Consider the following 141,480-nt stretch of genomic DNA (forward strand, 5'->3'; position numbering starts at 1 on the left):
TTTGACGGCAGTGCTAGGCCAGGAGGATGGGAAGAGGCAGGCACAGACCCCATGCCAGGCAGGGGGCCCACAGGCATGATGGGTGAGACAGGAGACGGCTGAAGAATGCTCCCGGCTGCAGGCACCAGGCCTGGGACAGGAGGCACTGAACCTGCTTGACAGCCCACAGGGGCTAGACATGGGTGGCCAAAGTTTTTCCCACCCCCAGTGCCTACAAGAGCGCCAAGAGGGCACCCTCTTCATCCTCCTTCTCCTGTGGAATCCAGGCCTGAAGGGGGTCAGATTCTGCGGAGGCCAGACAGAGAGGGCACTCAGGGCAGTGGTGCTGCCTCGGCTGGGTGAGGACCCCCACCCCCTGATGGCAGGCAGTGGCCGGAAGAACACACGTTAAGGGAGGCCACAGCGACCCGCCCCACTGCACACACGGGCACACAGGGGCCTCAGGGCAGCTCCCCTTCCTAGAGGAAAACCAAACCACACACGTGTCCCAGGCTCCTGCCTGTGGCTACAGGGCTGCAAAATGAAGGCTTGCCTGGGGTGTCACCTACTGGCTCTCCTCCCTGCCGGCAGCATGAGGGACAAAGACAGGTGGGCTCAGCTGGGCTCTCAAATGTAGGTCCAGGCTGAGTCCTGGCCCCAGCCAACAGGGGACAGAGGGAACCCCATGCGTTGAGGAGGGAGAGGTGTGGTTCCCATGGGTGACGTCAGGAGGAAGACATTGCCCTTAGGGCCGCCCCATTGAAAAGACCCAAACTGGCACTAAAAGGGACCCAAAGGGCAAGAGTGGGGTGGGGGAAGGGAGCTAGGACTCCGCTGGCTGGCCAGGTACTCACAGTGTCTGGTAGGTGCTGTCCTTGGCCTTGAGGAAGCGTAAGACAAAGAAGGCCGCTGCCTGCAGGCTCAGCACCAACACGACGCCCCCAATGAAGCTGGCCCCGTCAAAGCCAGGGCTGTGGGCTTCGGGAACTGGGGGGCTCCCTGCAGGGTGCAGGTCATAGCGGGTCACTGTGGACCAGGATCCCACCCTCACTGTGGACCAGGATCCCAACCCCACCCCGATAACCAGCACAGGCCTCCTGGAGGCCCCAGTCCTCACAATGGGAGCCTCAAGCAGCAGGCTCAAAAGTTCGGCCCAATCTGTACCCCAATGTTCATAGCAGCAATGGTCACAGCCGCCAAACTGTGGAAAGAGCCAAGATGCCCTTCAACAGATGAATGGATAAAGAAGATGTGGTCCATATGTACAATGGAATATTATGCCTCCATCAGAAAGGATGAATACCCAACTTTTGTATCAACATGGACGGGGCTGGAGGAGATTATGCTGAGTGAAATAAGTCAAGCAGAGAGAGTCAATTATATGATTTCACTTACTTGTGGAGCATAAGGAATAACACGAAGGACATTACGAGAAGGAAAGGAGAAGTGAATTGGGGGAAATCAGAGGGGGAGACGAAGCATGAGACACTGTGGACTCTGAGAAACAAACTGAGGGTTTTGGAGGGGAGGGAAACTGGGGGAGGGGTGAGCCTGATGGTGGGTATTAAGGAGGGCACGTATTGCATGAAGCACTGGGTGTGGTGCATAAACAATGAATTTTGGAACACCGAAAAAACGAAATTAAATTTAAAAAAAGAAAAAGTTTGGCCCAGATCCTGTGGCCAGCTGGGAAGTGCCCGGTGGGAGGGACAGTGCCTGGCTAGTGAGGTGGGGGGGCTTGGCTCCAGCCCTGGCTCTGCTCCCAGTTGCTCTGTGGCTTGATGTCTTTTTACATCCTCTCTGGGCTCAGGACGGCAAGGTCCTGAGAGCAATGAGCTCCCTTCTAGCCTCCCTATCCCACTCTGGCCGGGTGAGATAAGGATGGACCCAGAAGCTAGGCCTCCAGACCCCTTTGGCTCAGAGTTTCTTTTGGCCTTGGTTCTCAGGGTTCAAAGCCAAAATACAGATGATACAGTCCCTTTTCAGTACTCCTAAGTCCTGACACCCTGGAGTCACCCGATGTCAGAGCCCTTACAGAAGGAAGAAGTGGGGACCCATGCCCTACCAAGTGCATAAATGGAGACTAGGTGATGTACCTCAGAGGGAGAAGCTGGGTTCTGAGGACCAGACCTGCCCAAAGTCACCTCACAGTTAAGACAGAGCCAGTCACACAGTGTCCTCTAAACATTTCTGCTCCCCCCACCCCCCGCCCAGGCCCATCTTAGTGCCCAGTTGCCAGGCTGTCTGGGTGGCTCCCACCTGTGCCACGTTAGCCATCAACTCCCACTAGGGATTCGATTTCAGGCCCTAGGCCAGGTGCCAGGGCAGGGCTGGTGGCAGAAGATGATTCTGGGGCAGTGGAGAGGGGCCCAGCTGGGAGCTGGGTGCACCTCTCGGTGGGTATAGCTTGTGTAAGGGGGTCGGAGAATATGAAGGCAAAGGGTGGTCCCAGCTACACCACAGGGAGCCCCAGAGAAGGACACTGGGGGGAAAGTAGGAGAGGGGAGAAATGAGCTGCCCAAGACCCATCTAGGGCTCAGCCAGAGGGAGCTGAGCCATCAATAATTCAGCCTCCAAGATCAAGTGTCTGGCTTTAATTAACCAAAGCCTCTGCAGTCATCCCTATCAAGCCTGGTGACCTCTGGGCCCTGAGGGGCAGTGGGAACCAAGGGCCAGAGTTCTTGCTTCTGCTCTGCTAGGAGCCTGCTTTGTGAGGTAGTCACTGAACTACACCTTCCTGGTGGCCTGAGCCAGCCACGAACGCTTCAGCACCAAGGGCAGGTCCTGAGAGGGTCAGCCTGAGCTCCCAGAACTGGTCGGAGGAGAGCGACAGGAACCATCACTTCCTCATCTCTTTCTATGCATCAGACACTGAACTAGGCTCTCTACACCTGCTCGTAAAATCCTCGCAGCAATTCTGTGAGGTATTACCCAACCCATTTTACAGATGTGGGAACAGTCTCAGCAGGAAAAGTCACAGGGCTGAGGTCACAGGGCATGTCAGCACCTGAGCCCAGCTGTCTTTGCTGGCCCCTCTAGTCCTTCCACCGCTCCCATTCTCCCAGGTAGCACCTACCTGTCGTGACTGTCTTTGGTTCATAGGTGGGGTAGTGGTGGGCAGCTGGAAAGACAGGGAATCCATACTAAATCACCTCTCCCACTCCCTGACTCCCACCAAGAACCCAACCCAGGCCAACAGCTGGACTTCTGACTCACATCAGGACCCCTGTTCCAGATCCAGGTCCAGCTAACATACTTTCAAGCCTCAGTTCATACAGTTCCTTCCACCGGATGTGCCCTCTCTCCATTTCTACCTTTAAGGGTCATCTCTGATGACACCTCCTCCAGAAAGCCCTCCCTACATTCCCTTCTGAACTTCGGATTCTGAAGTCCTCACTGTTTTAAATTAGACGAGCTCGCTTCTCCAACCCCTCTACACATCTGTCCTGGATCCTTTGGCTGTGCCAATTTTTAAATGGGGAAATAAGCCAGAGTGGGGAAGAGACTTCTCAATGAGCTAAAGGCAAAACTGAAAGTGGACCCAGGTGTTCGTGAGCATAGTCTGCTCCCCGAGAGCAGCTGGTTCCTTCCTGGAGGGAAGGCTCTGGTTGGGGACACCTCAGACCCCTCTCTCCAACTCAGCTTAGGTCAGCAGGAGTCCCCTTACCTGGACACGACTCCGAGTGGTTATAGACAGAGCAACCTTCCTTGGCCACCTCAGCTTGGGCCACACAGTGTCCTGGTGGGAGAAGGTATAGGGGAGAGATTTGGGGAGAGGGGCCAAGACCCTGGGGTTCTGAACTGGGGGCACTCTATTTGGGGAGGGCCCACCTCCATACCTGGCTCCTCAGGCCGGCACTGCTCCCACACGCAGCCGGAGAGATTGTGTGCTTTGTGCCCCTCCACACAATGCTCACAGAGCTTGAGCTGTTGGCAGGCCCCTCGGACAGCTGGCCAGATGTTCATGCGGAGCAGAGCTCCCCGCCCAAAGCCTCGAGCTCCTTTACCTGGGAGTGGGAGCAACTCCTTGAAACTGAGCTGCACCAGCCCTTCCCTGCTACTGTGGTGCTCACCCCTTTGCACACATACACTCACCTGGATGCCCTAAGGCCCACTACACACCTGGAGTTTCCACAAGCACACGGTTGCAGACACCCCAACCTCCCCCACATTCACCCAGAGTCCCCTCCCTTTGCATACACCTGGGGTTCCCTGATAGATGTGGAGCTGCCTACCCCAGACACACCTGGGGTCCCTTCACTTCCAAACACTTGGAGCCTATTATATACCGATGCTCCACACATGGCTAGAACCCCCTTCACCCACCGCTTGAGCCCTGAACTCTCTGGAAGGTCCCCTCCAGCCCCCCGCCCCCCAGCCCAGACCGCCGCAGAACGGGCGGCTGGACGAAGGCAGGTCCCCCCTGCCCCTGCCCGGACTGGGCCTCCAACCAGACCCTGGTCCGCGTTACCAGCCACAGTGAGCTGGGCACACAGGAGAAGGCAGCAGCAGCCGCCACAGAGCGCGACCCGTAAGGCGCGGGGTCCCGGCGCGGCCATGGGCGGGGCGGGGCCGGTGGTCCGCGGAGAGCTGCTGTGGTGCGTCCCTCCCGGACTCCGCTCGGCTGGGATGTGGGGAGCAAGACCCAGGCAACCTGGGCGTGACCAGGTGGGCGGGGTCATTCTGGGGCGGGGCCAGGCCCTCCGTCGGGGTGGGGCCCGGCTGCCGGGGGCGGGGTCATGTGTGGGCGTGGGTGGTGGGCGCGTCCTGGCCGAGCCTGGTTCGGCAATCTGGGCAGGGGCTTGGACAAAAGGGGGCGGGATCCAGGTGTAGTAGCAAGGCCTGGTCCTGGGAGTCCTTGCCCGCAGCTTCCTGAAAACTTCGCGAGGTAGTTAGTATCACTACTTCACAGGTGAGGAAGCTAAGGCTCAGGAAAGGTGAGTGAGTAGGCTGAGGTCACAGTGCAAAATCTGGATTCGAAGCGAGGTGACTTTCCCGCAGGCCAGACCTTGTTGAGTGAACCCAAATAGGCCCACGCCCAGGGACTGGCTTCGCCAGGCCGCTGGACTCTGACCGCCCACCTCGCTTCACCCCTTGCACCCTACTCTCTCTGCCCCTCAGCTTCCCACCACGCCCTCCGACCAAGTTATTGGTCTCTATTAGTAGGACAATTGAGGGTTTCCACAGACTTCCTTCCGCCTCAACTCCTGCCCTGGCACCGGCCTCTTCTTGTTCTTTCCCCCTCTGTATCTTCTCCTCGGGTTCCTTAGAGGGCACCTCCTCTTTTTCCCCCTTCTCTTTCACTTCCACTCTCTTTCCCCTTCTCTGCTGCCCCTCCTTTTCCTCCTTCCCCCTCTTCTTCCTGGTGGCCCAATTCCTTCCTGAGACCTATTCCACCACTCGTGGGACCATTTTGGCCATTCCTCTGCCATTGGCTCTGATCTGAAAGCTATCAGGTCTCCTATCTCCATCTCCAGCCCAGTGTTCCTTCCCCAGCTGCCACCTGTAACTAATAATACATAGTTCACACTATTGACCTCTTACTCTTAGTAGAGTATACATTCCATTAAGAACTTACTTGCAGCTTCTCATCTAATGTCCATGACTACCCTCTAGGCATGGCTTTTGTTATCCCCAGTTTGTGGGCTTCAGAAGTAAAATCCAGCACCTGGCAGGCTCAGTCGAAAGAGCATGTGGTTCTTGATCTTGGGGTCGTGGGTGTAGAGATAACTAAAATAAGTAAATAAATAAATAAACGTTAAAAAAAAGAAGTAAAATCACCTGCCCACGGGCACATGGTTACAATGAGGGGGGCCAGGATGTGAACCCAGGACCCAGTGGGTCCATCTGCTTCCTGGGCACCTTCACCTGAGTGTGTCCCAGACCCCTAAAACTGCCCCATTTCTCTTCCCCACTCATGATACTTCCTTTTTCCTTCAAAACACGTATTGGGGCACCTGGGTGGCTCAGTGGGTTAAAGCCTCTGCCTTCGGCTCAGGTCATGATCTCAGGGTCCCATGGAGCCCCGCATCGGGCTCTCTGCTCGGCAGGGAGCCTGCTTCCTCCCTGCCTCTCTGCCTACCTGTGATCTCTGTCTGTCAAATAAATAAATAAAATCTTTAAAAAAAACACGTATCAAATGTGTAATTAATTACTCTTTTGTATCCTAGGCTGTAATTTCTATGAAGGCAGGAGCCATGTTTATCTTCTGTAGTTAACTCCCTCTACACTTAAGGGCTAAGTAGGTGTTTATTAAATAAACAGATTGTATCATGTTGTGACTGTATGCTTGTCCTGTCCTTCTGGTCTGTGAGACCCTCAAGGGGCCCCCTACTTAGAATCATTTTAAGTGTTTATTTGTAGATTGTCCATCTTTCCCCGTCAGAATGGCGCTCTGTGAAATCAAGGATTTTTGTTCATTGCCTTATCCTCTGTCCCTAGAACCATGCCTGGAAAGTAGCACATGCTCAGTAAAACTTTACTGAACATTGAAAATGCAGAGATGTCGGGGCGCTGGGCTGGTTCAGTTTGTAGAGCATGTGACTTGATCTCGGGGTTGTGAGTTTGAGCCCCATGTGTGGCATGGAGTTTACTTAAGAAAAGAAGGAATAAAAGAAGGAAAAAAGGAAAGGAAAGGAAAGGAAAGGAAAGGAAAGGAAAGGAAAGAAAAGAAAAGAAAAGAAAAGAAAAGAAAAGAAAAGAAAAGAAAAAAGAAAATAAAATGCAGGGATGTGGCCAGATCATCTCTCTGTCCATAACACCCACTCAAAGCCCAGGGAACTGTCAGTAAATACTGGGTGAATGAACAAATGGGTCTGTGTTAAGAATGTGTGCTCAGACGATGCCCAGATTCTTGGGGCTTGAACAGGGGCTTGTGTGGATATTATCTGTGCCTCAGACACACACCCATCTTCCATGAAGACCTAGGCCCATGGGATTCCCCAAATTGAAGAGAGAATGGTAAGGGAAGAAGTCTTACCTAGAATCTAGTGTTCATAGCCATCTGGTGGTCACCTGGGGAACTACAGGTGTTGTCAGCCCTGGTCAAACTTGATTCCCAGGTGACTTTAGGATGGAATGGAAGTCACACTGGATTTGCAGATAAACCAGCTTCACGTCCCAGTTCTGCCATGTACTGTGTGACTGGGGCCAAGTCCTTCAGCTTCTCTAGTCTTCACCCATGAAATGGGAATACAGGGTTGTTCTAAGCCCTGGGATCTGGTCTGGCACCTGGTAGGTGGGAAGGACTGGACAGGGTATCAGTAGTGGGGAGGAAGCAAGGAGATAGGGCAGAGGACATGAGGAGGATAGAAGAGGAAGGGACAGCCCTTTCTCTAGATAGCAGATCTTTGGGGAAGAGAGACCCAGTTGGCAATGATGGCCTCCATTGTCTCATTGGCATCGGGCAGTTTTGAAGCATGGAGGGAGTGCCCGTGGGAAAATCCATAACTTCACTTGAGCCTCTTGGGTGTCTGGCGTTTCTCATGGCTAGAAATATCACTGTACTCTTTTCGTCCCCGACTGCCTGAGGATCACCTTCCATTTTGAACGACCCTGTGGCTCTGTGGATCAGGAAGTTTTAGCCAACCAACTACTTCAGTGGAAATGTGGTCATTCATGTTCTTCACAGCAAGAAGGCAACAGTATCTAAGGCAGAACTTTGGGGGGAAAACTAGCCGAAATAGTAAAAGACAATTCCAGATGTCATCTTTATATTTGGAGTAGGAACCCATGTTGACAGTGGCGCAGCAACTGGCTTGGGCGTGATTTACAATTCCTTGGATTATGAAAGAAAAATGAACCCAAAGACAGCCTTGTAAGACATGGTCAGCTTGAGAAGAAAAAGACCTCAAGAAAAGAGCAAGTGGGACATGAGAACAGAATGAAGAATGTCACCACACAGGCCCTCTCTGGCTCAGGCCAAAAGGACTAAAGACTCTGCAGTGACTTTATCTGTGGTGATTGTGCAGACATTTCATGAGAGGATTAATTAACAATGAACATTTGTAAAAAAATAAAATAAAATAAAGAACTATTACTGCCACTCAGAATAGCAGAAGATAGTCTCTCACATAGCTCTTTCCTGCCAACCTGCCGGCCACCTTCTCCCAACCCAGAGACCAGAGAGGAAGTTGCTGGAACCCGGCTCAGATGGGGAAGAGAGTGGACACCTGAGTTCTGGGGGGCTGATGCCCCTGTATGCTCTCTCTTTCCCACCCCCCTCATTCTGGACACTGGGCATATCAGTACTCTCCACTTTCTCTAGACGTTGCTTTTTACTCTAAGCATCCTGCTACAGCGCCAGGTGCTGTGGTGGCACAGAACAGAGTCTCTCCCCTCATGGAGCTTATATTCTGGTGAGGCCAATGTGAAGTGAAAAAGAAAATACATGAATAAACACAAATTTAGGAATGCGAAGCTCTGAGAAATAATAACTCAAGGAAAGAGGGGAGAGCGGGTGGGGTAATCTAGGATAGAGGTTCGGGAAGCCTGCTTCAGGGTTGACTTGAAGGCAAAGGTTTGAATGAAGTGAAGGGGTTCTGGGCGAAGGGAAGGCCAGGACCTTTTGCAAGAACACATTCACCCACATTCTGTGCCCTCAGTGACGGCATTCCCTGGGGCTTTTCTCCTCACTGAGTGAGATCATCTAGCCCTAGAAAACTCAATTACTACCTGCTCACCTATGCCTCCCAGGTGTCCTCCTTCTGCCAGATATGCTATTGGTAGCTAACACAGTGCTGAGAATGTGCCGGGCCCTCCCACCAATCCTGAGGTAGATACTAACATTACCCTCTCTTACAGATGAGAAGACAGGTGCAGAGTGCTGAAGAAATTCCCCCAGAGTAACACAGCGAGGAAATGCAGGAACTAGGATTTGACCACCTCTATCCCCAACTCACCACATCCAACTGGAAATACATCATCTTCCCAGCCCCTACGCTCTTCTCTTCCCTTGTACTCTGCCGCTGGCCTGTCACCTCCTTCCCCCCTGCCCCACACTGACTGAGGGAACAACAGCAGTGCCACGGTCAGGGGAGAAGTCAGTGGGGCCTGGGATCTGAGCCCCTCTGGTTTCCTGAAGCCCTAACCTGATCCCTATCCTCTACCACCATCCCACAGGCCTGGAGGGATCCACTGAGGATCAAAGCTAGAGACAGAGGAAGGAGAAGCAGCCAGTTTCTCTCCCCCTGGGCACATCTGTCTCCTCTGGAAAAGTCAGCTGAATGGTATATTTCCCTGGGACAAAGGACAGGCAGGGCTGGGGAAGATGGAGCTCCTTCTCTGTGCCTTACCCTGCCAGAATGCTTAAGATGGGGGATTGTGAGAGGGGCCTGCCCTGGGGACTGTGCTGTCAGGTTTTCTGCTTCCAAGTTCTTCCTGGCTCCCCCTCTCCTGCTGCTTCGGGGAAGTGCCCCCCCCCCTTGCTGGCTTTCCAGATCTTTGAATAAATAATTCAGGTTTTGAAATCTTGCCAGGCCCACCTCTCCCACGCTGGGAGGGCGCTATTGGGCTGACATGAGTGATGTCATGCAGCTCCTTATCCCAGCCCCATCATCACGAGGACCTTCCCAGGCAGCACCTCACCTGCCTGGTCACAGTCAGTGCAGACCCTCTACCTTGTCCCTCTCACCCTGAAGCTCATTCACCACAGTCACCTGGTATCTTCATTCCAAGCTACCTTACAACCCTCTTCACTGTTTTGTCCCCTGGGTACCTCAGCACTTGTGACAGGGTCATGGTGACCTGAAGTCCTATCATCTGGACACTCCATCTTCCCTTTCCCTTGCCATCACCTCTGCCACCCTGGGATCCCTGAGCTCCATCATGTCACAGTCACCCTGATACTGCTATGGTTGCCCTGGGGGCTTCTCTTTCTTTGGCAGCGTCTCATGGCCACCATCCCCCAGGATCCTGTCACCTTGCTCATACTGTCACTGCCACCCACTTCCCTGCTCCCTCGTGCTGCTGTCACCATCACCTCAGGGCCCCATCATCTTGGCAACCCCCATCATCCTCACGGAGGACGCCCATTCAGCCTCATCACTCCGTCTCCGTCACCCGAATTCCGTCGGTCTCTGCCACCTGAGGGTCCCATCACCCCCACAGTCTTTCCAGGGCCCCTTTCTGCTTCCCCTTACATATTCCCCGCAACGTCCCTAAGACTTTTCCAAGGTCTCCCACCGGCGCCCCCCGAAATCCCGGCCCGCAGAGGGCGCCGCGTCAAGGACAGCGCGGGCCGAGTGGGGAGGGGGCGGGGCCGCAGCCACGGTCGCTTTTTATGAATGGGGGAGCGGGCGGCGCGAGGCCTCATTACTATGCCTCGCCGACGCGCGCTGCGCCCCGGCGCGACGCACCCATTGGCCGGTCGGGCCGCTGACGTCACCGAACCAGGGGCCGGGGGCGGGGCGGGGCGGGTGACTCACGCCGCTTCTCCCGCGGCCGCGGGGGCTTCTCCGGGTCCGCGCAAACCCTTCGCCGTCTGGACCCGAGCAGAGCCTCCACGCGGCCCAGCCGCACCAGGTCCCGAGAGGTGAGTAGGGGGCCCCGCTGCAGGCACGAGGCATCCGGAAGGGCACGCAGGATGCTGGGGAGCAGGGCCGGCGGACGCTCCCAGCGGCCGGCAGAGGTCGGAGGTTGAGACCGGGAATCCAGAATCTGGGTTAGCAGGAGGGGACCCAGTGTCCAGGGTGCTGAGAACCGTCATCTGGGTGACCCCGCGTGGGGTGCGCTCTCCAAAGCCCAAGGCCCTGGAGGGACTGATGGTCCTCTGAGATTGGGCTGGCAGGAGTCATCGGAGGCAGGGACCCAGGTGTCCGAGCAGGAGGTGTCTCACTTAGGGATCTAGACACACGGGCAGGATGCGGAGTCAGGCCCAAGATCCAGGTGTCCGGGCAGAAGGAGGGTTCTGACTCAGGGATCCGGGCCTCCGGCAGAGGGTGTCTGTTCCAAAGACCCGGAGGATCAGGCAGAAAGAGGGGTCTGGCAGGGACAGAAGTCTGGGCCCGTGTGTGTTGGGGATGGGGTTGAGTTTCTAGGTGGTGTTACCCCGGGAGTGCAGGGTGGGGGCTGGAGGGAGCTTCACGCGCATTCTCTGGGGGCGGAGCCTCGGGCTGGCAATACAGAGACTCGTGAGGGGTCTGGCAAGCCTCAGAAACTAAGCGTCATCCTCCCTGATGGGGAGGGAGCAGAGCTACCCTCAGTCTAGAGATGTGTTTCCCTTCCCCAGTGCTGGGCCTACCCGGCATCTCCAGAATCCCACGGGCCCCCCATCCACTTATGGTAGTCCTTCACCTGGTTCTCCTCTGGTCACACACGTGGGAGAAAGAGGCCTGCGGGGGCCAGGGAGTTGGAAGGGAGAGTGGAGGGACCCAGTACAGTGAGAGGAAAATAGGTCCCTCCTGGGGTGAGGGTGGCGGTCGGCAGGGGGAGACAATGGTATCCTGGAAGGTGCCCTGGGTCATGAGTGGGGGACAAAGCACTAGGACCCAGCCAGGTATCCTGAGGAGACACACTCACAATGTATCCTGAGTGGCACCTTGTTCCGTTCAGATCCCCTCGCCCAGCACCCAGCCCGTCAGCTTCTCACAGGGCCTTTCTCCTACAGGTACCATGATGTGGGGTGCAGGCAGCCCCCTGGCTTGGCTCTCCGCCGGCTCAGGCAACGTGAATGTGAGCAGCGTGGGCTCAACAGAGGGGTCCACAGGTCCAGCCGCCCCGCTGCCCTCCCCCAGGGCCTGGGACGTGGTGCTGTGCATCTCAGGCACCCTGGTGTCCTGTGAGAACGCGCTGGTGGTGGCCATCATTGTGGGCACTCCCACGTTCCGTGCCCCCATGTTCCTGCTGGTGGGCAGCCTGGCTGTGGCCGACCTGCTGGCGGGCCTGGGCCTGGTTCTGCACTTCGCTGCTGTGTTCTGCATTGGCTCGGTGGAAATGAGCCTGGTGCTGGTTGGCGTGCTGGCGATGGCCTTTACTGCCAGCGTGGGCAGCCTGCTGGCCATCACGGTCGACCGCTACCTTTCCCTGTACAATGCCCTCACGTACTATTCAGAGACAACGGTGACTCGGACCTATGTGATGCTGGCTCTAGTGTGGGGGTGCGCACTGGGCCTGGGGCTGCTGCCTGTACTGGCCTGGAACTGTCTGGATGCCCAGGCCACATGTGGCGTGGTATATCCGCTCTCCAAGAACCATCTGGTGGTCCTGGCCGTTGCCTTCTTCATGGTGTTTGGCATCATGTTGCAGCTCTATGCCCAGATCTGCCGCATCGTCTGCCGCCATGCCCAGCAGATTGCCCTCCAACGGCATCTGCTGCCTGCCTCCCACTATGTGGCCACCCGAAAGGGCATTGCCACACTGGCCGTGGTGCTTGGCGCCTTTGCCGCCTGTTGGCTGCCCTTCACTGTCTACTGCCTGCTGGGTGACGCCCACTCTCCACCCCTCTACACCTATCTCACCCTGCTCCCCGCGACCTATAACTCCATGATCAACCCCATCATCTACGCCTTCCGCAACCAGGACGTGCAGAAGGTGCTGTGGGCCATCTGCTGCTGTTGTTCCTCTTCCAAGATCCCCTTCCGATCCCGTTCCCCCAGTGACGTCTAGTCCTATCCCGGTGATCCTCCAGCCCTGATCACTACAGAATTCCAGAATGTTAGGTCCTCCAGGGCTTTGTTCCAACCTCCCAGCTCCACACCTCCAAGACCCAGCTGGTTCTGGAGTTCTAGGACATCGGATGTTTCACAAGATTCTGTCCAGATCCCTACAGGGCCCAGCTGGCTCCATGGTTCTAGAATGTTCAGGTGGCCAGGGTTCCGCTCAGAAATGTCCCACAGCCCAGCTGGCTTGGAGTTCCAGAATGCTGCTGGGTGTTTTATAGTGCCATTCCAAGTCCCTGATCTCCCCCCATCCCCCTTTTGACCTTAATCATGTCACTTTACTTTTGGGTTTCTGAGCTAAAGAGCCAGAGAGGTTAGTCACTCAGTTGCCTAGATAGGAGAAAGAAAGAAAAATGTATCTATTTATATGTGCACATACAAAAAGAGTATCTATTTATAATTTATTTATTTACCTATTTATTTACTTATTTATTTATGGGCGGTAAGGGGAAAAAAAAGAGACCCACACCTTGAAATCCAGGCCATACCAGGGTACCCCCCAGTCCCCACACCCCCATTGCTGACCTCAGTTCCTAGAAGGGGGAAAGGGAGAAAGAGAAACCACGTATTTTGTTATTATTTTTGCTTATTTTTTATCAAAGAGATCATAGAAACCAGAGCCTTCTCCCCAGGCCCACCCCTCTCGGGTTTGCTGGGAGAACACACCAGCCTCTGGTTTTTTATTTTTTTAAGAAGCCATCACCTGAGCAACCGAGAATTCCTCTGCGCTGGGGGCCGGCTGCCCTCTGGTGGCCGTTCGGGGGAAACTGCAGCCCGGCCAGGCAGCCGGGACCAGAACACGCGCCTCCCCAAGTCCACTCCAGCCTGGCATCCAGCGCCACAGCCAGGACCTGGGGGCCAGGCCCCACCCTGCGGTGCCCTAGAGGTGGCAGGGTGTGAGCCAACACCTGACCCCTCTGCCAACCGGGGTATGGCCTCCAGTGCTCCCCTATCCCTATCCCCAACCCATCGCTCAATAAAGAATGATTTTGTGATAAGTCTGTTTCTTTCTCTATGCATGGAGGGGCTGGAGTGGGCCTGATGTGGGCGGAGAGCCTGGAATGGGAGGGGATTAGATCAGGCCTGGGAGCCTGTGGAGGGATCTGGGGAAGCTCCAGACCCAGGGAGGAGTGAGGCTGACAGGTGCCCCCCGCCCCCGGCCCCTTTAGAGGCTGAGCTAATGGGCCCCTCTGCTCTGCTCAGACCTGGGCACTGCCAGGCAAGGACCCCACCTTTCTTTTTTTTAATATTTTGTTTATTTATTTGTCAGAAGGAGAGCACGCACGTGCACAAGCTGGGGGAACGGGAGGCAGAGGGAGAAGCAAGCTCCTAGCTGAGCAGGGAGCCCCCATGCAGAACTCCAACCCAGGACCCCAGGATCATGACTCGACTGGAAGGCAGACACTTAGCCGACTGAGCCACCCAGGCATCCCAAGGATCCCATCTTTTTCTGAGGACAGGAACCAGGGTGCTAACCTCTTCTCTGGTTGAGAATGCGCTTTTGTTGGGAGCTTTGGCATGAAGTTGATGCTCAAAGCATATCCATCTCCTTAATAACAGCTCCTTCTAATTGTGGGTGTTTACTGTGTGCCAGGCACTACGCCGAGTGTACTGCCTATGTTACCTCATTTTTGCTGAACAAGCCTCCCATGGGACCAGTAGTATCTTCTCCATTTTACAGATGAGAAAACTGAGGTCAAGGGAGGGTTAGTGACTGGCCCGAGGAAACATCCATTTCCACAACCTGTGCTCCATTAGCCAATGGCCTCTCCTCTCCTTCCTTCCCAAGCCCGGAGCTCAGGACATTCTGGACCCTGATTTGTGTTGGGATTCATTCTTGGAGCCAGAGGCCACATTTGGGAGGAGGTTGGAAGGACTGTGGTCATTCTGGAACTGAAAGAGCTTCTTTTCTATCCAAAGGCCAGTGATGCTAAGTGAGTGCATTTGAGGACATAAGTGTGCGGGTCCCCAGTAATGGTGTTTCAGAATAAGAAAGAGTATGTTCACCAGGCAAGGGCAGGCACAGGTTTGGAAGTGTGGCTGAAGAGGAAGCTGTTTCTTGGCTTGCAAAGCCTCTCAGCCTCCCAGGGCTCCCAGGTAGGCAAAACCTGGAGAAGGAACCCTTAGAACCCCTCCCCCATTATACAGACGGGGAGACTGAGGCCTGATGTTGAGCAGTCATTGCTCAAACCCACACAGCTGTGCCAGGCTAAGACTCAGGTCTTTCTCCATTTCCCTGGCCAAGAGCTCTTACACCTAGTGTTCAAGGCTCCTCCCTACCACTGGCCACAGGACCCCAAGGGGAGTGGACCTGCCAACAGGGGCAGGGTCAGAGCTGGTGGAAGGCAGACCTAGGTTGAGCTACACACAGCTCCAGTCCAAATACAAAGCAGGGGGTCCCACCAGGTCAGGGGGAGACCTTTTTCCCCACCTTCCTGGAAGGTCCTCGGGAAAAGACACCCACTCAGCAAGCACCTCTCCATGCCAAGCTTTGGTCCAAATATTTCACACATCACCATGACCCTCTCGGTGGTATTATCGTTCTCCCCATTTTACAGAAGAGGAAGTTGAGGCTCTGAGAATAAAGCCCTCATTCATTCATTGCCCTCCTTGCGGACAACTTCAATTTCATAAGGGAGACTGTAATAAAGAAACAAGTTTAAGATTTGGTCATGTCAGAGAGCAGAGTCCTGGGGGAGAAATAAAGCAGGGAAAGGGCACGAGGAGTACGTGTAATCTTTAAAGGAGGGAATCCCAAGAAAGGCCTCACTGAAGGTGACAACAGGTCTACCTAAAGTCACATAGCAAAGGGCCAAACTGGGATTTGAATTCGGGTCCATTTGACTCCAAATCTGTTTCTATCCGGGGTAAGGGCATGAGTTTCAAGAGCAATTCAGAAACAGCAAGCAAAGAAACCCTGAGCAGGGAGCCCTGTCCCCAGACTGGGGAGAAGTTGGAGGTGTCTAGTGCCCCCACACCTTTGGGAGGGGCGGTGTGAAGAAGGGCATCCTTGCTGCCTCACCCATGTTCCCAAGGAGCCTCCACCAGCGAGGGGGTGGGGGGGACAGACCAGAAGGAGAGGGTCCAAGTGCCCATACTATTCTGGGCAGGCTTGGCCCTTTGCCTCCCCCATCCCAGCTCCTGGCTCCAGAGCTCAGCAAAGCCAAAGCTTTGTCTGGGAGAGCCTGGGGTAGGCTGCCATGCTGCGGGCCCTAGTCCATTTGCCTGCCCCTGGTAGTATGGTGGACCTGAGACATTGCTGGAAGCCCATATCTGGCGTCTCTCTGCTTGGGTTCTAGGCTCAACCTGAGGGATATCTCAGTCTGCTCCTCGGGTTGGAGCCCATGTGCGTGGGCTCTGTAGATACAGCTGTATCTGTAGATACAGCTCAGGTCCTCCCTGCACCCCTACCCTCGCTTCCTCCAGGAAGCCTCCTTGGCTAAGTCCTCTTGTGGCCATGAAGATGTGGTTTATACAAAACACCTTACTGTACTTCTCAAGTAAATATTATAGAGAAGTCTTGCCCTCTTCATCAGCATAGGGACCCCTGAACGCAGGGATGTGTGTCCCCCTCCAGCAGAGGGTCCTTGAGAGAAGGAATGTGTCTGCCCTCTCAAGCTAAAGATTTCTCTGTCTCTTGCTGCCTTAGACTCATCTGGTTCTCAGCCCGGAGCTACTCAGCACTGGTGAGAGCATGTCTGGTGCATATGTGTGCGTGCGGGGGGGTTGTTTGGGGGGTGGGGGGTGTCCAAGGCCCTGACGCTTTTCCACCCCCACTGATCCTACTGATCCTACTAGCTACAGAGGCTTGGGAGGTGAACTGGGCAGTGGATTGGGGGAGGCAAGGGCTGGAGCCCTGAGCCCTGCCTTCTTGCCTGGGTAAGCCCTAGGGCCCATCTTTCCCTCCCTTCTTCCCAGGTCCTGTGTGGGGGAGGGGAGGAGCCCCGAGAGCTGAGCCCCCGCCGGGGCCATGACCGCCTCTCCCTGCAATAAGTGAGGAGACAGCAGCTATTAATATAAGATGAGTTCACGGGCTCACAGCTTCCGCAGGCTGGAAAACAGGCTCCCGGGGCTGGGGGCTGCAGCAAGTCTGGTCGTCTGTCAGATTCTCTCCTGGTGCCCGGAGCCCGCCAGCCCCACATTCCCCAGCTCCTGACACGCTGAGACCTGTATACGTGCAGACCTACGGGCATACACACATGGGCACACGCAGTCCGTTCCGAGAACACACACACGCACATACATCTGGACATGCATATCTAGCCAGGTGTATCTGCACACTGGTACACACACACACACACACACAAAACACACCATTGCACACATGTTAGCAGGCCATCTCAACTTCATGTGCATGTGTTTGCATGGGAGCACATTTGTCAATGTGTGCACACACCCTTGCATGCACGAGTATGCACACACAGGCTTGGCCTTGTATACGTGTGTGTACATGGGTCCAGGCATGCTTGCATTCCCAGGCCCACTTGCACACCATCGCACACCAACATATACAGACACAAAACTGCACATGTTTAAACAGATGGTATCCCATCGGGTACACACATTGCACATAGGACCACATTCAAGGACGCAAATGCATGTATGTATGCCCCTTTGCACACAGTCACACAGGCTCCCCACTGCTATCAGTGCTCAGCAATCACGAATTCACAGGCAGACCCTCCGTTTCCAGCCACCAGGCAGGCTCAGCCTCCCCTCCTTGTCTCTCCCCTCCCCCACCCCCATGACAGGCAGTAAGTGCTCCTGCCAACCTCAATGCCTGTCTTCGGCTTCCCGCCCCCCAGGGGTCCCCAGATCCCTGATTAACCCCCTCGCTAATTGGCCACCAGCCCCTTGACTTTGCTGCAGGCCTTCTCGGGAGCTGGGAGCGAGAGGCTGCAAATTGGCCAAGCAGGATGGGTCTGGGGAATAGAATGCGGAGGTGGGGTGGGGGTGCTGCGAGCCCAGTGCCTGGCTAGAGCCAGCAGTGCACACCCAGTACCAGAGCTTAGGGGAACACTGACATCATATTCTCTGCAGAGGGCACCCCTATGAGTCATGGGTACACAGTCGCATGGAGCCTTCCCTACACACACATTTACACACACTCAGATGTCATGGGCATGGACGTGATTCACTCCACTTTTTTACGCAAATGCATGCGAACATTCGCACATACCCAAGTGCATTCATGAACAAACCCAATACGTGTGCAAGCAACATCTGACATGTACATAAATTTACCTGCTAGATACACAGAAACCATTTATTCATGTATATCAAAACACGCCTTGTTTAAACACACGAATGCCATCCTAGTTATACAGGCTTGCAAGCACATACACTTATATTTTACACAGACCTATGAATATGCTCCTAAGTGTACTTGTAGGCACATATGAACACGCATCGACATGTGAGTACACACCCGTGGAGTCCAGGCATACATGCACATACCACTCACGTGTGTGGTACCTTGATGAACAGACTACCAAGTGGCCACGGAGTAGGGTGCCTCTTTAGCCTGCCTCTGGCTTTGCACAGACTGCCAGTAGGGGTGGGGAGTGGTGGAACCCCCTGGGGTGCAAGATGCCATTTCCCAGCCTCCATCTCAACACAGAACCTGGGACCTCTGTTGGGTTCCCCTTGGCCTTCAGGGCTCCGCAGAAGGGCAGAACTTCTGGGGCGCCTGGCTGGCTCAGTCAGTGGAGCATGAGACTCTTGATCTTGGGTTTGTGAGTTCAAACCCCATGTTGGGTATAGAGATTACTAAACAAAACAGAACAAGATGGAAACCTTTAACAAAAAAAAAAAAAAAAAAGGGAGGGGCAGAGCTTCTGGCTTTAGTCTCTGTTGTTCCTGTCTCCTTGGCTCTGGGCCTGAGCCCACAGGGAGAGTTCTACTCTGTAGGCAGCTTGGGTCCCACAAGAAGAGGATTTCTCTTTCCGTTCCTGCTGCCAATTTGCTGTGTGACTTTGGGTAAGTTGCTGTGCCCCTCTATGCCTGGTTTCCTCAACCATAAAATAGCACTTGAAAGCTTTGTGTTGGAAATCCTCCCAGGACCGGCCTGAAGAATGCATGGGGTCGTGTTTATGGATGTGCTTTACTCAGGCATGTGACGTTTGGGAGAGGTGTCCCAAGATGGTGAGACTCCAGGGTGGAGGGTCACATGCATCGAGGTCAACTTAACTCTTCATTGAATAGGTGAGGAAGCTGAGGCCCAGAGAGGGAGCAGCGATGTGGGAGCTAGAAGGCCTGACCTCTGCCTTGTCGGCCCAGAGGTCTGCTTCTCCTGAAATCTGTGTACCATGAGAGCAGGTGCGCACAGTGCCCCAGGCAAGGGTGGGTGGCTGCCTGCCGAGGGTGTGGGGGGTGGTCTACGCAGGCCTCCTGCCACCACTGTACTGAGAATTCTACCATGGGAGATTCTTCTGGCTGTGAAAGACTTTTTCCTTCCTTCCTTCCTTTCTTTTTTTTTTTTTTTTTTTTTTGGTCCTCCGGCTTCAGACCTCCCACTAGACACCGTCATCTCCGTCATCTCCCGGGGCTGAGGGACCATGAACAGCGCCTGAAACTGCTCCCAGCCTCATTATGGAGAAGGGAACTAGGTGACAACCACCCAGAGCAGAACTCACGGGAGAAGCAGCCAGGTTGCCCTGGCCACTGGGCGGCCAGGAGGGGGCAGTGAGGAACTGGCGGCGGCAGCGCGAAGGGAGGGGGGGCTCCTGAGGCCCGCGCGAGGCTGGCCTGCGATTATGTGTTCCTGTAACTGTGTGCTGATCTGTGTCCTTGTTTGCACAAGGGCAGGGCTCTAGGTGCGGTGTGTGCACATGTCCCTGGGCCTGGGATCTAAAGTGTACCCGCTCATGTGTGCAGGTGTCACCTTGTATCTGCATGTCTTTGTGCCTAAACGTGCAATCTTCACGGGGGCGCGCGCGCGCGCGTGTCCTGAGCGCGGTGTGCCTGCGGGAAGCCCGAGCCCGCACCTAGGGACCCACTGTGTTCCCCGGCAGTTCAGGGCGCGAGGTACTTCCAACTCTCACCATCTAGGATAGTTGAGCCCTCAGTCCGGCTCACTTGGCTTTGGAGCAGGAGCAAAATCAACAGGTACCTGTAAACTTGGGCACCAGAGGGTGGGGCGGACCAGAACGGAAAACCCTAGCATGCCGCTGAAGACCAGGACTCCCGACTGGGGGAGAATCCGAAAGCTGTTTCAGTTGCATGGTGGACAGAGCGTGACCTCTGGTTTGATAGAGACCCAGGTTTGAAGCGTGCCTCCGCTCCTAGCCAGCTGCACGATCTCAGGCAGCTCAACCTCTGAACTTGTTTTTCTCATGTATGCCATGAGACCCTTGCCTCCTAAGGTTGGGATAAAGTGTGTGCAGTCTTGGGCAGGTAGTAGGCGCTCAGCAAATGCTCATTCTTCTCAGGATTAGCCCTGCGAGGTGAAGCATGGGGTCACGACTCCCAAGTGGAGGAGCTGGAATTTAAGCTGGGGCCGCCTGCTTCCCAGAACCACATTCCTCCCCTCCAATTCCCCAGCAAGGGCGGCTCCCGACACCATTTTGTCTTCTCCCAGGGCGGGCGTCTGGCTGCCTGTCAGTCACCGGCCTCGGGAAGCCAAATGCTGACTAAACACAGGCCCGAGCAGGAGGGTGGAGCGAGGGGCTCCGCCGGGGCGAGCCGGCTCCTGCGCCCCCTCCCCTGCACCCCCACCTCCAGCGATGAGCTCAGAGCGGCTGGCGCAGCAACTGCTGACAATTCAAAACTTCTGCCCCCTCTCCTGGGACGCCGGTGGGTGACTCTCTCCCTGAAGAGCAGGCGTGACCAGTGGAGTCACTAACCTTGCTCCCTGCCCCTCTCCCGGGGCCACCCCACTGCGTCCGCTGAGCCCGGAACTGGAACTGGGTGTCTGCCCATAAATTACCCCCAGGGACTGTCACCCGCAGCAGCTGTGCTCGGAACAACCGTTGCTTCCTGGGTAGGTCATTTTTTGGGGTCAGAATAGAAACTCAGCCCCTTTGCCTTCCCAGGCAGGAGAGGGGGTGTACAGCAGCCTAAAAACTTTTTATCGGATTCCGCTGAAAATCATTCTATTTAAGGTAAGTTGTTTGGGTCTGAGAGGCAGACAAGATGCCGGCCAGATGTTGGGAGGCAACAACAGCATTCCGCCAGTGCTCCTCTTCTGCCTGATGCAAGTGGCCAACAGCTAGTCTCCCCGGGCCCCAACACGCAGCCCTTGCTGGCTGAGGGCCGGGGGTCTGGGCTTCTAGGTCCCCCAACCTTCTAAACCAAAATGGTTTCTGGCCTTCATCTCCACCTCCCACACAGGGTACATCATCCAGACCCCAAGGGCTCCTGCTCCTTGAGCCTCCCCCCACCCCCAACCAGACCTCCCTCCAGAGCTCTGGCCACCACCTGTGGCTATTAATGTTGTCCCCTTCCAAACACTTTCCCCTTAGAGACAGACACACACATGCCAGAGGTGGCTGAGTAGCTACAAAGATTTATCAAATTATTTAAAATGTTGGCATTTACATATATGCATGTATAACATAAAATCGTTACTTGGAATCCTCAGGTCACCGGGTGCTAATGTGGTCCACACATGGGCCTGGCAGGGAAACAAAGGAGACTAGGCTTGGAGCCACAGGGCTTTAAAAAACTGGACATCCTCCTAGGGGCCTAAGAGGAGTAGGGTGAAGAAGAAGGGGTCACCTCAAGGGTTTGGTTTAATCCTACCCTCAGGGGAGAGGGACGCACTTCCAGACTGTATCCCTACTACACAGATGCCCACTCCCTGAAATCGACGTGGCAACCACACCCAGAATCCACTGGAATAGGTCCTTATAAATATATTCATATCAGAGAAAACAAGGCACTTTGGGAGCATAACAGCTCACGCTCCTACATGTACATCATTCTAGACAGGAAGTAAAAATTGGTTAGTTTCTCAACTGAGTTAACTGAGTCAAGTTAATACAATAACAGAACTGTTCCCTAGCCCTCACTGAGGCACAGAATGAGGCGTATCTCCTAGTGACACCTGGTCCCAGGTCTGCTGGACCCAGGAGAGCTCAAAGCCTGAAGCCCCCAAGAGGCCTGACATCTCTCCTGAGCAAAAGCCCCTCACCCTGGGGCACCAGCCCCCTCCCCAGGCCCGGAGGTCAGGTGAGGGGGACTGCGTAGGGAGGCAGGCTGAGAGCAAAGCTGGTACACGGTGGGAATGCTTAAGCAGGGTCACCAAAGCCACAGAGACCTCAATCTGTCCAAGCTGGCGCTGCAGAGCCGGAGGACCGGCGCCACGGGAAGAGATTTCACATTAGCCCTGACAACACCGCCTTGGCTCTGCGGTGACATTGGCCAGGGTCGTTTCTGAGGGCGCTTGAGCTTCCGCTGGAGGCGAGCTGGAGCTTGGGCCAGCTGCTCTGAGCCTCCGAAGGATCGCACAGCCTGCCCCCTCCCTGTGGCCGTTCCTTTGGAATGTAGTCCTCTCACAACCATGGCAAAGCCACAAGTCACTTCTGACACTGCCGATGGAAGCTGGGTCCCGGGGCCGCAGGAATGGGGGCAGGTCCCCGGGGCTGGGCAGACTGGGGAAGGGAGGTGGCTCCTTGCCTTCAGCGCTTAAGAGTCCTCAGGAGCCACTGTTGCACACACTCCCCAGCTTCGGCCCCGTTTAAGTATCACTAAACTTTGCATTCTACAATTACAGGATTCTAAAGACACACAATTACCTGCATAGGGTCCTTTATCATCTTAAAGGGCTCTGGGTTTAAGGAAGTGGGGGTTTTTTTTGTTTTGTTTTTTGGTACACATATGCATAAATAGAGCCCAGAGGGCCTCTCGGCTGACTGGGTCCCCAGCCCCCCGAGCTGAGGAGGCTGAGCAAGGCCGGCTGCTACAAAGCTGAGCTTGGCTGCATAGATTTTAATGAGAGCGTCAGGCAGAGCTGTGCTGTTGCTCTCCGGGACTTGCAGATCATTACCAAACCAGCTGTAGGATGAGAACACAGCACATCGAAACCCTAGGAGGTCACTGAGCTAATGATCTAATCCTACCTTCCGCAGGCAGTGCCCCCCCGCCCCGCCTTCTGCCCCCAGCCCTTTCCAGGGCGGACTGTGTCCATTCCAGAAGCCAGGCCAACACCGCCCCCTTCAAGGTCAGAGCAGAATGATAGCGAGTGGCTCTGGCTCCCCCTTTTCCGGAATGGAGGGGGATGGGGGTAATTTAGTCAAAGCCCTTAGGCCCAAACCCTGGCCTGGCCAGGCCCCAGGACTCCTGTTTGGGAGAACCACTGCCCTCCACCTGCCTCTCCAGCCACTGCTGGGCTGCAGCCAGGGACACCTTCAACAGCCATTTTAGGGTTCTGAAGAAAGCACCTTCAGCTTCCAATGTGCCAGGCGGGAGCACACACAGCCTGGACTGCTCAGCACTGGAGCATGGGGCCAGCCCTGTGCCAGACACCTGATGTGAGGAGGGGGAGGAGGGTCCACTGGGCGGCAGCCCCAGCAGGAGGGCACGAGGGCCCCTACAGGCTCGGCCCCCGCGCTGGGAGTTCACGGAGAGGAGGCAGGGGGGAGCAGCCAGCCCGGGCACAGCGGTAGTAGCCATGATTACACGCACTCCTCAAGCCGGAGGGCTTTATGAGGGCTTTGGCAATTACTACAACCATTTGCTGTGCTGGGTAGAGACAGATCCTGTTTCTCTTTGTTTCAGGGCTCTGAAAGCCAGAGAAGCCAGGAGAAGCCGGTTTCAGCATAAGAGGCTACACAATAGTTAGGGCAGAAGAGAAGAAACCTCACTGTTGACCAAAGCTGACCAGTTTTTTTCTGAATAATAGCACCTGTGTATTAGCTCTGGGAAGAGGGGGAGTGAGGGAGGGAACATCACCGCACGCACTGAGGTGGGAGCTGGAAACTACAGCCAGAGCCCCTCTGCCTTTCAGCCCTCCTCACGGCTGCCAGGCCCCCCTAGGCAGCTACCTGCGGCAGCCATGAGCCTGGGGGACTGAAGTTTCTACAGCTGGCAGAACCTATGCTTAAACTGGGGAAATAAAAGGGGGGACAAGTTGCAGAGGAATTGAAAACAGCACCTGTCAAAGCTGTGTACCCCCTTCCTTCTCTCACTACCTCTGGTCCCCCAGAAGGGCAGCTCCCAAGGTCATGTGGTTCAATGGTGATAGTAAAGGGGGAGCAGAGAATTTTAAGACAGGCTACAGGCTCTGAGCAGCACGGATAGGCCTGGCACTAGCTCTGAGCCCTCCTACTGGACTCCCACCTACGGTGAGGTCTGGAGTAGCACAGAGCCAAGACTGTTCTGCCTAGATTCTAGCAAGTGCTCACTATTTGGTCCCAGAAGGCAGAGGTGACTTGGAATCAGGAATTCTGGGCTCTAGAGTTCTGTCACCATCCAAAGTGTGACCCAGAGCAAGTCATTTCCCATCTCTAGATTTCAGCGTCATTAAGGGCGTAGGATTCCAAGGAGTTCCACCAGTTCTGCAGTTCCGAGTCTCTAGGCTTGGCTCCTGACAGTTAGCAGAGGTCAGATCCCTGCGCATTGGGGCTAGTTTGGTCATGGGTTTTAGAGGTTTGAACTGGGCCGTGGTAGCTAGAGCACCTGGTATCGAGGGAGGGCCATTTAAGGGACACCTGAACACCACACTCTGGAGAAAGGGCTTGGGAAGGAGGCAACAAGGAGGCACCATTTCTGGGCAAAGGGAGAGACACTCCTTAGGGCCTCATGGCTCCTAGAATAAAGGGCGTCCAGACATAGACACGGCTTAGCAAAGGGAAGGTCATGTTGCTGACCAGGGCAGAAAGGGGTGGCAGTCTGGCTGCTAGGGCATGTGGCCTGCTCAGCCCTCTTGGTGCATGGGAAAGGGGCTGCAAGGATAGGGGCTGCCCCTAAAGGGGCAGGCTTTAGGACCAGAAGATGGCTGGTATTATTTGAAGGGTAAGAATTTTAGAAGGAGACCACAGTTGAAAATGGCTCTCAGGGGAAGTTATCAACTCCAATCTAAACCCAATCGAAGGGATCTGCTTTGGAGTATTTCCTTCTCTCAATATGTAACAGTTACTTGAAGAGAAGAGGGAACATCTCAGCTACTGAATCTGGGGACCTGTCCGTGGGGAGATAGGAAAATATACGTTGATTTGGAGGAAGCACTTGGATATATCTTTGGTTGCTTCAGGGAAGACTTTGGCCCCTTGAAATTCTTTTTCCTCCCTTTCCCCCTGCATTAGACTGCTGGGATATGCATCAAAGAAAGCAGCAGGAGGAAAGAAAAAAGAGGTGGGTAGCAGGCAGAAAGAGTTAATCCGACCAGTCGTCCTCATCAAACTCAGAGGAATCATCTTCCGAATCGCTATACTCCACGGCAATTCGACGGGACAAGATGGTGGCTACGTCGTTGCCCACAACATCACGCTTCTCTTGTTCCTGCTGCTCCTCAACCCTGCGCAGCTGGAAGCCTGATGTGAGAGAGAGAGAGAGAGGTTTAGAAGGCGAGTCAATCTCAAAAGGTCTCAGAATCCACACAGGCCTGAGGAAGGGGGAGTGACCAGAGGTGGGACAGAGTCAGGGGAACAGGTCGGGGGAAGAAAGATACTCTGAGAAAGCAAAAAGGGAAAGGCGGAAGCAAGGAAAGAAAGAAAGATGAGGGTTTATCCAATTCTGGCCCCAATGCTATAGGCGTGTCGAAAAGGAAGCCTGCCATTCTTTCCATTTCCACACTGTCAGGCTGGTGAGGATGGCACTTCTCATGAGGGTCTAGGTGGGGAGTGGTCACCGAACTGTACCCACTGGGCACGCAGTCTGCCCAGCTGATTACCGCTGAGCTCAGCTGCCCCAACTCCTCTCCCCCAGACAATCCTTTAGTTCTAAGAAGGCTCACAAACAGAAGAAACCACTCTAACCCACTGGGACCAGACCTAACCTCTGACAGAAAGAGAATAAATGCTCCACAATAGTGAGATGATGAGGGAGGGCAGGAAGGTGGGAAGGCAGGAAGGGAAGGAGACAAAGAAGGAAGGGGATAGGAGAAAAAGGCCGAGGAGGACAGGGTGAGAAAGGGGAAGAGAGAAGGGAGGACGGATATGAAAGGCACAAAAGTGGAGGACAGGGCATGACTGACTGTGGCCAGAGAAGTAACTTCTAGGGTAGTGATGCTTGGTTTTCTCTGCGGCACAAAATGCATGCAAACACAGGCAAAACATCTCTTGTCAATGAGGTCAAAGACCCAAGTTAAGTATCCCTAACTTTACTTACTTACTTATTGTTTAAAGTAACCTCTGCACCCAAGGTGGGGCTCTAACTCATGACCCCAAGATCAAGAGACACAAGCTCTTCTGAACCCAAGAATCCTTTACTTTAAACTAAGGTGGAAAGAAATCTACATTTTTTCATATTTTTAGAGTTAAGCCTTTCTTTAGGGTGATCTGAGGCCTGAGGTCCCTCCCAATCTGTGCCCACCCAAGGGCATGGAAACCCTAGCCCAATCTCCAGTCATCCTGGCTGCAGAAAGACAAGGCCTCAAGGTCCTGGACCCAGCACTGGGAATTACCTTGACGTATGGCTGAAAGTAAGTCGCTGCGGGCATCACTCACAGGTGGCAAGGACGACTTAGGCTTGGTGGCATCAGAAATCGGTGGTGGTGCAACAGACGGGTCTTCTGCACCACTGGAAGGGAAAGGAGGGGGCCCCGGAGGAGGAGGAGGGGGGGGAGGGGGAGGTGCACCTCCTCCTGGTTGGGGCAAGGGAGGTGGTGGCAGAGTTGGGTAGTCAGCTGTGGGCGGTGGGGGAGGAGGCGGAGGGGCAGCAAAATCGGGGTGAGGTGGGAAAGATGAGGGTGAAGGTGGTGGTGGGGTCCCTGGAGGCCCAAATCCTCCAGGCGGTGGCGGGGGTGGAACGCCCATCACTGGAGGTGGAGGCGGAGGGGCAGGCGGTGGAGCAAACCCGGGTTTGGAGCCAGGTGGAGAGCCCAGAGGAGGAGCTGGTGGTGGGTGGCTTGGGCTGACCACGCTGGATCTTTTGGGTCCAGCTAAGCCAGGCCCTCTTTGGTTGCTGTCTGCTGGGCAGCTGAAAGGACAAAGAAGAGACCCACCATCGCTCTCAGCATGCAAACACCCATCTCTAATAAAGCTTATCTGCGAAACTAGGTTCATTTTCGTTGACTGCTATTTCATTTTCGCTCAAACAGAAAACACCTGAGAGTGGTCAGAGCGGACCAACAATCCATGACAGTCTTGTAACGCAATGAGCTTCTCATCAGCAGGGGGATGTAAGTAGAAATTGAGAAAAGCTATCTGAAAGAAGTTTAAACTGGGATTCCTCTATCAGGTAAGGGTTGGCCAAGGTCATCACCTAGGTCCCCCTCAAACCTTCCAGCTTCCTTCCAAGGGAAGACACCCTCCTGAACCCTCCTCTAGGACAGTTTAATTGTGGAACCAGGACCAAGAGGCGTGCAAGAAAAACTGGAATAAAAATCCAAATGTCGGGCACAGTGGGTTAAAACCTCTGCCTTCGGCTCAGGTCATGATCTCAGGGTCCTGGGATCGAGCCCCGCATAGGGCTCTCTGCTCAGCAGGGAGCCTGCTTCCCTTTCTCTCTCTGCCTGCCTCTCTGCCTACCTGTGATCTCTGTCTGTCAAATAAATAAATAAAATTTAAAAAAAAAAAAAATAATCCAAACATCACCCACCCACTGGGCTCTAGTCCTCAGGCTATTACCATTCACCAGATCTTGTGAGGGCAGGAAACCAAGTTAAGCTGACCAAACCTGAACAGGGCACAGATTGAGGTAAATGCACCTCCAGTGTTCATGAGGAAAGTCCTGAGAAGGGATGGAGATCTGAGGGTCAGCAGAGATGGGAAATGAATGTGCCACCAGACTTTGCCTGGGTTGAGAGACAACTAAGGAGCATCCCTCCCGGGTCAGATATGCTTGGCTGCAGCTGTAAGGTCTCAGGCCACGTGTGAGGTTGAAAGGTTTCTTTTTCCACCGTTGTACCTACCCTCCACTATTAACTACTCCTCAGAAAAAAAGCATCCATTTTGGAACCTTCCACAGACCTTCAAGCCTTAGCTGCACCTGACAGGGCCGCCAGCCAAAAGCACTCTGGGATGAATGCTGTCAAGAGCCACCAAGAATGGGGCCGGGTTAGGGGAGGGGTTATAGCACTGCTCTAGGTGTCCAGCTGAGGGGTCTTCAACATATCTAATCTCCGATTAAACAGTGTCCACGGAGAACAGTGCATCTTTCAAAGCTCTCCTTTGTCAGGCATCAGAAAGGGAAAAGTAACTGTAAGCAAACACTGAAATCTGAACACTCCTCAGACAGATCCCTTTCCAGCCATTTTCTAACTCTTCCCCTGTACATCTCTGCCAAACACCAGTACAGACAAAGTCAAAGTTTCACCTCCCTTTTTCCTTAGTTTCATTCTTTCTGGCAGTGAAATGAACCAGAACAGGGTAGAAAGGTGACTGATTGCTAAGTTCCTCGATAACTGGGCAAGGTGTCTGTTAAATATTTTAAGGACAGCAGATGATATACCACTTTATTCCATGCTGAGTTAAAGCTAAGAAAAAACAAGAGGTAAGCTGGTATCTCTATCTGCTCCAGTATAGCTAGTTGTTAAGAATATGGGCTCTCAGGGCACCTGGGTGGCTCAGTGGGTTAAGCCTCTGCCTTCGGCCCAGGTCATGATTTCAGGGTCATGGAATTGAGCCCCACATCGGGCTCTCTGCTCGGCAGGGAGCCTGCTACTCCCCTCCCCCTCTGCCTGCCTGACTGTCAAATAATAAATAAAATCTTCAAAAAAAAAAAAGAATACAGGTTCTCTCGAGACACGTAGGTGGCTGAGTTGGTTAAGCGTCTGCCTTTGGATGAGGTCATGATCCCAGGGTCCTGGAATCGAGACCTACATTGGGCTTCTTGCTTGGCAGGGAGCCTGCTTGCTTCTCTCTCTGCCTACTCTGTTGCTCACTCTCACTCTCTCTGACAAATAAATAAAATCTTAAAAAAAAAAAAAAAAAGTTCAAAAAAAAATAAGAATATGGGCTCTGCAGACAGAATGACCTGCTTTCCAATCAAGGCCCTGTCTCTGACTGGCTGTGTGACCTTAGGTGAATTCATTGACCTCTTTGTGCCTCATCATTTACTCATCTGTAAAATGGGTACCTATCTCAGGAGGGCTGTTGTGAGGATGAAGCAATATATACAGTGTTTGGCATAATGCCTGGCACCTCACAGACAATTAATAAAATGTTAATTATTTCTATTATCTAGACAGACCTGCTTCAAGTTATTTTACTGGTCCTGCCCTGAATTTGGAACAATTATTTTGTTGGTTTTTTTTCCTTAAGACTTTATTTTTTTTTTAAGTAATCTCTACACCCAACACGGGGCTCAAACTCACAACCCTGAGATCAAGAGTTGCATGCTGCACTGACTGAGCCAGCCAGGTGGCCTGAGGTACACTTATTTTGTTCTAGAGTATGTAACCACCCAGAGTAGACAGGAGAGAGAGCACCATTTACCTGAATTCTGCTGGTGGGGGAGGCAAGCTGTCCTCAGAGAAGGAAGGAGAAGGTGGAGAAGTGGAATCTGACAGCGGTGGTGGTGGGTAGCTGTTTGTGTCCACATTTTCAACAGAGCCAATACTGCCATTCTGGTACACCAAGGTGGGTGGATACCTGACAATGAACCCAATGTCAAAACTGTCATTTAAAGAGTGTGAGTGGTACTCTCTCTCTCTTTTTTTTTTTTTTAAGAGACTCTACAAAAATGCATTTGATACAAAAGCTTTTAGGAAGAAAGAAATAAGAATATTCCCACATATTTTCTGCTATTCTGAAACTTTATTTTAGGACTAAATTCAGGATTAAAATTTAGTACTGAATTCTATTGTTAAGTCTCTCCCGGCTATTCCTGCTGGATTCAGAGGAATGGGATTCAACACGGATAATCAAAACCATGCTGCTCCTTTCCCAGTGCTGGCTGGCCTTGTCAAACGCAGCAGTTCTTTTAAATTCTCTCCCAAATGTTAAGAGCAGCCTATCCGCAAAATCCCAAAGTCTGTCTTGTGGCAAAGGGCAAAGCTGAGCCCCAAGGCTAGTGAGCTGCAAACACGTGACTGGCACACAGCCTGGTGTGGAGGTCAGGAAGCCTCTGGAGTACTCAAAGGCCAAGGAGGCATTTGATTGCAAAACCAAGCTAAGGACAAATGCAAGTTGCTGTGTGGGAGCTAAGACTCGGTCTCCCTGCCAGGTCTCTTATTCAATAGGACGAGCTGCCAACTTAAGGAGGGTACTAGGGCCTGTGCCTCACGCAAACCTGTCCCTCAGAGCACTGGGCCTTGGGTGACCAACAAACCTCCAAATGACACGAATACAACAAACAGCAGCCAGCAAAATACGGTTGGTTCTGCTCCATCTCCCCCTTCTCTCCACTACTGCTGGGTTCTAAAGAACTCATCTCAAACAGACCCCGGAGAGAAGAGAGCTGGAGGGAACTAACGAGTCAAATGATGCTCTGATGCAGAAAATCCCCAAGGCCTGGAGCCCTGTAGGCTTGGTACATCTCTTTATAGGTTCACCAACAAGCACATCCAGGCAGACCAGCCATGTAGCCCAATCCCAAACTTCTTGGACAACAGGAAAATGGGAGGTACAGTCCTCATTTTCACTAGTCTCATTCCACACAAACACAACAAAAACCAAATGCATAATAGCTAGCATTCTGAACGTGCAAGTTTCTGGCCTTACAGTCACAGAACCTAGGACAAGGCCTGTCTGAACAGGATGGGACCACAGAACAAATGGCCCCTTTTACTGGGAGGTGAAGGTAATGAAGGTACCCTCGGGTCTGATTTCCCTGTAGAGAGAAAGGTTTATTTTTTCTCTCACCATCTTCATCACTCTTTAAAACAAATCTCTTAATCCAAGAAGAACTAGTGTCAGAAGTGTCAAGATTTTTAAAAGTCAAGATTTTCATGGTAGAGTTATTCCTAAAAGCAAGAACAACTCAACTCTTTCCTTTTATCATTCCTAGACACCCGGCATGGGCTGGCATGGTTCTCTGACAGCCAGGATGCAATGTATTTAGAGAAAAAACCAGGGCAACATTCATGCCAAGCAGTCGTGGTGACTTGGCTTTGAATGTCACACAGGTCGGACACCAGGATAAACATCGAACCAAGCTCAAAACCATTTTTTTCCCCTTTTAAACCTCCAGTGTGATTTGGTATTGGGAAATGGGTCAGACTGACATCTACTGTTTCCCGATGTAGATATATAGCCTCAATACTGGCCGAGCGACCTTTCCCACACTGTCTCTGAGGTCTGCTTTCAGTCCCTTGGCCAGCCTCTCTCCTGAGACTGACAAAGGCTGACTGAAAAGTTGCTTCGGTGATGTGCACAAATTCTCTACCGGGCCATTTCCAGTCCTGTGAAATGTCCAGCTCTTAGGCATGACCTTCAAATCAATGCTCTGGAGGCAAAGGGCTCCCAAGACCACTTTTCTTTTCTTTCCAGTCTTTCCTTTGGGGCCCACAGACATACTAGCGTCTGGCAGAGCAAGGGCACTAGAAGCCGTGGGCATTCTTTTCCGAACTACTACAGTTATCTCATTTAAACTGCTGAGTCTCTTGATTTATTCAGCAAATTTTTATCACCAGATGGATGCACGGTAAGGTAGCTGATTAACAGTGATATTGATCTCAGCCACACAGCCAGACTTCAGGGGAGTGTGAAAGGTGCCACACCAGAGCTGCCAGGCTGTTATCCCCATGGCCCCAGGCCCTTCAGAAATGCTACCAATAATATGAAAGCATTACCTACCCAGAAGGCCCCAGCTTTTCTTTGGATTCCACAAACTCCTGTCCCATCTTCATCTTTTCCCACTCTTCCTTCCGTGTCTTGATTTTACGTGGATTTACATTTCCTCTATTTGGATTATCTTTCTTTTCTTTCTATAATGAAAAGAAACAGAAAAGCCTTTGTAAAACATTATTCCAAAGTCCTTCATTAAAACTCCATCCACCTTCAGGGATGCACACCCAAGAGATGACGTGCCTCGACAACACACAGTAACTAGAGAATTTATAGAATTACTGGTTTTGGAGTGACCTAGAGGTCATCTAGTCCAAAGCACCTTCCAAGGTCAAACACATTCACTCAGTTCAACACTCACACACCTCTACAGATGGGAAACTCACCACCTTCCTGGGTAACTCACTCATGTTTCTGAGCAGCTCTAACTGTCAGCAAGTTAGTAAAAAGCTATTTGTTACTTGCTCTGCCACAAAGGTCAGTCACTATCTCTGGGACAAATATAAGGAAACAGTTAACAAAACAAAGTCAAACAACCAATGAGGAGTTTCTCAGCCTGTTCAGCTGCACTCGCCCCTGGTGCTCTCTTGGGCCTCCCGGCAGCCATGCTAATGGGATTGTGACGCTGCAACTGGTTGGTCATATGCTTACACACATCAATGGCGGTTTACGGGGAGAGGAGCGGCTCCCAAAATTAGGCCTACTCACCCAGCCCTACCCAATCAGTAGTGAAGGTGTTAAACCGTTCCTGTTTGCAAATCAAACACTGTGGAGCCCTGTGCTGCTCTCTGAGAAATGAGCTGCAAAACTGGCGGGGAAGGGACTAGCCTAGCTTGAGTGTCCAGCAGAGTCAGGTGCAAATTGCAAGAGAAATAAATGGTGAATAGAAAAGTCAATTTCTAAAACTCAGCCTGAATATACTCAATTGTTAATAGCACTAGGGGGAACAAACACATTTTTGGTGTGATTTATACTTTCATCTTGGTTGTGCTTGGAGTGGACACATTTTTTAAAGAGTTTCACCTGGCATCCAAGCAAGCAGCCACTCGGAATGATTACTTCATATAAGACTGGCTTCCTTTTTATCCCCCCTCCACAATCGTGCCTACTGATGTGTAGAACAGAGGCCCCTTTCCCCTCACCCTATGCTTTCTCTTCTCTTTCATGATATCCTTGGTGTCCTGCAGCATCTTCTCCTTCCAAAGATCAAAGAAGTATGAAGGGTCTGTGTAGAATTTGAGTGCCTCTTTCCCATCGTCCCTGGGATAGAAATGAAGACAAGTAGCTGTCAGTAGACAGATGAGCTCCCAAGCAAATCCAATATTCCAAATACCTACCAGTTAGCAGTTTTTACACTGAGGAATCAAGAAGTCATTCAAATTGACTGCATATTTCCTCTTACACACCAGCATTCCAGTGCCCCCAGAATGGCACCTCTTTATTTATCTGGCTTTTTAAGAAACTTAGCCTTACTTTCAATTCCTGGTACAGGAATCTGCATGGTCAGGGCAAGAACAGGCTAGAGCAGCAGGGATCCTGATTATTTCTAATGATCTGCATGGCTACAGACATCTCCCTGAGGATAACCTGATATCCTGGCACATCAGAGGGGATTTCTGCCATTGGTTCCCCTTCCTCCACCAATTCCCCAGGACTCTCCAGGAACCATTAGCGGCTTCCCACCCACCTGAAGCCTGTACATGTATGTGCAGGCACACATGTGTACATTATGTATAGATACACATATACATGAAAGTGTTTATGTGTGCAGCTGTTATTGCTCTGTAAAAACAGGTCACCATAGCAATCCACCTTCCTGCTCCCTTCTAGAATAGCTCAGTACCCCCACCATACCCCCAACCACAAGGGGGCCCCAGTGAGAACAGATGGCCAGCTGTTTTATGATGAGATTTAATTACCATCTTTTAGTTGCTGTGACAGAAGTAACCAAGAGAGCTACTGAGTGTCCATGTAAGGGTTACCTACCAGACTTGATAGTCCTGGTTGGAATCCTACACTTTGGCATGACTTTCCAGAAAGCATGCGCTAGGGGTGGACATTTATTAGAAAGGCAATTCTATTCCCTGGCCTGTCATGACACACAGAAAGCATTTCCGAATCAAACACTAATGACTTTTATATTAAATCTTGTTTTGAGTTAACTACACCACTGCTCATTTCTGTTAGGCCAAATCCAGATAACTGAGAGGAGAATGATAAAAAGGAAAATATCATTAACTGAAAAATAAACTTCGTCTTAGTATCATTTGTTTATCCTATTCTATCACACAAGCCCCATGTCATATGTCACACTCCCTTCAGTATCAGGTGTACACTCCCTTATTGCCCTGAAACCTCTCTGCCCAAATCCAACTTGATAAATAATGGAGGCTACAGAGTCAAAACTCTGTCCTGCTCTGCTAGCTAGCCCTTTTGAAAGCCAAGGTATAAACATAATTTTACATAATAATAACACAGGGTAGACGCTATGGGGTAGATGCTGTGTACTTTTATCTGTGTGAATAGCTACCACGCTCCTATTTCCAGGCTCCCTGGATCAGGTGGGTGTCCTTGAGTTCTGCACACACACACATCCTACTTTGCAGTATACCCATGTCTCGCAGAAGACATCTGCCTCCAGCTATCTGTAATTACTTTTTACCTGTTCCAAAGATATTTATGGATACAAACAAGATAAATATTCACTTTCTGCCCCTGCTCAGTGGTTTTCTGCAGGATGATCGTACTACAGACCCCTGGAGGGGGAGGGGCTTTAAGCTGTCTATCTCAAGTTTAGCTGCAGCAGTACAGGTCCTAGCAGAGGGGAATGTCAAAAGGATGTTCTAAACAAAGTGAGCGACACTCATTTGGAAGAACGCCAATTATTCCTTAAGCTTTGGAAGGACCCTGAGGGCCCGGAGTAGCCAGTCCACAAAGCTAGCTCTACTAACACACCCGAACATCTGGTAATCTAGTGGTTTCAGAGTAAGTGGGAGCCTTGCTCCAATGCTGCCCCTGGGATGCAAGCTCTAGGACTGCTTTGTAACAAAGTCCTTTTGGTTCTGTAATAACTAAATTCCTTGGATGGAATCCAGGATGGACCTGGCTTATACCAAATTAAACTCTGCAGCATGCAATGCTAGAGCAAACTTTCAATATATATTATATTTACTATGAATTTCAGAGACCAAACAATACTAAGTGACAAGTGTTCATGTGGTAAACATAGCTGCTGCCGCCACAAACAACTCTGGGGTAGGTAGTAAGCTTCTGGACACAATCCTCTGATGCAAACATCTTTAACTAAAAGGCCAATCTAGTGTTGTTAACCACAGGTCAACAAAGGGAAGAACTAGCTAAGTTACCTGTAAGGGGTCAGATTGTTTAGAGGTGGAGGAGTATCACAGGTGTTGTATGTTTCCAAGACAGGTACTGGGAGAGAGTTTCTGTCAAAAAGCTTCTGGTCTTGAATAGTAGAGCTTCTGAAGGCCTTCCGGGTGTTGATTCCTTGCAGTGACACTGAGAGAAGATGGAAGGCAGGAGAAAATGGACGACAGGCTATTTGAGCAAACACTGAGTCACACCAGTCTGAGAGGCCTCAGCTGCTGCGTTTCTTGGCTGCGGCTGTCTGCAGCCAGGTTTTTTTTTCTCCCCCTCTGGGGAAGCCCCACAAGGCTGTCAGCAGCCCAGCCATTTCACGACTGAACAAAATGAGGCAACACAAAGGTTTACTATGTGGCCAGATCTAGCAGGCCTCTCCTTAGGAGGAATGAATCTTCCAAGTACTTTTATGGTAACAAAATATGATTGGGGGAGGGGGGATCTGAGCAAGAACTGGGGGAATGGGAGAAAGGGAGCATGTGGGGGTGTGGTAGAGCTAAAAAGGTTTCTTTACACCACCCGGGCTTGTGTCATTTCAAAGCAGAGCTCCATAGGTCTCTGTGATTTTTTTCCCCTCACTTTTTTATAAATCCGGAGAAAAAAATCCTAAGAAACTGCTCAGCAAAGCCTACAAATGCTGAGCTCAGCTTCCTTACCTTCTTCTTCCTTGGGATCCAGCTGAGTGACTTTAACTTGTAGGCGGTCGACCCTCTCAGCAAGGGAACTTACCCGAGAGGCAAAGGTATTTGCCTGAGTAAAGAGCTCTCCAACAATGTCCTCTGCATATTTACCTGACAGAGCAAAGAAACCAAGTCACTAGAGCATAAGAATGACATAAATGATTAGAAAAACTTGCTCCTAAGGATCTTATTCCCCACCTCCCCAACACAAACCCACCCACCTCCAGGACAGTTTGGGTTACATGCAGATGCTTGCTCTTGGAGATGGAGATGCGCCCTCCATAGCCTGAGCAGTCTGCATTTGTCCTCTAATAGTCTTCTTGGCAAACTCTGAATGGTCACGAACTCAATGCAGGCTGAATAATATCAAAAGGTGCAATACAAAAAACTAATCCTGGAAGAGTAGACAATATGTCTACACATTTGCCTATAGCCCTTCACCCCTTGCTGCTCTGTAAAAGCACCTTGTAAAATGGTTCTTGAAAACAGAATGGGAGTTACAAGGCCCTTGTAGGTGTCTACAATTTACATGAAAAATAAAAAATTACATCCTCAATGGAACCTTCGAAGTACATTCAATAACCATGATGAGTTGTATCTTTGAGGGGCCTTGAATTTATCAACAACTCAAAACAGAGAGTTAAAACTTCTTCTAAGAGGTGAAAAGGTTATTTTATGTTCTATAACCTATAACTTTGGAAGTCTTTGCTTTAGGTTATAGTTCTTCAAATCTACATCTGAGGGAACAAGTGAAAAGCTGAAATTTTCAAGCCCTGCCTGAAAACCAACATACCAGTGGTCTCTTTCCACAGTATCTTATTTTTTAGAAAAAGAAAAGAGTTCCGTACTTTCAACCCTGGAATGCAATGAGAATTTGCAGCCAAAGAAACCTACCAGCAATTTGACACTACCTCCATATTGTCATTCCAAGCCACAAAGCACATTCTTGCTAGGAATGAAAAGCAGCACACATGAATAAATATACGGAGTTTCTTACTTGCAAGGTGAAGGTAGGCATAGGTGATGGTGCCCAACCAAAAAAACTACTGAGAACTATTTTAAGTAAGCTCTGACTTTTAGCTTTTAAACTTTGTGCTTAGTCCACACTTGAGGGGGAAAATATTAGTCAAAAGGCCAAAACTGCACCTTCATGGTGAACTGCAGCTCACCTTCCCAGTGTAACCTGGAGAGTAAGGATAAGACCAATCAACAGCATATTTTGAATTGCTGGTAAATTTAGTCAATAAGGAGTTTCTAATCAAGGAAAGAACAAGTTTTTGCATACTAAACGATCTTGTGATTTAAACAACCATGGGAAGCTCCTGGGTTCAAAGACACAAGCTGGCTAATGAAGCTGCATTTCTGTTCTGCAGGCTGACGATGTTATCTGATCCCTGTCCATAATACAGCTAAGTTCCCATAAAAACCACACTGCATCATGTTCATTCAGGTAATGGAAAACTGTGATTGGAAAGCTAAAGCAGATAAACATACAACATTACTTATGAAAAATAAACCAGGCTCAAAAATATCTGTTAACCAGGGCACCTGACTGGTTCAGTTGGTAGATAGAGCATGTGACTTTTGATCTTGGGGTTGTGAGTCTGAGCCCACAATGGGCTTAGGGGTTACTAAGAAAAAAAAAAAATCTGTTAACTGACTAGCTATTCTGGAGGAAAAGAAAACCCCAAAGCAACCCATCCTTAAGGCACCAAGAATACCCAGGATTTCCTGCTCCTTGGTGAAGGGAGTAGTGGTAGTGTGAGTAGTGGCTGAATGTGAAAGCTATTTTCAAGATAAATCTTACCCCCAACATATAAACATGTAAACACTGAGAATGCTATCTGAAGATGGAGGGAGGTGGTGTGAAGGTCCCCTCCTGCCTCCCCCCGCCCCCATCACATCATCACATCAGGCCCACCTTGGGTCTATACATGGAAGTCGAAGCAGACTTCAATCAGAAAAATCTGGAGTTAATCTCAGTTCTTTCTATTTATACCTACATACTCTTCAGCAAGTCACAATATCTCAGCCTCAATTTCCTCATCTGTAAAATGAGGGTAACTGTATCAACCTTACGAAACTGTCACAGAATTAAATGGGCTAAAAATATTAGGTTGTTACAATGAAACTGCCCAACCACATCAGATGACTTTCAAGACTATGAGTTATCTAAATATGCCGTTTTACAGGAAATTTAAGATATAATTCTAGTCAGTAATATGATAGTTCCTATTCTTCGGGTACTAAATATTACCCCAATCTCTGAAAATAGGAGTGTGACACACTTATATAAGGAGAAAACTAAAGTACCTTGTTCAGAGTTAAATTTCATTCATTCAGATTACAAAAACAGATCCACTATCACATCAGGACATTCACAACAGTTACCAACCATATTTTTGCAAGAGATTCCAAGTAGTCTTCAACATCCCCCCTTAGCAGAACTGTTCAAATGGAATCTTAGGCAGACATGAACAAGTTAAATCTGATTTTTACAAATATGGCACTGCTTTTGCTTGAGGTCTGAGTCTTGGAGTAGTCCCCCAGTGGCATGGTCCCTCTACACTCAGAAAACCCAATATCACAGCATGATTTCTTAATTTACCCAAGTGAGGATTCCATTCTACCAGGTGGTCAGGATACTGACTCAAAAGTGCAGGCTGGCTGGCTGTGCCTATATTTCCTAAGATACGGCAACCTAATATGTGAAATGCCAATCTCTCTGCACTGAGGGTAAATAAAAACTCTGGATATGCAATCACGGAGCAATCCAAGACTGTGGAATTTTTAGTTTTGTGCTTTATCCATTGCATAATCAGATTGTGCCTACCAGACCAAGCACTTCTGGCTGTAGTACATGAGGCCATGAGGCCAAGGTCATGAATGTGAAGCACATATGAGCCTATTCCTGCCCCACTGTCTGCAAGATGAAATTCCAGTCATCATTCAAGGCCTGATTCAAATCTAGTCTCCTCTGTGAAGCATTCCCTAACTCTCCCTATACTCCCACACCATGCACTGACTCCCCACAGGAGTATTACCTCCTTCCCTATATTCTCTATGCACCAACAGCATGGAATGGTGGCAAGAATATAGGCATGAATCATTCAACAAACATTTACTGAGCTTCTACTGGGTGCCAGATACTACGCAGGATAAACACTGGGGTTTAAGAACAAACAAGACATGATTTCTGCCATCAGAGAACTTTTAATTTAGTATAAGAGATACAGTTAATTTTCAATATAATGTGGTAGGTAATAATTACAAGCACGTAATAGGAGCTCAGAGAAGCACTTAGTCCAGCCTGGAGGAGGAGGTCCTTGAGCTAGGCCTTGAAGATCAGCTACAAGGACGGTGAGGTTTCTCCAGGCAGGAGAAACAATAGCAAGGGCACCGCACGAGAGACTATGGTCTATCTCAGAAGTACTACAAGTAGTTGATAATTCATTTTTTCTTCCTTCCTTTTCCCCTCTTTTCCTCCTTTTTCATTAAAAAAAAATATATATTTTTAAAAGATTGTAAAATCCCTGGGAGAAGATGGATTGCAAAAAAAATGACTGGAGGGCGCCTGGGTGGCTCAGTCATTAAGCGTCTGCCTTCAGCTCAGGTCATGATCTCAGGGTCCTGGGATCTAGCCCCACGTTGGGCTCTCTGCTCAACGGGAAGCCTGCTCCCCACCCCCACTCTCTGCCTACTTGTGCTCTCTCTCTGTCAAATAAATAAAATCTTTTAAAAAAAGAAAAAGAAAAAGAAAAATGATTAGAAAGGAAGGCAAGTCTTGAAAAGTCTCGAATGCAAGACCAAGAAACTTATACAAGCCCACAGTGAGGAACAGGGGAGATTTTTAACATTTGTACATTTATTTATTTGTCTGTTTATTAAAAGGATCTGGAATCTTTTTTTTTTTTTTTTAAGATTTTATTTATTTATTTGACAGAGAAAGACAGTGAGAGCAGGAATACAAGCAGAGGGATTGGGAGAGGGAGAAGCAGGCTTTCCACTGACCAGGGAGCCTGACACGGGGCTCCATCCCAGGACCCTGGGATCATGACCTGAGCTGAAGGCAGATGCTTAATGACTGAGCCACCCAGGAGCCCCTGTACTCTTACTTAAAAACACTTTTTAAGGGCGCTTGGGTGGCTCAGTGGCTTAAGCCTCTGCCTTTGGCTCAGGTCATGATCTCAGGATCCTGGGATCAAGTCCCTCGCCGGGCTCTCTGCTCAGCAGGGAGCCTGCTTCTCCCTCTCTCTCTGCTTGCCTCTCTTCCTACTTGTGATCTCTGTCAAATAAATAATCAAAATCTTAAAAAAATAAAAACACTTTTTAGGGACACCTAGGTGGCTCAGCTGTTTAAGCCGCTGCCTTCAGCCCAGGCCGTGATCCCAGGGTCCTGGGATGGAGTCCCACATTGGGCTCCTTCTCAGCAGGGAGCCTGCTTCTCCCTCTGCCTGCAGCTCCCTGCTGTGGCTTGCTGGCAGTGTGCGTGCAGTCTCTCTCTGACAAATAAACAAACTCTTTTAAAAAGTAAGTAAAGGGGCACCTGGGTGGCTCAGTGGGTTGGAGCCTCTGCTTTCGGCTCAGGTCATGTTCCCAGGGTCCTGGGATCGAGCCCCACATCGGGCTCTCTGCTCCGTGGGGAGCCTGCTTCCTCCTCTCTCTCTGCCTGCCTCTCTGCCTACTTGTGATCTCTGTCAAATAAATAAAATCTTTAAAAAAAAAAAAAGGGTCTCTAAAAAGTAAGTAAATAAATAAGTAATTTTAAAAAAAAGGGCGCCTGGGTGGCTCAGTGGGTTAAAGCCTCTGCCTTTGGCTCGGGTCATGATCCCAGGGTCCTGGGATCGAGTCCCGCATTGGGCTCTCCGCTCGGCAGGGAGCCTGCTTCTCCCTTTCTCTCTGCCTGCCTCTCTGCCTACTTGTGATCTCTGTCAAATAAATAAATAAAATCTTTAAAAAAGAAAAAAAAACCAAACACTTTTTAAGGGCACCTGTGTGGCTTGGTTGGGTATTTGCTTTCAGCTCAGGTCATGATCTTAGGGTCCTGGGATGGAACCCCCACGTCAGGTTCCTTGTTCAATAGGAAGCCTGCTGCTCCCTCTCTCTCTGCTCCTCCCCTCCTCCCTGCTTGTGTTCTCTCTACTCTGTCTCTCAAATAAATAAACAAAATCTTAAAAAAAAAACCCACACACTTTTTAAATTGCAAACGTTAACAGTCTTAATTTTCAAAAATTCAAACAATTCAGAATTATAAAAGTAAAAAGTGAGATTTGTGTTTTAAGCAGACCACTCTGGCAGGGATATAGGCTTAATATTTACAAGATTTTTAGGTTTATAGATTTAGGAGGGTTGATCAGAGAAAGGGAAGCCAAAGGGAGGATAAGGCAATCGTTCAGGTAAAAGTCAACAGAGGTCTGAACCAGGGCAGTGTTGGCAGAGACAGAGAGTACAGGACAGAGCTGAGAAAGTCTTTGGAAGTCTGACTTTACCTCTTATTGCTGCTGTCTCTCCAGGCAAGTCACCTTACTTTTCTTTTCTTTTCTTTTTTTTTTTTTTTTTAAAGATTTTATTTATTTGTTTGACAGACAGAGATCACAAGTAGGCAGAGAGGCAGGCAGAGAGGAAGGGGGAAGCAGGCTCCCCGCTGAGCAGAGAGCCCGATGCAGGGCTCGATCCCAGGACCCTGGGATTATGACCCGAGCCGAAGGCAGAGGCCTTAACCCACTGAGCCACCCAGGGGCCCCTCACCTTACTTTTCTGAGCCTTCATTTCTTCACCTGAAAAATGGGAATACCACCACCTACCCTTAAAGGATCACCCAGGGGAATTACTTGACATCTATGTCAATATCCTACTAAAACTTGGTGTAAAGCAGGCAATCAACAAATATGAGTTCCCCTCTCACTCTCTCCCCGTAAGAATTATTCATTCTGTCTCCTCTGGTAGATTATGAGCTCCTGGAAGGCAGAGACCATTTCTTATTATCGCTGTATTCCCTCAGCATCTGGCACATAAAATATGTTCAATACATATTTACTGGATGAATAAAGGGTCAGTTAGCGCCACAATGTGAGGAAATCTTGTTTCCATAGGCACAAACCAACCCTGGCCCTCAGACTGGCTTCCTCCAGACAGGAGTGGTCTGATCACAAGTGGGAGAGTGAGCAATGACATCCATCAACACTACCCTGGAAAAACACCTGAGAGAGAGCATAACTCCTGCTGAGTGAGAGTAAGAAGCATCATTAGCTAGATGTCCTTTGTCCTATGGAGAAAGAACCAGTGTGTGATTGACTTCCACCCATTTGGCCTTCTCAGGGTGACAGAAGCAGAAATGATGCTTTTAAGAAGCAGTGAGGCTCTCTGCCACCTTCATGTGCTTCCACGTCAGCTGCACTGCTGTCAGTGTTCCTTTGTGTAAGACAGGCACTGGCAGGGTTTCATTTCTTCCTGACACCCCATCCAAGTTTCCCTAAGCCCTGGATCAAGTGAGCTAGGTAAAGGCTTAGGAATCTCAGACCCCATACATCATATGGTCACAGAGCTCTGTCTCCTCGGGGCCCTATTTTAAAGGAAGGCCTGATACTATCTGGGGGAAGGCAGGCTTTCCTGATGTCCCACTGTCTTCACTAAGGGCAGTGATGTGATAGGAAGGGTGAGTGTCTGAAATAATTCATACCAAGATGCCTTTGCTAAGAAAGATCACTAAAATGGCGATTTGATGGACGTTCTTATGGGAGCTGGAGTGGCACTAGACAAATGCAGACCCTATCCAAGCATCGGCCCTTCCCATACCTCACCTTCAAACAAAATCAGCTTGATTCAGAGTGAAATCCAAACCCATGCATACACCCCACCCAAGGCAATCTCATTCATTCTTGCCAATTAAAAAAAAAAAAAATCATTGAGCTGGCTTTCCCTCAGCTCCAAAACAGACTGGGCTAAACCCCATCTTCCTCCTAGAGAAGAATGGCTCCAGCTACACTTTGTGTCACTGTGTGTAAACGCAGCTTGCAAAACTCCCAATACCCCAGAGACTGCAAAAGTAATTTGTACCCTGAACTTGGACCTGGGGGCTTGCACAATTAAATGTCTACCAGGGTAGACAAGTTGGCTAGAATCTGAGTGTGTTTGCTTTACTCCTCTTTGGGAAGAAAAGTTGGGGGGAGGGGGGTGTCGGAGAGATAAAGACTACTGGCACATTTGAGGCTTCAATGAAGTCAGCTACATCGAACAGCTCGTGCAATTACAGGCACATTCCCCAACCAAGATACTGTTCTGTGAACCTCCCACTTTACACACAGAGAATTCTGCTCTGTCATTCCATCTGCAGTTTCTGCTGCAGCCCTTCCTGCTACCCTTCCCACAGATTTCTTTTGAAGCAGGTGGAGGGGGAGGTGGAGGGAACCTAGAGGGAGGCAGTAGATGAAGAAAGGGTTGAGGGGAAGAATCTGGACCAAAAAGGAACCTCTCTTTCAGGAAAGGGGGGGAGGATACATCTTCGCATTACCTAGGAAAGGCAGATGGGGGAGAAACAGGAACACGGGAGGAGAAGGAAACTAAATAAAGAGCACCAACGACCCCTGAGGGCAAAGCACAGGCTCTCTGCGGCACTCACTCAGGCTGCCCAGCTGTCGGATGACATTTGCCAGGGTGATGTTGGTCACGCATTCCAGCTCGCTTCTAACGCTAGGCAACGTCTGACGGCACAGGTGCCTTGGCTCGATGTTCCTCGTTACTAACGGCATGGTGGACCTGCTTCAGGCAATGCTCTGAATGATGGAAAAACAACCTAAAAAAGAAATAACAGGAAAGTATTACTCAACCACAAATTCCAGGCACACTAGGGCTGTGTCAGTCTTTTTTTTTTTTTCCTTTTGTCTTGCTCTGATCTAAAACAGCTTTTAAAAAATCTTTTCTCCCCCATCATTTTTTTTTCTTTTTTAAGCCCCCACCCCATTCCCTTCAATCTTTAAGATTTGCTATTAGAAGGCATGCTGGATACGTTTAGAAATTCTGAACTGGTGACTGCTGGCTGAGTTACACCGGGAGCATAAAAACCTAAAAACCTTAAAATAACAACTGCGCTCCAACCAACAAGAGTCTCCCGAGGCAAAGAGGCATGGTCAGAAAACAGTCCATTCAGCAGGCTCTGAATGGTCTGGATGGATCCCATCCTTAGTGTGTCCATAATCAGCACAGATCAGATTCCAGATGATCAATTACAAGGATCAAAAAAGAGCTCCTGTCATCCAATAATCTCCATAATGGAATTAAGCTGCCAATACTGATTCCACTGATCTACATCAGGACGTAACTTCTCCAGTTCTTCCCCAATAGATGACTGTTAATGTACAACTACACACTAGCTGCCAGTGTCTATTAACACTACTAAAGTTTCATCTGTACATTGACAGAATTAAAGAATATCAAGGAAAATTTTACATGTTCAATATGTCAAACATGATGCTGAGCAAACTGTTCTATAAGATTCCCCAGTCCTTTCTCTTCTACCCAACAGCTCCCTTTCTCTCTCTCTCTCTCTCTCTCTCACATCCAGTTCAACACACCTGGGCTAAAAGGCTCTTGAGACAGCAGGAAGTGTCTGGAGCAGATCCGGAAACCTTCCGGTTACCGTTTCTTATCCTGTCAGCTGAGCCCCTTTCCCTAGGAAATCCCCCACCACTTCAGGTTCATGCTGAGCTATTGTTTTAGAATTAGATTACCAAATTCCTAGCTTTACAAGGATAGGAGGAGGTTTTAGTCTCAACAAAACGGGTACTGACTACAGCCAAAGGCACACTGGGCTGGCAGGTCCTATTTCTGTATCTTGTGAAACTAAAGAAATGTACAACAACCTAATGGTTTTCATGTTAGGGAAAATGCCAATTCACTTCAAATGAAAAGGTAAAGCATAAAGGTAACATACCCACATCCCCCAAACCGCAAACTCCTCCCTCCCTCTCTCTCTCTTTCTCTATATACATTTTAGAACAAGCAAAGCAGAGGTTTACTTACATCAAATCTTAAAACACCAGCTCATCACCAAAAAAAAGTTGATTGTGAATAGAAAATGCTTAAACCAAGCTAAATATCATAGATCTTAAAAGTGAACCAACATATTGTCTGACCAAAAGGAAAAAAAAAGAAAGGCCCTTCAGGCTCAAAGGGGGAGTAGAACCCTTTGGAACAGACTGCTCCTTGTTATGGACATTCTGATCTACTAAGAGTAAAAATAAAACAGGAAGCCAGCAGCTTGGGGAACAAGATTTCCTGTCACCAACAGCAACAGCCCAAGAACCAAGAGAATCAGCTGTTTGCTCATAACTTTGAACCTCCCTTTAATAGTCACTGTGTGGCAGCTGTGCCTATCTTTGGGGTGCAGAGGTGTTTCCTGAATATTTGTCTACTGTCTAAGGAAATAATTTTCATTCCGTTCCTTTGCTAAGTTCCCCTTTGACTCAACAGGTTTTCTAATCCAAACTCTGGACTTTCCCTTCCAGTCTAATCTCTCTTTTACATGATGTAGAGGGTTATCAGGTACTAAGACTCAATCAATTAGTAACTCACTGGTGAAGAGTTTCTAACAAGAAAGGAGGCAGGAGGCTACAAACTGAACCTCACAGGGATCTGTACACCATCCTCTGGATGCTCTTAGACTCCCAAATTTCAAGCTTTCTGGAGGAACCAGAAATTCAATGGTGCAGCCAGAGAATGATTGAAAACAGTCACTGTAGCTCCCTCTATTAGCAATCATTTCAGTATTTGTTCCAGCTTCTCAGAGAACTAAAGAAGCCAGACCCCCTTGAAATTCTGTGTTGAACGTGGCCACTGACAAGACATTCCAGACGTTCTCACTGGACACTTAACGGAAACTGGATTCCAGATGGTCAGGTACATGTAGAACTGGGGGCCAGGCAGGGGGTGCTTCTAATACCTTGGTAGTTTAGCATTTATGCTTTCCCAAGGGCCTTGAGTAAGCAGATACAAACGGAGTCAACTCTATGTCATATGGGTGGGGAACCAAGTTTTCAATAGCAAGATGGTTTCCTCTTATGAAAAAAGCTAGCTGCCATTAGAAAAGTAAATCTGCTACAAAACAAAGCCATTTAGCAGCACCTGGGTGGCTCAGTCGCTTAGCTAGCGTGTGCCTCCAGCTCAGGTCATGATTCCCTCCCAAGTCCCCAAGATCTAGCCCCGCAGCTCCCTGCTCAGCAGAGTGTCTGCTTCTCCCTCTGCCCCTCACCCCACTCATGCTAGCTCTCTCTCTCTCTCTCTCTCTCAAATAAGGAAATAAAATCTTTAAAAAAATAAATAAAGCTGGGGCGCCTGGGTGGCTCAGTGGGTTAAGCCTCTGCCTTCGGCTCAGGTCATGATCTCAGGGTCCTGGGATCGAGTCCCGCATCGGGCTCTCTGCTCGGCAGGGAGCCTGCTTCCTCCTCTCTCTCTCTCTGCCTGCCTCTCTGCCTACTTGTGATCTCTGTCTGTCAAATAAATAAATAAAATCTTTAAAAATAAATAAATAAATAAATAAAGCCATTTAGTATGTTTCAGAAACACCAAAGACAAAACTGCCTGTTATATGGAATTACCTGAGTCACTGTTCATTTTCCTTTTGGATAATCAAAGTTAGTTATATTCAGCATAAGAAGTACAGAATTATGCTTGATCTGAAACACAACAGTAACTTGACCAAGGGGATTAAAAAAAAAAAAGCCTACAATCCGGTGAAGATAAACTTAGAAAAAAACTTTTAAGGCTCTTGACTCAATTCAGCTTCAAGTTGTGGAGTTGAAACATACTTGGGTTAGTACCCTGACTCTGACACCTTACTAGCTGTACAATCTTGGGCAATTTTCCTAGAGACATTAAGTAATTTAACACATATAAAATGCCCACTACAGGGCTAAGAGAAAAAAGGTAGTTATATATGTAGTTCCATGGGCCCTAGGGAAACCTTCCTATAAAATCTGTATGTTCATTCACAAATATTTTTTAAACACTTTTAACTATGGACATACTATGTGGTAGAATGCAATAGTCACACAAATTTAAAGATGAAACCCTAAACTTTTAGGACATTTAGTGTTTTTTTGTTTTGTTTTGTTTTTCCTCGAGGTTGCTCCCAGCCAGGCTTCTGGATCTCCTGAAGAACATACATTCTCTCCCCACTCTTTCACACTCAGTTCCTCATCTGATCCACAGAACAAAGAAAATGATTAGAGTGACTATTTTCTCAATTCTCCTCAAGACTATACATAACTAGCACCATTCCAGATGCATTGGAGAAAAAGTTAATACATTACATACAATGGATGCCTAATGGCATTAGGGTTTAATTCTCTCATGGAAATCCAGTTGAGAAAGGCTCCTCATCATCAGTAGTCATTTAGTGGAAAACTTGTAGAGTACAGGGTGTTTAGAAACCACTGAATCAAGGAAGTGACATGGTCAAATTTGCATTTAGACAAATCATTCTAACCGAAGCAAAGATGTTATATTTGGGCAGGAGAAGGCTGGAGGTAAACAGACCAGTTAGGACTCTTCACAGGCTAAGAAAAAGACAATAGAAATGGAGAGGCCAACTACGGCTAGCAAATATGAATGGAGAAGCCAGTTTGCAGGGGTGAGTCTGCCCTTTCAAGTCCTATTTGCTTTCTCCTGATACTCTGGAACACAGGTATATTCACAAAGTGATAAAACATATGTTTCTTTATTAAAAGTAGCATGAAAAAGGGTAAATGCTAGTGCCAGCAACAGAAGAGAAAGTGAAGAAATCTAAGAAAGCAGTGGTTCTCAGCTGGAAAAAGAAATTTTGGATCCACGAAAGAGTGAATGACCTGGGGGCGCCTGGATGGCTCAGTGGGTTAGGCCTCTGCCTTCGGCTCAGGTCATGATCTCAGGGTCCTGGGACTGAGCCCTGCACTGGGCTCTCTGCTCAGCAGGGAGCCTGCTTCCCCCCACCCCCCGCCCCGTCTCTCTGCCTGTCTGCCTACTTGTGATCTCTCTCTCTCTGTCAAATAAATAAATAAAATCTTTAAAAAAAAAAAAAAGAGTGAATGACCTGTCTTCATAGTATCAATCAAGTTCTTTTTCAGTTCTATTTTACTTTGATTAGGGAAACTATATGCTGATATTTGCTAATTTGGGGGTCTGAGGTCTTACACCTTGGGAGATGTTACACAGGAAAGGAATTAGAACCATTGAGAAGATAAAAGTTACAGGGAAATAGATTTCAATTTAGTTAGTTCCTTTTAATTAGAGCTGTTCTATATTAGAATAGGTTTTCTTCAGAGGTTACAAATTCCCAGTACAATCCCCTGGATGACCAGCTATCAAGAACATTGGGGGAGATATTCCCAGATTGTAAGGTGCTGATGTTGAGAGGTCAGACTGGGTGACTTCTGCAAGAGATACTAAACTGGTGACTTCTAAACCAGAGATAATATAATTCTCACTCTGGGCTTCAAGTGCCTCATCAGCAAAATAAAGGGACTAAGTCAGATGATTTTTAAGAAGTTCTAAAATTCCTAGATTTGCTTCTACCTAAGTTGCCATAACCTCCTCACTGACCAACATCCAACATCCAACCTCCACTGCATTTTGAACACAAGGCTAGAGGCAGGTCTAAGAAATGTAGAGAGGGATGGATTATAGCTATGAATCAAACCCTTCTCCAGATCTAGATCCATCTAGTTACTAGGACCTACAGGATACAGAATGGTCCAAAGGATGTTCCAGACAGAGTCCTGAGGTTAAGTTATTTACACCCTGGGAGGTTCCCAGACTGATCTGGGAGTTGGCTACCCAAGTAAGTCCAAAGGAAAAATTGGCTTTGGAATAGTTCCAGACATGCAGCCAGACTCAGCAGCAACCCCATCTTTACTCCTGGCTATTTTCAGCCTAAGGGACTTGAGAATGAGTCTGAGAACAAATAGAAGACTTTAGGCATCCCTCCCTAGCCATGGCCTGGCAGCATATGGACCAGTCTAGACTGTCAGTACCATGGTGGGATTCGAGCTTTGAAGTGGAAACTGGATGAGGTGTTCTCTCAGGTCTCTTCCACAGTAAGGTTCTACAAGTCTGTAAATTAGAAGTTATCACGAAATATTTATATATCGTATGTGGTCAGTGTAAAATCAAAAGGAGACTTTGAGATCTGCCCTACATTCTTACAACTCTGATCCCAACAGCCTGAGGCTGAAGTGCAGTGAGGTGAGAAAGACTGAGAGGGAGGTAGAAGGTAACGAAGGAAGGCTACATGTGAGACAGGACACATTCATTTGTGTCCCACTCTGAATTCCTGTCACCACCAGGACAGAAGACAGATGACTGCTCATTCTGGCAGTAATATTACTAGCCGTTTATTATAAATAAATATATAATACTTCATTAATAGCCAAGATCACTGATAGCACCTGCAAATTTCTAAGGTTGCATCCAAAAGTAAGTATATCTGAGCTATAGCAATAACCATAACAACAGAAACGCTTCTCAAGGCAGTTCCTCTTTGAAACACTCCCCCTCCCCCAAAATGCTGATCAGCAGTAGCAGGGGATGCAAACATGTGGGGATGTTATATGTGTGGCAATTAGGACTTCTGCTTTCACTTCAGCATTTCCCACTGTTCTGTAGTTAATAGCACTTTGGATGGGGGCATATGAGAAGAGCTTTACTTTGAAGACTAGTTTCCTCTTTCAATAGACAAACTTCTTTATGTTAAAGAATATGCATTCCACAGGGGTTCAAAAATTTCAATTGAAAAGTCAAATAATTTTATTTCAAAATGACAGACAACACACAGGCTTACTGTAATCTAAATCTGTCTACTAAAATGTTTAAAGAAGTATGAATTTACTGTTGCATACAGCAATCCTCACTACCATGCAGCAACCACAAGGAAAAATGCCTTATTATAGACTTAAGCACCCGCCCACTTCCTGCTGAAATACAGGGTGAGGCTGAACCTACAAATATAACTAGACTCCCTCCAAACACAAGGAATCGCAAATCAGTTTAGGTCACTAGAGCAATGTCTAAAAGAGCGAGACAGGAATGGAGCTCCTAGAGTGGACAGAGAACCAAAAAAAGTTACTTGTGATCTAAAACCAGGAGAAATTTCCAATTTCCTAAAGTAATGACAATGGCTATGAACCCACATTCAGTAAGTCTAAGGCTCCTTCTTGTCTTGATTTGGTCTGGGGAAAGTGGCCCAGGAAACACGACTTCTGAATTCCAGTATTTTACTCCTTGAGCACACTGTACATCTATCAAGAACCATTCACACCTGGTAATTCCATAACTTTCTATTACCTTTTGGGGGCAATACCACCTTTTGTTCTTACCTTTATTACTGTTTAGGCTCTAATCATAGCTCTGCTCTTAAGCCTAAAACTGGGGGGATCACTTTTTTTTTTCCTAGTATCAACTATTCCATAGAAGACTGCCTCTTAAATGGCCAAAATGAGGCTTTTTTTTTTTTTCAGTGTGATCGTTTGGTTGTCCAAAAGAAAATACATTTATTTTTTAAAAGATTTTATTTACTTATTAGACAGAGAGAGAGATTACAAGTAGGCAGAGAGGCAGGCAAAGAGAGAGGGGAAAGTAGGCTCCCTGCTGAGCAGAGAGCCCAGTGCAGGGCTCAATCCCAGGACCCTGAGACCATGACCCAAGCCAAAGGCAAAGACCCAACCCCCTGAGCCACCCAGACGCCCCAGAAAATACACTTAAACAGTAGAGGAGGAAACCTGGATTCTAGTTCTTAATCTAATGATGACTGACTGGCAAATGGGGGAAAAATTTCAATTCATTCTTCTAGCTCAGCTTTGGGCTATACTAAAAAAATGCTCAAAAGATATGTATTAAACTGAAATTTTGTTTGCAAAGTATTCTGGTCTCCAAAGAAAAGATTTACTCACATAAAATATTTCTTACATCTCTATCCCCACCTAGGTTCCCTGTTAACCTATCCACTTACAATACATACGATCAACAATGTTATCACTGATGACTTTCAGTCATAAACACAAAGTTCATTTCACATTTCCAATCTAATGCCAATTTCTAGCAATACTCAGTTCATCAAATTGCAATGGTCTGAAATATTCCAAACTATTCATCAAAATGGGCTTACTTTTACTGATTGAATACATATAAATTTTGAATGATTTTACTCAGAAACGGAGAAATCTTACCCCTGGTATTTGTGGGTACTCAAGTACCAGATTTCTTTCAGCCACAGCCATTAATTCAGCATTAAATTCACACAGGAGTTTAACTAGAATTCAAATAAAAAATTGGAAAGAAAAAAAATTGCACAGAAGTTTAACATGAAAAACAACTAAGCTGCTCTGAAAAACAAACACCCAACACACAAAACAAAACAAAGTATCAGGGTGCCTGGGTGGCTCAGTCCATTGGGCATCTGCCTTTGGCTCCGGTCATGACCCCAGGATCCTGGTATCAAGTCCCGCATTGGGCTCCTTGCTCAGTGGGGAGGCTGTTCTCCCTCTCTCTCTACTGCTCCCCCAGTTTGTGCTAGACCGTTCTCTCTCAAATAAATAAAATCTTAAAAAAAAAAAAAAAAAGTATCAAACCTCTACAATTCATTTAAAGCCAAGATAAGAAATATGCCAATAACTCACACAAGCCCCAGTACAGAATCCTACATTTATAAGAGCTTCCTTTTTTATTTATCTCCAATGACAGAATGATCTCCAAGGGTGCCTGGATGACTCAGTAGGTTAGGTGTCTGCCTTTGGCTTGGGTCATGGTCCCAGGGTCCTGGGATTGAGCCCCATGTCAGGCTCCCTGCTTGGTGGAAAGCCTGCTTCTCCCTCTGCCTGCTGGTGCACACTCTCTTTCCCACAAATAAAAAAAATCTTAAGAGAGAGAGAGAGAGATCAATCTCCAGTTAGTGGTCCCTAAAAATCTGAGGTAAGAGGATAGATACAAAATGCATTTCTCTTGGGATACCTGGGTGGCTCAGTCAGTTAAGCGACCGACTCTGGATTCCACTCAGGTCATGATCTCGGGGTTGTGAGACAGAACCCCGCATGGGGCTCAGCATGGAGTCTGCTTGAGATTTTCTCTCTCTCTCTCCCCCGCCCCTCCCACTGCTTGTGCAAATGGTCTCTCTTTCTCTCTCTCTCTAAAATAAATAAATAGGGCGCCTGAGTGGCTTAGTCATGAAGTGTCTGCCTTCCCAGGGTTCTGAGATCATGCCCTTCATAGGGCTCCCTGCTCAGCAGGAAACAGGCTTCTCCCTCACCCACTCCTCCTGCTTGTATTCTCTCTCTCTCATTGTGTCTCTCTCTGTCAAATAAATAAATAAAATCTTTTTTTTTAAGATTTTAAACTTTAGACTTCTGACCAAGTCAGCCAGGCACCCCTAACTCTTCATTGTAATCTCTATGGTGCCTCACTTCATATTTCAAGCTTCTCTCTGGGGTAACCGCTCCCTCTCTGGGATGGAAACGCCGAAAAAGAAACTGACTTTACATAACTGAGAAAGGCCACGGGGAAAAAGGTGGCAGAGCAACAACAAAAAAGGGGATTCAGCAAAATGTTTTGCTGACAGCTCAGAGCAACAACATACAAACACACCGTGTGGTCATGGAGCAGGCAGAAGCAGCAGACCCAGATGGGACTGTTAATACACCAGCCTAAGTAAGAGAGAGATCTAGAAATCACAACCGCATCTGAGCACCAGGAGTGGAATTACGGAGCAAACTGCCATGCAATTCCATAACAACTGTTCTACTCTGCCAGCTGTAACAAGAATTCATTCCTGAAGAAGTGTCACACACTCATCTGTCACTAATGGCCAAGCCACCAGCAACTAAGAGTTAGCAGCAAAGGGCAACTGTATATCTACTTCCTCTCACAAGGTCTGTTCACTCAAAAGATGGCATTTATAGGGAAAAGTCCTTGAGCAAAAAGAAAGTAAGTACCCATTCTTTTCTTTCTACCCTCAGTTTACTAGGCAGTCACCCAAACCCTCAAAACCTAATCAGCAGTAATGTAGAACAGCAAGAGTATGGACAGCACAACATAGAGGAACAGGTTTCAACTCACTATTCCAAATTTTAGCTTTGGGACCTTGGCAAGCAGTGAAATCTGTTTCCTAGTCTGCTATAGCATAATGATTCATAGTTTGTAAGGTTGTTGTGAAGAAACATGAAATAATGCATATATAAAATGCTTAACACAGTGCACACCACAAAATAATAATAGTCATGGAGATGGGCATCTGGCTGCCTCAGTCAGTAGAGCATGTGACTATCTTGGGGCTGTGAGTTCAAACCCCATATTGGACATACAGCTTACTTAAAAAAAAAAAAAAAAAAAGCTGTAGTGATTGTTGTAGTAATAGTAATAGTAATAGTAGTATAGTAGTAGTTCTACATGTATTTAGCATTTAACCATGTACAAGGCACTGTTCCAAATGTTTTATATGTGGTTCTCTCAACCATTAAACAAAACTATTAATAAATTTCAGGTTGTATTAATAGTTAATTATAGTACCCTTATCAATCAATGAATATTTATCAAGTAGACACTAAAAGACACAAAGAAGTATAAATCTGTCTCTTGACTCTATGAGTTTATAATTTAATTGAGAAGACAGATAAAACCACAGTTAAGTAACAAGATAGCAAATAAACAGAAGTTCAGTTATCAAATGAATGATGTATTCAATGATGGCAACAGAAAGGATGAAAAGATCACTGTGAACTGAAGGGACTGTATGGACTTCCGGGAATAAAGATCTGGGCAGGATTTGGATATAACAAAGAGCAAAACCCTTATCATGATGAATCCTGAGTAATGTATAGAACTGTTGAATTGCTATCTATACACCTGAGACTAATATAACACTGTATGTTAACCATATTGGAATTAAAATTAAAAACTTAATTTAAAAAATAGATCTGGGGGCGCGCCTGGGTGGCTCAGTGGGTTAAAGCCTCTGCCTTCGGCTCGGGTCATGATCCCAGGGTCCTGGGATAGAGCCCCGCATTGCATTGGACTCTCTGCTCAGCAGGGAGCCTACTTCCTCCTCTCTCTCTGCCTGCCTCTCTGCCTACTTGTGATCTTTGTCAAATAAATAAATAAAATCTTAAAAAAAAATAGATCTGGGGCATCTGGCTGGCTTAGTTTGTAGAGCATGTGCCTCTTGATCTTGGAATTGTGAGTTTAAGCCCCACACTGGGGGACAGAGATTACTTAAAAATAAAATCTTAGGAGCGCCTGGGTGGCTCAGTGGGTTAAAGCCTCTGCCTTCGGCTCAGGTCATGATCCCAGGGGCCTAGGATGGAGCCCCACATCAGGCTCTCTGCTCAGCAGGGAGCCTGCTTCCCTTCCTCTCTCTCTGCCTGCCTCTCTGCCTACTTGTGATCTCTGTCCCTCAAATAAATTTAAAAAAATATATATTAAAAAAGTAAAATCTTAAAAAGAATACATCTCAAACATTTAAAAAGTAATAATAAAGAGGGAAGGTTTTCTAGTGGGGCGGGGGGGTAATATAAGCAGAAGTCTTGAACTCTGCCACTAAGAATTTATGGAAAGGTCACAATTCTAATGGGCTTGTTTTACCACACTTCTTCAAATCTAAGACGCCACTTTGATTGTGACATGTATGAGATGTGTTATGATTCAAAAGATGTTAAAATGTGGAGAAAACATACATCTCAGAATCAATGAAATATACTTTTTCTATATTATGAGAGGGCAGACAAGATGACTTATAAAAGGTCTCTCCAACCCTAAAATGCCATGGATGATTCTTGAACTTGGACTTTTAAGAGAATATTCAAATTTCACCAAACCATCAATACCACAGGAAGAACAAAGATAATAAAAATGAGTGTGGAACCTTACTCCACTAATTATTTGGAAGGCTACAATATTTATGTCCTAATTAGTATGTTCTAATTTTCCTTTATATACTTGAATATAGTTATAATTGCTGTTTTAATATCCTTGTTTTGCTAATTCCATCATCCCTGTCATTTCTGTTTCTACTGACTGATTTTTCTCCTAGTTATGGACCACATTTCCCGGTAAATATGGTAACTTCTGATTGGATATTAGACATGATTTTACAATGCTGAATATCTAGTATTGTTGTCTTGGTTTCAAATGTATTGGACTTTATTCTGGTAGGCAGTTAAGTTACTTTTGGTTCAGTTTGGTACATGTGAGGCTTGTTTTTAAGCTTTGTTAGGGTGGCTCTAGAGTAGCCTATACTCTACGGATATTTTAGCCCCAGGGCAAAGATGTGGCCCCCTGTGATCAATACTGGACACTCCCACCGAGCACACCATGGGCTTTCCACTCTGGCTGGTAGGAACTCAAACACCTCCCTGCTCTGGGAACCAGTTAGCTCGAGTCTTCCTGGTCACTCTTTCCTCCCCAATCTCCCTCAGGGTGACCCCAGTCATGTGTGGGGTCAGCAACGATTCAAGGAGACTCTAACGAGATTTCTAGGCAGTTCATCTTTATCGCTTCCCCCTTTCCAGAACTCATCCTCACAGCTTTCAGTTGCTTCAGCTTTCCTTCAATTATAATATGTCTCTTCAGTTCAGCAAAGACTAGTGTGCTCTGCTAGGAATCGCCCTCCCTGCTCCATGATTAGAAGAGACATCTAGAGAGAAAGCCAAGGTAATCACAGGGCTCCCCTATTTTCCTTCTCACAGGGATCACAGCCCTGTGCTTCCTGTAGGTCAGGGTTGATTTCCATTGTACTTTTGCAAGGCCCTCAATAGTAAAGAAGTATTATATAATTCTTAAAGTCAGGTTAATTTCAATTTATCTTCAAGTATGTACTATGGAGTACTTTGAGGAACAAGAAAAAGCAGGTGTCCTGAAATCAAACAAAATCAAAGAAAGCACTGCCAACAGGCAGCACACCATCACTATAAGCATATAACATATCTGGATAACATTTAATTAATTTTTTGAATGATCAGAATTGAGAGCAATGACAAAGTTCTTTTCTTAAAGCTCCTACTCATATAGGTACCTACCACCTTCAAAAATCAATATAGCTTGGTGAACCCAGAGGCATGATCTGCCAAGAAAGTCAAGGATTTCCTAAGCCACCAGTTACATGATTTTGCACTGGTTAATTTCTCCGAACCTCATCTGTACAATGGGAAAAATAAAACCTACCTCATATAATGGTCCTAAAGAGAAAAATAAGATAACAGATTTGAGCCTTCTAAAGGGATATCTAATACCCAGTAGGTACTCAGTAACTGACAGCTCTCATTACTATTAATTCAAAGAAATGCAGAGTTTGTTTAGACTTACCTCCCAGCAGTAATGAAATAATTTAAGGACAGCAGGTCAGATTAAACAGCATTGAACACTACACAAAGGGCTCTCCTAATTGGTCCTCTTTTCTTTGGTCTCAATGGAGGCCAAGTAGTGGGTGGATCTCTTACCTTCTCAGACATGCTCTCTGGGAGTGTGGAAACAAATGCTGGGAAAGAAATGGATGGCCTGTGCTTATATTATGCCAATTTTAAAGATTAAGATAAAGGATATCAGTCTTCCAAATCATAGTCAAGAATCAATTCAGTATTTTCACTTTATGTACTCTGAAAGAAAAACAGTCTCAAAGGGATTATTACCTGGATTGTGGCATTTCTTTTTAAAAAATTCTTTCATCTTAAAGGCCCAAGGCAAATGTCACCACTTCTAAGAAGCCTTCCTTGACTCTTCCAGTCTGAAGTCATTTTTCCCTTTCCAAAAGCGCCAAAGAGGGATGTGGAACCTTTTTCATGGCAGTCACTACATTCTATTTTGTAGTACAGATTTTTGGAGTGTATAATTCTTTGAGTATGGGAACGGAAAAACAAAATATCTTTAAACTTAACAGAAGTAGGCAGTAACAGCAGCAGCTAAGGGTGGGATTCTTCAAATATCTCTGTATTATTATAATGTCTGTTCAATAAATGTTTGCTGAATTTCTAAAACATGCCAGGTATTTATTCACATTTTCTTATACATCTCTAATCCTCAGAGCAGTACTGTAAGGTAAGTCTTAGTGTTCTGATTTTACTAAAACTAAGAGCAGTCCTGTAACTTCATCAAAGTCACGCAGTCAGCTTTTAAAACTCACGCCCAACCCTGTCAAAAGTTTATGCCTTTGCCATGACATCACACGGACTCTTCACAAAACACCAAACCAAGAAGTTAGACAAACATGCTCATATTTCTCATTTTCACACACAAGTGCCACCAAACCCAGACTAGTTTCTTCTCCCTTGAAAAAAAGACTGCATGCCAACACAAGAAAGCCTTCCTGACATATTTACCCTCCATCTGAAATGGTGTGAATGAGGATAACACACTGCTCTCTCCTTCTCTATACCCGATTTTAGCCAGCTGCTCAGGGGCCTCACATCTCTCACTTTAAACAACATAAACACTGGCTCATTTAAAGTGCCAGCCCCAGATAACATACTCAGATGCGACTGCCTTTCAAACAAACTCCCGTTTTCAAACAACCAGGCGTTTGGGGTTCCGGCACTTCTGACGAGTTACTTTTATCTACAGGGTCCCTGAAAATCACTTTAAGTTTCATTCTCTGTGCACTGTTTGGCTCATCAAATCTTGTCATCAGGGACTTTTTTTTTTTTTCTTTAAAGCACCTAATCTTTTATCTTCTTTTACAATGAACCCAAACATATTCCTATGGGTAATTCCTAAACTGTGTATGTCTATTTTAAAATAATATTCTTCTGACTCTTTTTCCAAAAAAGCATAGTTGTTTTTCCTTTTTAGCCCAAGTAAAGATGATTATATCAGAAGTGTGTCTTCCCACATCTCTTTCTGCATATGGGGAATACTGAAAAGATAAGTCTTTTTTAATTATTAAATGTAAATAGCTCATTAAATATAATCCAATTACTTTAATTGTAAAAAGGAAGTAATTACAATATGTACATGTATTCTTGCCTAGATTTAATATCTTAAATTAATCTTTTCAGCATTAATATTTTAAATTAACCTCTGACATCAGAAAAATGCAAGAAACTGAGGTCTCTTTTTAAAAATATACCAAAGCTGTACCTTATGGATCTTTGTTATGATTTCACCTACAAAAAATATTAGTGAGAACAGCCCCACTCCCACAGAACGGGGTAATTAAATACCACCTGCCCTAACTGAACTCGTATTTCTTGTCCGCCATATATCATGTTAAAGGGTCTGTTTCTAGTGCCTTCTGGGACAAAAAGCCAAGAGATGAATTCTGTGGCATTCGTATCCTCACAGAAGCTTTACTTAGAAAGACAATTCCAAGCCAAAATTTGTCAGAAGAACGTCTTTAGGTATGTAGCCTAAGTTTTCTGTTACCTAATTTATATTCTGTTACTACCATCTTAGCTCCCTAAGACCACCCCAAGCATTCTCCTTGCTCTCTGGTCTCTAGCCCTTCAAGTTTGCTGTTACATTTTCCCTCAGCAGCCATCTGGCTCTTTGGTTTTTACTCTTTTTTGGTAACCAAGGGCAAATAAATTGCAAAGCTAAATCTCTATGAAGTGCTTTGAAAATGGGCTCTGCCATGGTCTGTGCACTGAAAAACTTCTATTAAAATGGAGGGAAAAGGCTTACACAGATGAGGAATTAAGAAGACTGTACTTTGTTTTTCTACCTCTTAGCAAAATCTATCACTGAGTGTTGTTTTTTAGAGAGAGAGAGAGAGAGAGAGAGTGTGTGCGCGCTCACACATATGGGTGGCAGAGGCAGAGGAAGAGGGAGAGAGAGAATCCCAAGCAGGCTCCATGCCCAGCACTGAACCCAACACGGGGCTCGATCTCAAGACCCTGAGATCATGACTTGAGCTGTAATCAGAGTCAGTTACATAACCGAGTGAGTCACTCATGTGACCCTAAATACATATTCTTATTGTAAAATAACACTTACTGAGGAGTGCCTGGGTGGCTCAGTCAGTTAGGCAATCGACTCCTGACTGCAGCTCAGGTCATGATCTCAGGATCGTGAGATCGAGCCCCGTGTTGGGCTCAGTGCTGGGCATGGAGCCTGCTTGGGGTTCTCTCTCCCTCTTCCTCTGCCATCCCAGGTACATGCTCTCTCTCTCTCAAAATAAAATAAAAAGATCTGAATATGTATTTAGAAAAAATAAAATTTAGATTAACACAGAACTTTTTCTAAACTTTAGACACAGGAAGAACTATATAAATATTTACGTTGTACAGGTTAACAACCAGGGCCATGTTTATACAACACTTTCCCTCCAAAGAAAAAGTTCTACTTAAAGTACTAAGGAGCAGGGTGCCTGCTTGGCTCGGTCAGTTGAGCATTAGACTCTCGACCTCAGGGTTGTGTTCAAGCCCCATGTTGGATGTGGGCTTAAAAATAAAATCTTAAAAGAAAAAAATAAAGTACTAGGAAGCATTGTATGTTTTCAGCAACTCTCAAGGATTTCACTGAAACAGATTTTGCTGTTCAGACCCTGTATTAATGAACCAAAGATGCCACTCTGCCACACTGACACCACTTCCCAAAATAAATTAATGAAATGGAGGAGGGTGACTATGACTAACTCCTTCAGTCATTCAGACTGTACCCACGCTGGAGCAGTTCCTGGCTACAGAGGGCTGACTTCTGGTGTCATCCAGGCTAACTATGGAAAGCTATTTTATGGTCTGAAAGGATAGTGACATGGGTCACTCTTGGTACCTTCATCTCCAAACACTGTAATGGATTCTGAACAGTTACCAAAGGTTAGCAGAAGGAATGGAGCTGATAACTGATGATGATCACAGTCCTCCAGGACAGTACCATTCAAAGACAAGTAATTTCACAGGTAAAAGGTGTACCAGCACCTAAAACTTAGCTCCTTTCAGGATTTAAATGATTAAAGTTTCATCTTGGTAACACTGGTATTTTTGTACAAAATATATCTTATTAGGCCAGCACCTGAAAGTTAAAAAGGTGTCTTTAAATGCCTGCTGACCTAAAATTGCCATGTTCCATGCTTTAAAGGGATTGATTTTCTGGAGAAGGACAGTAAGATGCCAAATTCTGTTCAATGGAGATCAGAACACTATTTGGTGAACCTATTCTGCACCTGTGGAAGCAAAAGAATAAGACTGGCTCACGCACCCCAGAGGGAGGATGGTATTTATCCGGGCTCTCCCTATGACCTCTTTGGCAGCAAATGTAAGAAAGTCCTTTTTTGAGGCTAAGGGGCGGGCCCAGGACTTTCAACTACCCATTCAAGCAAGGTTACGATTCCCCTCCTCCATAATTAAGTTCTCTTTCCTACTCTCCATGCATGCATGAATTGCAGTGACATTGACATGGGGGCCTGACATTAGTCTTTGAAGGTCATTTAAATCCTCCTACTTCCAAGCTGCCTTAAAAGGAATGCGTCATCTATTCCACAATGCCTGAGTGTGGGGTTTGACTAGATGGTACCCAAAGCGAACTCATCTAAAGCATGAAAAGAAACAGGACTCCAAATTCAGGTATCATAAAAAGAACAAATCAAAGAAATAAAACACAATAAAACTCAGTTGCTCAAGAGACAACAGTAAGAGAAACACTAAACATTTAACACTGGATGAATGAAAACACTTCTACTGATAATTCCTTTTATTTTGGAAAGTAGAAAAGGTCATTCACAATATGGTCCCTTTATATGGCTCTAGTCCCATCTCCTATCACATCTTCATATATACATACCCTTCCCTGAAGTCCCATAGACCCTCGCATGGTTCCCCATTGCATCATGTTTTCTCCCTTGTCTCCCTACTTTGGCTCAAGTGTGACCACCCACCCGCCCCCAACAACGTCTAAGGTCTTCCAAGACTGAGTTCAAATGAAATGTCTCTTGACATGCCTTGCTCCAAAGGAGTTGATGTCCCTTACACATTCTTTAAACTTCCATAACACCCAGTGCATGCCTTCCCCACCACACTGAATTAAAATGACTGATTTTCTTACTTGCTCTCCCACTAGATTGTGAATTCTTTAAAGCTGGTGAACAATCACCTCTAATCTTACTGCCCACCACCACGCTAGGCACAGAGAGAATGCTCAGTAACTATTAATCGAACAAATGAAGTTAGCAGCTCTTGTGCTCTGGCCCTCACAAAGGTGAGGACAGAGAAGGTATCTGACCCTCCAGTCTTATAGTATTGCTTTCTAAGGGAAAAGAACTCAATCTGAGTAGCCCAAGCTCAACCTCTGTTTTAGAATTAAGATTCCTGGTAGCTCACCAGATCACAAGACAGGATCTACACATACTCTTGTAGGAAATGGCCAGGGGTCTAATCTGGTACAAAGCAAAGTGAGACATTAAAAACCAGGGTATCTGGGGGGCTCAGTCAGTTGAGCGTCTGGCCTTTGGCTCAGGTCATGACTCTAGAGTCCTGGATGGAGACTGGAGTCACTGGGCTCCCTGCTCAGTGGGGAGTCTGCCTCTCCCTCTCTCTGTTCCTCCTCCACATGTGCATGCTCTCTTTCTCTCTCTCAAATAAATAAATACAATTTTAAAAAATTTAAAAAAGAAACAAAATTTTTTAAATTAAAAACAGACAAGAAAACCAAGGCCACCCTAACCAACACGAGTTACCTGCCACCTCCCTTTTATTCATGTACCTCAAAGCTTTTACCTTCCAATGTAAAGAGAGAAAAACGGGTGCCTGGTTGGCTCAGTGGGTTAGGCATCTGCCTTCGGCTCAGCTCATGATCCCAGAATTCTGGGATCGAGCCCCACATGGGCCTCCCTGCTCAGCAGGGAGGTTGCTTCTCCCATACCTCTGCCTGCAGCTCCCCCCCCCCCCCGGCTTGTGTGCTTTCTCTGTCAAATAAATAAATAAAAATCTTAAAAAAAAAATTATCATGATAAGAGTTATCAGCCAGGGGTGCCTGGGTGGCTCAGTGGATTAAGCCTCTGCCTTCAGCTCAGGTCATGATCCCAGGGTCTTGGGATCGAGCCCCGCATCGGGCTCTCTGCTCTGTGGAGAGCCTGCTTCCTCCTCTCTCTCTGCCTGCCTCTCTGCCTACTTGCGATCTGTCAAATAAATAAAAAAAAAAAAAAGAGTTATCAGCCAAAGGAGACACACTTCTAAAAAGGCTAAGGTCGGTCAGAATAGGTTCAATCCGGAAAATCAGCACATATCCAGGCTTGAAAGAAATCCAGGCTGTCACTAAAATCTGCAGCCTCTGAAACCTCTGAAACTTTCCTTCTCCCAACAAATCAGCCTCTTGCTCCTCCCAATACTTTGTCCCCACCAACTTACCCATCCACCAGCCTCTCTGCCTTTCTTTCTTTCCCTTCCTTCCCACCTTTATAAATACAGATAGAGCTGGTGTGAATCTGGCAAACAAATGACAACTTTTTTTTTAAGCATTTATTTTATTTTTTCAGGGGTTCTTTTTTTTTTTAAAGATTTTTATTTATTTATTTGACAGAGAGAGAAACAGCAAGAGAGGGAACACAAGCAGGGGAAGTGGGAGAGGGAGAAGCAGGTTTTCCACTGAGCAGGGAGCCTGATGTGGGGCTTGATCCCAGGACCATGGGATCATGATCTGAACCAAAGGCAGACATTTAATGACTGAGCCACCTGGCGCCCCAACAAATGACAACTTCTAGCTACATGTTAGACTTATATAAAGTGATATCCACTTATTTTTTCCTTCATTCCCTTCCTTTGCTCCCTCCCTTCCTTCCATGAACCTTATATATCAGGCACTGTGCCACACACTGGGGATAAATTCAACAAAGCCCTTGCCCTCATGAAGCTTGAAAGCTACTGAAGGGGACAAAAATATTCTGTGGTGTCACTATGAACATTAAGTTCGGGGTGCCTAAGGCATCTGTCTTCAGCTAGGGTCATGGTCCCAGGGTCCTGGGATCAAACCCCACATCAGGCTCCCTGCTCGGTGAGGAGCCAGCTTCTTCCTCTCCTACTCCCCCTGCCTGTGTTCCCTTTCTTGCTGTCTCTGTCAAATAAGTAAATCTTTAAAAAAGAAAAACAAAAAAACATTAAGTTCAAGGTTTTAATGGAGGCATCCAGCTTAGACTGGATGAGGCTGACAGCAGAGAATATCATTAAGAAAGGGTATCTGGGCGCCTGGGTGGCTCAGTGGGTTAAGCCGCTGCCTTCAGCTCAGGTCATGATCTCAGGGTCCTGGGATCGAGTCCAGCATCGGGCTCTCTGCTCAGCGGGGAACCTGCTTCCCTCTCACTCTCTCTGCCTGCCTCTCTGCCTACTTGTGATTGCTCTCTGTCAAATAAATAAATAAAATCTTTAAAAAAAAAAAAAAAAGAAAAAGAAAGGGTATCTTTGGGGCGCCTGGGTGGCTCAGTGGGTTAGGCCTCTGCCTTCGGCTCAGGTCATGATTTCAGGGTCCTGGGATCGAGCCCCGCATCAAGCTCTCTGCTCAGCAGGGAGCCTGCTTCCCCGCTCTCTGCCAGCCTCTTTGCCTACTTGTGAGTTCTGTCAAATAAATAAATAAAATCTTCAAAAAATATATTAAAAAAAAAAAAGAAAAGGTACTTTTATTTAAAAACAAAACAAAGTGTGGGGGGGGGCTATCTTAAAGGACAAAAAATTTAGGTAAGAGAAGAAGTTGTGGATGGAGGCAGCAGTGTGCGCAGAGACAAACAATGTTCCAAGAACAGCAAATAGCTTGGTGTGGCTGAAGTAAAAGAAGTCATGAGTGATGAAGCTAATAAGGCAGATGGAAGCCGAGGCACAGAGAGCTTTGCCTGCTATACTACAGCACTTGGGGTGTGCTGAAGGCTACTGGGAACTATTTAAGATTGAGGCCAGAGAGTGACATGATCGGATTTGCATTTAGAAAGCTCTCTCTGGCAGCAGTGTGGAGAACATACTACATGAAGGGGTGAAAGACTGAGGCAGTAATCCAAGTGGAAGCACTTCTAATTGATCGACAGAATCTACATAATGGGAGAGTTGCAACAGAAAGTGCTCTCTACAAAGTTTGAAACCAGGCTGTCACTGATAAGCTTTCCCTCTTGAACAATTAAATTACTTAATCTCTCTGGGCCTCCGTTTTTACATTCTGAAAAATTTGTTTGTGGAAGTATTACTAGTGGGCACACCAGACTAGGTCCAATATCAACAACCTTACCTTAATGCTTTAAAATTTGTAGATACAAAAATTTTTAAAAAATACATGTAAGGTATAAAGAATTATGATGGGGGGCTTGGTTGGCTCAGTCTGAAGAGTATGTTGTGACTTGATTTCAGGGTCTCTGAGATCAAGCCCCACAACAGGTACAGAGATTACTTAAATAAACAAACTTTTAAAAAAATCATGATATAGCAAATATCAGTGTCCCTATCACCTAAGAGTATCACCATTAGCTTTAAAGTCCCCTGCATGACTCTCCCCAAACCCATCTCCTTCCCTTTCACTCCGATAACACTATCAAGAAATATGTTTAACATTCCCTCATTTTTCTTTATAGTTATATCGTTATCTCTATCTCTAAACATAGTTTGGTTTCCCATGTTTCTAAACTTTACATGAACCTAACATACATTCTTCTACAATCTTTCACTCTACCATTTGCTGAAATTCATTCATTCATGCTGCTATACCTGCAATTTAGTCATTTCCACTGTTATATGGTATTCCATTGTACAGCTATACTGTGATTTATTTATCCAATCTAAAGATGATAGATACTGTGATTTCTCCCAGTTTGGAATTTTTGCTATCACCAACAGTGTTCCTAAGGACATTTCTGTACATGTCTGCCAATACATATGTGTAAGAATTTTTTTAATGATTTTTTTTTTATGATTTTTTTAATGATTTTATTTATTTATTTGAGAGAGAGAGACAGCGAGAGTGAACACAAGCAGGGGGAGTGGATGAGGGAGCCCAACATGGGGCTTGATCCCAGAACTCTGGGATCATGACCGGAGCTGAAGGTAGATACCCAACTGACTGAGCCACCCAGGTGCCCTAAGAGTTTTTTTTTTTTTTTAAATAATTAAAAAAAAATTTTTTTTATAAACATATAATGCATTATTAGCCCCAGGGGTACAGGTCTGTGATTGTGGAAGAGTTCTTAAGGGTAGATAGATACCTAGGAGTGGAATTGCTGGGTCATGGGGTATTTAAGTCTTGAGTTCTGAGATAATGCCAAACTGTTTTCCAAAATGGTTTACACTTCTGCTTGCCAGATTCTGGCTGCTTCATATCCTTACCAACATCTTTTGTCAGACTTTAGTTTCTGCCAATTCGATGGACATAAAAGAGTGTATCATTGTAGTTTTAATTTGCATTTCCCTGATGACTGCTAATGAAGCTGAGCACTCCTGACCTTTTGGTTGGAAAGAGCTACTTTTTATTTTTCCAAAACACGAAGATCAAATACCTTCTCTGAAAGCCTAGAACGGCTGCAGGTCATTCAAAATGCTGTCTCCCAGTAATTAACCAGATAAAGATCGGTCTTCTTCAGCACTAAGGTAAAACTGTATAACCAAATCTCAGCCTTACTGACACCTGACAAAGAGAAAAATCTGAAATTTTTCATCTGAGAATTGAAGGTGAGTTAGGGATTTTAGAAGGACTGAGACTAATGGGGCGCCTGGGTGGCTCAGCTGGTTAAATGGCAGCCTTCAGCTTAGTTCATGGTCCCAGGGTCCTGGGATTCCCTGCTCAGTAGGGAGCTGCTTCTCCCTCTCCCTCTACACCTTCCCCTGCTCATGCTCTCTCTTTCTCTCAGATAAATAAAATCTTAAAAAAAGAAAAAAAAAAAAAAAAAAAAGGAGGGGGGCGCCTGGGTGGCTCAGTTGGTTAAGCGACTGCCTTCAGCTCAGGTGATGATCCTGGAGTCTCGGGATCAAGTCCCACATCGGGTTCCCTGCTCGGCAGGGAGTCTGCTTCTCCCTCTGACCCTCCCCCTTTTCATGCTCTCCCTCTCTCTCAAATAAATAAATAAAATCTAAAAAAAAGAAGAAGAAGGGCTGAGAGAAAAATCGAGAGGGAATGATCAGGGCAAATATGTGATATTTAAAACGCTTCAGTATCTGGCATCGACATACTTTAGCCTCCTTATGGCCACAGCTTTCCAGCGCACTTACACTTCAGCCACTACTCACCACAGAGGCCTTCCTATACTCTCACGTCTCTGTGATCATTCAAGACACTTCCTGCTTCCTGGAATACCCACCTTTTATCTGTTTTCATCCCCCCCCCAGCTTCTTGAAATGTTATTAATCCTTCCCTATCCAGTTCAAATGAATTGCTTCCACAAAGCCATTGTGACCCTGTTCCCTAGAAAGAATTCATCAAGCCCTAGTCTGCTTTGACAGCATACTTTTATTCTATTATAGCATCCATCCCACATTACAGTTGTAACAGGGATAGACTGTGAGCTCTTTGAGGGAAGGTACCATCTTTCAAATCCTAAGGTGCTGAGCAGCACTTCTGTCACCCATCAATCCCTCATAAAATACTAGATAAGTGGAAAGAAAGATGAGCAGAATCTGAGGAGGAAATGAGTCTCTAAGCAATGGAAAGGTCCTTTCTGATTCTTGCTGACTATGAAGAGGAAATGAGAGAAAAGGCAAGAGAGAAGAAAGGGAGTGGGAGCTAATGAAGAATAAATTGTGACAACTAGGTCCCCTTAATACATTAAGATCCATGTCAGGAAAGCCAAGAAATGAAAATGTAAACCATGCAATTACTTTCTTAAAGGCGTTTCCAACAGCTGGAAAAGTAGAATTTATAACTGATTCTAAAACCTTAGGCTAGAAACAGACTCTTAGCACACTGAGGGTTGCTGGAAAGAGAGGGTGACTTAAATGGGTGATGGGTTAAGGAGGGTACTTGTAGTGATGAGCACTGGGTGTTGTATGTAAGTGATGAAATCACTAAATTCTAGATCTGAAACTATTATTACACTGTATGCAAACTAACTGGAATGTAAATAAAAACTTGAAAAAAGAGAAAAATAAATAAAACCTTAGACTGTACCTTGAAATTCATCTGGGCATGGTGTTTTCTGGAAGAGAACTACAACTTCAATTTATTTTTTTTTTATTTTTTTTTTTTAAAGATTTTATTTATTTATTTGACAGAGAGAGATCACAAGTAGGCAGAGAGGCAGGCAGAGAGAGAGGGAAGCAGACTCCCCGCAGAGCAGAGAGCCCGATGCGGGGCTCGATCCCAGGACCCTGAGATCATGACCTGAGCCGAAGGCAGAGGCTTTAACCCACTGAGCCACCCAGGCGCCCCCAACTTCAATTTATTTAATAGTTAAAGATTTTCAAGTTTTCCTTGAGGCATCTTGGTAAGTTATCTTTTGCTAGAAGTTTGTCCATTTTATCTAAATTTCAAAATAAACCAAGAAAGTATTCATAGTATTCTTTAAACCGAGTGGCAAAAATTACTGTTATTAGGATAAAATGGCTAGAAGAATGGAATAATGGCAGGGATAAGGATCCAAGACATAAAGATCTAAAGAGTCCACAATACTGCAACATTTTCATGTATCTCTGTGTTCCCAGAATATAGGCTTCTTTTTTGACATGGGATCATGTCACGATCATGCTGATCATTACCCCTTCATTTATAATGTATTCTCAAAAGTATTTGTTGATTTCCTATATCAAAAAATACAAAACTGGGGCACCTGGGTGGTTCAGTGGGTTAAGCCTCTGCCTTGGCTTAGGTCATGGTCTCAGGTTCCTGGGATCGAGCCCCACATCGGGCTCCCTGCTTGGCAGGGAGCCTGCTTCCCCCTCTCTCTCTGCCTGCCTCTCTGCCTACTTGTGACCTCTCTCTCTGTCAAATAAATAAAAAATCTTTTAAAAATATTAAAAAAAATACAAAACTGATAATTCAAGTCAGTATTATTTTAATAAGTTGATTTTGATTAATGCATGGTTGACCAGAGTGACACTTGCAGTTGTCTTTAAAATAAAGGTTCTTTTAAATTAAGTAAAAATTGGGGCACCTGGGTGGCTCAGTTGGTTAAGCAGCTGCCTTTGGCTCAGGTCATGATCCCAGGGTCCTGGAATCGAGCCCCACATTGGGCTCCCTGTTCACCGGAGAGCCTGCTTCTCCATCTTTCTCTGCCTGCCGCTCTGCCTACTTGTGCTCTCTCTGTCAAATAAATAAATAAATAAAATCTTTTTTAAAAAATTAAAAACTGGTTTCAGAAGCCCCTCATTCATTAAATTAGATGTAAAAAAATCTATCCCTTTAAATACAGCAATTCACTGAATTTAAAGAAAAAATCATCAGAAGAAATTTAACAGCTTTGAACTATACAACACATGCTATTTTTTTTTAAAGATTTTATTTATTTAATTGACAGACAGAGAGATCACAAGTAGGCAGAGAGACAGGCAGAGAGGGGGAAGCAGGCTCCCCACCAAGCAGAAAGCCCAATGCAAGGCTTTCCCAGGACCCTGAGACCATGACCTGAGCCAAAGACAGAAGCTTAACCCACTGAGCCACCCAAGTACCCCAATACGTGTTGTTTTTAAAAATAAAAATGTAATTATTAAGATTACTGATACTATAAAAGCACATTTCATGATATATGAAAAAAGGTCATTTAAGTGGCTTTAAAAAATTATGCTAGTCATTTGTTTTACCTACTCCTTCCCCAAACCTTAAGCTACAGTAGCTAACTAGAAGGAAAACTACCTGATTTAAATTTCAGTGTCCTTGCTGTCTTTCCCTCTCCTGCTCTAGGGGAAGTATACTTGGTTAAATATATTCCATTTGAGGAAAAAGAAACAAAGAGATAGCTTGATCTTTAAAATCCAGAGCGGATTATACTAGAATAATTTGGAAAACCTGTTTATAGAGATTGACCCCAAAATACTAGTCCTCTTATTAGTGAAGGTCAACATCTTTAATTGGACAGAGCTCCAGGACAATGAAACTGAAAATAAGTATGATTAGAAAAATGGGAATGGACACTATGTGGGAAACAGATCAATGAGACAGCACATCCACCTCTGATTCTACACTGGTATAATCCTTTTTTACTAACATTAATACAGCCTTCAGCACCATACAGTAAGGTTTTTCCAAACATCTATGGGGAACTGACAACAGTAATATTTCTTTGCCAATCTAGTAATATAGATGCATTTTACCAGCCCCTCTCTGCAGAAATCACATTAATAAAGATGTTTGGAGATTTATGGTTTTAAATGCCAATATTTTAAAAAAAAAATGGACAAGTGTTACAGAAATTCTTATTGGTATTTTTTTAGTCTTGGAGGAAATGGGGTTTGACAAAGTATTTCCCAAGTGGTCTGGAAGGAAGCAAAAGAATTAGCAAAATTGAAAGAAGAAAATATGAAAATGCATCAGGTGAAGGCCTGAGGTTTGTTGGCAGAGAAAAAAGTGTCCGTATTGTGTAAACAAGGATCCATGATAAACAAAATTCAATTATAATGAAGCAATTATCATGTCTTGTCACATTGTTAAAATGGAATCTGCCAAACAGTATCCTTTTAAGGTGTCCATTCTTCTTGGTTTGTATCAACTGTCCCACAGAAATTATTAACAGTATTTCCTCTTACTCTTAAAAGTGAACTGGTTAAAAAAAAACAAAAAAGTGAACTGGTTTATACAATAAATTAATTATAACACCATCCTATCCCTGAAGAACCAGGAGCAGGGCTGCTAAAACAGCTCAAAGTTCAGGATCCAATCACAGTCCCAACTAAAATTCAGTCCAAATTTACAGAACAGCAGAACAGCACTGTGATCAAAAACACAGTGGACTGGAATCAAATGGCTTGAGTTCAAATCTCAGCCCTAACAAACTCTTCAGCTTTGTGACCTCATGAATTTTTGTTTTGTTTTGTTTTACTCTTTATTTTAAAATAATTTCAATCTTGGAGAAAAGTTGCAAGAGTATTACAAAGGACTCCCTTAAGTCCTCCATTAAAGTTCACCAATTACTAACATTTTACCACATTTATTCCTCCCTTCTTTCTCTATTTTTTTTTCCTTTCTCTATTTTTATTTAGGGCGCCTGTGTGGCTCAGTTAGTTGAGCCACTGCCTTGGGCTTGGGTCATGATCCTGGAGTCTCAGATAGAGTCCGGCCTTGAGTCCTGCTTCTCCCTCTGCCTGCTGCTCCCCTACTTGTGCTTGCTCGCTCTCTCTCCCTCTCTGTCAAATAAAAATTTTTAAGACATTTATTTATTTATTTGACACAGAAAAGAGATCAAGAGTAGTAACACACGCAGGGGGAGTAGGAAAGGGAGAAGCAGGTTTCCTGTGGAGCAGGAAACCCAATGTGGGGCTCAATCCCAGGACCATGGGATTACTACCTGAGCCGAAGGCAGATGCCTAACAAATGAGCCACCCAGGTGCCCCTCTGTCAAATAAATCTTAAAAAAAAAAAAAAAAAAAAAAAAAAAAAGAGATTTTATTTATTTATCTGATAGAGGGAGAGAGAGAACACATGAAAAGGAAGTGGAAGAGGGAGAGGAAATAGGGGAAGCAGACTCCCTGCTAAGCAGGAGCTGGCAGTGGGGCTCAATAACAGGACCCTGGGATCATGACCAGAGCCGAAGGCACTTAACCGACTGTGACATGAGGGCATAGAGAGAGAGAGAGAGAAAGAGAGAGAATCTTAAGCAGGCTCCACGCCCAGCGCAGTTCCCACGACCCTGAGACCATCACCTGAGCTGAAATCAAGAGTCACATGCTTAACCCACTGAGCCCAGGAACCCCTTATCTATATTGTTCTAATAATTCTTATAGTCTTACAAAGCTTCTGGTTTAAAAAAGGCCCCTTTCATATCATCTCTCATTAATTCAATAAATATCTACTATGTCATTTGATTAATTAGCTGATTTGAATCTCACAAAAGTCTGTGATGCAAAAAGAACATGTATTACCACTCCCAATTTTAATTACCTCATTATAGATGAATAAATTAAGGCTCAGAGAGGTCAAGTTACTTACTTTGGTCCACAGAGCCAACAGGCAACACCACCAACCCTCACACACGTGGATCCTCTGTCCCTTAACATACACAATTATCTCTGATTGAAGCCCTAGGGTGATGCTACTACTTTTTTTTTTTTTTTTTTTAAGATTTTATTTATTTATTTGACAGAGATCACAAGTAGGCAGAGAAGCAGGCAGAGAGAGAGGAGGAAGCAGGCTCCCCGCTGAGCAGAGAGCCCGATGCGGGGCTCGATCCCAGGACGCTGGGATCATGACCTGAGCCGAAGGCAGAGGCCTTAACCCACTGAGCCACCCAGGCACCCCTGATGCTACTACTTTTGAGGTAAAATGAACAAGCATTCTGAAAGCTCTATGCCACTCAAAAGCACTTCTAGCTTACTTTTAAATGCAAGAAGTTACCTTCTGGTTGGCTAAAACTGCCAGATGTCTGACTTTCAGATGCTCTTCCTCTGCACTTTCTCAATATTCTTTCTAAAATTCTCTGAACTTTATGGCAACCCTTTACTAATATAGACTCCACACATTTGCAACTTGAGATAAATTCAGACCTGAAATAAAGTTTACCTCCACACTCTAATAAAGAAAAGGCTGGCTAAGAAAACAGTATAAATAAGATTTCAGGGAGAAATGTTTAATGAGCTGTTTTTAAGCATTTCAGGAGTCTAATTTACATACAATTAAAGTTAAATTGCACATCGTTCTCAGCTATTCATTAAACCAGGTACAAGGACCTCTACCTAACAAAATAACCTGGTAACACTATTAGCCTAGTTTCAGCTACTGTATGACTCAAACAGCTGTACCTAAAGAAAAACAACAAACAACACTCTCACTAGGATTTACCCCAATTAGCCCAAATTAATGAGGTTTGATTGTACCTCCAATGATGACCCACAAAACCTATCTTCCCCTGACAAGCTAGAGTAGAAGCTCAAATGCAGTTGAACCATCAGTCCCAGAGTTAAATCATCAGTCCTAGAAACTACGTAGAAGAAACAAGACAAAACGGCCAAGGTATAGAGCTAAGAGCCAGAAGGCTAGGGTACTACCCAGATTACACTGCTGAATCTTGTGTGATCCTGGTTCAATCACTCTACTTCTCTAGCCTTCAGTTATCTCATCTACCAAATGAAGGAGCCAAGAATGTGGTCACTAAAAGGATCCAGAGCTCTTTGGCTAACACATAGGAAATGTGCAAGACAAGTCTAGAACTATACTAGAAAGCAAGAAACACTAATCAAAGCCTACTGCAGTTACGTCAAAAGAAATCAGCAGATGGAGGGTGCCGGGCTCAGCCTGCCTTCAGCTCAGGTCATGATCCCAGGTTCTGGGATAGAGCCTCACATCAGGCTCCCTGCTCAGGGGAGTTTATTTCTCCCTCTCTCACGCTCCCTCTGGGTGTGTGCTCTTTTAAAAAAAAAAAAAAGAAAGAAAGAAAGAAATCAGAAGCTGGGCGCTTGCGTGGCTCAGTCGGTTGAGCATCCAACTCTTGATATCAGCTCTGGTCATGATATCAGGGTCATGGCATTGAGCCCCATGTCAGCCTCCATGGAGAGGGTGCAGCCTGCTTGAGATCCTCTCTCCCCCTCTCTCTCTGCTGCCCCCTCACAGCCTCCCCACAATCCAGCTTGCACACTCATGCACTCTCTCTCTCTCAAACAAAAAAAGAAATCATGAGCCAATGTGAAGAGGTCCCCACTGATCTAAGATGGAATAAAATGAACATCAGTAAAAATAACTACAACGGATTAAAACATATCAAATGTTAAAACCCATAAATTCATAATGATTCTTTAAAAAAAAACAACAAAAAACAATCCACCAATCCCCTTTGCAGCATGTCAGGGAACCCACTATTTTGAAAAGTTGTAAATAAAGGAGAAAGGGAAAGAATCAAGTATTCATCCTGCCTTTCTTGTACAAACCAAACCTCATGGTAACCAAAGAGTTGATAAACGGAAGTTTTTTTTTTGTAGTATTTCAGCTAATAAATAAATAATGACAAAATATCATCATTTTGCAAACATCTAATGAAATAAAACATCTAGGTAATCATTATCCATGATGACTTACAACACAAAAAGAGACATCTGAATATTATAAGCGTCCTGATGGTACACCACTTATGAAGCATTACTGTCAAAGCAGGAAACCTGGGGGTGCCTGGGTGGCTCAGTCCTTAAGCATCTGCCTTCAGCTCCAGTCATGATCCCAGGGTCCTGGGATTGAGCCCCCCATGGGGGTCTCTGCTCAGCCGGAAACCTGTTTGTCTCTCTCCCACTCCCCCGCTTGTGTTCCCTCTCTCCGGCTCTCTCTCTGTCAATAAATAAATAAAATCTTTAAAAAAAAAAAAAAAAAAAAAAAAGAAGGCAGGAAACCTAACTCAGATCAAGCCTCTAGAGCTGTGCTGTCCAACAAGTAGCCATTACACACATGTAGTTATCGAGCACTTGAAATGTGGTTCACATGAATTGATTATGTGCTGTAGGTGTAAAACACAAAATCACAAAGATTCAGTATTTCAAAAAACGTAAGATTTCTCATTAATACTCCTTATATTAATTACATGTGGAAATGAAAATAGTTTACAACTGTTGGATTAATAAAAAATTATTATTAAAATGAATTTCACTTGGCACACCTGGGTGGATCAGTTTGTTAAGCATCTGCCTTGGGCTCAAGTCACAAGAGCTCCCCCCACACTGGGCACCCTGCTCACAGTGAGCTTGCAACTCCCTCTCCCTCCACCCAGTTGCCATCACTTATGTGCACTCTCTCTTTCTCTCTCTCTCTAAAAAAAAAAAAAAGAAAAGAAAAAAAATCCGAAGAGGGTGAGGGAGAAGGCAGAGAAGTGGTACAGATGAAACAAGACTGACCACGGGTGGATCATTGTTGAAGTTGAGCAATAAGCATACAGAGGTTCATTACACTGTCCTCTCCAAATTTATGTATGTTTGAAATTTTTCAAAACAATGTTTTCTTTTTACTGATTACTAAAAGTTTATATGTAAGTTTATCTACAAGTTTTTCAATTTACAGGTGTGTCTAGATAGCTCAGTTGGTTAAGTATCCGATCTTGATTTTGGCTCAGGTCATGATCTTGGGGTCCTGGGATCAAGCCCCTGCAGCAGGCTCCATGCTAGCAGGGAGTACGCTTGAGGACTTCTCTCTCTCTCTCTCTGCCTGACCCTGTCCTCTCTCTCTCTAAAACAAATAGATAAATCTTTTTTTTTTTTTTTTTAAGGATTTTGTTTATTGGGGAGCCTGGGTGGCTCAGTTGGTTAAGCAACTGCCTTCGGCTCAGGTCATGATCCTGGAGTCCCTGGAGGAGTCCTGCACTGGGCTCCCTGCTCAATGGGGAGTCTGATCCTCCTCCCACTCATGCTCTCTCTCTTTCCCTCTCTCAAATAAATAAATAAAACCTTAAACTAAAAAAAAAAAAAAAAATTATTTTTCAGAGAGTGAGTGTGTGCAAGCAGGGGGAGCAACAGGCACAGGGAGGAGGAGGAGGCTCCCCGCTGACCAAGGAGCCTGATGCGGGCCTCAATCCCAGGACCCTGGGATCATGACTGAGCCAAAGGCAGACGCTTAACCACCTGAGCCACCCAGGGATCCCAAAATATCTTTAAAAAAAAAAACAACTCTTAAAAATTTTAGAAATAGAAGTTATTCAGTCTACAAAATTTATGAAAATCACAAGGCTGGCCAGTACCTCAAGAGGCATTACATCTAGTTTTCTGCCTCCAGGAACATTATCTTCAATTTTACCCCACTCAACACATATTTACTGAGTTACTACTACACAAAGGCCCCAAAACTGTGGATGTATAGAGACACAGAAATAGTTTCTATTTAAGGAGTTCCGTCATATAGGAGAAATGAGAAAAGTGCACAAATATAAAACAAAATAAAAAGTGACAAAGCTGGGGCGCTGGGTGGCTCAGTGGGTTAAAGCCTCTGCCTTTCGCTCAGATCATGATCCCAGGGTCCTGGGATCAAGCCCCACATCAGGCTCTCTGCTCAGCAGGGAACCTGCTTCCCCCCCTCTCTCTGCCTGCCTCTCTGCCTACTTGTGATCTCTATCTGTCAAATAAATAAATAAGTAAATCTTTAAAAAAAAAAAGTGATGAACTTATGGTTTACTTTTGGTTAAGTAAATCACAGAAGCATCACAGAGGAGTGCCATATAATTGAAAGCTAAAAATAAGCAGGATTTGGATATATGAGAAAAGGAGTACTATACTTGAGGTGGACAGACAATGTGAGCAGAGGCACATAAGCAGAAAATAATGAGACATCTCTGGGGAATGAAGAAGAGCACATTATTGCAAAAGTAGTGAGAAGCAAGGCTGGAAAGACAAGTAGGGCCAGATCAAAGAATCTTAAACAGCCCGAGTTTATACTTTAGTCAGTAAGTGATGAGAGTCACACAAATGGAGTTACAGATTACAGAATATTTAGGAAGATGTTACACATCTCACTTAAGCAGAGTAGAAGAGAACAGAGCTGGAGAGGGAGACAAGAATTAGGGACAAGAGGGGCGCCTGGTTGGCTCATTCCTTAAGCGTCTGCCTTCCGCTCGGGTCATGGTCCCAAGGTCCTGGGATCGAGCCCCACATTGGGCTCTCTGCTCAGCAGGAAGTTTGCTTCTCCCTCTCCCACTCCCCTTGCTTCTGTTCCCTCTCTTGCTGTCTCTCTGTCAAATTAATAAATAAAATCTTAAAAAAAAGAATTAGGGTCAAGAGTCATGGCAAAGGTTAACAAAGGACCTGAACTTCAGTAGTAGGAGAAAAAGACATGGAGGGGACCTAAGAGTCTTGGTATGAAAAAAGATAGGGAGTTTAGGAAAGTTAATAGTAACTAAAGCCTTACATCTGGATGAACTGGAAAAATAGTGGAGCCAATGCTTGGTATGTTGGCAGACATATAACACAGCCCTAAAATGTGCTGAGGGGCATCTGTGTGGCTCAGTTGGTTGAGGATCCAACTCTTGGTTTCAGCTCAGGTCATGACTCCAGGGTCCTGGGACCGAGCCCCACACTGGGCTCCCTGATGAGCGGGGAGCCTGCTTCTCCCTCTCCCTCTCCCCCTGCTTATGTACTCCCGCTCTCTGCCAAATAAATAAATAAAATCTTTTAAAAAATGTGCTGAATAGGGGCGCCTGGGTGGCTCAGTGGGTTAAAGCCTCTGCCTTCGGCTCAGGTCATGGTCCCAGGGTCCTGGGATTGAGCCCCGCATCGGGCTCTCTGCTCAGCGGGGAGCCTGCTTCCTCCTCTCTCTCTGCCTACCTCTGCCTACTTGTGATCTCTGTCAAAAAAATAAAATCTTTAAAAAAAAATGTGCTGAATAATTAACACAGTGAATGAATAAACAGAAATATGTGAGTCAGAATAAAGGGCAGAAAGTCAGCGGATTTGGAGGTGAGGAATGAGCAGAAGATAAGCTTAGCCTTCTTCTCATTTTAACCTATGAGGAAGTCGAGGTCCTGAAAGAAAATGCTGCCCAGGTGTGCTAAATACATTTCCTAGAGAAGCAAAGCTTCCATCATTAAAACATGTATAAAAGGTGTAAAAATCCATGCTTAAAAACCTGTAAGCATGTCTCCCAAGCCAGAGAGAGACAAGCTGTACCAATCTGACTATAGGTTCCCCAAAGCAAACAGTCCAAGAAAAGCTGAAGGTACAGAATGATAGAGTGATCCAACAGAAATTCTGGGACTGGGGTTCAGAAGTGGAAAGACAGATTTGGGACTTTTACATGGAGGTTGGAGTTAAAGACATGAGAGTAGATGACTTCCCAACATAAAAGCATAAATAGAGAGGCAAGTTCAGAGGACAACTTAGAGACTGACAAAGAAGGTAGCATCAAGGAAGGCAGGAGAATCAGAACAATGCTTTGTTGTAGAGGTTAAGAGTTTCCAGAAGGAAGGCATGCTCAATCAATCCTTCCATTCTTCCTTGACCCACGTACCTAATCCATCATGAAGTCCTATCTGCTCTACCTCCAAAATATATACTAACTACATACATCTACTTCGCTCCATTTCTTCTTTCACCACCTATTTCAAGTCTCTATCATTATTCAGACTTCTGCAATAGCCTTCTATTACTCACTGCAATCAGTTCCTGCCTCCAGATAATTCATTTTCTTTGCAGCAACTGGATAAATCATTAAAAAATGTAAATCAGGGCACCTGGATGGCTCAGTTGTTGGGCGCCTTCAGCTCAGGTCATGATCCTGGGGTCCTGGTATCGAGCCCCACGTCAGGTTCCCTACTCAGCAGGAGGCCTGCTTCTCCCTCTCCCACTCCCCGTTTGTGTTCTCTCTCTCTGTTAAATAAATAAATAAGATCTAAAAAAAAAATTAAAATTAAGTAAGTAAAAAATACAATTAAAATAAAAATGGAAATCATATGGGGCACCTGGGTAGCTCAGTCAGTTAAGCAACTAACTCTTGATTTCAGTTCAGGTCTTGATCTCAGGGTCATGAGACTGAGCCCTGAGTCAGGCTCCAGGCTGAACATGGAGCCTGCTTAGGATTCTCTCTCTCCTTTTCCCTCTGCCCCTCTCCTTCCATCCCCTGCTCACACACACTCTCCTCCTTAGAAAAATAACAAAATAAAAGGAAAGGAAATCATATCATACACACCCACCCCCTGCTTAAAACTCTTTAAGTGACTGGATATTTAAAGATATCATGGGGATGAACACGCAATAAATAAATAAATAAATAAATAAATAAATAAATAAAAAAAATGGTGTGGCGACGCTAACATAATTATGTTCCAGGGCACCTGGCTGGCTCAGTCAGTAGAACATGCCACCCTTCATCTTGGGGTTGTAATTTCAAGTTCCATGTTGTGCATAGAGATTACGTAAAAACAAAACCTTTAAAAAAAATATGTTCCAATGAGGGAATACTTGTATTTTAAAGAGATATGCTGAAATGCAAATAAAATGAAGTCTGAGATCTGCTTCATAAGTAATAAGGGCAAATATATCTGAACTTATTCTGTGAAGCCAGTATTACTCTGATATGACAACCAGACAGATTTTCCCTTCTAAGATCAGGAACAAGACTATGATGTCCAGTCTTATCACTTCTACTTAACAGTGTACCAGAGGTTCTAGCCAGGTCAATCAGACAGAAAAGGAAATAAAAGGTATAAAACTGGAAAGGAAGAAATAAAACTCTATTTGTAGATGAAATGATCTTGTATATAGAAAATGCTAAGGAGGGATGCCTGGCTGGCCCAGTTGGGGGAGCATCTGACTCTTGAACTCAGGGTCATGAGTTCAAGCCCCATATTGGGTGCAGAGATTATTAAAAAATAAAATCTTTGGGGCACCTGGGTAGCTCAGTTGGTTAAGCATCTGCATACCACATTGGGATCCTTGCTCAGCAGGGAGCCTGCTTCTCCTGCCTGCCACTCCCCCTGTTTGCACACTCTGACAAATAAATAAAATCTTAAAAAGATTTTATTTATTTGACAGTGAGAGAGCACAAACAGGCAGAGCAGCAGAAGGAGAGGGTGAAGCAGGGAGCCCAATGTGGGGTTCAATCCCAGGACATTGGGATCATGACCTGAGCAGAAGGCAGTCGCTTAACCAACTGGGCCACCCAGGCACCCCCAAAGAAATATAATCTTAAAAAAAATAAAATAAAATCTTTAAAAAAATGCTATGGAATCCACCAAAACAAAACAAACAAAAAAAACCCCTGCTAGGACCAAGGTAACAGAATATAAGATCAATACACAAAATCAATTGTATTTCTATGCACTAGCAATTAACAATCCAAAAATGAAATTAAGAAAACAATTTCATTTACAATAGCATCAAAAAGAATAAAATACTAGGGTGCCTGGGTGGGTCAGTAGGTTGAATGTCTGACTCCTGATTTCAGCTCTGGTCATGATCTCAAGGTTGTGAGATAAGCCTGGAGTCCAGCTTCATGCTGGGCATGGAGCCTGCTTAAGATTCTCTCTTTCAGGGCGCCTGGGTGGCTCAGTGGGTTAGTAAGCCTCTGCCTTCGACTCAGGTCATGATCTCAGCGTCCTGGGATCGAGTCCCCCACCGGGCCCTCTGCTCAGCAGGGAGCCTGCTTCCTCCTTTCTCTCTCTGCCTGCCTCTCTGCCTACTTGTGATCTCTGTCAAATAAATAAATAAAATCTTAAAAAAAAAAAAAAAAAGGATTCTCTCTTTCAGAGGGGCGCCTGGGTGGCTCAGTCCGTTAAGCGTTAAGACATTAAGCGTCTTCCCCCAGCTCAGGTCGTTATCCTGGAGTCCTGGGATTGAGTCCCACATTGGGCTCCCTGCTCAACAGGGAATCTGCTTCTCCCTCTGCCCCTCACCCTGCTCACGCTCTCTCGCACTCTCTCTCTCAAATAAATAAATAAAATCTTTAACAACAACAACAAAAATGGAACGCCTGGGTAGCTCAGTCAGTTAAGCATCTGCCTTTGGCTCAGGTCATGATCCCAGGGTCTGGGATTGAGTCCCACGTCAGACTCCTTGCTCAGCAGGGAGCTTGCTTCTCCTTCTGCCTGCTCTGCCTGCTGCTCTCCCTGCTTATGGGTGCTCTCTCTCTAACAAATAAATAAAATAAAACCTTAAAAAAAAGAGAGAGGTTCTTTCTCTCTCTATCCACCCCCCACTCATGCACTCTCTCCTAAAACAAAACAAAAAAATAGAATACTTAGAAATAAAATACAAATAGAATAAAATATTTCAAATATACTCATAATATACTGTTTGTCCCTAGAAGCAAGCTTTAAACAAACAGGTGACTTTAAACAAACAGCTGTGTGACCAAACGGTGCTTGAGGATTAGCCTAGAAATGCACAAATACATTGATTTAAGTACCAAATTTTTAGAAATTTACCCTTTTTGGGGTACCTCAGTAGCTCAGTTGGTTGAGCTTCTGACTTTGATTCAAGTCATGATCACAAGGTCCCGGGATTGAGCCCCACATGAGGCTCCCCTGTTCAGCAAGGAGTCTGCTTGTCCCTCTGCCCCTCCCCCCAATTCGTGCTCTCTCTTTCAAATAAATAAATAGAATCTTTTTTTTAAAGAGTTTTTGTTTGTTTTTTACTTGACAGAGAGAGAGAATACAAGTAGGCAGAGTGACAGGCAGAGGGAGAGGGAAAAGCAGGCTCTCCGCAGAACAGGATGCCAGTGCCATGCTGGGGTTCCAACCCAGGACTCTGGGATCATGACCCGAGCTGAGGCACCCCTAAGTAGATAAAATCTTTTAAAAATTTTCTTTTTCAGGGATCCTGTTAACTATTCAGTATAAATGTAGAGATATAGATTTGAGAAGAATTACTCAGAACACCAAGAACTAAGAACAACAAAACAATGATGCCCACCCATTTAATGCTCACAATCACCATACCTGAGGTAGTTCTGAGATTAAAAAAAAAAAAAAGATAAAACTTAACAGAAGACAAGATTTGTATGCTAAAAACTACAATACATAGAAAAATTTAAAGACTTAAATAAATGGACATTCCATACTAATGTATGAGAAAATTTAATATTGTTAAGATGGCAATACTCCCCAAATTAATTTGCAGATTCAATGAAACCCTTATCAAAATCCCAGCTGGCTTTTTTTGCAGAAATTGACAATTTGGGCCTAAATTCAGATGGAAGCAAGAGATTCAGCGTAGTCAAAACAATACTGAAAAAGAGGAACAGAGTTGCCTGGCTAGCTCATTCAATGGAGCATGCAACTCTTCATCTCAGGGTTGTGAATTAGAGCCCCTTGCTGGGTGTAGAGATTACTTAATAAAAATACATCCGGGGTGCGTGGGTGGCTGAGTCAGTTAAGCATCCGACTCTTGATTCCAGCTGAGGTCATGATTTGAGGCTCCTGGGATCAAGTCCCATATCAAGCCCCATGTTTGGCTCTGCTCTGACCATGGAGCCTGCTTAAGATTCCCTCTCTCCCCCTCTGTCCCAACAGCCCTGACATTTGCTCTCTCTTTCTCTACAGTAAGTAAAATAAGATCTTTTTTTTTTTTTTTTTTTAAAGTAAGCTCCATGCCCAGTGTGGAGTCCAATGCTGGGCTTGAACTCATGACTCTGAGGTCAAGACCTGAGCTGAAATCAAGAATTGTATACTTAACCAACTGAGCCACCCAAGCGCTCTGATCATGCCCTTTAAAGCACAAAAGTTTTGGTTGCCTGGGTGGCTCAGTTGGTTAAGCGACTGCGTTCACCTCAGTTCATATTCTGGAGTCCTGGGATTGAGTCCCACATTGGGCTCCCTGCTCGGCAGGGAGTCTGCTTCTCCTGCTGACCTCTCTCCTCTCATGTCTTGCTCTCTCTCTCAAAAACATAATAAAATATTTTAAAAATAAATAAAAAATAAAGCACAGGGGCGCCTAGGTGGCTCAGTGGGTTAAGCCTCTGCCTTTGGCTCAGGTCATGATCTCAGGGTCCTGGGATTGAGCCCTGCATCGGGCCCTCTGCTCCGGGAAGCCTGCTTCCCCCTCTCTCTCTGCCTGCCTCTCTGCCTACTTGTGATCTCTCTCTCTCTCTGTGTGTGTCAAATAAATAAATACAATCTTTAAAAAATAAAATAAAGCACAAAAGTTTTAAATTTTGATGAAATTAATCTATTTTTTCGGATGCCTGGGTGGCTCAGTTGGTTGGATGACTGCCTTCGGCTCAGGTCATGATCCTGAAGTCGCGGGATCGAGTCCCGCATTGGGCTCCCAGCTCCACGGGGAGTCTGCTTCTCTCTCTGACCTTCTCCTCGCTCATGCTCTCTCTCACTGTCTCTCTCTCAAATAAATAAATAAAATCTTAAAAAAAAAAAAAAAGAAATGTATCTATTTTTTCTTGCTTTGTGTTTTAGATGTCATATCTAAGAAACTACTGCCTAATCTAAGATTGTAAAGATTTACACCTGTTTTCTTCTAAGATTTTTATATTTTTAGACCTTATATTTAAGCCTTTGATCCATTTTGAGTTAATTTTTACTTATAGTGTAAGGCAGGGTTCCAACTTTATTCTTTTGCATGTACCAGCTCCTGAGCCAGCCAGGAGACCCAATAATTTTTTTATCTTTTATTTTTTAAAAGATTTTATTTAAGGGCACCTGGGTGGCTCAGTGGGTTAAAGCCTCTGCCTTCAGCTCAGGTCATGATCCCAGGGTCCTGGGATCGAGCCCCGCATCGGGCTCTCTGCTTGGCGGGGAGCCTGCTTCCCTTCCTCTCTCTCTCTCTGCCTGCCTCTGCCTACTTGTAATCTGTCTGTCAAATAAATAAATAAAATCTTAAAAAAAAAAGATAATTTAAAAAAAAAAAGATTTTATTTATTTATTTAAGAGACCAAGAGAGCAAGCCTGCACAGGTAGGGGAGGGGCAGAATTGGAGAAGCAGACTCCCTACTGAGCGGGGAGCCTGTGCTATGCTGGGGCTCCATCCCATGACCCTGAGATTATGACCTGAACCAAAGGCAGATGCTTAACCAATTTAGCAATCCATGTTTTATTTTTTTAAGTAAACTCTACCCCCAACATAGAGCTCAAACTTAAGACCCCAAGATCAAGAACAGCATGCTCTAAAACAAAAACAAAACAAAACAAAACAAAAAGAACAAAAAAGAGTACCACGCACACTCTAGCAGCTGGGTCAGTTGGTAGAGCATGCAACTCTATCTTGGGGTTGTGTGTTTGAGCTGCAGGTTGTTCTTAGAGATTGCTTAATGAAATTAAACAACAAAAAAATAACCAATGTTTTCCCCCAGAGAACTCATTTAGAAACAGGAATAAGACAGTTAGGATATAGGCCCCTTATAGATAAAGATGTATAAACAAAGGGGGTCCCCCAGGGATTGATGCTGAAACTTATCCCAAGTAACATTTTTAGAAATTATCTCAAAAAGGGGCGCCTGGGTGGCTCAGTGGGTTAAGCCGCTGCCTTCGGCTCAGGTCATGATCTCAGGGTCCTGGGATCGAGTCCCGCATCGGGCTCTCTGCTCAGCGGGGAGCCTGCTTCCCTCTCTCTCTCTCTCTGCCTGCCTCTCCATCTACTTGTGATCTCTCTCTGTCAAATAAATAAATAAATTCTTTAAAAAAAAAAAAAAAGAAATTATCTCAAAAAAACTATCTAGTAAAATCTTCTTTGTTGGCAGATAACTCTATAGCAGTAGCTAGAAGTATGATGGTACAAAGTTGTGTGTTGAGAAATGTGGAAAATAGCTTCCATGTAGATAAAAATAAGGTAATGCAGTAATGGAAAAATAGTCCAAACTATAATTATCAGATGAGCTCTAAAGCTACCTGTTACAACATATAAGAAAAGGGTTTCAGAGTCCCTAAGCTTATCCTGAATACAGCTACAAAATGCAACAAAACGCTGTTATTATAAAAGCTCTGGAAACACAGAACACATTATCCTGCCCTTGTACAAACCAAAGTGTATCTGTACCTAGAAGAGAATGTGCAGCTGCGGTCATCACTGCACAAAAAAGGTAAAACAGATAAAGAAGGCCTATAAAGGTATCCAAAAAGACCAGAGGAGCTTCTGTATGCTTACAGATTTTTAAAAATAATATATAGGGATGCCTGGGTGGCTCAGTCAGTTAAGCATCTGCCTTCAGTTCAGGTCATGATCCCAGCCAGGGCTCCTTGTTCAGCGGGGAGCCTGCTTCTCCCCCTGCCTGCTGCTCTACCCCCCCATCGGCCATGCTTGTGCATGCACTCTCCCTTTCTCTCTCCCTCTCTGGCAAATAAGTAAATAAAATCTTTTTTTTTTAAGATTTTATTTATTTATTTGACAGACAGAGATCACAAGTAGGCAGAGAAGCAGCCAGAGAGAGAAAGGAGGAAGCAGGCTCCCTGCTGAGCAGAAAGCCCAATGCAGGGCTCGATCCCAGGACCCTGAGATCATGACCTGAGCCGAAGGCAGAGGCTTTAAACCACTGAGCCACCTAGGCGCCCCCTTTTTTTTTTTTTTTTTTAATTATAGATAGAGGGCGCCTGGCTTAGTGGGTTAAAGCCTCTGGTCATGATCCCAGGGTCCTGGGATGGAGCCCCGAATTGGGCTCTCTGCTCAGCAGGGAGCCTGCTTCTCCGACTCTCTGCCTGCCTCTCTGCCTACTTGTGATCTCTGTCAAATAAATAAATAAAATCTTTTAAAAAATTATAGATAGATAGGACACTAATATAAAACAAAGAGGATGTGGGTACCTGGGTGGTTCAGTTGTTAAGCGTCTGCCTTCGGCTGAGGTCATGATCCCAGTGTCCAGGGATCGAGCCCCGCACTGGGCTCCCTGTTCAGCAGGAAGCCTGCTTCTCCCTCTCCCACTCCCCCTGCCTGTGTTCCCTCTCTCAGTGTATCTCTCTCTGTCAAATAAATAAAAATAAAATCTTTTTTTTTTTTTAAGATTTTATTTATTTTACAGACAGAGATCACAAGTAGGCAGAGAGGCAGGCAGAGAGAGAGAGCGGGGGAAGCAGGCTCCCCGCTGAGCAGAGCCCAATGCAGGGCTCGATCCCAAGGACCCTGAGATCATGACCTGAGCTGAAGGCAGAGGCTTTAACCCACTGAGCCACCCAGCGCCCATAAAAATAAAATCTTAATAAATAAATAAAACAAAGAGGATATGAAATGGTAAACACAGATTCTGCATCAAACCTTAGAAATTATAAAGCAGTTAGAAGTCTAAAGAAACAGGGCGCCTGGGTGGCTCAGTGGGTTAAAGCCACTGCCTTCAGCTCAGGTCATGATCCCAGGGTCCTGGGATCGAGTCCCGCGTCGGGCTCTCCGCTCAGCGGGGAGCCTGCTTCCTTCTCTTTCTCTCTGCCTGCTGCTCTGCCTGCTTGTGATCTCTATCTGTCAAATAAATAAATAAAATAAAATCTTTAAAAAAAAAAAAAGGGGGCGCCTGGGTGGCTCAGTGGATTAAAGCCTCTGCCTTCGGCTCAGGTCATGATCCCAGGGTTCTGGGATCGAGCCCCACATCGGGCTCTCTGCTCAGCAGGAAGCCTGCTTCTCCCTCTCTCTCTCTGCCTGCCTCTCTGCCTACTTGTGATCTCTGTCTGTCAAATAAATAAATAAATAAAAATCTTTAAAAAAAAAAAAAGAAGTCTAAAGAAACAATAACGTTTACTAAATTATTTTTTAAGCCCAGATTTTAGAATCAGATAGAGGAATTTTATGTCAAAAAAACAAAGGGTGGAGGGGAGAGAAAAGGAAAGGAAGGAAGAGAGGAAGGCTTTGAATTCTAGTACCAGGAGGCTTGGCTGTGACTAAGGGCATGCTACTTAACTTCTTCCAGCCTCACTTTTCCCAACTGTAAATAACAACTAATTTAAAGGACTGTTGTGAGGAGGAATATACCCACTGTCTGGCACATAGTATACATTTACTACCCAGCAGCTACTGCTTTTATTAGGACAAATAAAAGGTAACAGTTTACTACCCAATCCAGCATATAAAGTAATAAACTCATTACTCAGATGAGGTGTACAGAATACAAGAAAAAATAATTTACATAGTCTAGATAAATACACAGGTAACATTTCCATAAGAAATTCCCAAGACAAATTATGAAGTTTGGGCAACAGAGTCCTAAATTTTGAAGGTGACATTTTCATCCCTTTCCCATAAGCAGAATTTGGGGCTAGACAGATGATGTATCCACCCAAATATGCCATTTCCTAATTTATAACAACTGTTAACAAGTACTGAGCACTGGACCAAGTAATGATGTCATTTAATTCTTCTAATATCCTTTGAGATATGTTCTGTATTTTATAGAAAAATTACACAGGTCTCCATTTTACACATTAGAAAACTGAGGCTGAGTCACTACCCAAGATTTCATACAGAGCTAGTAAGTGAAAGAGCCTACATTTGAACTCAGATGGACTGACTGCAGAATCTACACTCATAACCACAGAACAATACTGTTTCCTAGTATGCAAGGCTCATTCTCTCTCCCGCTCCCTCTCAAATAAATAAAAAAATAAAATAAATAAATAAATAGGGGCACCTAGGTGGCTCAGTCCCTTTGGCTTAGGTCATGATCTTGGCAACCTGGGATTGAGCCCCCATTCGGGCTCCCTGCTAGGTGAAAAGAACCTGCTTCTCCCTCTTCCCCTCCCCTCCACCCCGCTTGTGTGCTCTCTCTCTCTCAAATACATAAAATCTATTAACTAAATAAATAAACCCAATGAGGCCAACCTAGCCAAGATCACTGCCAGCTACTTCAATTTAGGATGGCCAAAAGCATGAACACTGAAACAACAAAAACTGACTAACGTGGGTGTGACAAACCTAATGAAGAAAGGAAACCTAAAAAACCCTAAACTATGGCCTCAGCTATGGTAAACAAAATGCAGAGGAAAGAGGAAAATATGTCAAAATGTTAACTGGTACTACACACCCGGGTGGCTCAGTCGGTTAGGTTAAATGTCTGACTCTTGGTTGCGGCTCAGGTCATGATCTCAGGTTTCTGGGATCACTCAGCAGGGAGTGTGCTTCTCCCTCTGCCTGCTGTTCCCCCTGCTTGTGCTCTGTCAAATAAATAAAACATTTTAAAAAATAAATAAATAGGGGCACCTGGGTGGCTCAGTGGGTTAAGCCTCTGCCTTCGGCTCAGGTCGTGATCTCAGGGTCCTGGAATGGAACCTTGCATGGGGCTCTCTACTTAGCAGGGAGCCTGCTTCCCCCCACCCCCCGCCTGCCTCTCTGCTTACTTGTGATCTCCATCAATAAATAAATAAATAATCTTTAAAAATAAATAAATAAATGCTAACTGGTAGGATCATGGATGATTCTCATTCTCTGCTTCACACTTTTTGGATTTGGCAATTTAAAAAAAATTTTTTTACAAAGAGCACTCATTCTCATCATTTGAAAAAGTTATAAATAAAAATAAATCTAAGGTAACTTTCACTCTTTATTCACTTCTAATTGTGTAATTTGTTGCAATGAGTATGTATTACTTTTGCAATTTCACAGAGATTTTAAAAACAAATAAATCTAAGGTATTAGAAAAGGGAAGTAAATTACATGCAAATACCAAAGCAAAAAACAAAAAAAAAGGATGTGATATAAGATTAAGCAAATTAGAGGAGCAGCAGTTTGTTGGGAAGAACTCTAGATACACATCAAAACCCTGGGTTCATGGGGCGACTGGCTGGCTCAGTGGGTTAAAGCCTCTGCCTTCGGCCCAGGGTCCTGGGATCGAGCCCCGCATCAGGCTCTCTGATCAGCAGGGAGCCTGCTTCCCCCTCTCTCTCTGCCTGCCTCTCTGCCTACCTGTGATCTCTTTCTGTCAAATAAATAAATAAAATCTTTAAAAAAAAAACAAAAACAAAAAACAAACCCTGGGTTCATACTGACATACATTAATGTGGATGAATCACTAAAACTGTAGATTGAATAGGAGAATTCAGACACAAAAAAGTGCATATGGTAGGAGTCAAGAACAGGCAAAATTAATTTGTAACAACAGAAATCAGAACAGTGGTTGCCCCTAAGACAGTGGAGACTGGAAGGGTGTGTGAGGGAACACTGGAAGGTTATAGAAATGTTCTATCTCTTGACTGGGGTGTTGGCTACATGTGTTTACACTTGTCAAAACTCATCTAATTATATACTTGTGCTTCTGCCCATTACACAGTATGTAAACTATATCATTAAAAAATCTGATTAGGGGGGTGCCTGGGTGGTTCAGTGGGTTAAAGCCTCTGCCTTCGGCTCAGGTCATGATCCCAGGGTCCTGGGATTGAGCCCCACATCGGGCTCTCTGCTCCGTGGGGAGCCTGCTTCCTCCTCTCTCTCTGCCTGCTTCTCTGCCTACTTGTCATCTCTGTCAAATAAATAAATAAAATATTTTTAAAATAATCTGATTAGGGAGACTGGGTGGCTCAGTTGGTTAAGTGACTGCCTTCAGCTCAAGTCACCATCCCAGGGTCCTGGGATCCAGTCCCACTTAGGGCTCCCCCTGCTCTGCAGGAGCCTGCTTCTTCCTCTCCCTCTGCCTGCCACTTCCCTGCTTGTGCTTTCTCTCTGTCAAATAAAAATAAAATAAAATAAACACAAAATTAAAGGGGCGCCCTGGGTGGCTCAGTGCGTTAAGCCTCTGCCTTCAGCTCGGGTCATGATCTCAGGATCCTGGAATCGAGCCCCGCATCGGGCTCTCTGCTCAGCAGGGAGCCTGCTTCCCCACTTTCTCTCTCTGCCTGCCTCTTTGGCTACTTGTGATCTCTGGCTGTCAAATAAATAAATAAATAAAATCTTAAAAAAAATAAAATTAAAAATCTGATTAAATTCAAATAAAGAAAGAAAAAAATCTCACTAAAAAAATAAAGGACAGGGGCCTATGGGTGGCTCAGTCAGTTAAGCATATGACTTAATTTCAGCTAAGGTCATGATCTCAGTGTCCTGGGATCAAGCCCCACTGGGGCTCTGTACTCAATGTGGAGCCTGCTTCTCCCTCTCTCTCTGCCCTTTCCCACCCATGCCTTCACGCATGTGCTCTGCTTTCTCTCAAATAAATAAATAAATAAATAAATAAAATCTTTTAGAAAATATTAAAAATAGGGATGCCTGGGTGGCTCAGTAGGTTAAATGCCTGCCTTTGGCTCAGGTCATAATCCCAGGGTCCTGGGCACGCACCCTGCTCAGCCCTCTGCCTGCCACTCCCCACTGCTTGTGTGCTCCCCCGGCTTGTATATCCTCCTTGACAAATAATAAATAAATAGGTTGATTAATTAATTAATCAATTAATTAATTACAAAGTAAAAATAAAGAACAGAGGGCTGGGAGGATGGGCAAAATGGGTGAAGGGAAGGAGAGATATAGGCTTCCAGATATGGAATGTATACATCACAGGGATGAAAGGTACAAGGTAGGGAATATAGTCAACTGTATTGCAATAACCCTGTTATGATGACAGAAGGTAGTTATACCTGTAGTGAGCATGAAGTTATCCAATCATTATGCTGTGCACTTGAAACTAGTGTAACATTGTGTGTCAACTATACTTCAGATAGACAGATACACAGAGGCTGTAGAGTACAAAGAAGGGGGAAAAAAGACACTGTTCGACTCAAATCTACTATTTATTAGTTGAGTGACTTAAAGGAAGTTACTTAACCTTTCTGAGCTTGTTTACCTGTAAAATGTAGCTACTAACATAATATAACTTAAGTGCTGGGGAGTGACTGTAATGGTATATACCGAAGTGGGAGCACTGTGCTTTGCAATTTTTCATTGCAAATGAATGCTAAAGGAGTTTTAAAAGTAAAATGGGGCAAAATTGTTCTTCTACTTCTTACAATTCCACAAATGATTTTGGTATCAGGAATACTATTCTTTAAAGACTATCAATATTCTACAAAGGGAAATTTAGAGTTCTCAATTATGAACAGAAAGGAACATCAATGGGCATGACCTAAGGCCTCCTTCTACATAGTTAAACACAACTTCTCAAGATATTATTTCAGGGCACCTGAGTGGCTCAGCTGGTTAAGCGTCTGCCTTGGCTCAAGTCATGATTCCAGGGTCCTGGGATCAAGTCCTGCATCAGGCTCCCTCCTCAGCGGGAAGTCTGCTTCTTTCTCTCAAAAATAAATAAGTAAAAATTTTAAAAAGAGAGAGAGAAAGCATTTTATACTGCTTTTTAGTACTTGCTACAATGATGGCATAATCAGGGGAGAAAAATGTCTCACTTTTGAATACCCGAGAGTAAAAGAATTGTTATTTTATTATGTCGATTACAAACTTTAAGTATCACCATAAGCCACATCATATATACGTGTGTATATGTGTATGTGTGCTTATACACACACATATTCACTCAAATTGGAACTAAGCTGAACCACTACTTCTTTTCAAAAGGGCTTCTATATTCTAAAAATAAGAACCTTACTTCTGTTCAACCAGAATTAATCTTACAACTAACAGAGTATGCTTCAGACTCTCATATTTTACCAGAAAATAAAAACAGCTTGAAAAGTAATATTACAGGCAAAGTTTAATAGCCTCTCCCATCAATCTCAAACTAATTTTCTTTATTGCTGTGTAGAAATCATGAAGAGCAAATTTTTCTGAGGTATTTCTATATCTGAACATTATTTCCTCTGCAAGCATTCAACAATTCTTGTTTCTATTCTTCTCTTTTCTAATTCAATTCTGTTTGGTTTCTAAGTTAAGAAGTGTGCTTCATTTGCATAAATGGTAACTATTCTGAGATACCATTCATAACCATACATTTGAATTCTCCAGAGTACCATTCACAACTTCAAATGGAACAGGAAAAAACTCATTCAACATCACTTTAATGGTGACTAAGACATGAATGATTATAATGTTATATTGTGGAGGATTGGTCAAAGGACAGTGAAGAGGGGTGCCTGGGTGGCTCAGTGGGTTAAGCCGCTGCCTTCGGCTCAGGTCATGATCTCAGGGTCCTGGGATCGAGTCCCGCATCGGGCTCTCTGCTCGGCAGGGAGCCTGCTTCCCTCTCTCTCTCTCTCTCTCTGCCTGCCTCTCTGTCTACTTGTGATCTCTGTCAAATAAATAAATAAATAAATAAAAAAAAAAAGGACAGTGAAGTCCCCAAATGTTACTACTAACTTGTAATCACTTTATGAATGCCCCAAGGGAACAAGAACCATCGCCTTGACCAATCTACCTATCACAAAAAAAATACTGAGCTTAGAAAAATATGCCCATTAGCTTAACATAATTTTTTTTAAATTATAAAATTGCAGGGCCATCAAAAATTATCAAAGAAGAATCCTGACAAGTCCTGGCAAGTTTTCTATAAAACCAATACTGATTCTTCTCTAGGTGTTAAACTTTTCAGCTGTGAGCTTTTCTGAGAAAATCTTTTACGCAAGGTAATAACAGTCTAGTAGTTCTTTACTCCACTAATCAGTGGTAGAAACTAAATTTACATATATCTGTATAAAAATTCAGCTATCTGGGGCGCCTGGGTGGCTCAGTGGGTTAAAGCCTCTGCCTTCGGCTCAGGTCATGATCTCAGAGTCCTGGGATCGAGCCCCGAGTCGGGCTCTCTGCTCAGCCGGAAGCCTGCTTCCGCCTCTCTCTCTGCCTGCCTCTCTGCCTACTTGTGATCTCTGTCAAATAAATAAATAAAATCTTAAAAAAAAATAAATTCAGCTATCTGTCTATACTTCTCTAATATATATATATATATTTTTTTTTTTAAGATTTTATTTGGGGTGCCTGGGTGGCTCAGTTGGTTAAGCAGCTAGCTGCCTTTGGCTCAGGTCATGATCCCAGGGTCCTGAGATCAAGCCCCACATTGGGCTCCTTCCTTAGCAGGGAGCCTACTTCTCCCTCTCCCTCTGCCTGCCATTCCACCTGCTTGTGCTCTCACTCTTACTCTCTCTGTGAAATAAGTAAAAAATAAAATCTTTAAAAAAAATAAAGATTTTATTTACTTATTTATTTGAGGGACACAGGGAGTAGGAGAGGGAGAAGCAGGGTTCCCACTGAGGAAGAAGGGGCTCTGAGCAGGAAGCCAGATGCAGGACTTGATCCCAGGACCATGACCCAAGCCCAAGGCAGACACTTGTAAGCACCCCTGCTCTAATATATTTAAACCAGAAAAAATAAAATTTGAACAGAAAAAGAAAATAATGGGGCTACTTTAAAGCTGTCACTTCCTGGTTTCCCTCATTTTTTTTAAAGATTTTATTTATTGGGGCGCCTGGGTGGCTCAGTTGGATAAGCCACTGCCTTCAGCTCAGGTTGTGATCCTGGAGTCCCAGGATCGAATCCCGCATCTGGCTCCCAGCTCTTCAGGGAGTCTGCTTCTCCCTCTGACCTTCTCCCCTCTCATGCTCTCTCTCACTCTCTCTCTAAGTAAATAAATAAAACCTTGAGAGGAAAAAAAAAAAAAAAAGACTGTATTTATTTATTTGAGAGAGAGTAAAGCAAGGTACCCAGGTGCCTCTAAAGATTTTATTTGTTTGCCAGAAAGAAAGAGAGAAATAGTGAGGGCGCACAAGCAGCTGGAGCAGCAGGCAAAGGGAGAAGCAGACTCCCCGCTGAGCAAGGGGCCCAATGAAGGACTCAATCCCAGAACCCTGGGATCATGACCTGAGCCAAAGGCAGACACTTAACTGACTGAGCCACTCAGGCATCCCCTCATTTTTCTTTCTTATCTTACCCAAATCTTATCCATTTTTCTTTCTTATCCAAAGCCATAACAAGAGATGTGTAACTAGAAAGAAGGAATAAAAGGAGAGTGTACACCTAAGAACATCTACATTTAACTTCCCTCTATGATTCCACCGCCCCTACCCTCTATATAACAGTTCTCAACAGGGGGCAACTGTGCCCCTGGGGAGACATTTTACAACATCTGGAGACATTTTGGTTGTTAGAGATAGTGAGAAGAGGGTACTAATGGGTAGTGAGTAAAGACCAGCGATACTGCTAAACATCCCACAATGCACAGGACAGTCCTCCACAATGACAGATGATCCAGCCCAAAATGTCAATAGTGTCAAGGCTGAGACACCCTACCCCAAGGCCTAAGACCTACCTCTCAGAAGACACTCAATAAATGTTTGCTGATCTGAACTGAAAAGACCATGAATTGGAAGAAAAGCAAAACTTACAAGAATGAAGTAGAAGACAGAGGCCATGATTTAAGCATTATTAGCATCTACTAAGCCTTTACTGCGTGTTGAGCACCAGTCCTATAAAAAATGAACGATTCCGGGGTGCGTGGGTGGCTCAGTGGGTTAAAGCCTCTGCCTCAGCTCAGGTCATGATCCCAGGGTCCTGGGAATCGTGCCCCAAATCGGGCTCTCTGCTCAGCAGGGAGCCTGCTTCCCTTCCTCTCTCTCTGCCTGCCTCTCTGACTACTTGTGATCTCTGTCAAATAAATAAATAAAATCTTAAAAAAAAAAAAAAAAAAAGAACGATTCAGTCCTGCTCTTAAGGAGCTCACAGTCAGGCAGAGTGAAGAGTTTGTAATCTGTCTAATATCAGATTTGACAAACTGATACACACAGAAGAAAACAGGAGAGCCTGGGTGGCTCAGTCGGTTAAGTATCTGCCTTTGGCTCAGGTCATGATCCAAAACCTTGGGATCAAGCCCAAGTCAGGCTCCCTGATCTGTGGGGAGTCGGCTTCTCCCTCTCCTTCTGCCCCTTCCCCTGCTCAAGCTCTCTCTCATGCGTGCACTCTCTCACAAATAAATAAAATCTTAAAAAGTAGATGCGCCTGGGTGGCTCAGTTGTTAAGCATCTGCCTTCGGCTCAGGCCCCACATCCCGCTCCCTGATCAACAGGAAGCCTGCTTCTCCCTCTCCCACTCCCCCTGCTGTGTACCCCCCTGACTCTGTGTCAAATAAATAAATAAATAAATAAAATCTTTTTAAAAAGAAATTTTTTCACTTGAGAGAGGTACAGAGACAGAGAGAGAGAGCACAAGCAGGGGGAGAGGGAGGGAGAAGCAGACTCCACATGGAGCTGGGAGCCTGACATGGGACTTAGTCCCAGGACCTAGACATCATGACCTGAGCCGAAGGCAGACTCTTAACCTTCTGAGCCACCCAGGTGACCCAATAAATTTTTTTATTAAAAAAAAAAGGGGGGGGCCACCTGGGTGGCTCAGTGGGTTAAAGCCTCTACTTTCAGCTCAGGTCATGATCCCAGGGTCCTGGGATCCAGCCCCGCATCAGGCTCTCTGCTCAGCAGGGAGCCTGCTTCCTCCTCTCTCTCTGCCTGCTTCTCTGCCTACTTGTGATCCCTGTCAAATGAATAAATAAAATCTTAAAAAAAAAAAAAAAAAAAGGAGGGACGCCTGGATGGCTCAGATGGTTAACTGTCTGCCTTCGGCTCAGGTCATGATCCCGAGTACCGCATCGGGCTCCCTGCTCAGTAGTGAGTCTGCCTCTCCCTCTGCCTGCCACTCCCCCTGCTTGTACTCTCACACTCTCACTCTGTCTGTCTCTCTGGCAAATAAATAAACAAAATATTAAAAAAAAAAAAAAAAAAAAGGAGAGAACATACAAAGGAATCACTCAATTTTCCCCCTGCAGGCTTCATGGAAGAGATGACATCTTGTTCAGTTCAGAAGAGCAGGAAGTATCTTGTTTCATAGCTTATGAGCCTCTTTCCAAATAAAGAACCACTCATTTCTTCAGTCAACAAAAAACACCCCCCCAACCCAAATCCCAAACAATTACTGCACTTTGCACCTATTCTCAGTTTAGCAACTGTCACCCTCATCAGTCTTACTAAGTAAAACCACTACCCCAGAAATAAAACTTTCAGTTGCCTGCAGACACATACTCTGTCTAATCCTGCCTAAGTCACAAAATCACAGCCTACCAACTAACTGGCAATGATCTAACTATGGGCCCACATCTACCAACTGCATCAGTATCTTAGAAAGCTATTTTGCTGGGATGCTTGGTTATCTCAGTTGGTTAAGAATGTTAACTTTGGGGTGCCTGGGTGGCTCAGTTGGTTAGGCAACTGCCTTTGGCTCAGGTCATGATCCTGGAGTTCTGGGATCAAGTCCCGCACTGGACTCCCTGTTTGGCAGGGAGTCTGTTTCTCCCGCTGACCTCTCTCCTCTCATGCTCTCTCTCATTCTCTCTCTCTCTCTCTCAAATGAATAAATAAAATCTTAAAAAAAAAAAAAAAGAATGTTGACTTTGGCTCAGGTCATGATCTCAGGGATGTGAGACAGAGCCTTGCATTGGGTTCTCTGCCAGGCATGGAGCCTGCTTAAGATTCTCTCTCTCTCCCTTTGCCCCTTCTCGCCCCTGTCATCACTTAAAAAAAAAAAAAAAAAAAAAGTCCATTTACCTTACCAAAAAGTTTGGGTCCTCTTCCACCCTATCCAATGCATGCCAGGACCAGCAACAAAGTAACCAGTATATAGGGGCACCTGAGTGGCTCAGCTGGTTAAAAGCATCTGACTCTTGGTTTCGGCTCTGGTCATGAGCTCAGGTCTGTGGGATCAAGTCCTGTGGCCAGGCTCTACACTCAGCATGGGGTCTATTTGTTCTTCTCCCTCTACTCCTCCCCCCCATTCTCTCTCTCTTTAAAATAATAAATAAGGGGCGCCTTGGTGGCTCAGTGGGTTAAAGCCTCTGCCTTCGGCTCAGGTCATGATCCCAGGGTCCTGGGATCGAGCCCCGCATCGGGCTCTCTGCTCCGTGGAGGGCCTGCTTCCTCCTCTCTCTCTGCCTGCCTCCCTGCCTGCTTGTGATCTCTCTCTCTCTGTCAAATGAATAAATAAAATCTTTAAAAAAAAAATAAATAAATAAAAAATAAAATAAAATAATAAATAAAAATTTTTTAAGAAGTAACCAATAGAATACCTGGATGTCTCAGTTGGCTAACCGACTGCCTTCGGCTCAGGTCATGATCCTGGAGTCCCGGGACTGAGTCCCGCATCAGGGTTCCAGATCCATGGGGAGTCAGCTTCTCCCTCTATCCTTCTCCCCCTCATGTTCTCTCTCTCTCTCAAATAAATAAACAAAATCTTAAAAAAAAAAAAAAGTAACCAAAATATATTTATTGAGCACCTACTATATGCTTATGTCAATGGTTCTCACTCCTCGCTGTGTACTGACATCAGAGCTCCCAACCCAGGTATGAAAATGTCTTAATGGTAAATTCTAATGCAAGATAAGTTTGATACATTACAGAACACAAAAGAAGTACAAGAGGCGCCTGGGTGGCTCAGTGGGTTAAAGCCTCTGCCTTGCGCTCTCTGCTCAGTGGGGAGCCTGCTTCCTCCTCTCTCTGCCTGCCTCTCTGCCTACTTGTGATCTCTGACAAATAAATAAAATCTTTAAAAAAAAAAAAAAAAAAACAGTACAAGACACAGTCAGTTCCCGTCCTGAAAAGCTCATCCACAATCACAACAGGCTAATTTGGAAAAAGATGTTAGTCTACCAATTGTAGTCCTTTTACAATACTATCAGTGCTTATAAAATAGAAGACACTGGGATAGTCTGGATATGAACTGCTCCAATCACCTAGTACCGTCGTACACCGAATCCACCTGCAACTCCTGATATGCTGTTCTATACCCTTTCTATCTCCTAGACAGTAAAGTACCATTCTCAGGAGCTATGGAGACATCCCAAGTAGGAGAATGAACTGAGGCCCACAAATCAGGAAGCTACAAGGTAACCTGAAGGCCAGAATCTCTCAAATTCACACCATCATGGGGCTTTTTTTTTTTTTTAATTTTTATCTACTTATTTGTGAGAGAGAGAGAGAGAGAGTGCGCGTGCACCAGCACAAGAAGGGGGAGAGGCAGAGGGAGAAGCAGTCTCCTTGCTGGGCAAGGAGCCTGATGGGGGAACTCGATCCCAGAACCCTGGGATCATGACCCCAAATCAAAGGCAGAGGCTCAACTGCCTGAGCCACCCAGGTGTCCCATGGGGACTCCTTTAAAGAGAAGAAATACTTCTTTAACCTCCAACATGACCAGTGTACCTCACTATATAGCTGAAGTGTCCAATAAGAGTAAAGAATAGAGTTTGTTTTTTGTTTTAGATTTTATTTATTTATTTGGGAAAGCCAGACCCAGAGCAGGGTGAAGGGCAGAGAGAAAAGCAGACTTCTTGCTGAGCAGAGAACCTGATGTGGGGCTCAATCCCAGACTCCAAGATCATGACCTCAGCCAAAGGCAGACACTTAACCGACTGAGTCACCCAGGCAATCCAAGAAAAGTTTTTTAATTTGCTCTTAGAGGACCTGGCCATTTAAAGAAATCACCCAAATTCATAATGCTGGTAAATTCAAATTTCTCATATAACATACACTTAAAATAAAAATACTCTAAATTAAATATATTTAGTAAACTCCCTACCAAGATATCCAAATTGTGGAAGCCTCAAAAATTAAAAATATTGTTAAGTAAACTCTACCCCCAAAGTGGGGCTTGAACTCACACTCTCATGATCAAGCATCACATACTCTACTGACTGAGCCAGCCAGGCATCCCCAAAATTAAAAATTTTTCAGTCGGTAGAGGATGCAATTCTTATCTTGGGAATGTGAATTCAAGCCCCATATTGGGCACAGAGCTTACTTTAAAAAACAAAACAAAACAACAAAACAAAAAACTTACTTCAACCCAGCAGTGATGTCCTCATACTAAAGACCACCCTGAAGAGACCATGAGCTTTCAATTCTGCAAACATAAACCTACAGATCCTCGCCTAATTAGTCTCTCTCTGAATCACACAGAAAAGGGTATAATTCTCTTGTTACACAAAAACTGGTGAGCACAAGACCCTATAAATTCCTTTTTTAGGGGTGCCTAGGTGGCTCAGCATTAAGCGTCTGCTCAGGTCATGATCCCAGGGTACTGGGATGGAGCCCTGTGTTCGGCTCCCTGCTCAGTGGGAAGCCTGCTTCTCCCTCTCCCACTCCCCCTGCTTATGTTCCCTCTCTCTGTCTCTCTCTCTCTCCGTCAAAAAACAAATAAAATATTTAACATAAATCAACAATAAATTACTTTAAAAAAAAAGAGGTATAGAAAAAAAATGAAAATAAATTAAAATTAAAATTAAAAAGAGAGGGCGCCTGGGTGGCTCAGTGGGTTAAAGCCTCTGCCTTCGGCTCAGGTCATGATCCCAGAGTCTTGGGATTGAGCCCCGCATCGGGATCTCTGCTCAGCAGGGATCCTGCTTCCTCCCCCCTCTCTCTGCCTGCTTCTCTGCCTACTTGTGATCTCTGTCTGTCAAATAAATAAATAAGATCTTAAAAAAAAATTAAATTAAATTAAATTAAAAAGAGGATAGGGTGCCAAAGGAGGGTATTAAAAGGTAAATTTGGGAACTTAAGGAAAAATGTAATTGGCACATATTAATTACAACAAGACAATTATATGAAGCATTTTCTATGTACTACTGTTTTTAGGACCCATAGTTTTGAAATTAGTTTGGTTTACAGTATTTCTCCTTGTAATTGTCCATGTCATCATATAACTTTTATCCAAACTTATATGGACCCATGTAAATTTTATCCATTTATCCACAATCCCTTAACTTCAATTCCAAAATCTAAAAGGCTGTAAAAATAAGATTTTCGTTATTCATTTGGTGGCAAAACCCGACATGAAATGACATGAGGCTATTTATAATATTTATTTATACCAGTTGCTGTGAACATTCTGACATTTTACTATAGCAATGGGAATGTGTTTGATTACAAGGTGCTGCCCTGATCTCTCTGGGACGTTACACAACACACAGTACATGTACCATATTCCTTTTCTAAAATCCCAAAAACTCTATATTCAAAATACATCTGGTCCCAAGAACTGTTGTGGGGTGGGGTGTTTTTTTGTTTTTTGTTTTTTTTTTTTTTGGGCCCCAAGGTACTATAGACTGGTATGCTAATTAAGACTAAGTCTTGGGGCGCCTGGGTGGCTCATCGAGTTAAAGCCTCTGCCTTCGGGAGCGCCTCGGGTGGCTCAGTGGGTTAAGCCTCTGCCTTGGGCTCCGGTCATGATCCCAGTGTCCTGGGATGGAGCCCTGCATTGGGCTCTCTGCTCAGCAGGGAGCCTGCTTCCCCCTCTCTCTGCCTACTTGTGATCTCTCTCTGTGTCAAATAAATAAATAAAATCTTAAAAAAAAAAAAAAAAAGAGCCTCTGCCTTCAGCCTGGGTCATGATCCCAGGGTCCTGGGATGGAGCCCCCTGTCCGGCTCTCTGCTGGGGGGGGGGGGGGGGGCTTCCCCCTCTCTCTCTGCCTCTGCCTGTCAAATAAATAAATCTTAAAAAAAAAAAAAGATTAAGTCTTATACAGAAAATATAACTAATATAGAGAATGAAGGTAGATCTTCAGATCAATTCAATGCTTAACAACTATTCACACATACACAATCCTGTAAAACAAAGCATTAACAAGACTTTTAACAAATGCAAAACTCAAACACACCCTTACATATTTTTTCAAGTGATGGTGATATTTACATCATCCAGTATCTAGATCAATCCTACTTATATTGAAATTCACTAATTTAAATGACAGTTAATATAGACCAAAAGACTGAAATTGGCAATTAAGTTGAGAAAAAGAATCATCCACTGGTAAATAAGAAACTCAGTAAAATGTTCTGATTTTTAAGAAATTTATCTCGGAGGGTTTCATATCTAAAATTATCATTCTAGGGACGCCTGGGTGGCTCAGTCAGTTAAGCATCTGCCTTGGGCTGGGGTCATGATCCCAGTGTCCTGGGTCCTTTGCATCAGGTTCCTTGGCTCAGCAGGGAGCCTGCTTCTCCCTCAGCCTGCCACTCCCTCTGGTCGTGCTCTGTCTCAAATAAGTTAAAAAAAATTGTAAATAAATAAAGTATCATTCTAGAATGCAATTTCTAAACTTTGAACAAATTACAACTGACTTTTTCTGTGAAAGCAGGCCCTTGGACAGGGAGCAACTTAAAGATACCTGAATTGGAAGAAGAGTTTCACAGTTCTTTCCTTCCTTCCTCCTTCAGTTGCTGCTTTTCTAGTTTTAGAATTTCAAACAAAGAAATACATATTGGCTCCACTGCTAAGAAACGCCCTCTTTCTCAGCAACTTCCTCTTCCAATTTTCTTCCCTACCATTGACATATGAGAACAATACACACTGCCGGTCCTACCATTTTGATTAACCAAAAGCTGAGGCTTAGAAAAATTAAGGGCTACAATTTATCATATCCAACTACTAGTCTCTGACTCTAGGTCCACAATCTTCACTCATCTAGAAGTCAGATAACAGGGAACACAAAGAAAGGAAGGAACATCACGCTGCATCACAGGCAGGGTACTGAACCTTGGGTTCCAGGAATCCAAAAAAAATTTGAACAAATGGGAAATTTCTCTCATCCAGAGAAAATTTAGGGAGGAGAAACAGTTACTGGGCTGGCTCCCCTCTGAACCAAGAGTCAAATCTATACACCGACAGTTGGTGAACTTTTACAAGCCACCCATTCAAGATTCAAACTGAGTTCTTTGAGGTTCTGACAACTTTTAAGTAACTTTACAATTTAGAAACGGTCCTTTCCAACTCACAGACTGAAAAAAGGGAATGCACTTATAATTATCCATCCAGAGTTCAAGGTCCAGCCTGTCTCCATACCAGAGGTCAATTCAAGTGTCTGGGACCAGACCTCTCCCTCCATTTGTGACACAGCAAACTTCTTTTAAGTGGATAATGACTTCCCCCTTGTCTGATGATTCTCAAAGGAAACCACCTTGCGATTGGTTGGTAAGTTTTGTGTGACCTTGGACAAGTTACTAAATTTCTCTGAAACTCGGTTTCCTTAAGCGTAAATTCCCAAAAGCGGCTGTAAAAATTAAGAACATAAGCCTAAACAAGGGCTGGCACATAGTAGGAGCACCATAAATGCTTCCCCTCCCACTCCTAACCCCCCTGAATTGTTTGGGGCCTAACTTTCAATCATTGCCCCAAGAGGTTCCAAGGATACTTTCCTCTCCTCCCATGCTATGGAGCCCCAGTGTATAAAACTTTGCCATCTCAAAGGCTCTAGGTCCCTAGAGGACCAAGACAACCAGAGTCTACCTAATTATAGTCTGGGGTCCATCCAGCCTTCATGGAAGAGCCCCCTTAGCCAACTCGTCTCCTTACCCTGCAGAACCATCCTGTACACATACATACATACATACTTACATACATACATATGTCCATACACACACTTACGTACACACAATCCTCTCCGCCACTCCTCGACCCAGCAGGCCACGGATCTCAAAGAGCCCTACAATTCCTTCATGGCCCCACTTTGGAAACTAAAGCTCCGCCTGGAGAACAACTTGCCCGAGATCTCCGAGAACATCTAAGATCCAACTCATGTACAACTGCCTGCAAAGCCTTCGTTTTACAAGTAGGGAAACTGAGGCCCTGAGAGGGAAGTGACTTGCCCAAGGTCACACAGCGACTTAGTGCCAGCGCCAGGCCAGGATGGGGGCACTTTCGCAGCCTCAGAGATTCGCGGGCCCCTCCAAGTCTCCGAGGGGACCTCCAGGACACCTCCTCCCTGGGGAGGGGAGTGTAGAATAAGAGGCCACCCCGCGCTGACCGCTCCCCCGGCCACTGCCGGTCCGCGGCAGGAGGTGCGCCACCCAATCCCCCGGGACCCCGCGAGGCTCGAAGCAGAGGGTGGGGGGGTGGCGGCGCGGCCGGGCCCGGCGCCTCACGGCGGGGCCCGCCCGCGGGGACTTGTTGCTCACCTGGTCTCGTGCGGCCGCCCTCAGCGACAGAGAGGCCTACCAGCCGCCCTTCTCCGCACGGGGTCTGTTCCCGTGGGCCGCCTCCCGGAATGCCACACAGCCAAACCCCCCTCAGCGCGCTACGCCCCCAGCCGCGCTCACCCGGCCCGCGTCCGCCATTACGCGATTCCCCGCCCTGGGACACAGCCACACCCCGCCAACGGCCCTGATTGGCTCTCTGCCCCACCCTCCTGGGGCTTTCGGGCATTCCATTGGCCCGAGTGGAATGCCAGTTAAATAGCTACGCAAAAGACGTACTCAAGGGTACAGTCTGGGGAGCTCCACCCGAGCTACTTCCGCAATCGGAGTAAACAGCGAGAGGGCAAACCAAGTGAAGTGGGGGTGGAGATTAAACTGAATCAATTCCTAAATTCAAGGTAGGAAAATCCTACCTAAGAAAGTGTAAAAACTCCTACAGAGTGTGTTTAAATATGGATTTCACTTGTTAGAGTTCAAACAACCGGGGTTTTTGGTGGAAGGAAGGTGCCAAACCCATGAACTTTCTGCGGATACCCCTCAAGCTACAGATAGTTTTGCCCGGGTCTCGGGCTGGACCGAAAGTAGGGTGGGGAGAGTGAGTCATAGGCTCTGGCCCGCTGCTAAACGAGTCTTCCGGGGCGAGGTCTGGGGTCCTGGGACTGGGAGCTGGTTCTGAAAAGCCGGGGTCAGGTGAGCAAGACCCTGGTCAGGCGTCACCTCATTCTGAGACCTCAGACGACTTCCTGAACTTATCTGGGTCTCAGTTTATCCTTCTGCAAAATAGGAGTAGTCATGTCGGCCTCATGTCCTGGCGTTTTGAAGCTACACGCCTGAGTTGGGTATATGTGCATCTTGTTGATTATAAAAGGCTGCAGCTGGATACCATTTGACAAATTCACAAGTTAGCGAATATCTCTCATTTAGTTCTTTTGAGCAGCTCTGTAAGGCGGATATTGTCTTCATTTTGCAGGAGAGAAAACTGAAAACTTCATGACTTACCCTGGGTCACCCAGGAAATTTGAAACAACCCCAGGACTCAAACTTGTATCTTTTGTCTTCCATTTCTGTATTTCTCCTCCCAGGCCTGGTGACCCCTGAGAAAGACGTTCTTCCACCAATCCTTTAGCATTCCGGGGAGTGTCGTGAGAGTGCCAGTACAGTTCCCCTCTCTCCGGTCACCCTAGGCCCCAGCTGTTTCTAGAGTCCTAGGAATCAGGAGGTGAGTAGGGGATGACAGGTGGGTCAGCAACCCAGACAGAATCCCAAACAAGGACACAGGGGCAGTGACACCACTGTCACTCAATGGTGAGTGGCATTGGCCCTCAGCAGGGCAGCCTCCATGCCAAGACTTAAATCCAGGTCTCTTTGCTCTCAGAACAGGGCTCTTTTCATTACAGGATTGTTTTTCCCAGAAGGGCTGCCTTGGCTGTAATTCCTAGTCCTTTTCCCTCTCTGTAAAGGAAGGAGGCCAAGATGGGAGGGGGAGGGGGAGCTGTCTAAGTCTTCAGAATGGCGGAGACCACCAAGTGCATGGTGCTGAAAAAGCCTCAGTGCTGGCTGAGTCAGTGACCTCCAGGCTCAAATTGGGACATGTGGTCTGACAACCAATGACTATTTAAATCATGACTGTGGCCAATGACTGGGAGACAGCAGGTGCTGTGCAGAAGTCAGTGGCTTCGGGTTAGCCTGACCTGAAATTGAATCCAAGCTCCACCACTTTATAGCTTTTTGAGCCTCACTTATGTCTTCTCTAAAATGGGGACAACAGGGCGTCTGGGTGGTTCAATCGGTTAGGCATCTGCCTTCAGCTCAGGTCATGATCTGGGGGTTCTGGGATCTAGTCCTGCATGGGACTCCTTGCTCAGCAGGGAGCCTGCTTGTCCTCCTCCCTCTGCCTGAGGCACCCCCCCCCCGCTTGTTCTCCCTCTCTCTGTGTCAAATGAAGAAATAAAATCTTTAAAAATTTTCATATATATATCTCCACATCAGTGTAAAAAAATATGTATATCCACATCACTGCTAAAAAAAATTAAAAATTAAAAATAAGATGGGGACAGCAGGGTAGTTGTGAGGATTCAGTGAGTTAATTGTGAAATTAATGAGTCATGTGTAAAAAGTACCTGGTATTTATCTATTCCTTCATGGATTCATCTATTCAGTAAAAAAATTACTAAGTACCGGGGTGCCTGGCTAGCTCAGTCGGTAGAGCATATGACTCTTGATTTTAGAGTCAGTGAGTTCGAGACCTATGTTGGGTGTAGGGTTTACTTTAAAAAAAAATTTGGGGTGCCTGGGTGGCTCAGTGGGTTAAGCCTCTGCCTTCAGCTCTGGTCATAATCTCAGGGTCCTGGGATTGAGCCCCCCATCAGGCTCTCTGCTCAGCAGGGAACCTGCTTACCCCTCTCTCTCTGCCTGCCTCTCTGCCTACTTGTGATCTCTGTCAAATAAATAATAAAATCTTTTAAAAAAAGTTTAAGCACTGATTGTGGATAGGCAGCCTGCCAGTGGTACAGCTACAATGGTGGGCAAAACAGACAGACTCTCATGGAGCTTAGAGTTTAGTGAGGAAGTAAGTCATAAAATAAATGACCAGATGAATCAAAATAGAGTTAGAAACTGGTAAGGAATGAGAAGGCAAAGTACAAGGTGTTTATGAGAGTGCATGTTGGAATGGGGTGGGGCCAGAAGAGGCTTCCTGCAGAGGTGCTATCTCGGGGTGAGTTGGTGAATGGGGCTGAACCAGGCAACTGGTCTTTGGGAGGATTGCAGGCCAAGAGAAAGGCATCCAGGCCAGTTGGAATAGGTGGCAATGGGGAGGGAGGACAGAGCTCATGCAGGGGCCTAAGCAAATGAGGTGTTACAGGGGAGGGAACCTGACTTTGAAATGAGGCTCATTTCCAAGGGTCTGTGTACTTTTCTGGTAGGCCCTGAATACAAGCTTTGAGGCCAACCCAGGGTTTGCATCCTGGCTCTGCCATCTCACTTCAGACTGTGTGACCTTGTCCTGTCACCACTCCTCTCTGTGCCTCATCTCCTTTTCTAAGAAATGGGGATAATGATAAAGTGTCATGGGGGGCAGTGAGGACTCAATGTGGAATGTGTCTAAAGTGTTCCGGCACACAGAATGCCCTCCATAAAAGGTGCTCATTCTTCCCAGCATGGAGGGAGGTGAGCCCGAGGCAGCAGATCCATCAGATAAGTTTGGGAGAGAGCTGATGGAAGCATCCATACACTGGGCAAGTTGTCATCTGACCTTAATTGTTTTGCGAGACTTTGAAGCCAGGCAAGCCTGGGTTCACATCATAACTATAGCACTTTCTAGCAGTGTGACCTTGAGCAAGTAACTTTGCCTCTGTGAGCCTCAGTTTCCTTATCCGTAAAATGGGAATCATAATTGTTTTTAATCTCCCGGAACTGTGAAAGTTAAATGAGATAATAAATGCAAAGCACTGGGGTGCCTGGGTGGCTCAGTTGGTTAAGCGACTGCCTTTGGCTCAGGTCACGATCCTGGAGTCCCAGGATCGAGTCCCATATCAGGCTCCCTGCTCAGCAGGGAGTCTGCTTCTCCTGCTGACCTCTCTCCTCATGCTGTCTCTCTCTCAATAAATAAATAAAATCTTTAAACAAACAAACTTCAAAAAAATAAATAAATGCAAAGCCACAGTGATTGGCACATAGTAAGCAACTGTTAAATATTAACTTTAATAATATTGTCATTAACTCTAACTTTATTAGTAATTTAATAATAATTATTATTGTCAATATCAGCATTACCACCTGTCCTAGGTAAGATTTTGGAGCTTTTGCTTGAAGATTGTCTGACAACAAGAGCCATAGTTTCTCCTTTTAGGCAACGGACATAGACAAGTTGCTTTCTGAGGGGATGGTACTGAACACTTGAGGAATCATATTAATAAGCACTAACACAGAGCATTTCCTATGTGTCAAACACATGCTAAGTGCTGTCCATACATTAACTCATAAATCCTCCTAGTAGGCCTATGAGTGAGGTCCTGTCATTACCGTCATTTTACAAATGAGACAAAAGAAGCACTAAGAGGTTAAATGACTTGCCCAAGGCCACCCAGTCTGCAGGCGGCACAGCTGGAATTCGAACCCAGCCTCTGAACATGAATGGACTTAACTGCGCTTGAGGGTAAGCCCTCCCTCCTCTACCCAAGCAGTTCTGAGGAGTTATCACCGCCGCAGGGATGACATTATCCACTGCCAGTAGCCAAGTCCCAGGCTCTGAAGGCCAAACCCGTTCCTTTCCCACCAGGTTTGAAAAGTAACCCCTGCCTGTTTGTTCCCTGCCCTCTGAGGCAGCTTAGAGCAGGTAACAGACCCTCTTCCACTGCAAGGGAAAGCAAAAAGTCATTTAGAGTCTGAGTCCCAACAGTCTTGGCCAAGTCACACCCCCTGTCGGAGCCTCAGTTTCCTTATCTATGAAATAGGGATGATAGCAGCTTGCTTACAGGGCTGTTGTGAGGAGCAGAAAGAATAAGGCCTGCGTAAACTATGAAGTGCTGTCAGCACAGGCAGGCCTCTCATTGTTGCTATGGAGATGGCAAACACCCTGGGGAAAGCAGCCTAAACCAGTACAGCTGGCAAAATTGCCGTCTCTAGAAAAAGTCCTGGGTTTGAGTCCAGGATCTGCCTGTTACACCCTGTGTGACCTTGAGCAAGTTATAAAACCTGGCTGAGCCTCAGTTTTCTCATCCATAAAATGGAGTGAATAATACCAATTGTACAGCTGGGGCGAAAAACACTGAGGGAATGCATAAAAAGCCATGAACCAATTCCTGGTACAGAGCTGGCAGAACCCAGTGTGTTAAGGGAAGAAACAAATCACAAGGACCATGAAGAATCACAGTGAGCCCCCTTCACCACCCCTGGTTGAGGGGAAGAAGATGGAGACCAGTGTGTTCAGAGCCCAGGACAGTCTGCAGCCACTTCCCTGCCTCTAGCATCATCAGCTCTTGCTGGGTCCACTGCATCTCTCTCTCTCTCCCTCTCTCTCTCTCCTTCTCGTCAAACAAGTTCTTCTCCACTGAGCAATCCCAGGGGGCCCTGAACCTCAGTTCCAGCCAAGCTCACAGGCTTTCCCCGCCTCCACGTCCTTAATCCACAGCCTTTGCATTTGCCATTCCTTCCACCTGGAATGCTCTCTCCTCCCGGAGCGCTTGTGATGGGGAGAGGGGGGTTGCTGAAGGGAAAGGATCTGGAATGATGCTCCCCTTCCTCCTCACTCCACTCCCCTACATCTCCCACGCTGCATGCCTGACCTCCCCCCCCCCTCCCAGCGTGGGGGGATGAAGCAGCATCAGGAGGGGGAGGAAAAAGGGGAGGACTCCATGAAGGGCCCTCTGTGGGGTTTTTCACCTGCTCAGAAGAGGCAGACGGAAATGAAAGCTCTAGAAAAATAAATGCCTGCCGCTCTGCTCCAGAGCCCCCCCCCCCCAGCTCAGGGAAGCCTCCCTGCCTTCCCACTGTGCCATCTTCTCTTCCTCCCCCTCCTGCAGGCAGGTGCCACAGTCAAGGAACATGGGTGGGCTGCAGGCCAGGGAGACATGGGTTCAAATCCCATTCCTGTCCCTTACCCAGTGACTGGCCTGGCCTTAGCAAGAACCTTTGGCCCCCACACACCTCATTTCTCAGTAAAAGGACAAACAGCCCTGCCTCTCAGGTGGCTGGCTGTGAGGGCAAAGTGGGGTGCCAGATGAAAATGCCTGGCACAGCCAAGGTGCTAAGCCATGGGGCAAACTCACAAGCACCATGCGGGCCCGGCCCAGCTCTCAGCACCTTGCAGATACTCGCCCATTGAATTCCCGATAAGGTGGGTACCCTTAATCTCCCCTTTTGACAGATGATGAAACTGAGGCACAGAGAGATGATCTACCTTGTCCAAGGTCACACAGCCAGTGAGAGGCAGAGCTTCATCTCCGTTCTGCCCACCACACTATGGTGCGCTCAGTACTGGCTGTCACGGGTATTGTTGCTTTTTTTTTGTTTTGTTTGATTTGTTCTTATCGGCGCTGACTCTGTGCCCTCAGTGAGTACATGTTATTCTTCCCCCACATTCAAAATCTTGCCTGAAGTTTTCCTCCGTCATGACATCCTCCAGGTTGTTTCTTTAAAGAGCATACATTGCTCTCTCCTCTGGCCAGGCCAACCCAGGGCTCTAGGGACCAGTGATCCATCCACGGAGTCTCTGTTTTTCAGCAGCTCCCAATCTGGTGGGGAAGAAAATACATACATTAAAAAAATATTTGTTTCAAGTTTTTTTAAGTTTAGGGGCGCCTGAGTGGCTCAGTCATTAGACGTCTATCTGCCTTTGGCTCAGGTCATGATCCCAGGGTCCTGGGATCGAGCCCTACTTCGAGCTCCCTGCTTGGTGAGAAGCCTGCTTTCTTTCTCCCATTCCCCCTGCTTGTGTTCTTGCTCTCGCTGTCTCTCTCTCTGTCAAATAAATAAATAAAATCTTTAAAAATATTTGAGGGGCGCCTGGGTGGCTCAGTGGGTTAAGCCTCTGCTTTCGGCTCTGGTCATGATCTCGGGGTCCTGGGATCGAGCCCCACATCGGGCACTCTGCTCCAAGGGGAGCCTGCTTTCTCCTCTCTCTCTGCCTGCCTCTCTGCCTGCTTGTGATCTCTGTCAAATAAATAAATAAAATCTTTAAAAAATTTTTTTTATTTATTTGAGAGAGAGAGAGAGCACAGGTGGTGTGAGTGGCAGATGAAAAACAGGCTCCCCGCCGAGCAAGGAGCCCAATGCGGGACTCTATCCCAGGACCCTGGGATTGTGACCCGAGCTAAAGGCAGAGGCTTAACCAACTGAGCCGCTGAAGTGCCCCTACATACATAAAAATTACCATAAAAAAGGGAGACACCAATTGCAGCAGGAGCTGTAAGCTCACAAAACCCTCAACCTAACACAACTGAAGGATTGAGCAGGTTCACAGAGGAGGGGTCATTTGGGTGGGGCCTTGAAGGGTGAGTAGGAGTTCCTCAGATACGGTCTTTTTTTTTTTTTTTTTTTTTCTTTTAAAGATTTTATTTATTGGGGCGCCTGGGTGGCTCAGTGGGTTAAAGCTTCCGCCCTCGGCTCAGGTCATGATCTCAGGGTCCTGGGACCAAGCCCCTCAAAGGGCTCTCTGCTCAGCAGGGAGTCTGCTTCCCTTCCTCTCTCTCTGTCTGCCTCTCTGCCTGCTTGTGCTCTCTCTCTCTGTCAAATAAGTAAAATCTTTAAAAAAAAGAAAAAAAAGAATATGATGTGTAGTGCAGACCCTGCAAAGGGGACTGGATAAATATAGGTTAGAGAGTAATATATTTTGGGTCAGTTCTGTGCCAGACCCTGTACTGTATATGCTGCAGGTATAGAGGTGGAGAGAGAGTAATTGGGCCCTGAAGATGCTTCCAGACTTGGTGTGGGGCGGGGGGGCGGGGGTGGGGGTGTCCAGAAAGCCACAAGTAAAGCAAAAATATCCGTATTAAAGAAAAACCCAGAGGGGCTTTAAGACTACCTAAAAGAGAACTAAACTTGTCATGGGGTCAGTGAAGGCTTCCTGGAGAGGTGCTGATGTCTAGGCTAAGACTCAAAGAGCAGAGCCCCATGATGTTACCTACCGCCACCCAGCCACAAAAGCAGTGCTGGCGGGGCGCCTGGGTGGCTCAGTGGGTTAAAGCCTCTGCCTTCAGCTCAGGTCATGATGCCAGGGTCCTGGGATCAAGCCCCGCATCATCTCAGTGGGGAGCCTGCTTTCCCCCTCTCTCTCTGCGTACTTGTGATCTCTGTCAAATTAAATAAATAGGGGCGCCTGGGTGGCTCAGTGGGTTAATCCTCTGCCTTCGGCTCAGGTCATGATCCCAGGGTCCTGGGATCGAGCCCCGCATCGGGCTCTCTGCTCAGCGGGAAGCCTGCTTCCTCCTCTCTCTCTGCCTGCCTACTTGTGATCTCTCTGTCAAATAAATAAATAAAATCTTAAAAAAAAAAAAAAATTAAATAAATAAAATCTCTAAAAAAAAAAATTAAAAAAAAAAGTTTTGACTATAAAATAAGAGTAAGAAACCCCAGTAAAGTTCTATTTTTTCCCATGAGTGCTCTTTAAAATTTTTTTTAATTATCAAACATCAAATTAGGTTTTTTTTTTTAAGATTTTATTTATTTATTTATTTATTTGACAGACAGAGATCACAAGTAGGCAGAGAAGCAGGCAGAGAGAGAGGAGGAAGCAGGCTCCCTGCTGAGCAGAGAGCCAGATGTGGGGCTCGATCCCAGAACCCCGGGATCATGACCTGAGCTGAAGGCAGAGGCCCTAACCCACTGAGCCACCCAGGCGCCCCGAACATCAAATTAGTTTAAAAAATAATAATAATAATATTTGGGGGCGCCTGGGTGGCTCAGTGGATTAACCATCCGCCTTCGGCTCAGGTCATGATCTCAGGGTCCCTGGATCTATCAGGCTTCACACAGCAAGGGGCAGGCACCCTGCTCAGCGATGAGTCTGCTCGCCTCCTGCCCCTCCCACCTCATACCCCCCCATAAGTCAATAAATAAAATAATATTTTTAAAAAATAATATATGGATATTTTTTTAGTGTCTCTGCTTTGCTGGTGCCCTAAACAAGTGCTCGGTCTACTGATTGGGTAATCGGACAGGGTGATAGGCCAGAGGGAGTCATCCAGGTGAGAGGTGGAGAGGGGTGTGGAAAGCAGAGGGAATTTCACAGGCAAAGGCCCGGAGGCAAGAGGAAAGATGGCACTTTGAGGAAAAAGGAAACCCTTTGATGAGAGCTGGCAAGTGGGAAGAGGTGGCAATAGAGAATTGGTCTGGATTTTTGGGGACCCGGGGAGGCACGAAAGGGCTTGAACTGGGATACGCCATAATCCAGGGTCCCTTCTGCAAGAGCTCACTCTGAATATTTCTAGAGACCTATTTCCGGTTTGAATCCATTCAGTCCAGAGACTCCGTGTACCTACTAGGCTTCAAGCACTGACCCAGGTGCTGGGGCTGCAGCAGATAATTAAGGGCTTGGCGGGCAGGGACACTGATGGCCACTGGCCAGTGGGTCTGGCTGGACAAAGGCGTGGAGCGTGGAAGGCCCTGCAGAGAGAGAGAGAGAGAGAGAGCCAAGCCCGGTGCCGGACAGTGAGGCCCTGAGGTGGGAGATGCCATTCAGGCTCTTTGCTGTGAAGAGGCCAGAGGTTCCTAAGATAGGAGAATAAAGGAATGAAAACGGGGGCAGAGGCAATGGGCGAGGGGTGTAAAATCCTCGTCTTGTAACCTCCCAAGAAGGCGGCCAAGTAGGCAGAGGGGCAAAAGGCCCAGCCAAGCCCTTCAGACCCCCGTGCTTTCCCAGGCCTGCCAAACCCTGCAGCTTGGCTCCTCGTGGCTCCAGAAGTCAGACCCAACCCTGAAGGAGAGCAGAGGCGGGTGAGGAGGGCGCGAGGGACAGGCCCCGGCCTCTGCCCAGCAGGGCCTTCCCTCCCAGCGGCTGGAGCCAACCGGGCTGAGGAGCCAGAGGTTACAGGGAAGGATTAAGGAGTTGGTTGCTTTTTTACCCAAACTGTGGCTGCATTTCTCTCTCTCTCTCTTTCTTTCTTTCTTTTTTTTTTTTTTTTAAAGAAAAATGTTCCTGTACACGCACCCGGAGGCTTTTGCAGGAGGCGGCTGTTGGAGAACCGGGAAAACAAGCCAAGAAACAAGAGAGAGGAAGAAGACCACGCCTCGCCTGGCAGATTCCTAATGGCCCAGGAGACCTGGGGCTTTACTGTGGGAGGCGGTGGGGGTGGTAAGGGGGGTGCTGGCTCGGGTGGGAGGGAAGGGCAGGCCGAAGGACAGCCACTTGCTGGTCGGTGACCTTGGGCGGGATGCTGCCTGCTTCCCTCTGGTGAGAACGGGGAGGAGGGGGGCAGGGGCAGGGCTGTCCGGCTGAGGTCACAGGAAGGCCCCTTCCAGCCTGAAACGCGATCTCGGGATGTGGGGCCTGCCAACCTGCAGCGACCCTGGGCCAGCAGAGATGAAAGGCTGCCTGTCCCCAGCTTCCGGACCCCCGAGGCCCCAGTGCCTCAGACTTGAAGGGCAGCAAAGCTGCTGCAGCTGGCTGGAGCCGGTTCCTGGACTCCCCACCCCACCTGATGTCATCCAACCCTCCCTTCCCTGTTTGGCTGGGGACCCTCAAGCCCAGAGAGGGCTGTTGACCTACCGGAGGTCACACAGCAAGTTGGAGGCTGAGCCAGGGCTCATCACAAAGTCTTTGGGCTCCAAGTCCAGTTCGAATTCCCTTTCCCAGAAACTTGGCTGCCTGGGGCCTTACCCCAGGGAGTGGGAGAGACCCAGGGTTAGGGGAGACAGTTGGAAGCTGTGTCCTTTGAAGTTAAGTCTTAATGTTGACTAAAGTGCTTTTCTTTTCCTTCTTTCTCTCTGTCTCTGTCTCTCTCTCTCTCTCTCTTTTTTTTTTTAAGACAAAAAAGAACGTTTCAGGCCCCTGCCATGAGCCTGGACTTGCTCTGTTGGCAGGGGAAGGAATGCAGCTCTGGCCGCCACAGCCGCTGGTGGCCAGCTGCAGCCTCCGCTCCTGCCGCTCCCACCCCAGTGGGCTCGGGGACAAAGGCCTCTTCTCAGGCTGATCCCCTCCAGCTCCCTGGATCAGTGGTGGCAGAGCATCGACCCAGAGGCTTGGTTACAGACCAGCTAAGACGCCGTCCCTCTCTGGGCCATAGTGCCCTTTCTAGAAAATGGCAGCCAAGGATTTGCCTGACCTACTTCTCAACATTATGTGGGGGCTCCAAAGAGGTAAAGTTACAGAAATACAGACCTCTCTCGGCGCCTCCTTCTGCCTGAGGGTCTGCCCACTAAGACAGCCCTCTGCCTCACCCGACCCCCCCCCCCCCCCTCCTCGAGCTTCACCTGGCCAGGCCCAACTCACTCAGCTCGGCTCAGCAGGACCGTCCCTCGCTCTGGGGAGCCTTCCCTCACCTCCAGACCGCACTGCTCCTTCAGGGTATTTATCACTGTTATAATTAAATAATTAATTGTGTAATTGCATCTGTCTCCCCACTACAATGTGAACTCAAGTAATAGCTGACACCCAATGCTTACCCAGTACCGGGGACCTTACCGGGGACTGCCCACTGAGTCCCTGTGGCAGGGACTGTCCATTCCCCTGTCTTATGGATGAGCCACCTGAGACAATGAGAGGTTTGGTGACTTACCTGAAGTCACAGCCAGCTGGAGGTTTGTCCAGGACGGAGAACCAAAGAGTTGCAGAACCGGGATTCAAATCCAGACCCCAGGCTGTAACCATTACCCCTCGAATAAGGCAGGCTGAGCTTGTTCCCCACTCCTCCCCAGCTCCCAGAACAGCCGGTATACAGTAGGTGCTCAGTGTGAATGAATACACAAACAGATGAGGAAGATACATTTTGGAGAAGAACAAAGCACCTTCCAGGAGTGAGTTTTGCAGGTGCCAAGTGTGGAGCTGAGCCATGGTTGGGGGACAGGGTGCCCAATAAATTGTGAAAGACCAATTATTGGCTTCCCTCTGGAGGGCACACTTGGGCCAGAAGCCCCGGAGGCCATCTTTGACAACTCCTTCCATCTCATCCCCAAGTTCTGCTTGGTTTCTCCTCAGTGCACCTCCTCTTCTCCATCCCTCAACTCTCATCTCTTTCTTGGATTTTTTTTGAGTAAGTTCTCTACCCAATGTGGAGATTGAACTCATGACCCAGAGAATAAGAGGCACATGCTCTACTGACTGAACCAGCCAGGCCCCCTTTTCTTGGATTTTTGTAGCAACTGCTTTACAGGTTTCTCCATCTCTAACTTCTCCCCCTTCAAAGTGGGCTCTCAGTGTAGAAAGCTGAGTGCGGGTGCTGTCCCTCTTTACCCCCTCCTTCACTAATGAGCCTTCCATGGCCCCATGGCTCTCTGGATAAAGCCCATCCTCCTCACTAAGGCTTCTGCCACCAAGCCCTGCCTCCACCCCTCCAGTTTCCCCCCCTACCCCCACTCCTGCACATGTCCTCTGTTCAAGCCACTCTGTGTAGTAGATGTTAAGAGCACGGAAGCAGGGGTGCCTTGGTGGCTCAGTGGGTTAAACCTCCGCCTTCGGGTAGTGATCTCAGGGTCCTGGGATTGAGCCCCACATCAGGCTCTCTGCTCAGCGGGGAGCCTGCTTCCCCATCTCTGCCTGCCTCTCTGCCTACTTGTGATCTCTCTCTTTCTCTCTGTCAAATAAATAAATAACTAAAATCTTAAAAAAATAAAAAAAAAGAAAAAGCACAGAAGCAGAGAGACCCGGGTTCAAGTCTTGTTTCTGCCAGTACAGCCGTTGAGAGTCTGTAAGCAAATCACTTCCCCTCTCTAAGCCTTGAGTTACTGCATCTAGAAAATGGGCATTATTCTAATACCTACTTCACAGAGTCATTGTAAGGAGTCAATGAATACAGAAGGTATTCTGAGCCCAGTATCTGACATCAGAAGGTATTGGCTGAGCCCAGTATCTGACATCCACAATGGTCACTATAATTCTTATACTCTCCACTGCCACAAAGAGCATTTCTTTCTGTGTTTTACTTATTCTTTATGACCCAGCTCAAATGTCACCTCTTAGAGGAAATTTTCCTTGATATTCACACTCTGTTCCGCAGGTGAAGTCAGTCTCACTTTCTATACTTGCTTGCATTTGCTCCTCTATAAAGCCCTTGTAAATTTTGCTCTCTCTTTCCCCCATTACCCCAAGATTTCCTGGAGAGGAGGAATAAATACCGTTTTCCTTAAGGCCCTGCCCAGCACGCAGCAGGTGCTCAGTAAATGTTGGTTGAATTGAAGGGGGTCACCGTGGCTTGGTGACCACCTTGCAGGGAGAAGGCCTGAGTGGTGAGACAGCTGGAGTCTGTGGGGGCCTGGTGCTGGGGATACTGGTGGCAGGGAGTGGCAGGTGGAGGGGGCGAAGGAAACTCCTGACCTCTGGGCTCTTCCTTGTGAGACCCTTTAGTCCTCCAAGGAAGGGAAAGAGGGAAGAGGATATGAGTAGGTCCAGGTGCTGAGCGGGGGTGAGGTGGGTGGGGCTGTAGCAAGAGCTGGGGCGTGGGTGGGAGCTGGCAGACTCCAGCTCCTCTAAGACCCGGGCTGGGCCTGGCAGGACAGGGCCTCGCAGCCCAAGTCCCCGCCTGCCATACCCAGCCTCATCCTGGCACCTGGATTAAGTGACTTTTCAAGTTGTAAAGCTACATCTTGATTTGCAAGGAAGCAAAACCCAAGCCTGGCTTTGTCTTATTGCTGAGCAGGGAGAAAGGGGGATGTTCCCTTTCATTTGTGGTTCTACATAGACTATATCTTGTAGTCCTGGGCACATCAAAGAGGGTAATTCTTGATTTTGCAAACCCAGGTGACGGTCATATTATCCCTAACTGTTGTTTCAATTGCTGCTCCTGCCACTCCCCCTACTAAAAACCCTTCTCTTGGGACGCCCCGGCTGGCTTAGTCAAAAGGGCATGGGATGCTTGATTTCGGGGTCGTGAGTTCAAGCCCCATATTGGGTGTAGAGATGACTTAAATTAAAAAAACAAAGAAAAGAAAAAAGAAAAAAAGAAACTTAAAAAACCCTTCTCTGCCTGCCTACCACTGTCAGGATAATCTCCTAGTTCCTAACCCAGCTTATAACGCCCTGGCCCTGGCTTGGACCCCTACCTCCTCTTGGATTTTCTCACACTTCACTCTCCCCCTGCCTTTGCTTCTTCTGGCCTTTTCTCAGTTTTTCTAACATACCTTGCCTCTTCCTTCCTCTGGGCCTTCACACATTGTTTTCTGTGTCTTGAGTGCTTTTCCCCATCCCCTGACAATTCTGTTTTATGTTTAGTATTTTTGGTCCCTAGGAAATTTTTGCCTATCCCAAGATCATGGAAATATTCCAATACATCTTCTTCTAGAAGCTTTATAGTGTTAACACATTTAGGTTTGTGATTCATCTTGAATTCTTATTTTTTTTAAGTAAGCTCTACGCCCAATGTGGGCTCAAACTCACAACCCCAAGATCAAGAGTCACACGCTCTACCGCTGAGCCAGCCAGGTGCCCCATCTTGAATTAATTTTCGGGCGGTGTAAGGTAGGGGTTGGGAATTATTCCTGTTCTCTAAATACCTGGTCACTCTGGGGCGCCTGGGTGGCTCAGTGGGTTAAGCCACTGCCTTCGGCTCAGGTCATGATCTCAGGGTCCTGGGATCGAGCCCCGCATCAGGCTCTCTGCTCAGCAGGGAGTCTGCTTCCCTTCCTTTCTCTCTGCCTGCCTCTCTGCCTGTTTGTGATTTCTGTCTGTCAAATAAATAAATAAAATCTTTAAAAAAAAAATTAAAAAAAAAAAAACCTGGTCACTCTGTACAGTTCAGCTTATCCCTCACTTCCTTTGAGGCACCTTCCCTGACTACCCCGATGTGAGCTAAGGGCTATTCCACAGCACTTAGCACCCTCTACTTTCATTGTAGCGCTTGTCACAATTGTAATTAATCAATTATTGGTGTAATTAGTTAACATCTCACCTCCTCTACTATACTGTAGCTCTGTAAACTCAATGCTTGTGACTGGTTTTTTTAAAAAAAATGTTTTTAGGGGCACCTGGGCGGCTCAGATGGTTGGGCGTCTGCCTTCAGCTCAGGTCATGATCTCCAGGTCCTGGGTCGAGTCCCACATCAGACTCCCTGCTTCATGGAGAGTCTGCTTCTCCCTCTCCCTCTGCCTCTCCCGTTTGCTTGTGCTCTCTCTCTTTCTCCCTGTATCTGTCTCAAATGAATAAATAAAATCTTAAAAAAATTTTTTTTATTTGAAATATACATTCAGGGGCACCTGGGTGGCTCAGTGGTTTAAGCCTCTGCCTTTGGCTCAGGTCATAATCCCAGGGTCCTGGGATCGAGCCCCGCATCGGGCTCTCTGCTCAGCAGGGAGCCTGTTTCCCTTCCTCTATCTCTGCCTGCCTCTCTGCCTACTTGTGAACTTTGTCTGTCAAATAAATAAATAAAATCTTTTAAAAAATATATATACATTCAGAAGAGTGCACATACCAAAATGTACAGCTCAATGAATTTTCACAAACTGAACACACCCATGTAGCATGTACCCAAATCAAGATGCAGAACATTTCCTGCCCAGGAGCCCCCTCATATCCCTACCAGCTCTGTCTTTTTTACCCTTATATTCTTAGCAACCGGCATAGAGCCTGGCATTATTAGACTCTCAAAACACACACACACACATACAACCCCTTTGTTGAATCAATGGATTAGTTGGTGAGACTTAATTTTTCTTCAAAGAACTTGACATAGAATCCAGTCTTGACTCTAGCCCCAACTTGGTGTGACCTTGAGGAGGTCCCTTCTGCTATTGGGGTCTCAGTTTGCTTGTTTATGAAATGAAGGTAGATAGAGGGAGGTTGGATTTGGGACTTTTCCAGATCTGGCATGTGAGGCAGAATTAACGCCCCAGGTTCTGTTAATACATTGTTGGGAACTCTTTTGGTCTCCTGCCTGAAAATGAGGACCCGGGAGGATTAGAAATTTGCTTCAGGTCGAGTGTCAGAAACCTGCACCTGAGAGCCAGAAGACCTGGGTTTGAGTACTGGCCTGGCCTCTGGGTGACCTTGGGCAAGTCCCTTCTCCTCCCTGCACCTTCAAGGTTTCTTCACCTAAGAGGAGGGGTGCTTAGATCTCAAAAGCTTAACAGTGATGCTGGCTTCAGGTATCTGAGCACCAAGGTTCAGCATCTAGGGTATGGGCCACTCTGGCTCTGGGCTCCTCCCTACCTGGCGCTGTGGGGGGAGAGGGAAGCACACAATGTGATAACCGCCTTGGGGAAGAGAACTCGCAGTCTGGCCAAGGAGACCCAATGTTCAGCCAGGAACCAAATGGAAAATGGGCTCATGGTCCAGATGATTCTCTGTGTGTGGGGCTGAAGGGAGAGGAGCTGGAGTGTTCCAAGTAGGGGTAGGAGACCTGGGGGTGGGGATGGGGGGAGGACAGAGAAGAGGCTTCCTGGGGGAGAAGACTTTGGAAATTGGCAGGGCAGCCCAGGGGCGCTTCCCAGAGATGGGAGGAGGCAGGAAGGAGGAAATTGGGTCCAGGTGACCACAGAGCAGCAACTTGGCTGGGGAGTAGGAGAGGCGGGGCTGGTGGGAGCTTGGGCAGCCGCCCCACAGCTGGGCCTTGGAGAGGAAGGAGGGGGGCTGCCTCCTCTGCCTCTGGCCCTGAGAAAACTCTGTGTTCTCTGGCCACAGGCTGGGAGGGAGGGCACAGTAGTGAGCCCAAGCCAGAGGGGCCTCTCTCTGAACCACCCCCAGGGCCCTGCTCAGCTATCCTGGGCCTGCAGGGCAGGGGGGTGAGGAGCAGAGGTAAGCCCCACTCCTCCAGCAGCTGCCATATGGCCCTCCTTCAGCCTGGATCCCATCTCTGCCTCTTCCTGGCTTTATGGCCTTGAGGTGAGAGGCATTTTTACCATACCCATTCCTCAGAGAGATGACTGAGGCAGAGTGGTGGCCAACCAAGTTAAGGAAGCCAGTTATAACTCTGGTAATGGTAAGATAGCAGAGCTTAACGTTAAGAACTGGACTGCCAAGATTCAACCCCCAGCTCTGCCACTTCCGAGCTGCATGACTTCAGACAAGTCCCCTAATCCTTCCGTGCCCCGGTTTCCTCATCTGTAACGTGGGATGCCAATATTGCTTTATCAGAAGGTTGTCGTGAGGATGAAGTGAGATGAGAGACCTAAAGCATGGCCGCCTCAGGGCCAAGCCAATGAACAGGCTTTGGAGTCATTCCTCCAGTCTGAGCCTCAGTTTCTTCTTCTCTGCAATGGCACCAGGAATTCCTTCCTTTGTGGGCATTTGCAAAGATCAGTAAGGGCAAGTTTGTCCCTAATGAGAGTGTACCAGAGGCCCTTCTTCTCCTCCACTCCATCCATGCTCTACCCCCAGGAAGTTCAAGGTCTACTCACCCACTCCCAGCAACCAACTGTCCCTCGGTCACCCCTCAGCCCTGGAAACCTACACTGGCAATGAGGTTTGGATTCGGCAAGGACAGATCCAGGCCCTGGGAAGCTAGCTCAAAGGATTATGGGATCTGGGAACCCAGAGATGGTCTAGAAGTGGGTAGAGGTGGGTGTGGCCTCTTGCCCTCTCTGACTCCTGGCTCCACAGGGAAGGGCCCAGCAGAGGACGGCCAGAGTGGGCTCTGAAATGCAGGGGCTCCCACCTCCCCAGTTGCCTGGCTTAAGGGTTACACTTCTCAAGAATAAAAGACAAAGCCCAGCACAGCATGTAGTAGACACATGGGGAATAATAAGAAAGGCTGCCATTCATTATCTTCACTACCAACATTTAAAAGCAGCCACTACTGGGGCACCTGGGTGGCTCAGTTGGTTAAGCAACTGCCTTCGGCTCAGGTCATGATCCCGGAGTCGCGGGATCGAGTCTCGCATCAGGGTCCAGCTCCATGGGGAGTCGTCTTCTCCCTCTGACCTTCCCCGCCTTGTGCTGTCTCTCTCTCTCTCTCTCAAATAAATAAATGAAATCTTTAAAAAATTAAAATAAAAGTGGCACTAGTGAGCCCATCTTGAAGATGAAGGAACTGAGACTCAGAGAGGTAAGCCATTTGTTTGGGGTAACACAGCTATATGTGGGGCGTCTGGGTGGCTCAGTCGTTAAGCGTATGCCTTCGGCTCAGGTCATGATCCCAGAGTCCTGGGATTGAGCCCTGCATAGGGTTCCTCGCTCGGTGGGAAGCCTGCTTCTCCCTCTCTCTCTGCTGCTCCCCTGCTTGTGTTCCCTCTCTTGCTGTGTCTCTCTCTGTCAAATAAATAAAGTCTTAAAAAAAAAAAAAAAGAGCTGAGATTCAGAGCTGGATCCATCTGATTCCAAAGGGGCTGTTCCCTAAGGGATGGGAATCTCGAGGTCACCAGCAGACCCTTATTGGCTTTGGACCAGGAGCTAGGTGCTGGACTGGGCTCAGTGTCTGTCCCAGAATGATGACCAGACGCACTCAGGACGGAGGGTTCTAACCCATCCTCAGAAAGCTGTCTTTAGGGGTGCCAGGTGTCTCAGTCGATTGAATGTCTGACTCTTGGTTTAGGTTTGGGTCATGATCTCAGGAGGGAGTCTGCTTGAGATTCTCTCTCCTCTCCCTCTGTCCCTCTTTCTTTCTCCAAAATGTGTGCTCTCTCTCTCTCTCTCCAAAATAAATAAACAAATCTTTAAAAAAGAAAGAAAGAAAGAAAGAAAGAAAGAAAGAAAGAAAGAAAGGAAAGAAAAAGGAAAGCTGTCTGTGTGCCCAGAGCGCAACCCTATAGTAGCCTTCTAGCTCATTTGTTATTCGCTCTACACACATTTTTACCTGCTCCTGTGTGTAGAGCCATATGCTGGATCCTGGGGAGCCTAGATGAATTGGACTTGGACGCTGACCTCCACGTGCTGCTAGTCTGCTCAGGGAGGCACGTACATTGCTAGAAAACCTTATTAGAGGGTGAGGGGGCCTAGGGATTAAGCACATGAGCTGTGGCAGTCAGCCGCCTGGGGTTGAGTCCCTGCTCTGTCACTTTGGAAACTAGGTTAGTCCCTTCAAGTTTCTGAGCCCCAGTTTCACATGAGTAAAACGGGGCTGATGATAAGACACGTTCCTAAAGAATATCGTGAGCATGAAATACTTCTGTAAAGCCTAACAGAGAGGAATCAGCATCCACTGAATATTAGCTCTCTGTCATGAAGTGATCCGGGCATAGAGGAGAAACTTACTCTTGCTGGGGACAGGGGTCAGGAGAGGCTTTGGGGAGGAGGCCCATCTGGGTTGGGTCCCCGAAGCATGAAGACTTCACCTGGAGAAGTGGGGGAGGGTGTTCGGGGAAGGGAGCACTCCAAGGACAAAGGACAAGGACTCCAAGGACAAAGGCCCAAAGCCAGGAAAGGATATGACCTATTCGGGTGTGGCTAAGCAGAGTCTGCCGGCAGGAGGAGCGGCAGGAGAAGCGATAGGAGGAAATGAGGTCGGCGTGAGGGTTTCAAGGGCCACGAGTGACTTGCTCCTCAGGGTTTGGACTTTAAAAGACCGGGGACAGAGCAGGATTTTAAGAGCTGGGAAGGGGCATGGTTGTGCCAACTGTAGAAAGATGATTCTAGCCAAAGCTTATAGAGTGAAATGGATAGCAGATCTGAGGGTGAGCCCCTGGGGGTTCAAGTCCCCCAGTGGCCCCCTCCAGCCTGCACAGGAGACTCTGACTCTCTTAATTCTGCCTGCCCACGTGGCCTGCCCACGTGCTCTTTCCTCCGCGTGGGCTACCTTCCCCTTCTCTTTCTGCAGCAAATTCCTCACCCTCCCTCAGGTCTCCGTTTAGCCACTTTGTCTTGGAAAGCTCTTCTAGGCACCCCTGTCCCAGATTAGGTCCTCCTACTCCTACTGCTGTGGACTTGCCCGTCTCCTGGACGAGACTCAGGGACTGTGTGCTTCCTGCTCACCGGTGCATCTGCAAGGCCCAGCCTCGGGCCCAGCACATAGGGGGCGCTCAACGCATGATCAGAGTGACAAAGGAACTAGCGAGTGAATGGATAAACTCCTTAGTGGGCAGGTGTGATTGGGGTGAAAAGGATGGGGTCCAAAGTAACAATGAGGAGAGAGAAGACCAGCGGAAGGTGGTAGAGTTGACAGGACATGGGACTGATGAGAGGTGAGCATGGTGGAGGTGGGGGTGTAGGGGTGGGGAGACAAAATTGGCCCTAACTTGCAGGTCTCTTCCTTGAGTAAGCCTGATGCTTTAACCAAGACAGGAAACATGGCGGGGTGGGGGGGGGGGGATGCCCGTGGGATAAACATCTGCTTTGAGCTCAGGTCATAATCCCGGGGTCCTGGGATTGAGCCCTGCATCAGGCTCCCTGCTCAGCTCCCTGCTCAGCGGGGAGTCTGCTTCTCCCTCTCCCTCTGCTCCTCCCCACCTCACTCGTATTCTCTCTCTCAAATAAATAAATAAAAACCTTAAAAAAAAAAAATGGAAACATGGGGGTGGGGTGGGGAGAGGAGCAGGCCAGGGCGAGAGCCTGGGGCGCTGGCCCAGGCTCTTCCCTGGAAAGCTCTTCCTGTGTCCCCACTGGTGGATCGCTGCTTCCCTCGCAGGAAGTCACGCTGACCGTCCTAGGTAGGCCAGCCCCCCTGCATTAATCTCTGCCCACACATTCTCTCCATTTCTTCCCAGTCCTTGCCATGCTTGTAATCAAGTATCTATTGATTTGTGTTTTGTCTAGAGTGTGTCTTCCTCACTAGATTGGAAGTTTCAGGACGGCAGGGATCTTGCTGGCTTTACTGCCCGTGTGTACCTGGCAGTCTCTCGGGCACATAGCAGATGGGCTAAACCAGATTTGTTGCAGGAATGAGTGAGCAAATGAAGAAATGAATGAATGAAGACCTTGAAGGCTGCGAGAAGGAATTTGACTCTTGGCCTGGAGGGAATGAGGAGCCATGGAAAGTTCTTAAGGAAGGCCGGGTCAGGATTCAGCTGGTGTTTTAGAAGGCTCCCCCCTGGGGGCTGTGTGGAAGATTGATTGGGAGGGAAGGCAGGGGGAATTGAGGAGCCACTGGGGGAGACAAAGACACAGCACCTGGGCCCGGGCTTGGGAGTGCTTCCCCACCCCCCCCCAACCCCCGGGGCCAGGCCTGTTGTCTCTGAGCCCAGCAGCGGGCGGTGGGAAGAGCAGAGCTGGCAAAGCTGACACTCACTAATCACGGCCCTCACCCTGGAGCCGCACTGACTGTCTGGTCTCCATGGAGACACGGCAACCTCCGGCCACTTGTTAATGGCAGCTCAACAAGGCTGCAGCAACGGGGACAGGCCTGACCGGCGTGTCCCAGCCCCGCACCACCTGTCCCAGCCTGGGCCTCTGCAGCAAACCCCAGGGGCGCCCGAGTTGGGGGACAGGACCAGAGGTCTGGTGGCGGGGAGGCTGTCCCTCCCCCGCCCCTCCCCGGCCCCGCCTCCCTTGGCACTGCCAAGCCATGGGAGGGCAGAGGCAGCCTCTGCCCCGGCTGACTCCTCCGCAGGGCTGCTGGGAAGCTGAGCTCATGCAGGTCACCCCGGCAGGGCCAAAGGGCTGGAGGGGGATGGTGAGCAGAGTGTGGGGGGGACCCGTTTGCATCCCACACACAAGAGGAATGGAGGGGAGGGCGCTTCGCTTGCCCTGACAACCCTCTGCTCTGCTAGCCCGAGGCAGGGACCCGATTGGGAACCATCTGTCCAGAACCTCTTCCCTAGTTTGCTGTCACTACATCTGAAATCTGAAATGCCACCATTAGCAATTCATTCCTTCGGGAAGCAGCGTGGCATAGCACAAAAAAAACACTGGCTTTGCAGTCAGGTGGGCCTGGACATACTGCCTAGCTCTGTCCCTCTGCTCCTGAGAATTGATTTCCCCATCTGCAAAATGGGAGGGTAATTGCACCCACTTGGACACATACTGGAGTGCGCTCCCTTCCCAGGGCTTGCTCTGACTGCTCCTGGAAGCCTGCGCTCATTTTCTTCCCCCTCCCAGATGAGCCAGGAGCCTCCTCCACAGGCCAGGGGACTGCTCCCTCCGCATTGACCACCCTCCTCTAGCTGCCCCACAATTGTCCTCCCCAAAGACTGCCCTGCAGGGTGGGGCAGAGTGACCTTCAAGAGAGGTTTGTCCAATAAACAAAGGAGGTAGGTAGTCTGAGAGCCTCCCTCTGCCTTTTGTCCTCTTTCCTCCTCAGGGGGTGCTTTGCCCCTAGGACACTGGTTGAGGGCTTCTGCTCCCTTCTGTCTTTCATACCTTTGTTTGTCCACTTGTCTGCCCATGCATCCATCTTGCAAACACTCTCCGAGTGGGACTTCAGAGAGGACTCAGATATGAACCCAGCCTACAAGTGAGGCAGAGGCCAGATTCTTGGGTCCAGACACCTGAGACACACCCATGGCCTACCGGGACCTCGATACAGCTGCCTCTCCCCACGGTGTTTCTCCTTGGTCACTCCCTAGGCAACCGTCCAAGCCAAAAGGGCCCCTGGAACTCGTCTAGTCCAATCGACCATGGCCAGATGAAGAAACTAAGGCCCAGAGAGGACTGTGGCTTGCCCAGGATCCCACAGCATCTCCGGTTTTGAGTTGACAATGTACCAATTATGTGGGTCTGCTTCGGAGGCGGCTTTTGGCTCTCTTGGCCATGCTGACAGCTGTGTTCCCAGTGGCAGCTGGAATGCTGGTGGGAGGCCTGTCTGGCCTTTGAACCCTCACTCCCCAGGGCAGAACCAGGTGGCTCTGGTGGGGCCCAGGGCTGGGAGGTGGGGAGCCTCAGGGGGGCCAGCCCAGATACCGGTGGGGGCGTGGGATGATTGAAAGATGAGGAAGAAGCCTTGATTCTTAGAGGCAAACTCCTAAGGCCAGCTCCTGTCCCAGCTCTGCCAGTCACTTGCTGGGGAGCCTTGGGTGCATCATTTGACCTCTCTGAACCTTAGTTTGCTTATCTGTAAAATGGTACTACCTTTGTAGCATGAAAATGGTTTGTCAACAGTGAGAACTGTATAGATTTCAGGAATTTTTACTGTTGAACTGAAAGGCTAAGTTTCTGAAGTGGGGAGGGACCTGCCTGAGGCCACAGAGTGAACTCACATCTCCCTCCTACGAGCTCCCTGCTGCGCTGAATTGGATACAAGGTCTGGGAGATGAAAGAAGTGTCCAGTCCAGACTGTTCACTGAGGGAGGAAATAAGACCAGAGTGGGGAAGCAAGCTGCCCAAGGTCACCCAGTGTGTCCGGGGCCAGTGTGGGCCCAGAGCCCAGGCTGGGCACAGGGTCCCCCTGCCCAGCTGCATCGCTTGCTCATCCAGCCCCCTTGGTTTTGTCTCCCCCAGTGAGTGGGCGCAGAACAGGCCCAGCTTCCTTCCTGCCGCCCTGCCCGCCGTCTGCCACGTTGGCAGCCGTCTGCACCCTTCTCGCCCCTGCTGCTGCTGCTGCTGCGGCGGCGGCGGCGGCATCAGCCGAGACCAACCCGCCGAGAGTTTGCCCAGAACAGCCAGGGCTGCTGGAGCCGGGGCTGGGTTGGCCGACTCTGCCAGACAGGAGGGAGCGAGCCAGCCGGCAGAGGGAGGGAACAAGGGCTGAGCCAGCCCCCCAGGCTTCCTGGTCCTTCTTCACCCTCACCAGCCAAGGGAGGGAGTCAGGAGCCTAGGGTGGGGAGCCAGAGGGCTGGAGGGTCCTTGTGTGAGGTTCAGAGAGCTGGGTCTGTCGAGGGGCAGCACGCATACTTTCGTACATGGAGAAGAGCATGTGGGGGCGATTTGTGAGTCTGGGTTTGCCTCGGCGTGCACAGATGCTACCCTGTGTGTGTGTGTGTGTGTGTGTGTGTGTGTGTGTTTGTGCTGGCTCGCGCATACACAGGGGGTCACTGTGTGTCTGTGTAAGCACCAGGAGAAGCTATATGTGTTCTGAGTCTGAACACATGCCTGTGTTCCCAGAGATGCTGTGTCTAGCAGTGTGTGCACGTGGAAGCCAACTGCGGGTGACGAGGAATCCGCCTGTGCGCTGAAGGGTCAGTACGTGTGCCTGAGTTCACGCACGTCCCGTCTGGGTGTGTTTGGGGCCCCTGCGAATTTGTTGTTGTCGACAAGAGGCTAATGACACAATTGTGAGTCGAAGCTCATCTGCGTGTGCCCAGGGGGCAGTGGCTGTGCATGCCCAGAGGAACGCCGCACCTAGTTGTGAGTGCGTGCATGTGTCCATGACTGTGTGGGCTCCTCCAAACGTCCCTGGTGTGGCTCTGTGGTGTCCCTGCGCCCAGCGGCCTTTGTCAGAGCGGTTACCTAAAGCGAGGCAGGGAACCGCTGCTGTGTGGGACTGACATGCTGGGCCGCGTGTACCGGGCATAGGCGTCATGTCGCCGGGCTGCGTCTGCCTGGGGTGGCGATGGCGGTGGTGGGCACGGTGGCGGCGGCGGCGGCTGTGGGCGCTGTGCAGGGAGACAATATGCTATGGGTTTGCACTGGCTTCTCTGTACAACGTGGCCCCGTGTGTGATCATGTTTGTGAGTGTCTGTGAGCACCGTGTGCTGGGAACCGTGTGTGCTTCTGAGTCGGTGGTAAGCTGAGTGTGGGAAGGAGGGGGAGGACGTGGCTGTGTTTGTACTTGTCTGGGAGCCCGGGGTCAGATGTGCTCCACGTGCTACCTCCTGTGTGCACAGGTGGCCGCTGTGTCCAACCGTGTCTTTGTGTGTTTCGGGTCGTCTGAATGTGCACGGGAGGAGGACACGGAGGGGGGATTGGAGTGCGTGCCTGTGCAGGCCCCTTTAACGTGGCAAGTCTAAGAAATGTCGGCCTTCTTGGCAGCAGATCTGGGCTTGGTTCCACTGGGGGTGTCTGCAGAGAGGGGCTCTTAGAAGGGACGTGCTTGAGCGAGAGAGACAGGAAGGGAAGGGGGGGCCAGCCCCAGCTCGGGGTTTCCAGGAGGGAAAGCCAGACATTGGAACTTGTCAACGCTACCTCCTTCCCCACCCCCACCTCCCCGACTGCTGCCTCCCCTCCTGGCGCCTGAAGGCTGCTGGCAACCAGACAGACAGACAGACAGTGCACACATAGACTGGCTCACCGGCACAGAGCCCAAATGTGAGCCCCAGATACACAAGCCTGGATGCCAAAGGTCTAGAGAGGGCAGAGGACATGGCCAAGGGTTGAGGGGAGCTCATGTGTTTATATGTGTTGGGGGGGGCAGGGGGTGCTGTTGGCCTCTCAGAAACCAGGTCCAGAAGGAGGAGGCTGCTCTGGTTGGGGAGCTCTGGGGAGGGGGCTTTCTTTGCTCTAATCAGACTCCCAAGGCTCCAGGCCTTCTCCCTATTTATACAGACACTGCAGTGCCTCTGAGAATCACTGCCTCAGAATCATCCCCTGCAACTCCCTCTTTTGTACAAGGGAGGCAGAAGGGAGACCCAGAGAATAGCCACTGACCCAGGGTAACACAGCAGACCCGGGAACACACAGGGCTGCTTCTCCCAGCTGTGCATGCTAGCCCATGGGCCCGTTGGTCCTATCCTTCCTTCCCTTGGCACATTCTTTCTTTCTTCCTCCCAGGACTTCAGGATTTGACAATGGCTCTTGCTTTTTTGCCTTTTTTTTTTTTTTTTTTTTTTTTAAATTGTCTTCTAGGGCAGCAGAACCTGGAAGAGAAGAAAATTTGGTTTTGGGCCAAGGGCTACTGGGGAGATGGGATGGGGAGACGGAGAAGTAGAAGGAAAGAAACTCAAGGAGCAAGGAAGGAGGGGAGGGACGTGGAAGGAGGGAGCAGGGGGTAGATCTGAGAAGCATTGCTTCTCCTTGGCCTCCACCTCTAGCCTGGGCACCAGGGGCAAACTCTGAGCTCAGAGGGAGTCCTGCCCCTTGGGGACTGGCATGGAGACAGCAGGATTGGAGTCTTAGAGGTGTTCTGGGTACATGTATGATCTGCAGTGACCACACTCACCTCATGAGAAATGAGGGAGGGACTGTGGGTGGGAGAGCGGGTCTATGTTGACTTAAGGTACGTGGCCTCTTTAGAGCGTGCAGGTGGGGTGTGTCTGAGTCGTGAGTGTGCCAGGAGTCCCTGTGTTCACCCATGAGCGTGTGGCAAGCAGACCTGGACTTCACTGGGTTGGGGCAGGATTATGGGAATGTGTGCATGTGTACATTAGCGATAGGCAGAGGGAGAAATTTGACCTGAAGGAATGGTGTGCACGCGTGTGGGGGGCAGGCATGGTTGTGTGATCCTGTACTTATGGGCTCTTGTGGAGGCTCTATTCCACGTAGGTGGGTAAGGAACATGTCCAGCTCTGCACAGTGTGTGTGTGGCTACATTTGTGCCCTGTGTCACGTGTTTGAGTTGCATGAGTGTTTGTGAAGCGTGTAATTGCAGATGTGCGTGGCAGTGTGTGCGTGTTGGTGACTGTTGTGAGTTAAGTGTGGAGTTGTCTGTGTGAGTCTTGGCCACGGGCTGTGTGTGCTGTTGTGTGTATTTGTAGGGGAGCTAATGTTAGGGAGCACATGTATGGTTGTATATTTTGGGGGATTGGGTTATACATGTGGCTCCTGAAGCAATACTTTGCTTATTTGTTTTTTGTTTGTTGTCAAACTTCTACTTCCCTCATGGGAACATAACATAAACTCCGTGAGGGATGGAGAATTTTTGCTGAATTCGCTCAGTCTCCCTGGCTTTTAGAAGAGTGCCAAAACTCAGTCGTCACCAGATCTGCCTTCTTGAGTGAATGACAAAGGAGTGTGTGTACACTTGGCCAGGTGTGGGAAGTGGGTTCTAGGTATGAACTGTGTGTGTATCTGGATGTGTGAATAGACACGTGTTGTGTCTAGGTGTGTGAGGTCTTAGGCGTAAGCGGCCTGTGAACCAAGTGTGTGCACAGGTGCACACGTCTAGGTGTGTGACTGTGGGCCTGAAGCTGCAGCCCTCATGTGAGCACGGGGGTGTTGGGGGACGGGGCTGTGTGTGTTCACAGTTGTGTGTGTGTGTGCATGGGGGCGGGAAGGCGCTGTAGGCTGCTCCCAGCCTTCAGCACTCACTCAGCTTCACCCCAGGTCGCCTGCTGCGAAATGTCAGTGGCAGAGAAGCTAAAAATATCCGCTCTCCTCCTCTGCTCACTGCTTGGGCTGCTGGGGCTGTGGGGCCTGGCCGGCCCCTGGGGCCCTGGGGGGATCAGAAACTGCTGGATGAGGGGCGGGGTCTGGGTTAGGAAAAGGAGGCTCTCTCCTCAGCACACTCCCTCCCCCACTTCTTCATGGGCTCCAAAGTCAGGTCCCAGGCTCACCTCTATCAGGAGGCCCTCGAGAACCCCCCAGGAGCTGCCACATGCTCTCTCACACGTGCATGCATGTGCGTGTGTCCGTCCATCTGTGGTGTCCAGAGCTGCCTGGGAGAGAGATATGGCCTCCATCAGACAGGAGCTCATCTGAGCAGGACAGTGCCTCTTTTGTCCAGGGATTCCAGAGGATGTCGCTTCAGACAGGGGCTCCCAGGGTGGAGCGGGGGTGGTGGTGAGCGTGATCTTTTCTCTCCGTCTGGGGGCTTCCAGTAAGAGAGCTGGTGGTTTTCTCCCTAGAGCTGAGGGTCAGGGGATAGGGCACAGGACACATGGGCTCATCTGGCAGTCGTCCTGGGGCCACTCGGGCTCTCTAACCCCAAGGCACAGCCGCTGACGCTCAGGTCTCTGGGCCGGGAGGAGTCTCTGCTCTGCCCACACCCTGGGCCGGCATGTGTTTGTGCTACAGTATTTGTGTGGGAGCGGGTGGGACAAGTCAGGGCCCGTGGTCTTTCAGGGACCTGTGCCTTTTCACGTGTCGGGCTCCTGGGGTGTCTTTGCCTCTGTCAGCGGTGTCAGTGACTGTCTGGTTTGGGCAATCAATAAAGCTTTGGGGAGTTGCGGGTTTCTGGGTGCTGTGTGCGTGTGGGTGGGTGACTCTGTATGCGGGCCCTGATGTAGACCAGCACACTCTAGCTGGGATAAACTGGGTTCGTGGGACAGTTGCTGGTGTGAACACATGGAGGGGGGTTCTGTATATATGTCAGTGTGTTTGTTTGTTTTTAAAATTTTGTCAGAGAGAGAAAGAGAGAGAGGGAGAGAGAGCGCAAGCAGGGGGAGCAGGAGGGAGAAGCAGGCTCCCTGTCTGATGTGGGGCTCTATCCCAGGAGCCTGAGATCATGACCTGAGCCAAAGGCAGATGCATAACCGACTGAGCCACCCAGGCGTCCCTGTCAGTGTGTTTGACCATGTCCCTGTCGGATGGTCGGTACCTGTTTATCCTCTGTATGAAGATGTCTGTGTGTCTGGGTTTCAACCACTTGATTACTTTGTTTCTCTGTGTTGGTGTGTCTGTCTGGGTATCATGGTGTCAGTGGGCATCTCTGTGCCCATGTGTGTGTGAGTGCCTAAGTCAGTTTAATTTTGTGGGTCTGTATGTTCACATGTCCCTGAGAATGTTGGTGTTCTCTGTGTGGGTTGAAATCTGTGCACAAACTGGGCACGCCCTCCCTAGTCCCTTTCTTAGTCTCCCATCCTTTCTGTGTTAAAGACCTCAGGTTGAGTATGTGTGTGTGGTTGTGTGTGTGTGTGGTTGTGTGTGTCCATCAACTTTCCCCAGCTCCAAAGCCTCCAGGTCTGAGATCTGCCCTCCCACTCTCTCCTGGTTGGACTTGAGGTGGGAGCTGAAGCAAAGAGGGCAGGCAGGCATGGAGCCCACCCGCAGCCGGGGGCCAGGGCCAGGCTGCCACGAGGGCCCTGCCTCAGCTTTCCTCCAAGCAAGTGCTAAGCCAGAGCCTCGGTTACATGTAAACACCAGCTGTGTCAAGACAGCGCAGCTTCTTCTAGGTCAACAGACAGCTGTGGGGTTGCTAGGCAACCGCCTGGTTTCCCCCCCCATTAGGCCCCCCTCCCACTTTCTCTACCTGCAAACCCTCTGCTGGCTCCCCCCGCCGCCAGGGTACCACCGCCAGGGTACCACCGTGCCCCTCCATGCCAATTAAAACAGTGGGGCTAAGGGGGCAGGGGTCAAGGCTGTATGAAAGGGGGACTCTGGGACTGGGATGGAGGTATGGGGAGGTGTTAACCATGCCAGTGCCTCTGTCCCCGTCCGCACACCGCATCATCAGGCAGACTACAGGCAGAACTGAAGTGCTGGGATCTGATGCCCTCCTCTCCTGCAGGTCAAGCCAACACTGGAGCAATGAAAATGGAGAGAGGTGTGTGGATTGTACTACTACTAAGATCGGTCAAGTGTCTTTGTCGCTCTCCCCCCACCCCAGCCAAGCCTAAGGACAACAGATTGATGGGCCCTCTGGCGACAAAAGGGTTAAGTTCCCCCCCTTTATTTCCCACCCTCCCAGGATAGCCACCCCCATTCCAAGGCAGCACCTGCGCTCCCAGCTGCCGAGCCTGTTTGGTGCCCGCGCCCCGGCTGGGCAGCCCCTGCAGCGTCCCAGGCCCTCGCTCCGCCCTCGCACCGCTTCGCACCACCGGCCTGGGCCTTCTCCTGGGAGGCCGCGAGGGTCCAGGGAGCCAGGTCTCCTGACCGTCCCTCAGGGCTCAGGCCTTTGGAGTGGGGGTCGCCGGCCGGGGCCTCGGGCCAGAGTGACTTCGGAGGAACTGGAAGAAGGAGCGGGAGGAGGGAGCCGGGCTGGCCAGGGGGCAGCGCCCCTGGCCGACCCATTAGTATGCTGCCGCGCTCTGCGCTCCATGGCAACCGCTCCCCCCGCAATCCGCGCCGCGCCAGCCGGGCAGCCCCGGGCGCAGTGCGCACCTCTCCTCCCACAGGTGGCGGCGCGCACGGGCGGGTACGCACGCACGCACGCACGCACGGGCACGCACACTCGGGGCGCCTGGGGGCTCGCCGTGGGCGCCAGGTGCGCTGGGGCCGCATTGCTCCCCACTCCAGGCTCCCGCCGCCTGTGGGCGTGTCCCCAGGTGCTCCTGAGTGAGCCCGGAGGGGGGGTTGTGTACCTGGGGATGTTCCCCCTGTGCTGGGCGTGTCCCTCAGTGCGCCTGTGTTGCCCTGGTTCGGGTTGTCCTTGAGGGTATTTGCCTGTCTGTGCTCATTTGCGTCCCTATCCTGAATGTATGTGGCTCTGGGTGTTGATAGCTCAGGTGTAACAGAGTGTACCTGGGCCTTTGGACATCTGTGTTCCAGTGAGTGATTGTGTCTGCTATCTTTAAGCCTGTGTGTCTGCCCAAGACTGAAAGTGTGTGTATGTTTGTTTCCATTTGTGTGCCTATGGCTCTGGGTTTTCCTCTAGAAAAATGCCCTGATTGTGCCTGTGACTATTTTTGGTGTGTGCCTGAATAAGTATTCATCAGTTTGTGTATGCATGACCCCTTGGTATCTGCATGTGACTCTCTGTCCGGCACCCTTGGGTTTCTGGGCTTAGCTGTGTGTTGAACTGCGCACCTGTGTATAAGTCCCTGAGAACCCATCTCTCCCTGTATGTCATTGTGCGTTCCTGTGAGCGACCCCAGTGTGTCCTGGAGTGTGGCTGTGTGTCCAGGGGCTGCTGGCTCTGTGCCCTCCTTGGCTTCACTCCCTGCTGCCTGAGTGAGCTGACACCTGCTCCCTGAGCACTGGGCCCCTTCCCCCCACCTGGCAAGGACAAGGAAGGACACGGAGACAGAGTCAGACATGGAGGCAGAGACAGACTTGGAGTGGGGACAGAGAGCCAAGTAGGCTGGAGAGGTTGTGACCCAGAGTCATGTGATCAGCCTCCGAGCCCAAGACCCAGAAGAAAGAAAGAGTGATGCCAATATCCGGACATCAGAGAGAGGGAGACCCAGAGTCACACAGAGACCCAGAGCACCAAGTCCGGAACTGCTGAAACAGACCAGAGATCAAGGATGTGGCTCCCCAGCCTCCCTCCCTCGCTCTCCCTCCCTTCCTCCCACTCTGGAGTTTCCAGCCCCAGCTGTGCCTCCTCCACATACCCGGAGCAGGAGCAGAGTTCTCCTGGCCCTGGGAGTCGGTGCCCTGGGACTGGAAACCAGTATCCTCCTTGCAGCAGCTGGCTGTATGTGTGTTTGTGTGTGTGCATGTGCGCTGGTGCCTACCTTGTGCAAGCCCTTCCCCATCACACCCCCTTCATCCTGTTGTCTACCTTTTCACAGGTCCAGCTCATGCACATCTTTACACACATGCCACACAGGCAGCCACACGCATTCAAAGTTAGAAACATGCCCTAGGTCTCCTTCTCTAACACATCTACACGTAGGGCCAGAGGCCCCCAGCACCCCCACCCATGCACATAGCAACCAGCATGTCTCACCCTCCTAAGATCTCCCAGCCAGACATTCACCCTTCAGCAACCTCCAAGGGCAGCTATCCCCCTGCCACACATAGGCAAAGACAAAAGACCAGTCTGTCAATTCCAAAAGATGATACACTCAAAGGCAGGGACCCCATCTGTTTTGTTCACTGTTGCATCCCCAAGTGCCTGGGCTATTGCCTGGAATCCTGTAGGTGCTTAAGAAATATTTGTTGAATGAATGTGTTTACAGTGCCTCTAACAGTCACTCAGAAAACCCATAGTAATTTACAGCCACTCGGTGAAAAGCACTAATGGATACCACAGTGCATACACAAGGAAAGCATCTTACAAACACCTGAACACCTAGGAAAACACATGAAATATAGGTGTGTGCACACAGGTGGCTGTTTGTGTGTAAACACTCAGCACAATAGCTGGGTTAGTGGTTCTCCACTTGGCATATCAGAACCATCAGTGTAAGCTTTTAAAAATCTCATCGCCCAGACCCCACCCAGCCCAATGAAATCAGAACTTCTGGGCTGAGAACCACTGATCTCCATGAATGGACCTGAAAATGTAGACATGTGGGTTATTACCAGGGATGTGGGTAGAGTGGGTTTTCACTTTTAACAGGACAGCAAAGCAAGCAGACTCCACAACCAGATTATTTGAGTTTGAACTCCCCTCTTATCACAATGAGTGGTCTTTGTAAATTACCTCTCTAGGAGTTGAGTTTCCGGTCTGTAAAACGGGAGAATAATTACAATAAAGCCTTATCATAGAATTGTTGTGGAGACGGCATGAATTTTATATAGTTTAGAATAGTACCTGGCACATAATTAAATAAATGATTTCCTATTCTTGTTTTTTACTTAACCTTTAAGCGAATCTTTTTTCTGCGTGAATTTTTTCAGCAGGATTTTTTTCTTTAAATTGTTATGAAAGAGGAAGGCTCAGACTACTTCTTCCCACTTCCCATGTGATCTTGGACAAGTCACTTACTCCAGGTCTCTGAACCTGTCTTCTCATCTATAAATGGGATGAATATCTTCTCTACCTCAAAGATTGTTTTGAGGAATAAAAACAGGGAAATATTTACTAATGGTGGTGAAACCCAAACATCTGGGACCCACATTGTCTTGATGCTTTTTGCAATCAGGTGCAGGGCTGTGGCTGTGTTAAGGCTGAAATTTCTGAAAGAACAGATCAGAATAGGGTGACCCCCCCCCATCCCTGCCCCACCCACCTGGACAGGGTCAGAGAGCCTTCCATCCCAAAGGCAGGGCCCTTGGTCCTGGCAGATCTCCCAAGTCTGCCCTCCAAGATGCACCTCTGCCCTCCTCTCCCCTTACTAAGCCACAGACTGAGCTCCCTCCTTTCCCTGAGCTCCTATTCTCTCCTCACCCCCCACCCCAACTTCATTTTCCAGGAGCTCCCTCTCCAACTCTCTCTCCCAGCCCAGAAACTGTAGCTCTACTCTTTGCAGTGAATCCCCAACCTTCCTCCAAAACCCTCTTCAAGTTAATGAGCCCCCTCGCTGGGCTATAATCACCTCCCTAAACTCCCATTTCCTTCATGGGTCGTCCCTCCCAACCCCCACCAATTCCTGGGCACACAAGCTTTCATTCCCTCTCTCCCCATTTCAAGTAGAGCCCTAGTCCCTTCCACTGAATTCCCCCTCCTGCCCCTTTCCTCACAGAAACTCCTCTGGGCACCCTCCCCCTACGGAGCCTTCAGAGCACCGCCCCCCAACCTGCCCCAACCTAGACAGTGACCCCAAGCTGCTTCTGCTTCCTCAGCAGTGACGAACACACTTATTTTCTCCCTGCAGACGATTCAGGGGCTGAAAACAAGCTTGTCACCTCCTGCACTGGTTTCTTCCATGCCACCTACTCCAACCAGCCTCCGCGGGGCCCCAAAGCGACCTTGCCAAAGCCCTCTTCCTGTCCTCTCCCCTCCGCACAAAGTGCAGACCTACCTACGGGTGGTGGCCACCTACCCCCCCACCCCCACCCCCAGGCCTTTGTACATGCTGTTTACTCCTCTGGGAACAAAGACTCTCTTCCCGACCCTTACTGGGTCTTACTGCTCCCTGCCCCCACTTGCAACAGCATACTGGATTGCGGCCTTGAGCTTGTGTTGTTGCCTTTGCCTCACCAGGGAGTGTGGTGACAATGTCTTCATCTGAGTGTTGGGGACACATAGAGGGGACTTGGGGGGTGGATAAGCCTCACATTCAGCACAGAGGCTGTGGTTTTGGGGGATTGTTTTACCTGCCCCATCTGAATCCTCTGACATCCTCTCTCAGGTAGGGGTCCCCAGAAGCTGGGGTGTGTGTCCCCCTTAGAGGGTTCCTCAGGGTCTCCCTGATCTTCAGTGGGGAGACAGAGAGCCACAATCAGCAGCGGATCTATGGGAAAAGCTGCTTGCTAAAGACCAGGCGCCCAAAGTGGGCATTAACTTGATCAAGGGCAGCCAAGAGCTCCCAAAGTCAGGGAGTGGGGAACAATTTAGCCTTTCCAGGTCCACCAGAAATAGGCACGGGATTGAGTTTTCTTTATATAGTTTACAAATGCTGGGAGGAAACAGACCCAGCATTTGGGGTTCAGGGTAAGAACGGGGAAGGCAGAAATATTGGGGTTACTGGCCTAGTCAAACTCTGGAATTTGCACAGGCAGAAGCAGGTACATCAGGTGTGCTGAGGCAACATGGGGGGCCTGGAGGCCAAAGGACCTGGGGTGAATGAGAGATAAACAGGGGGTACTCCAGTCCTTGTGGGAAAGGGGGTTCCCCCCATAAGAGTTGTTGGGCTTAGGAAGGCATGAGCGTCTCAAAGACAGGTGTCCCTGAACCAGAGGAGAACTGTAGGGCCCAGAAGCTGGGGTGACACTGTACAAATGAAAGGGCTGGAGTCAAGAGACCTGGGATCTAGGATGGAATGAGAGGGTCCAGAAGCAAAGAAACTTGAGACCTGATTTATAACAGGGATCCCTCCAGGAGGGGACGCCTAGGACTTGAGGGGAGAAGAGGGGTCTGAGAGGCCAGCATTCCCGTACTTGTGGGATCCTGGGGCATGGGACACAACATGGGTTTCAGAATCAGGGGAGACCCAGGACCAAGACAGGGTCTAGGAGGCAGAATCCCTGGATCTGGGACCTAAAGCATGGGCAGGGGCCGCGAAGCCCTGGGGAACAGGCTGGGGATCCCCGTGCGGCAGGGGAGACCCAGGGCCTGGGTTGTAATCTGGGAGTGGTCTGGTAACCTCCAATGCAAAGCTGACTCAGATCTCTGGCAGAAGGTGGGAACACATGAAGGGGTATTTCAACTCTGGGGAGCCAGTGTCTGGTGACAAAACCCAACCATGCCTTCCATTCCATCCACCCTTCACTCACCCCCTTTCACAAGACACGAGGTGGTTTTTTTTTTTTGCTTTTTTTCATTTCTTTTTAATACAAACTTGGATCTTTGGGTGTGTCCTGCCAAAACAGAAAACAACAACAACAACAGAAGAGAAAACCCAAAAGAGTGAAAAATAAGAAAGAAAGGGAAAAAAAAAAAGCTCCCGCAAGAGGTTCTGCCCCTCCCCCCCACCATGCGAATTTGCACACCACGGGACCACAGCAGGTTTACAGAATGCAATATACAATCCACGATTTATAATAAAACAGTATATACAATAAATAGGATATTGTTCATTTTTGTCAAACGACCTGTAGATAAATGTCTCAGTGCATACTTGCAGGGGCTCTGGACACCTCGGGGGGCCCCCGCTCGCAACCTCTTGCACACGCTCGCGCGCTCTCTCGCTCTCTCTCTTTTTTTTTTTGTCTTTTTCTAAAACTGTGTTTTGTTTTTAAGTTTTGTACATTTTTAAAAAGTATTTACAATTGCTGGTTTTGTGCAGAAAGGGCTCACCTTCGGCTTCTGCGTGGAGATGGGCGGGGAGGGGTGGGGGGGAGATGGTAGTGCAAGGGGGACAGGTGGGGTGTGGGGGGGAGGTGGAGGGGCAAGCGCTCCTGCCAGAGGACAATGCGGACGCTGGGAGGGGTCTTGGCGTTGGTTTTCTGAAAGCTGCAAAGAAACACAAAAGAAGCAGCAGAAGTCAGTGGTGGGCACAGACACTGAGCTCTAAGAATAGAGAGGCTAAGAGCGGGACCCCCACTCAGTTCCTACCAGGATTCTGGGAGAAGCTAATCACATTGTTCCTTCTCCCAGAACACTCCCAATAGCCCCTCATGAGACAATGGACTGTTCCTAAGTCTTCTCTGAACTCAGTTTCCCCATTTGTAAAACAGGTCTGCATCCACAGCCTGCCTCCCTGAGAGGTAAAGGAGGCTCCTGGAGAGGAGCTGGGGTACCAGGCAGCGCAATCTGCCAGGGACTTGGGCTCTTGAGTCAGACACAGCTGAGTTTGAATGCCAGCACCACCCCTGGACAGCTCTAGGATGCTGGGCAAGTCAGTGAATCTCCATGAGCCTCAGTTTACTTATCTGTAAAAAGGGGATAACCAAATTATCCCATAGGTTTGTCGGGAGGATTCAGAAGCTTAAGATGGCTTAAGCCTGGTACTGGAAACATAAGAAATGATGCTGATTATACACCATTATTATTTTCCTGGGGCCTGAGCCAGCTAGGTGCCCCAATCCTCGGTTTCCTCATGTAACAATGAGTTTAGTACTTCCTCCAAGCTAGGCTATTTGAGGAATGACACAGTGGGGAGCAAAGGGCTTGAGCACAGACAGGTATGAACTGCACACCTGTGCACTTTCATTTCTTCTAATTCCAACCCTTTCCCTGTGCCCTCCAATGCCTTTCGGTTCCTTCCAGAGGCAAGGTGACCGGGATGTTTGTCTGAATAAAAGAATAAAGAAATGGCCCAACACAATACCATCTGTGTTTGGCTGCTGAGGCTCAGAAACTTCCAAGCTCCCAGACCCTACAGTCACCAGATGCTGGAGCTCTGAAGTACCCCTTCTCCAGGCTTTGCAGAGGCTAGCAGAAGATGCCCAGAGGGACAGGGATGGACCCTGTCCCCGCACTAGGTGAGTGACAAGCCCACCAGAATTGAGGGGTGGGGGGAGCTACAACTGCCTTCTAACACCCCCTAGCAGAACACCCCCTCCCCCACGCCTGCAGGAAGCAGGCGGCCACAGAAAGCCTTTCCTCTCTTGTCCTTTCTTGGCTCCCCTTCCCAACAGGGCCACATTTAAATTCTGCTCAGCCTCGGCTGCTGTCTGCTGGGCAGTCAGCCCTGGGGAAGACTTTTGTCCTGAGGCTGGACTTGCCAGGACTCCCCCCACCCCCAACCCAGGGCCAGGGGAACCAGGTGGGCTCCCAATAGGTAGAGGCAGCCCCCATCCCAGTCTATCAGCCCAGGTGGCAAGCAGAGGCTGGAGGGAGGGAGGGAGCGGAGGATGGAGTATCAGCCCTAGGGGGAAGGGGTGCGCCTGTTAGGGTGCAGTTGTATCAGAACCGGGGCGAATGGTGGAAAAGCAGCTCTTGGGGCCGGGGGTGCCAATGGGATGGACAGTCCTTCAGTTTGGGTGATAAGCAGACCACCTGGAGCCATAAGGAGGGTATCCATTAGGGCCAGGACGACTGTATCTGGGGGAACGTGTTCAGCCAGGGCGGGGGAGGGGGGGCGGGCTGGAGGCCTCTTCTGTAGGGCAGCTTTACTTTAGCTGAGGAACAGCTGCCAAGCTAAGGAACCTCTGTTGGGGCGACAGGTAGAGTGTGCCTGGGTGACAAGTGAGGGGGAGATTCAGGACCGGCTGCCCCAAACCACTCAGCAAGTGGACTGTACTAAGCCCCAGCCTTCCCTGCTCCCCAGAAGGGCCCCGGGGCAGGCTGGGAGCCTCTGCACAAATCCCTGTCGCCCCCGCCCCCTCCGGCCCTTAGCCACTGCCAGTGACCCTCTCCAAGCCAGGTCTCCATGGTGATCTCAGCCCAGCAGGCAGCTCCTGCCAGAACTGTTCCCGCGGTGCCCGCGGTCAGGCAGCAGGGAGGCTTTCTCTGCTCAGCCCTCCCAGTCTCACCTTCCTCCTCCCCCTGCCCTCCCCACCTTTCAGGACTTGGCCAGCATCTGGGGGATGGTGGGGATGGTGGGGGTGGGGGCTGGGGAGAAAATCAACTCCAGAGGGTCCTGAGCCTGGAGAAGAGGATGCCCTGTAGCTCCGTGAGACCCTGACCTCACTGGGTTCAACTCCACAAAACAGAACTAAGGCTGTGGTGCCAGGCGAGGCCCCGTGCTGGGCACTGGGGACACAGTGGAGGAGGCAGATCTGGCCCCTGCCCTTGAGGGGTTCACGGAGTCCAGAGGGAAGCAAAGCAGACCCCAGAGCCGGCAATCCCAAGGCAGAGAGATGGGGGCGGTGCCAAGGGATGTCCGGAGGGCTCCAGGAGCACCAAGGGGGGCACCTAACCCTGCCTTGGCAGGAGGAACTCTGGCTTTTCAGGCCACTGTTGAGCACGGTGCCCAGCACACGCTGGGGTCAAGACGGTGCTGACTGAATGCCAGAGTGATGACCGCTCTAAGTCTGAGAGGCGCGGCACGGTCCTGCTCAGGTCTTGCACACCTCCAGGATGCCTCCTAAGGCCACCCTGTTACCATAGCTACTGGTGCACTTCTCATTCCCTTCCACGCTCCTCCAGGGCAGAGACCTGTATGCGGTACCTCTCTATCCCCAGTGCCAGCCTGCGCCTGGCGCCCCAGGACACCAGCCATTGTTCCTGAGACTTAACCTTTTAGTGCCTCTATAATAGAGGACTGCAGAGCCACATTCTACAGAGCCCTCAGGGCCCAGCGGTTTTACTGGCTGAGGTGCCGAGGTGGGAAGCGGTCTCTGCCCGTCAGGAGGGGCTGGCACTGGGAGCATCAGGGGCTAGCTGAGCAGGCACTCACAGTGCTCAGCTCACGTATAAATCAGGCCGTCCATGGAGAGCAGCTCTCCCCCCAGAAGGTGCACACATCCATGCACTCATTTCAGCGACCAGCAGACATGTATTCATGCCCACTGACTGCCAGGCCAGGAGCTATGGTCTCACTTCCACCTGCGGATCTCTGCCCTCCAGAAAGGGGTCTAACACAAACAAGGCAGTGGAGCAGAAGGCAGAGAGAACACGTGAGCATCTGAGCCGGGTGTGCTGTTTCAACTAGGGCAAGTCCTCTCCCTCTCTGGGATTCAGTCTTTAAGTAAAGTAGGGGGCTGAACAGGTCATGGGGGAGCTGAGGAAGACAGGGAACACGCACAGAAATGAGCAACCAGGCTAAAGGAGCCGATGATGTGGTGAGGACATTCCTGGGAAGGTCTGTCATGGATGCATAAAGGGCTGGAGATTAAGTGGGCCTGGGAAAGATCCTGGAGCGCTTCTTGGAGGAGGTGACACGTGAATGAAAGATAGGAACTGACATGTGGGAGATGGATGGTGGGCAGGAAAGGGGGAACCCAGACCAGGGAAAACTAGGGACAAGGCACAGGGCACACTGGGGTAAAGAAAGCTCCCTCCTAATTCCACATTCTAGGCCTGGAAAGGGATGGTGTGTGAGGAGGAGGTCAGGGCAGAAAAGGAAGAGCAGAATATCTGGACTACCAGGCTAGTGGCTGGGCCCTTACTTTGTAGGCAAGGAGACTGGAGGTGCGGGGCGGAGGGGGGGGGAGGGGATGCAGTCGACAGATGGGAAGCAATGGAGGCACGGGAGAAAATGGGCTGGAATCCATTCATCCAGTAATATCTGGGGGACTCCAGACACCATGCATCCAGAAATGCTGAAGAACAAGCACTCTGGGGGCCACAATGAGGGGAACAGATGGGGGCTGGGGACAGGTGTCAGGGCAGCAACAAGGCAGCCACTGGATGACTGACCCAGGACTACAGTTCTGAAGCCTTAAATTTGTTCAAGACCCACTTTCTTTTTTCACTTTCTTCTTTTTTTAAAAAATAAAATAGGCTCGGGGCACCTGGGTGGCTCAGGGGGTTGGGCCTTTGCCTTCGGCTCAGGTGGTGATCTCAGGGTCTTGGGATCGAGTCCTGCGTCGGGCTCTCTGCTTAGCAGGGAGCCTGCTTCCCCCCCCTTTCTGCCTGCCTCTCTGCCTACTTGTGATCTCTCTCTGTCAAATAAATAAAATATTTAAAAATAAAATAAAATAGGTTCTACATCCAGCGTGGGGCTTGAACTCATAACCCAGAGATCAACACCCGAGCTGAGATCAAGAATCGGACACTTAACTGAGCTTCCCAGGCGCCCCCTAAGACTCCTTTTCTGATTTTCTGGCTCCAGGAAGCTTTTGCAGCCTGCCCTGCTCATAGTTCAAGGTGGGGGGTCCCTGGAATTTCCAGGGGGCCCATTTCAGACCCTGTCCTGGAGAATGATGCTCCCACAGAGACTTTCAGTGGACACCTGTTGACAGCCCGTGAACTCCATGAGGGCAGGACACCACTGGTCTCATTCAGTGGTCTCCCCAGTAGCAGATACAGTGCCTGGCCTGGGGCAGGTGGCTAGTTCACGTGTGTTGAGCACAGACTTAATCTACTTCCTCCTGCCCTCTAGCACAGAGGGCACTACGTCAGCAAAAGTGATGGCGACAAAGATGGCAATTCTGCCAAGATATAACCATGGTGCATTTACAAAGACACGAGGCACTGAGAGAGGGGATTGGTGTAAGGACCTGCGTGGGAAGGGCTTCTGGCTGACAGGGGTCATGTAGAGGTCTGGGTCCTGCTGCCCATCAGGCTTTAGGTCCCTTGGCAGGGGGCGGGGTGTGTATGTATTGGTGACTTACCTTGCCTCGGGGCCCCCCCAGGGAGGAATCAGCCCAGTTGCTAAGGCCAAAAACTAGGTGGTGATTCAGAGCCTCCCACCAAAGAACCCACACCCACGTGAGACACAAAATCCTTCCTAGGAGACAACAGGGACAGCAGGTGAAGGAGGCTGGCTACCCACAGAGTCCTGAACGAGGAGGAAAGGGTCAGAGGTGTGTATGAGTCACACAGACTGGGTGACAGAATTCAGCTGGTGGGAGGCATTCATCCACCCATGTACCATCCACCGACTATGTGCTTACTGTGTGCCAGGGACCGGGCTTTATGGGTAATCTCAGTAATTCTCACTAGAGACACAGCAAGGTGATGGGACTCACCGGGTCACGTAACTGGTAAGGGATGGAACCAGACCCTGCACAGACACTGGTCTGTGCCTCCAGGCATGCTCCTCACTGGCCCCCTCTATTTCCAGGGCCTCACTCCCTTGGGCTCTTCTGGGTCCACAGGGATGTGGGGAGATGGGAGAGGAGTGTGAGAGGGTGTGTTCACAGGGAGACTGTATTTCCAGGAAATGAAGGCTCAGAACAAGAAGGCGTGGCCTGAAAATGGCCGCAGGAGAGGCAAGACATAGGATGGGAGGAAAGACCACCTCAGAGTGTGAAGAGAAGCCTACAAGAGGCAGGGCAGGGGTGGCTGACCCCTGACGTGAGGGCTCCTCGCTCAGAGCCAGAGGCAAGATCAAGTGACCTCTTGAGGCTTCAAGACTCAGAGAGACAAAGTCCGGAGCAACTGGGGCCTGGCCCAGGTCCGGGCATGCCTGCTCACCCTGGTTGGCCGGAGGCCTTGGAAACGGCTTCCTGCTCTGGTTGGGCCCCAGGCTGGTGTAACCTTGGAGGACCTGTGACATTTCTCTTGGCCTCAGGTCCATGCCTGAGAGGGAATAAGGCAAAGAGGGGGACTCAAGATTCCTGAGCACCTTGGAGGGCCCTTCCCAATGGCACAGGGTGTGGTAGGACTGACTTCAGCCATGAGGGCCCAATGTGGAGTCCGTCTCCCTGCTTGGGTTTTCCACCTAAGCATCTGGAGAGGTCTGCGCTGGGACCCGAGCACTCCCTGCCTTCTACCTCTTCCCTCTGTTCTACCAGCTCAGCTCCCAGACCAAGGGGGTCCCACATT

At 47.8% G+C, this 141,480-nt stretch overlaps 4 protein-coding genes and 1 long non-coding RNA gene across 14 annotated transcripts in view; 2 read left to right on the forward strand and 3 right to left on the reverse strand.

Moving 5' to 3' along the window:
- Positions 1-115: 115 nt before the first annotated feature.
- On the reverse strand, positions 116-4,586 carry CD164L2 (CD164 molecule like 2). 3 transcript variants are annotated; one of them, XM_032864072.1, is made up of 6 exons: positions 4,451-4,586; positions 3,819-3,986; positions 3,647-3,718; positions 3,056-3,100; positions 834-978; positions 116-285 (listed from the first exon to the last, which is right to left on the reverse strand). In XM_032864072.1, the coding sequence occupies exons 1-6, from the start codon at positions 4,536-4,538 to the stop codon at positions 279-281; spliced, it is 525 nt and encodes a 174-aa protein (XP_032719963.1). In that variant the 5' UTR covers positions 4,539-4,586; the 3' UTR covers positions 116-278. The 3 variants fall into 3 exon arrangements, with proteins under 3 accessions (XP_032719963.1, XP_032719964.1, XP_032719965.1); XM_032864073.1 differs by having other exon boundaries at positions 834-974; positions 3,052-3,100; XM_032864074.1 differs by lacking the exon at positions 116-285 and having other exon boundaries at positions 830-978.
- A 5,822-nt stretch (positions 4,587-10,408) lies between these two features.
- On the forward strand, positions 10,409-13,623 carry GPR3 (G protein-coupled receptor 3). The gene is made up of 2 exons (XM_032863883.1): positions 10,409-10,510; positions 11,585-13,623. The coding sequence occupies exon 2, from the start codon at positions 11,590-11,592 to the stop codon at positions 12,580-12,582; it is 993 nt and encodes a 330-aa protein (XP_032719774.1). The 5' UTR covers positions 10,409-10,510; positions 11,585-11,589; the 3' UTR covers positions 12,583-13,623.
- Positions 13,624-24,339: 10,716 nt separating this feature from the next.
- Positions 24,340-100,915, reverse strand: WASF2 (WASP family member 2). Of its 2 annotated transcripts, none has more exons than XM_032863884.1 (9): positions 100,733-100,915; positions 43,145-43,318; positions 35,503-35,637; positions 34,831-34,984; positions 32,608-32,725; positions 31,475-31,605; positions 29,174-29,329; positions 26,200-26,714; positions 24,340-25,108 (listed from the first exon to the last, which is right to left on the reverse strand). In XM_032863884.1, exons 2-9 carry the CDS (start codon positions 43,272-43,274, stop codon positions 24,951-24,953), a joined length of 1,497 nt encoding a protein of 498 aa, XP_032719775.1. In that variant the 5' UTR covers positions 43,275-43,318; positions 100,733-100,915; the 3' UTR covers positions 24,340-24,950. The 2 variants fall into 2 exon arrangements, with proteins under 2 accessions (XP_032719775.1, XP_032719776.1); XM_032863885.1 differs by lacking the exon at positions 100,733-100,915 and adding an exon at positions 44,545-44,752.
- A 505-nt stretch (positions 100,916-101,420) lies between these two features.
- On the forward strand, positions 101,421-110,551 carry LOC116871263. Its single transcript, XR_004383363.1, has 3 exons — positions 101,421-101,440; positions 101,833-101,969; positions 110,375-110,551. It is a non-coding gene; the product is annotated as an uncharacterized LOC116871263 (long non-coding RNA).
- A 24,409-nt stretch (positions 110,552-134,960) lies between these two features.
- AHDC1 (AT-hook DNA binding motif containing 1) overlaps positions 134,961-141,480 on the reverse strand; it is a 63,801-nt gene continuing 57,281 nt past the window's right edge. For all 7 annotated transcript variants that reach the window (XM_032863889.1, XM_032863886.1, XM_032863893.1 and 4 more), the window contains one exon: positions 134,961-135,615. The gene's annotated coding sequence lies outside the window, so the exon portion shown is untranslated. The remainder of the gene's footprint in view (positions 135,616-141,480) is intronic.

The sequence above is a fragment of the Lontra canadensis genome, unplaced genomic scaffold, assembly GCF_010015895.1.
Source record: "Lontra canadensis isolate GAN:19392208 unplaced genomic scaffold, GSC_riverotter_1.0 scaffold25, whole genome shotgun sequence".
Classification (NCBI taxonomy): Eukaryota; Metazoa; Chordata; class Mammalia; order Carnivora; family Mustelidae; genus Lontra; species Lontra canadensis.

What these genes read in the sequence shown, in the direction of transcription:
- GPR3 (XM_032863883.1), top strand. Translation starts at nt 11,590, where the DNA reads ATGATGTGGGGTGCAGGCAGCCCCCTGGCTTGGCTCTCCGCCGGCTCA.
- WASF2 (XM_032863884.1), bottom strand. Translation starts at nt 43,274, where the DNA reads ATGCCGTTAGTAACGAGGAACATCGAGCCAAGGCACCTGTGCCGTCAG. An exon ending in CCGACAGCTGGGCAGCCTGA is followed by an intron (nt 35,638 to 43,144) that starts GTGAGTGCCGCA and finishes TTGCTCTGTCAG; the next exon opens with GTAAATATGCAGAGGACATT. An exon ending in GGATCCCAAGGAAGAAGAAG is followed by an intron (nt 34,985 to 35,502) that starts GTAAGGAAGCTG and finishes ATCTTCTCTCAG; the next exon opens with TGTCACTGCAAGGAATCAAC.
- CD164L2 (XM_032864072.1), bottom strand. Translation starts at nt 4,538, where the DNA reads ATGGCCGCGCCGGGACCCCGCGCCTTACGGGTCGCGCTCTGTGGCGGC. An exon ending in TGCCCAGCTCACTGTGGCTG is followed by an intron (nt 3,987 to 4,450) that starts GTAACGCGGACC and finishes TCCCACTCCCAG; the next exon opens with GTAAAGGAGCTCGAGGCTTT. An exon ending in ACCAAAGACAGTCACGACAG is followed by an intron (nt 979 to 3,055) that starts GTAGGTGCTACC and finishes TGCACCCTGCAG; the next exon opens with GGAGCCCCCCAGTTCCCGAA.